Raw genomic sequence first — 110,887 nt, 5'->3', positions numbered from 1 at the left:
TGCCCAGTCTATTGGCACCATACCTTTCACAAAGCACATATTCAGCAATCTTACTAACCAGTCAACAATAGTCACTCCACCACCTTTCAGGCATTCCACGGCACACCCATCCATTCCTGCAGCTTTCCCTGTTTTCATCTCCTTTACTGCTTCCTGTACTTCCTCCTTCGTGATCAAAGAATCATTCAACTTTCCCAACACATTTATTCCTTGCACCCTTCCATCCGACACAATCTCAGCCACTCTTTTCTCCACTACATGTAACAATCTTTCAAAATACTCTGCCCATCTCTTCCTTACTGCATCCATCTCAATTAAGATCCTTCCATCCTCTGCTTTTACTCGCTCTTCCTTCCCTTAATAATAATAGGTAATAATTCCCACTGCACAGGAGTGCATTTGCCAGAAGTACAAAACAAACTATATTTATCCTTAGCCCCCTGAAGGCAAAGGGGTATGACTAAAGGTAATGTTAAGACAAAGCGAAATAAAATAGTTTCTAGTGAAATGAGTAAGTAACTCAACGTAAATAAATATATAGGAAAATAAATTATAATGGCAACACACCTCCTGCCTCCGCCTCTCCCGCCAGACGCTGGTCACGTGACAGGCCAGTTCGCTACAAAAAATACTTAGTCTACTTCACGTCTTACTATACAATATTCACTAAAAACATCCCCAAGCAAAACAAACAGTATCAACTTGCAGGAAAAACAAGCGCGGGGATATACAACGTAGACATACTAAATAGAAGGCCTCAAGGGCACGAGCATACGCGAGTTGTGTAATAATTGCGTCCAGCGTTCGCGGGGTAGTGAAAACTTAAGAAAACATTCTCTTGTCCTCGCATTTATCTCCTAGATATCTGCATGCTGACAATCTTATCTGAGCAGCCAAACTGGGTGGCGCCAGCCGGGTGAGCCTCCCCACCCCTCCTTCCTTGAACCCTCGCCTGCAAGACACTGATGACACTGAACCGTCCTCTCAACACACGAGAAATCCCCGGGCAGAGTGGAAGTGGAGCAAGTTATATATTGGCCTACCAGTGTACATAAGATCGCCTTAGTCTGTAAAGTCTACCCTACTGAGGTCGTCTACAAGCAGAGTGAAATAAATAAAGTGAAATAAAAGACTAAGTTGGTCTATATAGGGAATTATTCTGAATGTCAGATCGATATAAGATGACCTTTTCCGTTCTCATAAGATTCACCCTCCTGGATATATATATATATATATATATATATATATATATATATATATATATATATATATATATATATATATATATATATATATATATATATATATAACGCAAGGAAGTAATGGAACTAAAGGCCATGTGAGCCGCAAACCATTCCGTCCAAGAGAAAAGAATAAATGTATGGCCAACAGAGAGCCAAATTCAAGATCCGTTCAATATTCTGAGATGCCTGGACACGCTGCATTTGAAAGACTGGAGTTCATAGGAAGTAAGTAGAAATACAGACATAGGGAGACAGTCTCCAAAGTTATCCTGTTAAAGCATAAATGATGTGACCGTGGAAGTAATGGTTAACGCTTCCATTAGAGAGTTGGACAGAAAAGGGGTGAGAAAGCTCAAGTCATAGAGGTGAGGGGATTGCAAGCATGAAAGTTCGGAGGAGCAGTGACCATTGAAGTAAGCGATAGAAAAGAGATAAAGATGCAATGAAGTGCTGCGAAGAGACAGAGTGTTTGAAGGGAGCCAGTAAGAGGAGAGTTAATGAGACGAAAAGCCCTTTCTGACTCCATTTGTTGAGAAGAGCTGTACGTGGGGAGCCTCCCCACATATGAGAGTTGTACTCAACACAGGGGCTAATAAATCCTGAGTATAAAGTCAACAACTTGTTCAGAGGTAAAAGAAGGTGGTGGAGTCGGCTTAGGGCACACCTAATCTCTTGGAAGCAGATTTTGCAAGAGATGTAATATGATCTTTCCAAGTTAAATCCCGGGAGAATGACACCTTAAGTATTTTTAAAGATGATGCAGGATTAAGCTGGATATTATTAAACATTAGTGGGTACTCCTGTGGAAGATGTTTTCGTGTTGACAGGTGTAAGAACTGAGTCTTTGATGCATTAAAAACAAGAAGATTGCTCTTACCCCAGTCAGAGATACGAGAGAAGTAAGATATTAGGTGTGCCATAGCCTCATCCCTTATTTGTTGAACTGCTGAAACAGACGTTGTGGGAACCGAATGGAAAGGTGAAGGATGGAGTCATCATCGTATGAGTGGATAGGATTAGAAGCACAGCTTTGAAAGTCATTGATGAATAAAAGGAAGACAGTTGGTGATAGGACAGAGCCCTGAGGAACACCACTCTTGATAGGTCTAGGAGAAGAACGATAGCCGTCTACAACAGCAGCTATAGAACGACCAGAAAGGAAGCTATAGATGAAAGCACAGATAGAAGGATAGAAACCGTAAGAGGGCAGTTTGGAAATTAAAGGTTTATGCCATTCTCAGTCGAAAGCCTTTGAGATGTCAAGTGCAATGGCAAAGCTTTCGCCAAAGTCCCGAAATGAGGATGACCAGGAGTCTGAAAGGTAAATGAGAAGATCGTCTGTGGAGCTTCCCTGACGGAACCCATACTGACGATCAAAAAGAAGGTTGTGATGGGAAAGATGCTTTAAAAATTTTCTGTTAAGAATAGACGCGAAAACTTTTGAGACACAGGATGTTAAAGCAATTGGCCGATAGTTAGAGGGTTGGGAATGGTCACCCTTCTTTGGGACTGGCTGAAAGAGAACAAACTTTCAGCAAGAAAGAAAGGTACAAGTTGACATACAAAGGCGAAAGAGTTTACCCTGGGCAGAGTGTAAGCACAGAGGCACAGTTCTTGAGGACAACAGGAGGGACTCATCAGGTCCATATGCCTTGTTAGTATTGAGGCCAGTGATGGCAGAAAATACACCAGCTGAACAATTTTTAATGTCAGCCATGAGGATTATAGCCTAAATATAAAACAGCAATAATGATCAGCAGTATCTCTGTGTAACGCACTGTCCTGTACTTCTGTTTTAATCACCGAAAAATTAACGCTGTTGACAGGTGGGGCCAGGATTCCGGGGGTTTGAGTGGTGAATGAACTGGAGTGTGGCTCTTTTAGTCATACAGACTTTGGCCTGTGTCTCATTCTGTCAGGTTCTTTCTGGCTTTCAGGACCTTACCTCGCCCATTCTCATTGTGAAATGAGATGTCTTTGTGATGATGATAATGATGACTACGTTGTATAGCTAAGCAATGTTTACCTGACAGAGGAATTCAAATCTCTTAATCATAGTCATGTGGGTTTTTCCGGTTCGGTGCTCCGTAACATTTTCCCTTCATAACATACCCTCGAGTACGTTCAACCTTCCTGCATAGTGATCGCAATTTTTCCAGTGATAACGATTACGGAAATTTTTAAATATACCGCGTTTGCCCTAATCTGAATAAAAGCCATATCCTTTTTCAGCTGAGTTGATGGACAGGTGTAGTCGAACTGAATTTTTTTTTTATTTTAACTAGCAACCAGGTATACTGACATTTGAAATTTAGAAATACCGGTAAGAAGAAATTATTTTACTTTCTCCCAAACATAAAATGAATTCCTTTTTAGCTCCTTCATATTTGGCTACCATTGACCCTGGGACACACTGCTATATAAATAAAGAGTAGCAAGCTTGTTAACTACACTAATTGTACCTTAATATGGCCCAAATTTTTGTCCTTCTGCTGTTTATTTCATGTAGTTAGATGGTTAAAACAAAATAGTGCTATAACTCTGCATCCATTCCACAGCAAATCTTCCTGACTAGCATCATATTCTAGTATTAATCTGTTAATTAATAATAATAATAATAATAATAATAATAATAATAATAATAACAGTATCAATAACTAGTTACCTCTTCTTAATGTGTAGCCACAATAAGGAAGTCCCGCCATGACTATTTATAGCAGTGTAAGGTATGAAATTTTGGCATCATAAACAAGTAGTTCAGAGTCATTCATATTCAGAACATTTGCTTAGATACACCTAAGGAAGCTTCTTGTATAATATCAACATGATCTGAAGACAAAGGTGTGGAAGAACGCATGGGTACATTTTACATATGTTTCAATAACTGTCTAATTGTATCCTAAACTGTAACCATATTCCTTTCTGATCATAAGAGGGGCCACTGCTATATTTATACAAAGTTACAGCTTTACAGCGTCTGTGGTTTTCTCTAAAACGTGCGACAATTAAACAACAAGCAGATTTGAATTCGGAACTTTCCACTAGGCTTAATGGGAAAATATTAAACCAAATTTCTTAGCAAACTTTTTTATCTTAGGATTTTCGACCAAATACAAATGGGTTTTGAGATATTTCAATTTCAAATATGTGATTTTTGCAAAAAAAAAAATATTATTCTATGATCTTCAAACCCCCCTGGGGGTAGGGGGGTTTTCAAGAATACTCCCCCAGTATCCCTGCTTGTCGTAAAAGGCGACTAAAAGGGTTGGCAGAGGGTTAATGCCCCTCCCCGGAAAACAACTAACTAAAAAAACAAACAAGAAGCCTCGGACAAGGACTGATCAAACGATGACGACCCAGGACCGGACAAAGGACTTGGTAATGAGTACATGGAATGTAAGAGGAGCGAATGATGAGGTGAAAGAGAGAGAGATTGTCCAGGTGCTTGAGGGTGCGAAAGTGGATGTATGTGGAATAACTGAAACAAAATGGAGAGGAGAAAGTGTGAGAGAATGGGAGTATGGATGGGGTATATGTGCAGGAGTAGGTGAGAATGAGAGGGCAAAGGAAGGAGTATGTATAGTTGTGAGTAAAAGATGGAAGAGGAGCATAAGACAATATGGATCAGTTGGGTCAAGGATTGTGTGGGTAAAGTTGAAAGTTGGAATACAAATGTGGGCGATTGTGTGTGTGTGTGTGTATGCGCCAATGCAAGATCATGCTAGAAGAGTGAGAGAAGAGTTCTGGACAAATGTGGAAGTGTGCATGGAAAAGTTTGGAAGGAATGAGAGAGTGTTTTTGATTGGTGATATGAATGGTAAAGTTGGAAATGTGAAGGTGGATGGAATAGTTGGTGAGTGGGGTGTGCCTGCTGAGGTAGATGAGAATGGGAGTGCGTTAGTGGACATGTGTGCTGGGAGGGGGTTGGTGATAGCTAATACCCTCTTCAGGCATAAAATGATCCACAGGTATACATGGCGAGTGATGAGAAGGGTGGGTGGTGAACTGAATGAAAGGAAGGCAATGATTGATTATGTGTGTGTGGATGAAAGGATGCGAAGATGTGTAAAGGATGCAAGAGTGTATAGAGGTTGGGGGAGTGGACTTTCTGACCACTACTTGGTGGTGGCCAGAATTAGAATGCAAGTAAGATGGAGGAATAGAAGAAGGGAAAGACGATAGGAAGGAGTAAGTTGCAAGGAGAGTGGAAAGGTTACAAGAGGATGAGAAAAAGGCAGAGTATAAGAGAGAAGTGGAGGAACGATTGGGCAAATATGAATTGGAGCAGATGGGAGACGTGGAAGGTGTGTGTAAGATATTTACAGAAGAAATATGTGCAGCATGTGATGTGGTGTGTGGAAGGAAGAGAAGACAGAGGGGGGTGCAAGGAACAGCGTGGTGGACTGAAGAGGTGAAACAGGCTGTGGCACAAAAGAAGAAAGCATACAATGAATGGATGAGAAATAGGGGCGTGGAAGAAGTTGAGAGGCGGAAGAGGGAGTTATATGTGGAAAGAAAGAGATAGGTGAAAAGATTAGTAAGAGAGAGTAAGAAGAGAGTGGATGAGGAATTTGGAAGGAATTTGAGTGTAAAGTGGAGGGACTGTAAGAAAATGTTCTGGAGAGAAGTGAAAAGAGTAAGACAGGGTGGGAGTGAAGTTAGCAGGGTGAAAGATAAAAATGGTAGGTTACTAGTGGAGAAGGGAGAAAAAGTGAGCAGATGGAGAGAACACTTTAAGGAATTGTTGAATATAGAGGATGGAAGTAATGCGAGTATAAGTGGCTGGGGAATGGCTGGGAGAAGGAGGGAGGTGAGAAGACAGGAAGAAATCAGTAGGATAGAAGTTGTGGAAGCAATGAAGAAAGTTAAATCGGGGAAAGCCCCAGGAAATGACGGAGTGTGTGGTGAAATGCTGAAGCATGGGGGAGAGATAGTAGTAGAATGGATGTGGAAGATGTGCAGATTGGCCTGGGAGGAAGGTAGAGTCCCGGAGGATTGGAAGTCAGGAATAATTATTCCCTTGTACAAAGGAAAAGGGGAAAAAGAAGTGTGTGGTAATCATAGGGGCATTTGTCTTCTTAGTATAATAGGAAAAGTGTATGGTAGGATACTTATAGACAGAGTTAGAGAAAGAACAGAGAAATTAGTTGGAGAAGAACAGGGAGGCTTTAGGAAGGGAAGAGGTTGTGTAGATAGGATATTCATTCTTAGATCTTTAGTGGAAAAGTTTCTAGAGAAAGAAGAGAAGTTGTATGCGGCTTTCATGGATTTGGAGAAAGCATATGACAGGGTGGATAGACAAGGATTGTGGAAAGTGTTAAGAATATATGGAGTAGATGGGAAGTTGTTGAATGCTGTGAAGAGTATGTACGATGGTGCGAAGGCTGCAGTGCGTGTGGATGGTGAACTAAGTGAATTTTTCTCTTTGAAAGTTGGGTTGAAACAGGGATGTGTCATGTCTCCATGGTTGTTCAATCTGTACATGAATGGGGTAATAAAAGAGGTACAAGGTAGGGTAGTGGATGTTGGAGTGGCCCTGGTGAGAGAGGATAGTGTTTGGAAACTCCCTGTACTGTTGTTTGCAGATGATACTGTGTTGTTGAGTGAAGATGAAGGGGAGCTGCAAGGCTTGGTGGATGAGTTTGAGAGAGTGTGTAAGAAACGGAATCTAAAGGTGAATGTAGGGAAGAGTAAAGTGATTGTCTTTGAGAGAGGTGAAGTCAGTGAATGTACAGCGAGGTTGGATGGTGTGGAATTGGAAAATGTGAGTACGTTTAAATACTTAGGTAGTGTGATGAGTAAGGATGGAGGTTTGGAGGGTGAAGTGCTTGAAAGGGTACAGCAGGGAAGAAAGGTTGCTGGTTCTTTGAAAGCAGTGATAAGAAACAGGGAAGTGAGCATGGAAGTGAAAAAGTTACTACATGACAGTATTGTGATACCAACTCTAACGTACGGAAGTGAAGCTTGGACATTGTTGGAAGGACACAAGTCAAGAGTGAGAGCAGTGGAAATTAGTTATTTAAGAGGAGCCTGTGGAGTCACGTGGAGAGACAGGCTGACGAATGAGGATATAAAGGAGCGTTGCGGTGTGGATGTGGATGTGATAGGAAGCGTTATGAGGAACACACTGAGGTGGTTTGGCCATGTGGAGAGAATGGAGGGTGAAAGACTGACGAAGAGAGTGTATGTGAGTGAGGTGGAGGGGGGAAGAGGGAGGGGGAGGCCGAGGATGAGATGGAGAGATGGGGTGGAGAGGTATATGAGAGAGGGGGGTGTGAGTTGGGAGTAGGGCAGTGAAATGGCGGGGGACAGGGCGACTTGGAGGCGATTTGTTTGTGGCCACCCCAAACGGGATTGAGGCGTCTGGCAATAGATAGATAGATAGATCTTCAAAAATAGATCACGGTCATTTATATTTGGTATAAGCACTTGGATTACCCTAGGATACCTTCATGTAGAAGATGTCAAGATCTAAGAAAAAAGTGCAAAGAAAAAAATAATAATAATAATGAACAAAACAATAAGTTTCACCATTTCTATGGCGAAGCTTAATGGCGAAAATAATAAGTCTTTTGTTTCTCAAAAGCGCCAGTCTTTATAAAGGAATTCAGTAACGCTGGAAACACATTTGCCCCTTAGTAATTACAAGAACTGTGACATTATTGACACACGATAGAAACTTCTTGAGCAGGAAAAAGAAAAGGGAAATTGATGACCAGATTTATATGATGACTGGGAAATTGAAAAGTAAGTTTGGCCACAGCGCATCACCTGACATTGATACTTTTAAAACCTTGGTGTCGTTATCGCTCGGTACTTATCAAATTCATGAGATTTTTGTCGTTCTATTGAGATGGCAGAGCAAGGAGAGAGGGAGAAGAATGGAAACCAGGCGACAAATAGATATAATGTAACCAATTCATCATATGGGCATAAAGAAAAACGTGCTTGGAAGGGTGAAGCGAGGACAAAATAAAGACCGTAGCCACATTTTTTTTCTTTTTTTTAATAACAGAACGGAGGAAGGAAAAACAAATGGGGAAAAAAAATAATCCATACACCAGATTACTGGTGTCGTCTGTTCATAAAATATCTGTAACAGTTAGACTTGAACAGTTGTAGGTTGAAATTTGGAGGAAAACAACTCTGGGGAAGCGAGTTCCAGAGAGATGAAAGAATTCTGATAGGCAGAAGTTCTGCAATATGGTTGAGTGACATTCCAGTCATGAGAGCTACCAGATGCCCGTGTAGCACGAGGGAAGGCATGGAGAGGTGGCACCATGGACGCAACTTCGTCTGAGCATTTGCCAAAAAAATATCTGTAAAATAATGCAAGGGAGGCAACATTCCTTCTTACTTGCAGGGGAGGTAGTTTATATGTAATGGCAGGGTTGTTAATGATTCTAACAGCTTTATTCTGAATTTTGTCTAGTTGTCTTAATGCAACCTCTCCACAACCATTTCACAAGGGTGAGCAATATTCAAGCTGAGAGCGCACATGACTCTTATAAATTGTAGCTAACTGCTCATCGGCGAAGAAGTTATGGACTCTGTACAATAATCCAAGTATCTTTGAGGCAGTTTTAGCAAGTGATCTGACATGAGAGGTCCAGCTGAGGGCACTGTTAAGTGAGACACCAAGAATTTCAATATTTTTGGAGATGGGAATATTTGTAGCACTGAAGGTAATGTACGAATCTGGTAATATCTGTCTATTAGTAAATTGTATATATTTAGTTTTACTAGCATTAAAAGAGACAGATTGTTTTGTCCCCATTCACTGATTGTAGATAGATCTTGATTTATGGAGATGGCTGTACTGAGTTGAGAGGTAGAGATATTAGACTTTGTAAATGGATGTCTGAGTGTGAATGAACTATGTAGTGTTGAAGTTCGTCACGTCATACACACATCTGTTTAAGCAATTCCTTACACTTTACCTACGTCCTCTTGCCCTCAGTCCCCCCTGGAAATTACTCATGACCTCCACAGCTAAGAACCACTGCGATGGACAAACAAGCCTGGGTCATCATATTACGCTAGATCACGATTATATGTGGTATCACTGGGTCCTGCTAAATCTGTTAAGTACACTTGCTTCAGTCGGTACACACTTCATGTGAGACAGTGACACCACCGGCGATAGCCACTTCTGAATATCCTATAATTTTACCCTTCCTCGGTAAACCTGCTTTTATGGAGATGCATAATATAACTTGCTTGTTGACATTTACTCGTCAATGTCATCATATAATTCTTCAGATGATAACATAATAAACTTTTGGGGGTTATCTCGAGCAGTATAGATAAATTCGGTTATCGGTGAGGCCCTCCTGCGTGATACGTTCTGGAGTTCATGTACAAACAGATCCAAGCATCGTCCCAAAATTTGACGAATACATGGGTGACAAATCGAACCGTCTGAAATACTAACAGAGATAGGGTTTTCTTTGTATTTCGCCAGTTGTAAATATTCTTCAGACGGAGCTGGGAAGATAGTTGTTTCTTTGATTGTACGAGCTTTATTTAAAGAGAAACCTACATTGGGTTTCTTTTCGCCTGATGGAACTGGGCAACTCCCACAAGTTGAATAGTAGGTTATGGTGCACGGATTTCAATAAACCTGAGCTGTGAGGTAGAAATAAGTCTCCTTGGTTACTCTATTGGTTTCTTCTCACTTGGCATAACTACCAGCCCTCCAATCTGACTACACTAGGCCACTAAATAAGGGCTTACCAATCTTTATCAGAGTAAATACCTCATTACCAATCTGCAGGACAAAGTTTATATATATGAGTTATTTATTATCGCAGATAGAGTGGCTGTGTACACAGCCATATTTCTGTCGCTTCTGCCTTTTTTTTTTTTTTTTTTTTTTTTTTTTTGTCCGACTCTGGGTAAAGGCTTCCAGGCCTATCATAAGGCCCAGTAGTCCTCCCACACCTCCACATGTCACCACTTCGGCGCTAACACCCAACATCCATACTGAATACATACTAGCAAAGGACGCTTATGACACTGATTTGAGGCCATGGGTGTCATCAGTATCGGTTGCTTCTGAGTCACCACACTGCTTTTCAAAGAGCATGGGGAAAGAGCAGGAGAGGCGAGAGAACTTTGGATGTCGACTGTATCTGTGTGAATGAAAACAAACATACCAAACACTACGTAGGCATGACTGTGACGCGACCATTAGAAGAATAAAAATAGTAGCTGGCAAACACTGATGATTTAAGCCTTTATATAAACCTAGCTATGTTATTCAGTTTCTGTGTACCCAAAGTTATCCCCAATCAACTAACACAACACCAAAACTCTAACATTTAATCCGATAAGCTATTTCTCCATATTTTTCTCCATTCTCCATTTGTCTCAGAGCGCTCTAACTCGTAATTGGTATGACTGAATTACTGTGTGTGTGTGTGTGTGTGTGTGTGTGTGTGTGTGTGTGGTTAGGGTTTCATTTTCTGGCCAGTATGATTCTTGAGCGTTATTAGCCAAAGATCATAGGTCATAAATCGGCAAATCGGCACATGTCCAACTCAAGTAGGTCTGGACTGATTTAGACGAAATTTGATGGCAGGGATGAAGGCAAGGAAAGAATGAAGTGATTTAGTTTTCAGAACAACGGGTAGAAGGTAAAGGTCACAGGGCAAGATCAAAGTTTCATCTCTTTTTTTTTTTTTTTTTTTCTCTCAAACAGTTTTTACTTCATTTAGAGTCCAGTGGTTTTCAGACTGGGAGCCATGGACCCCAAGGGAACCACGGTAGGATTTTAACGGGGTGGGGGCTAGTGTAAGTAGTAAATCAGGGTGTCTTGTGGAATCGCACTTAGAGTCGTCATGCCATTTTGCAAAACATATTTAAGTGAATCACGTTTCTCCACCCTTGTACACATAGAAAGTGAAGGCAGAAACCGGTTGGATGTGGACCCCGATATGAGATGTGCGTTATCAGTGCCTCAGCCTTGAATTAGTTGACTGACTGAATGCAGTGGCATCCACCCCATGATACTCAACAAAATATGCAGTCTGATTGATAGCTGTAGGCACTGAGATAATTGGAGAACACCAAAACAGTTTTTGTTTTTTTCCTCATCATTATTTGTGAGGGGCTTCAGAGAAAACTGAAGGGGCGCCACGAGGATGTTAAGATCCCAAATGAAAAAGTTTGAGAAACACTGATTTAGACCAAACTTGGGAAAGGGCTGAAGGTCAATCAAGGATGAAGTAATTTCGTTTTGAGAACAATAGGTCAAACGTCATAGTCATGGGGCAAAGTCAACTTAAACACTGGATCCAATATGGGCCAAACTTAATGGAGGGAAGGGACAGACAATGATGGAGTAATTAGCTTCAGAACAATTAGTCTAGGCCAAAATCACAGGACAGGAAGAGTCAGAGATTCCACTTTAGGCCCGTATTCTATATGGAAGGCTTCGTAGCACCTCTTCCCCGGCGATTTAGTTTGCATATTACTCCTTAGCACTCTTTTGTGTGTTATTTATATCGTTTGAATATCGACATCGTCTGCTGCGATCACGAAGAAGAGGAAAAAAAAAGATATAGCAAAGCAATCGCTAAGGAAAAGGCGTTACTATGTCTCCGAAATGACCAGAGACACGGCGCCTAGACAGACCGTAGGATGTGGGTGTCGCATCTTATTATGAACTCTTTGCTCATATATGCAGCTCAGGAGAGACTTTTAATACTGGTAGGGGTAAATCAGACACTTCTTTAGTTCTTTTACTACTAACAGTATGGAGAGGATGGAAAGTGAGAAACTAACGAGGAGAGTGTGAGTGAGGTGGAGGGGGGAAAGGGAGGGGGAGGCCAAGGATGAGATGGAGGGATGGAGTGGAGAGGTATATGAGAGAGGGGTGTGTGAGATGGGAGTAGGGCAGTGAAATGGTGGGGGACAGAGCGACATGGAGGCGATTTGTTTGTGGCCAACCCTTATGGGATTAAGGCGTCTGGCAATGAATAGATAGACTACCAAGCGGCTCTCAACTTAAAAAAAAAAAAAAAAACTGATAACTACACAAACCAGAGGCATAAGAACTGGTGAAACAGAAGTAAAATTACGATTTGTAGAATTAGTGAAAATATGACGATGGCACACTGGCCAAAACTACTGTATAGGGACAAGACAGAGGCGGGAACAGCACACGTAGCCCAGGTCTTCTTATTCTCTCTCTCTCTCTCTCTCTCCCCGAGAGTTGTTGATAAGGGGGTTAATGAAAAGATGGGGGGGTTTATGAAGAGATGGAGGGGTTAGTGAAGAGATGGAGGGGTTAATGAAGAGATGGAGGGGTAAATGAGGAGATGTAGGGGTTAAGGAAGAGATGGAGGGGTTAATGAAGAGATGGAGGGATTAATGAAGAGATGGAGGGGTTAATGAAGAGATGGAGGGGTTAGTGCAGACGGAATGCATATAGAGATGGGAAGGATTAAAGTTAAGTCCTTAATGTGAAAGGTTGTAATTGTAAAGCGAAATAAAACACACCATACAGCCTTGGTTTACAGTCAGCTAATATTTACCTCCGGGAGACCTCAGAGGAGTCGAAGTGAGGAGAGACTTCCAAAGCTGCTACAACAGATCGGTTCAGTTCAGTTGCCTTGCTCGTTAAATGTGACCTTCGCCGCTAGTCTTGTTTATTCTGAAGTTTGCTATGCGTTTCACCAGTTTTCTTTCCACTGTGATGTCTTTTGCGTAGGGCGAGTGAGGTTCTTTTCTTCTTCTTTTTCAGCCTTCCTTCATGCTGGGAGTCCAAAGACAGTCTTTCTTGAAAATCTGAGGCGTAATTGAACAGTGATCAGGATACCGAACCTGCTAGGAGTGTGAAGTCTTCTGTAATTTTAGGGTTTGTATTTTATTTTATTTTATTTTTTCTGTCTTCTTTATTGCTAGAAGTGCAAAGGCAGGTTTTCAGCAGTGCGAAGTCTAAAGCGTAACTGAACAGTGATCAGGCTTCCAAACTTGCTGGGAGAGTGTGAGGGCTTGTCTAAAGTGACTGGCTGTATCTTCTTTTATTCTACATTTTCCGTCTACTTCTTTCTTGCTAGGAGTCCACAGACGAGCTTTCTTGACAGTGTGAAGTGCGAGGCGTGAATGGACACTAACTCGACTTCCGAAGCTACCTGGCCAGTCTGAACGCCTTGCTGGGTAACGATGACTCTGCTCTTTTTTTTTGTGCCTTTTGCTGGGAGTCCTCACCACAGTTTCCTCGACAGTCTCAAGTCCTTTATGCAATACGATGATTAACTGCAGTAAATTTATAATACAAGTCTGTTATGTCCCCCCCCTCCAGTGAAGCTAAGAAAAGGGGCCAGGACACTTGGTGTCATCCCCTCAACTGGCTTAGTAACACTCACTCGCTCACCATGATAAACAAAATTAGATAGAGCGAGGCTTATCTCATGGAGACGAAACGAAGATAACGCTTCTCGAGATGTGACTGAGGGAAGCAAAGATCTATCTGTATACCTAGGCTCCTTCCCCCAAGGAAAGGGAGGTAGCCGAGACAGGACGACACACTCCCCATTTACTCATCCATTCAAACCCATTCATTCGCATCTTAGCCCCAAAGGGGAGAAAGGACAGATCCTCACCGCATCACACCGCACAAGGGTCAACTGCGCAGTGCAATCAGTGACATCCACAGCAAGGCCCGACAGCAGAGCTGGTTTACCCTTGCCACATCATAATAGACCGATTCCCTTACCCGCACCTGACCTGACTACCTGATGAGACCAAATGCGGGGAAAATATCCCCTCAGGGCTGCGGCATCATTTATTCATTCACAATTTCTCTCTATTTATTTCTGTCATGCACAGCCACACATCCTTGCTCAACAGACATCCCTCTCGCATCCAGCACTCTCTTCACACTGTCCATCCATCCTATTCGTGGTCTCCCTCTCGGCCTTACACCTCTCACATCAGATCTAGTTATCTTTTTCACCAATCGCTCATTATCCATTCTCTCCATATGCCCAAACCATCGCAACACCCTCTGCTCAACTCTACCAGCCATCTCCCGAACAACTCCAGTTCTCCTTCGCACTTCATCATTTTGCACTCGATGCATACGCGTCACTGCCCACACAGTCCTCAGACACCTCATCTCCATTACATTCAAACTTTTGTTCTCTGCTACACCCATATTCTATGTTTCAGCCCCATATAATGCATTCGGTACCACAACACCCTCATACAGCCTTCTCTTTACATCCATTCTAAGTGAACGAAATCTAAACACTTTTTTCATTCCTCCCAGCACCTTACCTACTTCATTCATTCTAAACTTCACTTCTGCATCTATTCTTCCATCCACAGCAACATGTGACCTTAAATATTTAAAACACTCTACCTTCATCATGCAACTCACCATTCAAAACTATTTTCATCCCCCTACCATTTACCAACCTCGTACACTTCATCACTTTTATTCTCATTAACTCTCAATTTCCTCCTTTCACACACCCTTCCAAACTCCTCTACCAGCTGTCTCAATCTCTCCTCTGAATCAGCCACCAGTGCAGTATCATCTGCAAACAGCAGCTGCTTCAGATTCCACTCTCCACCATCAACATTCACCAGACTCAGACCTCCACCTAACACTCTTGCATTCACCTCTCTTACAACACCATCCATATAAATATTAAACAACCAAGGTGACATCACACATCCCTGTCGCAGCCCCACTCTCACGGGAAACCAATCACTCACAGCATTTCCCACTCTTGCACACGCTTTACTATTTACATAAAAACTTTTCACCCCTTTTAGTAACCTACCATCAAGTCCATACAATCTTAAAACTGTTCCCCCCCTACAATATATCTACCCCCGATGTATATATGCCCCCCCACAAATGCATACATGCCCCCACTAAACTTGCTGACCTAGCACGCTTTCCCAGAGCCCAAGCCTGGGTGAAGGCGTTACTGCGTCAGTTCTGAGCAGACACTCAAAAAGGGCAGACTATTTTTGTCAGAGCTCGTAATAAACTCCTTAACTAGCTGTTTGGACACGGAGTTTCTATCACCAAAGTATTGCAAGTTACATTTGGTAGCAGTGGTGTTTCAGACCATCAGATTCTGACCGCCTCCTACACTATTTTGTGACACCAACAGATACACGACGTCCTGCATGTCACAGCCTCACCCCTCCTCAGTGCCTCTCGTGGTGTAATAACCGGCTGTGCCTCCAGGTGTACAATTTCTCTCACCCGTATTCCCCTCTCAAACAACCCCACCCACACACCTTGTTCCTGACCGCAAGTGTCACCATCGCCGACCTATGCACCTGTTTCACCTGTTCCCAGCACCTGTTCCAAACTCATCATAAATCCTGTCCCCACGGTGCCACTTATCACTGTCTGCCCACCGCCTTTCTTTGAATTTGCAACTCAACAGCTCTACATCTGCATTGTACCAACATCTACCCTCACCTCCACCACCGGCCCCGACACCGCCACACCCTGCCCTTACATATGGTCTGAATTAAGTGAGCCCCCTAGGACCGCAACTCCCTGCCGGTGACTCATCGGAGCGTCTCTTCCCGTTCGACTTAAGCCTAGCAAGTAGTTCCGCATCTTCTAAGACTCATCCAACATATCGCTCCAGTCTCGTCCCCAGCCACTCTCCTCTCCAACCAGCTGTCCCTCCAGTGCCGCCCCGCCTCCCCCCGCCCCGCCCCGCCCCGCCCCAGCCCCGCTACGCCCAGCCACACCTGCACGTGATACATCTCGTCAATCCCGTCTCTACTGTGTAACTATAGTATACTTTACCTTTCTATAGAGATTATCCTCGATTTTCTCTACAGATTGGATATTTTGTAAATATTCCATCTCACTTCCATTACCCCGTTTTCATCTTCACCTACGTTATTTATTATCCACCTCATCCTTCGCCTTCTATTTAAACCCTCCATCCCTTCACCTTCATTCGTTTTCACACCTACTCATGTATTACATTCTCTCATCTTTATATTATACATTTCCACCTACATATCCATCTTCATCCTTCATCTCATCTTCCATCAACCGCTTAACACCAGCCTTCTCGACCCGGAAACATCACCTGATCATACACCGTCTGCCGACTCTAACACGATCACTCACTTAAGAAGTGGCAAAGAATACCACCGACCTGTACCTGAGACTCCCGTTTCACTTCCCGCAGAACCACTTACTACCCATCCTACACTCGTAAATCCAGATACCTCCTCCTCTACCCCTACCTCTACACTCCCTTCTTCTTCCTCTACTCCTTCCCCTATCGTTCACTCTCCTGCCTCACTTCATACCCCGTCTTGCTCGCCTTTAACTACCACTACCTTCTCTCTCTCCCACTCCTCTCCTTCTGCCACTTCCGCACTTCCAGCCATGACCACCCCTCCACAGTCTATCTATCTCGACGATGCCAATCGTCCCAAATTTACCGGCCAGGACCCAACTTGGTCTGTCTATGATTTCCTCAGAGAAGTCGAAACCGACATCCGCAATCGGCGGATTTCCGATGAATCGCTCAAAGTAGCCTACCTCATGGGTCGCCACCACGGCAAATCGGACATCGGATCCACGATCCGTGCAGGACATTTCGATAGCATTACTACCTTTGCTGATTTTCATCAGCCTTTGTTGCCAGCATTCAAATACAGCGTCTCATGGCTTTCATTAATCTCCTCAACCAAATGGATGAGGACTTGAGGGTCCCAGCGCAACATGCCAAGCTCCGTGAAGCTGCCGCCGCCATGAAAGCAACTAGTAGCGAGATGCTCCAATTAATGGTAGGCACGAAATGGTTAGAAGACATAAATGGCATTCCAGTGGTTTCACTCACCAACTTTGCTGACTTAATCGGTTACCTGAGATTCCTTCACTGGCTTACTCCTACACAGCAAGAGCTAGCCTTGGAAATAGATTTCAATCCAGGAGATAAAATTATTTAGGTCACTAAAGCCATTCATGAAAGAACAGGTTCGAACTACACATGTCAGGGCACCACCCAACCCTTGGCCTCCTCAGTCTGTCACACCTCCAATACCCCAGACCAATCTCGCTCCCATCCCACCACATGCGGCAGACCTGGCAGCATCGTTCTCCTACCGCAGGTCGTGATCAATCTAGCATCCGACAGAACAGACAATCTTCGATTCTTTGCTGGCACTGTGGTCATCCTGGGCATCGAGAATCCAGTTGCGACCATAAATACAGACGTCCTCACTCCCAAACCAGACAGCGTACGCCTTCCTGCTCCAGTCGTCCTACGTGCAAGTACCACAAATCCATCACAACTCACACCACTGAGGAATGTCGTTACCTCAACCACCACCAGTCGAGGGATGCACCGCGCCCGTATCGGCCCAATATCACGTAGAACCAGAAACCCAACTCCCCATCCACCATGTTGGTCCCATAACATCCTCGGGTTTAGTCTTTCTCGGATGCAGTCATGACATACCAACGTCATTCTTCTTGGACACAGGATCTATAGGAAATCTAATCTCCAACAATTCCTTACATATTATTCAACGACATCACAACCACGTCAGTTTCCTAGAACCACCAGACATTCGCCTATGTGGTGTCGAAGGCTCAGAGTTTAAGGTTAAGAGAAGAGTCACCCTAGAAGTCAAACTACACAGAGATTTGCCCCCTATCCCAATTGACTTTCATGTCACTAATGACTTGCAGTACTCCGCAGATGCCCTTATTGGTTTCTCCACCATGGCACAACACTCTATTGCATTATTACCTGCCTGTGGTACTCGACATTTCTGGATTCCCAGTATACAGTATGGAATGTCCCCATCATGTTCTTACGATCAAATCAGTCCTTCAGTTACCTCTGTCCCTACCACTACCTTTTTAAAAAGTCCAGACCAGCCCAAATCACCACCATCATCATCTGAGAATACAGAGATCATTCCTTTACTGACTGCGAGCTAGGACATTAATTCCTCAATGTCTACTGATACATCCTCTCAGCCTTCGGAAATGGCTCTTACCTCCTCTCCCGACAACACTATTGCTTACTCAGACATGTCTCAGTTACCTACCTCACACAGTGTGAATGATCTTCTCCAACACGCAGAGACGAAACGTGCATTAACGAAAACGTGCACAATTTTGTTACCGCATGAGTTCACCAAAGTCTCTGTTTGTGTTGCCAGCGCGAAAGAAGGAGTGGATGTACTAACACTACCTGAGACGTGTTGTGTGAATGGCTTGACTTATGAGTCAGCGTGGTGCACAGTCTTAGAGGACAGTTTATGCTACCTGTACTTGTTCAATGTCACAAATGCTCCACTAAAACTTAAAAGTGGTGTAAAGATTGGAGACTTCCTAGTATAACCAATGGCCGTAAAGGTGTGCCAGGATTCCTCAATTCCTACTATTCAGACTGATGATAGTACGCCAATCGGTGAATGTACTATTAACTCTATGGGATCTGCGTCGACATACTCACCCGATATGCTCTCACATCTCTCTTGCATGGATTTCCCAGAAAATACGCCACAATTCCTCGACCTTCTGACCTCGTACAGACACGTGGTTGCCTTACCCGGTGAACCAATGGACAGAACAGACCTTGTCAAACATATGATTGAACTACTACCAGGAACTCAGCCAATTTACATGCCAGCGTATCGATTTCCTCACAGCCAGAGAAAGCAAACAGATCAAATGGTACAGAACATGTTAGACCAGGTCATTATTGAACCTTCCGTCAGTCCATGGAATAGCCCACTTTTCTTAATCCCAAAGAAGGATGGAAACTTTAGACTAGTAGTCAACTATCATAAGGTCAATTCTGTCACTGTTCCAGACCGTTTCCCGTTACCCGTCCTCACTGATTTGCTAGAATCCCTCAGTGAAAATAATGTAGTCTTTTCATCTTTAGACCTCCTCAGTGGTTAAAGGCAGGTCGAAATGGAAGAGTCCTCTCGCCCAGTTACAGCTTTCAGCACCCCTTCCGGACATTTTCAGTTTAAGAGACACCCTTTTGGTCTGAGAAATGCTCCTTCCGTGTTCATGAGACTTATCCATTCAGTCTTCAGTGGTATGATGGGACACTCTCTTTTTGCTTACCTAGATGATATCATTGTTGTGAGTAAATCCATCCCTGACCATTTTACCAAGCTCCACCAAGTCTTTGAACGCCTCCAGCTCGCGGGTCTGAAAATCAATCTCAGTAAATGTGACTTCCTGCAGAAAATCAAATTCCTAGGCCATGTCGTAGATGCACAAGGCATTCATACTAATGAAGATAAAATTAAAGCGATTATTAACTTCCCAGAACCTACCACTACCGAAGCTGTATGAAGTTTCCTTGGCCTCAGTGGCTATTATCGTAGATTCATACAAGATTATGCAAAGATCACCGCTCGTTTGACCCACTTACTCAAGCAGAATGTGCCCTTTGTTTGGACCAACGACCAGTCACAGGCTTTCCAAAAGCTAAAGACAGCTCTTGTAAATGCCCCTGTTCTAGCATTCCCTGATTATACCAAACCCTTTCTTCTCTGCATAGACGCCTCAGGCACTGGACTTGGTGCCATTTTGATGCAACTCGATGAAGCACCAAGGAAGCGTGTAATAGCGTATGCTTGTCGCACCCTTACAACCGCTGAACGTAACTACAATGTCACAGATCTCGAAGTGCTGGCGGTGGTCTGGTCTTTGAAACATTTCAGAGATATAGTCTATGGTTATCCAGTGCATATCCAAACAGACCACCTTCCACTATGTGATTTGTTCAAGAACCGCAACCTAACAGGTAGACTAGCTAGATGATCTGTCATCATCCAGGACTTCAATCCCACTTTTCAATATGTACCAGGCAAGTTGAATGTAGTCGCAGACGGACTCTCGCGTCACGTAGCAGCAGCGTTAACATCACTGCAGCCCGAAGTAACTGAAAACACTACACTAACGTCAGAAATTGTTCGAAACTTTCAGCGCCAAGACCCCATATGGTCCAAAGTCATTTATTTCCTAGAATCTGGTGATGCCTCGACCTTACCTACTCTGCCAGTATCACTAGATGAGTTCATGCTAGATGATGATCTCTTGTACAGGAAAACACTACTAAAAGGAAAAGACATGCCCAATCACGAAGTACGCCAACTTGTTGTCCCCACTGCCTTTGTACCAACGGTTCTTCACATTGTTCATAATACCCCTCAAGCTTCCCATCCAGATAAAGACAGATGCTTGCGCCAAGCACGTCTCAAATACTATTGGCCAACCATGCACCGCGATATCAATGCCCACTGTGACTCTTGCCTCTCCTGCCACCGCCACAAATGATCAACCGGCTTACCCGCACCGCTCTTACAATACCCAATCCTGTCACGACCATGGGAAACTGTCTCAATCAATCTCTTAAAACTACCTCTCACGGAATCCGGCGCTGAGTACTTGTTCGTAGCGGTCGACCACTTCTCCTGCTACTGTGTCCTCGTACCCCTCTCCGACAAGACCGCGAAGAGCGTTGCACGTGCCTTTGTAGATCACGTAATTTGCCCGTTCAGTACCCCTCATACCATTCTTACTGACAACGGTACAGAGTTCAACAATAGCCTTCTAGATGAGACCTGTCACCGCTTTCATATCAGTAAGTGGAATGTCGTGCCTAACCATCCGGCTTCCAATGACCTTGTAGAGTGTAGCACCAGTCGAGCAGGGCAGTACTCCTGAGGTGGATGGAAAGCTGATGACAGAGAGTGCTGGAGCTCCTGTTTCATCAGCCCTCAGGACTAGTTCCTGACCATCCCCCTTTGCTGAACTTTTTCAGTGTCTCAGTTACACAGAGAGTAGGCCAGCATGCTCTCCAGTACAAATTTCTCTAACTATCTTCACCAAACTACATGCACAGTACACACTACACTTCCTATTCAAAATTCATCAAAAATGGTGTCGATTCATTAAGCCTCGGAGTCTCCAGGGGGGGGGACCATAAATGCCCCCACCATCTGCCCCTCTCCCGGTGACGACTCGAGGTGCCTGGAACCACTGTCTGACTCTCTTCTTCTTCATTTCTGCAACATTCGCGGCCTTTCATCTAACTTTCGCTCTGTTGAGCACCACCTCTCCTCCTCTAAACCTCACCTTCTTTTTCTAACAGAGACTCAGCTGTCTGAGGCAACTGACAACAAACCCTTTTCTGTATCCTCCTACTTTCTCTATACTCATTTCAAAGCCAAAGGTGGCTGTTGTGTATACATACGCAACGACTTATCTTGCTCTCGTGTTCCTGAACTTGATTCTTCTGAATTCCCCACACTCTGGCTTCGGCTTTCCTGTCATTCTCTGACTAAATATATCTGTGCTCTTAACTTATCCCCTAATTCTACTGACTATCAAAAATTCTTCGACTATCTTACTTCTACGATGGAACACATTCTGTCCATTTCTCCTTTCTCCGAAATCTCCATTCTAGGAGATTTCAATGTTCACCACCACCTTTGGCTCTCCTCTCCTTTCACGGATCCACCGGGTGAACAAGCCTAAATCTTTTCTATCCTTAATGACCTAGAGCAGCTTGTACAGCACCCTACCCGTATCCCTGACCACCTTGGAGAGAGCTCCAACATACTTGACCTCTTCCTCACAACTAATCCTTCTGCTTACTCTATTAATCTTTTCTCTCCGTTGGGCTCCTCCGATCACAACCTTATTACCTTAACCTGTCCTATCACTTCGTTACAGCCTGTGGACCCTCCAGGGAAACGTCGTCTGTGGCATTTTGGAGCCGCGGACTGGGAGGCCCTCAGGCAGTACTTCTTTGATTTTCCTTGGAATGATTATTGCTTCCATGGCCGTGAGCCATCTGAGTGTGCCTTGCGCATTACGGAGGTTATTTTCTCGGGCATGGAAGCATACATTCCTTTCTCATATCCTTTGACTAATGCAAGAAAGCCTTGGTTTAATCACGCTTGTTCTAATGCTGTCCGCAACAAGGAGAAGGCCTACAAAAGGTACCGGAGCCAACCCACCCCTGAATCACATCATCTTTACGTTTCTGCCCGGAATCGTGCTAAGTCTGTTCTTCGCTCTACTAAAAATAATTTCATCCATACTAAATGCTCTCAACTCTCCAACTCGAATTCTTCCCACTCCTTCTGGCACCTTGCCAAAAATCTTTCTAACAACTTTACCTCATCATCCTTCCCTCCTCTTTTCTACTCTGATGGTTCTGTAGCTATTTCTTCTACTGATAAAGCAGATCTCTTCGAACAGACTTTCTCCTCCAATTCCACCTTAGACGATTCCAGTGCTGTTCCTCCATCACTTCCCCCCTCTGACTTCCTCATGGCTGAATTAAAATTTCTTCAGTTGATGTATTTTCTCCCATCACTGGCCTCAGTACTAACAAGGCATATGGGCCTGATGGGGTCCCTCCTGTTGTTCTCAAGAACTGTGCTTCTGTGCTTACACCCTGCCTAGGCAAACTCTTTCGCCTTTGTCTGTCAACTTGTACCTTTCCTTCTTGCTGGAAGTTTGCTCTCATTCAGCCAGTCCCAAAGAAGGGTGACCACTCCCAACCCTCCAACTATCGTCCAATTGCTTTAACGTCCTGTATTTCAAAAGTTTTCAAGTCAATTCTTAATATAAAAATTTTAAGGCATCTTTCCTATCACAACCTTCTTTCCGATCGTCAGTATGGGCTCCGTCAGGGACGCTCCACTGGCGATCTTCTCACCTACCTTTCAGACTCCTGGTCATCCTCCTTTCGGGATTTTGGAGAAAGCTTTGCCATTGCACTTGACATCTCAAAGGCTTTCGATCGAGTCTGGAATAAATCTTTAATTTCCAAACTGCCCTCCTACGGTTTCTATCCTTCTATCTGTGCCTTCATCGCTAGCTTCCTTTCTGGTCGTTCTATAGCCGCTGTTGTAGACGGCCATCGTTCTTCTCCTAGATCTATCAAGAGTGGTGTTCCTCAGGGCTCTGTCCTATCACCAACTCTCTTCCTTTTATTCATCAATGATCTTCTAAGCTGTACATCTAACCCTATCCACTCATACGCTGATGACTCCACCCTTCACCTTTCCATTCGGTTCCCGCAACGCCCATCTCAACAGTTACTTCAACAAACAAGGGATGAGGCTATGGCACACATAATGTCTGACTTGGCTCGTATCTCTGACTGGGGTAAAAATAATCTGGTTGTCTTTAATGCATCTAAGACTCAGTTCTTACACCTATCAACCTGACAAAATCTTCCACAGGTATACCCACTAGTGTTTAATAATATTCAGCTTAATCCTGCATCATCCTTGAACATGCTTGGGGTTTCATTTACTTGGGACTTATCTTGGAAAGATCATATTACATCTCTTGTAAAATCTGCTTCCAAGAGATTGGGTGTGCTCAGCCGACTCCGCTCTTTCTTTACCCCTGCACAATTGTTGACTCTATACAGGGGTTTTATCCGCCCCTGTGTGGAGTACAGCTCTCATGTGTGGGGAGGCTCCCCACATACAGCTCTTCTCAATAGGGTGGAGTCAAAGGCTTTTCGTCTCATTAACTCTCCTCCTCTTACTGACTCCCTTCAACCTCTGTCTCTTCGCCGCACTGTTGCATCTTTATTTCTTTTCTATTGCTGCTTTAATGGTCACTGCTCCTCTGAACTGTCTGCTTGCATTCCTCCACCTCTACGACGGGTACGTAGACCCGTCTGGCAGCAAACTCTCATCCCTTTTCTGTCCAACTCTCTAATGCAAGAGTTAACCGTTACTCCCAGTTTTTCATTTATGCAACAGGTCAGCTCTGGAACTGTCTCCCTCTGTTTGTCTTTCATGCTGCCTATGATCTCCAGTCTTTCAAACGCAGTGTGTCCAGGCATCTCAAAATGATCGGATCTTGAATTTGGCTCTCTATTGTATTTTGTTTTTCTCTTGGAGGGAACTGTTACTGCGGGCTCATGGCCTTTGGTTCCTTCTTCTTCGCATAAAAAAAAAAAACGAAAAATCTTGGAGTGGCTTAGACATCTAGTCTCCCATAGTTCGTCCTGGGATGACTGGATACCCCAAGTGGCATCCTCAATCAATAGCTCCTTCAATGCTTCCATTGCCGAATCTCCCTTCTTCATCCTCTTTGGTTTTGACAAGGACCTCCCATACTCTCTCTTATCCTCAAAGCCAGAAGACATCTACAACATGGATGATTATGTTAAACTAAAATTGGCCAACTTCCAGACAATCCACCAGTATGTCCAATCCACTTTGGCTTCCTCTCAGGAGGACATGCTGCAGCACCAACATAAATCCGCCTCTCCTATCACTATCAATGTAGGCGATCTTGTCTTTGCTCATTCCTATACGCGTTCCTCTAAGTTGGATAACAAATTTCCAGGGCCCCACCGCATCCTCACTCAACAAGGCAACAAATTTCACCTCCAGGACCTGTCCACTAAGGACATCAGATGGGTCCACGTTGATGACTTAAAGCGAGCACCCCGTGGCCTCGTGTTGGAAGAGTCACTTACACAACCTCCTGACCCCCCTTCCCCTCCACACATCCCTCAATCTCCTCCATCTCCACCTATCCCTCAGTCTCCATCATCTCCACCTACACCTACTCATTCATCAACCAATCAATATCGGTCCAAACTGCGCTTGCCCATCAACTTCTTCAGGACCTCTCCCATTAACTCTACCCTGATTTTCTAGGTACGATGTTAGTGATCTACCTGCTGGCAGTACTGACCCTCCTGGGGTCTGGGTCGGGTCAGGACGATGGTGGAGTACGTCCCGGGGCCTTGGTCGGCTCAGGAGGCGAGGTAGTCTCCCTGCACTACGATCTTGCGCCCTTGGCCGACATAGCCATTGCCCTACCTGCCTACGCGCACCAGCTCCATGGAATCAAGACCCATCTCACGGCCATCATGGGGACACACAACTCAAATCAGTATCTCTATAACCTTTTCCTACCACTCTCCTGGCAATTGCAATACATAAGTAACAAATTCACTGAGCTCAATGACACATTTTCCATTCAGACACCTGTTGGTCGTTCTCGTGTGAAACGAGGTCTCTTCGACTTCAGAGGTGAGATTCTAAGTGGCTTGTTTGGCGTTGCTACAGCCCGTGACATTTCTGGCTTCAAATCTGATCTCGCTCATTTAGCTTCAGCCCTAGAATCCCAATGCCGAGTCATCAAATTCCAACACACTATGTTACAGAAGATTACGGCCCACCTAAATGAAGTAACGTCCACTCTAAACAACTTCACCAATATCTTATGACAACACCTTTCAGATCTCAACGTTATCTCTCAGTTCATCTACCTCAAACTCAACATGGATAGTCTCCAACTGGCCATTGAATCTCACCTCTCTCAAGTCTCTACCTTGGTTCGTATCCTGGTCGATGCTATAAATGGACGTGTCACTGCCGACTTAGTACCTGTATCAGCTCTCCGTTCTGTCCTGGAATGGGCTCACTCCACCTTCGGTCTATCCCCATTCCTCCCCTACTCCTCCCTCGAATATTATTGTCCTGTTCTCGATGCCACTCTTCTCACCAAATACATCGTCGTCCATATTCCTCTCCGTTCTGCCATAACCTTTAACCTTTTCCACATCATTCCCTTCCCTTTCCGCCTCAACAACTCCTTGTTACAAGTATCTGTTCCTTCAGAATATTTTCTCCTCTCCCATCATCGTCTTTCAGTTGCCTTCCTTTCTTCCACAGACCTCCAGAAATGTTCCTCTCTTACTCCGACCTCTCGTCTCTGTGCCGCCTACCTTTTCGCTATCTTCCCTAGCAGCGCTACACCCTGTGAGTCTGCTTTAGTTCGCAACCATTCCATCCACTCGGCCTGTTCCTTTGTACCAGCTCCTGAACTCCTGGTCCACCATGCTCACCTCAACCATGTCCAGTACTTCTTCTTTGCTGTTCCCATCTCTGTCACAATCATGTGTCCTGGTTCTTCGGTTCAATCCGTCCCAACTAGTGGTCTCTACAAAGCACCAGACTATTGTACCGTCAAATCAGAGTCCGTCATCACTTACGCCACTCGCTATCACCAAGCTGTCCGTAAACACTCTTATGACATCTTTCAACCAATCGACATGCCTTCAACCCTGCCATCTGCCAACATTACCGTCACCTCCCCTAACTTGCGCATGCTAACATTCCTCAATGACAGTGACTTCATTATGGATGAATTTTCTCTGGCCTTCAGCCGTTCATGGGTTCATCCAACAGATGTGTTTCCCCCTGTGATTATCGCTTTCATAGGTTTTCTACTCATCATATGTGCAGTGCATTGTTGTGTCAGGAAAATGGAACGCCGACTCCAAGAAATCAGAGTCGCTACAGGCATAGTACGCCCTACACACGACGTAGAAACTCCCCAAACTTAGTGCCCTCACATTCAGTGACTACCAATGCCATCTGACAATTAACTAAACTGTGAAAAGAACTCTTCCTACTAGAAAATGATGGTATTTCTTGCATGCATTATTGAGTGTCAGTATATCCTACAGAAACTATAAAAAAAAAAAAAAATGAATGAAGAAATACACAAGAACTCTCATATCTACTCCTTGTTTATCATGTATCAAGATATTATTGTATAATCCCCATTATGTCTATGTATACCTTCGACCTTTACTGGGCACATACCTATCAATTAATCCTTGTATATCTTATATATATATATCCTTCTAATTACCTCCCCTAAACATGGCCATGTCTCCCCTACTGCACCTGTATCATACTTATCCCTTGAACAAACCTCCTTGACCCTGCCTTAGTAATATAATCAAACACCATATAACTCCTGGTGTCAGGAGACACCATCTCAGCTACCTGGGGGAGTAGTGTACCCCCCCACATAATATGTCTACCCCCGATGTATATATGCCCCCCCCCCAATACATACATGTCCCCACTAAACTTGCTGACCAAGCACGCCTTCCCAGAGCCCAAGCCTGGGCGAAGGCATTACTGCGTCAGTTCTGAGCAGACACTCAAAAAGGGCAGACTATTTTTGTCAGAGCTCGTTATAAACTCCTTAACTAGCTGTTTGTACACGGAGTTTCTATCATCAAAGTATTGCAAGTTACAAAACAGTCCACAAAGCCTCCCTATCAATTCTATCATATGCTTTCTCTAAATCCATGAATGCCCAAAACACATCCTTGCCTTTTGCTAAATACTTTTCACACACTTGTCTCACAGCAAACACCTGATCCACGCATCTCCTCCCTCTCCTAAAGCCACATTGCTCATCACCAATCACTCCCTCTGTACCCTCTCTAACTCTCATAATTAACACTGTACCATACACCTTACCTACAACACTCAACAGACCTATACCTCTAAAGCTAGTACATTCATACTTATCACCCTTGCCTTTATACAACGGGATCACACAAGCACTTGCCCAGTCAATTGGCACCATACCTTTCACAAAGCACACATTCAACAATCTTACTAACCAGTCAACAATAGTCACTCCACCACCCTTCAGGCATTCCACAGCACACCCATCCATACCTGCAGGTTTCCCTGTTTTCATCTCCTTTACTGTCTTCTCCACTTCCTCCTTCGTTATCAAAGAATCATTCAACTCTCCCAGCACATTTATTCCTTGCACCCTTCCATCCGCCACAATCTCAGCCACCCTTTCCACTTCTACATTTAACAATCTTTCAAAATACTCTGCCCATATCTTTCTTACCTCATCCATCTCAGTTAACATCCTTCCATCCTGTGCTTTTACTTGCTCTTCCTTCCCAGACTCTCCCTTTCGCACCTCTTTCACCTCCTTCCAGAACATTTTCTTATTCTGTTGAAAATTCTCAGTCAGTTGCCTACCCCACCTTTCATCTGCTGCCACTTTAGCATCACGCACAGCTTAAAAAAATAATAATAATAATATTATCTGAATCCTCTAAAGATAAGTCAGTGCTGTAAATGAGATCAACGTATTACAAAAATGGATATAGAAGGACGGATAACTGTGAATATATTTAGGACATAGCAAAGTACATTAATGTCATCAGCGAGAGGAATTCGTAAGGTTAGGGTCTGAGTCTTATGCCGTATTTCAGCTGGTAGTGACAATTCATATTTTAACCCTGGCGCATTTGGGGACTTCGGTTGGTTGGTTTAGATTCGTTCATCTAAAAGTTTTAATATGGACACGGGCAGATGAAGCCCGTCAGAGAAATAGGGGAATTAGGTGCGATGTTGAGAGGGGAGGATGGCTGTTGCCGTTGCTACTGCTGCTGCTGCTGCTGGGCTGTGGCTGCTGCTGGGCTGCTGCTGCTGCTGCTGCAGGGCTGCTGAGCTGCTGGGCGCTGTTGCTGCTGCTGCTGGGCTGCCGCCGCTGGTGGGCTGCTGCTGCTGCTGCTGCCGCTACGTCTGGGATGCTGCTGCTGCTGCTGCTGCTGCTGCTGGGTTGCTACTTCTGCGCCCACGGCCGACTTTGCACTTGAGGAGACAGTCGTGTGGCGCATGTAATTATAGAAAGTGTGGACCTCCTTGCTGCACTGACGTATTGCGTTAGTCCCATTGCCTTCATCTATTTATTTAGACTCCTGGTGGTCTGTTGGGCTAGGGTGCTCCAACTGGGTGTGGCTCATTAGAGTCTAGGGCAGGATTCTCAGACATACTTACGATCATATCCCTGTCGTAACTGCAAATTGTTTTCACAGGAAGGGTTAAGTGAATGCTGGTCTCTGCCTATGATTCTTGTTCTTCCTGCAAGACGCATGTATAAAATATGAGAAAATTTATAATTTATTTTGTCCTGTTAAAATAAATCTAAGTAGCGACAGGAATCGATCGTAAATATTTTGATGAGGAAATAATAGTGTTGATGGGGAAATAACAGGTAGACTCATTAAGCGAACTTTAGACCTCACCTGTACAACGAACTGTGACTCAAGTGATAATGCTGTAGGTCTGGTGAGATAATGACGCTGTGGCGGATATGGGCGTTATCTGAAGGTTAATGCAATGTGAGAGTCGTACGGAGACACACAAAACAACTTTATCCTTGTCATAGCAGACTTCGTAGTAATTCTTCACTGGCGACTTCAGGCGGGTTTTTGCGTCATTAAAAGTCAAGATATCTCGACTACTCTCGGATACCCATATTGACTATCGTGCTGATCCCTGTTCTCGCGTGCACCAACAGTCAGCATTGAAAATGAATTGACTGTATTTACTCTAACCTGGCCCATGTTGTCGTCCTCTTGCAGCTTATTTCACAAGGTACAGGCATGGGATAAAAACAATGCTACCACTCTTCATGCTTTCTATAGCACTTCTTCATGACTACCACCATATTTTGTGTTAGTTTGTGGTTACATCGCAGCATTCAAGATAGACATATAGCAGTTATAAGCCAAGTTAGTTTAGAGTATAATCAATGTAAGTCAATGATGCTCCTGACTTATTTTGACATATACTGATTTTATATTAAATTTTACTGTAAATACACGCAGCATGTCAGCTTCCTAGGTGAAATACAGTTTCTTGTGGTGAAATACAGGCTCTTGTGGTTAAATACAGACTCTTGTGGTGAAATACAGACTCTTGTGGTGAAGTAAACAGTTAAGTGGACATCAGCGTAATATAAGTGGTGTGGATGGCCGAATCAATACGGCATGATGTAATAAAATGAACCTGTTACCATCAGCTGATTTCTGTTTTTGCGACACACTTCATATTCAGTAAAGCCAAGACTGGTCAAAATGTATTCTGACTTAAAAATCCCTCCAAAACACGCCTCTGTTTTGCCCGTGACACCTTCATATTGCCGTGTATGATTTTTGTACCTGTTAAATGGGGACATAATTTGGATTTTGGATTACCTTCACCTGACAGAAAATTGCTGCTCGATATCAAATGCTGGTCTGCTAAAGGAGACAGGTTTTAAGCATTTACTCTTTCCTGACAAATATACCTTAGCCCTTTTCAGCTCAGTTAATGGCCAGTTGTAGCCAGACGGAAGGTTTGGTTTATCTAGTAACCAAGGAGACTCATTTCCATCCCATAACCCAGGATGCAAGCACAACTCAGTATTCATTTGTGTAGGTAGCCAAGCATTTTTTATTTTTACTAGAAACCAAGGAGAATCATCCTACTTCATGATCAAGGCTCGCTGAACTTAATGCAACCACGATTTAGTATTTATATGTGTGAGTAACCATTTTTTTGGTGTTGTAACCAAGGAGACTCATTTTTACCTCAGTACCAAGCTCGTTCAACTGAATGCAACCAACTACATAAAATAATGTTGTAGGGTATGATGAAATGTTAAGGAAATAATGCATAGGTGTGGTTTTATCTTATCTATCTATCTATCAATAGCCGGACGCACAAATCCCGCAAATGGTGGCCGCAGACAAAACGCCTCCAAGTCGCTCTGTCACTCACCATTTGACTGTCCTCTAACCAACTCACTCCCCTTCCCTCATATACGACGCCCTAATCCAGCAAAGGGTGGCCGCAGACAAAACGCCTCCAAGTCTCTCAGTCACCCACCATTTGACTACCCTCCCCCCAGCTCACTCCCCCTTCCCTCATATACCTCTCAACTCCATCCCTCCACCTCATCCTCGGTCTCCCCCTCCCTCTCCCTCTTATTCTGCCATTAAATAACACTTAACCAGCTCAGTAGCGACGCTTTCACAACGATCAAGCTGACTGTAGCGAAAGGATTATATATAACCAAAATAAATCGCAAAGGAAGAGGGAATACGAAATCTACTGGCAATGAGAATACCCTAAAAGAAAATATATGTCTCTCTGTCTACTAACCTGTCTGTCTGTCTGTCTCTTTGTCTACTTGTCTATCTTCCTACCTGTCTATCTGTCTACCTGTCTGTCTATCTACCCATCTATCTGTCTATCTATCTACATGCCAACCAACCTACCTCTCTACTTACCCTTCTCTCTCTCTCTCTCTCTCTCTCTCTCTCTCTCTCTCTCTCTCTCTCTCTCATCCAATCATTCTGGACTCCATCAGCAACGTAGGGGCCAAGGACTACGTTACTCAGTCCCGACATTTAAAGCGATAACGACCAGCCTCGCTTGTCCCTGAGTGGCATTATTTGAGCAATGAACACCAACCAGTCCTCCACCACTCGACTGGAGCGCCTAAACCCACTCAGCAGCCACTCCATTAAACGCCAAAGTCGGATGAGACAGCTGGGCTCTAGACAAGATGGACATTATCTGCGGTGTGACTGATGCAACAGGAAGGTGATACAGAGTGACAGCGGCACTCCAGGAGGCTTTGGCTAACACATTTTCCTCAGCGAGTTATTCTATACACTGGACCTCTCTATCTTTCATGTTATTATTTCAGAATATGATGAGAATGATATATATTCATTTCAAAAATTGTTCTGTCTATATATCTCTATCTATTGCCAGACGCTTTAATCCCGTAAGGGGTGGCCACAAACAAATCGCCTCCATGTCGCCCTGTCCCCCGCCATTTCATTGCCCTGCTTGCATCTCACCCTCCCTCTTTCATATACCTCTCCACTCCATCCCTCCATCTCATCCTTGGCCTCCCCTTTCCTCTTCCTCTCTCCACCTCACTCACATACACTCTTCTCGTTAAGGCAGAATATGGGGACTTGTGGAGGTGTTCAGTACGTGGGAAGAGAGACAGGCCTCAGGTAACGGGCTGTTGAATCTATACCCAAAGTCGTGCACATAAAAAAAATAAATCAACAATAAAGGCGTATTACGAGGCTTCCAGATCCTCCCAAAATACGGCCTAGGTACAGAGCCCGGGTGGGATTCTCCAGTATATTTACGACTGACTCTCTGCTTCGTAATTTTTTTCTGTTTACGATGCTCCATAGTACCCGTTCCTCTTTTCTGCTTACAATGTTTCCAAACACCTGTTCCTTAGCCATTTTTTCTGCATACTACGCCATCCTGTGTTATGGTATCTTGTATAATTATGTCCTTTTCAGTATCGACATTTTCTTTTTTATTTCTCTCTCTCTATACCTGTCCATCAGACGCAGACCGGTGCCGCAGCCCCTTCCTGTCGGCCCCGGGGACCGCAGCCCTTGGGAACCCCAGACCGCCCCCAGAACTCCCGGGGGGGAAACTCCCCACACCTCGATGGCAGAGGTCCTCATCCTCCGTCAGGAGCCTGAACGACCGGTTCAGGCAGTTGTTCGGCCCCAGTCTTGAGGGCCACACTCCTGTCACCAGCCCTGAGAGGGCGGGACCCTTCGCCACCCACAGCCCTGGATGAGAACGGATGCCCCTGCGTGTGATCCCGTGCCCTCTGAGTATGGAAGCTGTAATGCTAGGTGTTTTGGGCTCGGCTTCCCGTTCCTTAAACGCCTAACGTGTAGCGGGGCTCTCTTTCGAGACCGGGACTTAGACAAATAGGAGAGTGGCAGGACACAAAAACTCCGGGCAATAACCTTACACATGTATTACTCAGTCAGATTGGGGAATCAGCAGATGTTACAGACACGATATACTGGGCGATTATAAACTCTTATAACTAGATAGGGTTAATAGTATCTCACAGGATACTGTTTGGGAATACAGTGAAAACAACACTTGAGGCGGAATATTCTAAATTGGTATAGTCCAGGGTCTCTAAGTGAGTGGAGATGCTAGGGCTATATCTCACTGGAGGGGGGGGTGTAAGGCACTGGGGTCTGATTATGTTTATGGTAGTATGAGGGAGAGTCTAATGGTAGCGTGTTCACTTTGTTATTTTCTACTCATTGATTGCTTTTGATCAGTTACCATTACTCACTGCACTGTCTTGGTGTTTATCTTATTACTGTATGGTAGTTCACTGTGTCTATTCTTCTTGCTAACACTTTAGTCTATCACTGTTAATTCACTATTCCACCTCATCACTGCTAGATCACTATTATGGCACAGTCACAGTCACTATGGTTCATCTGGCGCCAAGGGTGCAGCTTAGGGGCAGCACAGCTCCGCTGCTGATGGGGCTGGGCACCACCCGGAGACTCCGTGCTCAGGGGGCATGGTATCAAGCGCAGGGTGTAGGGAGTTCCCGCCCGGGCATTCTGGGGAGGGTCTGGGCTTCCTGAGGACTGCAGTCCCCAGGGCTGGGCGGTACTGACAGGAGGGGGCTGCGACACTGGTGTGCATCAGGGTCCATCAGGTGGGTCTCCTCCAGAGCCAATCATAGGGAGCAGAGGCCGGGGGAGACTACAGGGCCTCTCCAATACTCCTCTGCGCCCTCTGTGCTGGGGGTTGGGGTACAGGTGTCAAGCTTAGGTGGCAGGGCAGCTCTTGGCCACTTCCTGCCATAGGGCCCAGCTACTGGCCGTGGCTTCCTAGGGGCGCAGCCGCCAAGGCCCGGCTATTGGCTGTGGCTTCCTAGGGGCGTGGCTGCAAGCAGCCAAGGCCCGGCTACTGGCCATGGCCTGAGAGGGTGAGTGACTGCCAGCACACCAAGGGACACCTTCGGAGCGGCTACAGGCCATCTAACGAAAGTGGAAGCGGCTACAGGCCGACTTCTGCAGGAGGGGTGTAGAGCGGCTACAGGCCGACTTCTGCAGGAGGGGTGTAGAGCGGCCGACTTCTGCAGGAGGGGTGTAGAGCGGCTACAGGCCGACTTCTGCAGGAGGGGTGTAGAGCGGCTACAGGCCGACTTCTGCAGGAGGGGTGTAGAGCGGCTACAGGCCGACACAGGGGGAATACCTTCGAAGCGGCTACTGGCTGTCTGACGAACGTGGGAGTGGTTACAGGCCATCTCCTTCAGGAGGGGTGAGCGGCTACCGGCCGTCTCAGGGGGAACACCTTTGGAGCGGCTACAGGCCGTCTGATGAAGGTGGGAGTGGTTACAGGTCGACTCCTTCAGAAGGGGTTCGGAGCAGCTACTGGCCCTCTCTGGAAGGACACCTTCAGAGCTACCACAGGTCGTCTCTTGGTGAAGGAGTGAGCGGCTACCGGTCGTCTCCTGATTACCCTCAGGACGGCTACTGGCCATTTCCTTAGCGAGGGGCGAGCGGCTACCAGCCATCTCAAGGAGGAAGAAACTTTCAGAGAGGCTACTGGCTGTCTCCTGACGAAGGCAGGAGCGGCTACTGGCCGTATCCTTTGGGGTGCTGGTGGGAGCTGGATGGGCAGCTCCATCCCTTATCTGGTTGGTGAAGGCTCACCCAGAAGGTAGTACAGTATTCCTGCTATGGCGACGGCGGGTGGGCTTCAGGTCATAGGGGTGCGCGGCCTGGGCTGACTTAGGTCGTTGTCCCACCGAGTCCCTGCGTGCTGCCGCTGCTCCTCTGTGGGCTCCTTGTGGGGGTGTCCGGGAGTTCATTGGATCACTATGCTGTATTCCTTGTGGGGGTGGCTGAGTGTTCCAGGGGGCACTATGCTGCATTTTAGAGGCCCCTGGTGGTGCCCAGCCCCGTCAGTAGCAGAGCTGTATCCGCCCCTCTGCCCACGCCCCGGGTGCCAGATACAACCGGAGTGACTATAATTGTGCAATGTCAGTGATCAAGAAGTGCCTTGGCAGAATAGTGAATTGACCCTCTAGTGGAAGTCAGCGACAATACCAAAGTGTCGGAGAGAAGAATAGATACAGTGAACAGTGTACAGAGTAATTCAGTAATAATATAAATATCAAAGTGGTGGAGTAAATGATAATAACTGTTGAAAAGCAAAATACGAGTTGAGGGTAACAAAGTAAATACGCTACCATCAGAAATTATCTAGTAATACTAAAATCGTAATCTGACCCCAGTGCCTTACACAACCCTCCCCAGTAAGAAATAACCTTAACAACTCCACATGCACAGAGACCCTGGACTTCCCTGATTAAGAACGCTCTGCCTCAAATGCTATTCACTGTGACTCAAAACAGTATTCTGCGAGATACTACTAACCATATCTAGACATAAGAGTTTATAATTGCGCAGTATACTTGTGCCTGTAACATCTACTTATTCCCCTGCCCAACTAAGCAATACACGTGTAAGGTTTTTGCCTGGAGTTTTTGTGTCCTGCCTCTCTCATATTTGTCTAACCCCGGTCTCGAAAGAGAGCCCCGCTATACGCTAGGCGTTTACGAGACGTGAAGCCGAACCTAAAACACCTAGCATTACACTTTCAGTAGAAGAACTGTTGGTAATTCAAAATTTTGTTTACCGGTGGAGGAAACACATTTACATGGGAATTTGTGCATGTAGAATTAAAGCTTTTTGACCACTACTCTCAAACATGGATTTAGAGTAAAAGAAATTATAAATATTTACAAGTGCCATGTGCAAAGCAGTTTGCACTAAGCAGTCAAACTGACAAATGTGCAAAACAGTTTTCACTGATCAGTCATACTGACATGAGATTACTATGTTTCAACATATCTTCCAAAAGAAACGGTCAACAATATCTGCCCTACGTTGCTGACCTGCCTGGTTATTTTCTGTACTGATTTAGGATCCTCAAGAGCTAATGCACCAATTTTCTGTGGCTCATCAAGAGGAAGGCGGTTCATTATCAATTTATTAGGCAGAACCGCACAGGCTAAAATATATATACTGTGCGATTGCTAATTTGGTACAGACTGGCTTCGATAATACAGCAAACTAATATATATTTTGTGCGATTCCTAATTTGGTACGGACTGGCTTCCATAATACAGCAAACCTTCTTCCTGAGATCCCCAAAGTACGCTCTTATTAAGTTTCTTGTTCGAGCATGGGAGGCATTGTAACGTTTTTCTGTATCAGCAGCAGGAGCCAAAAATGAAGTTAATAGAAAGGCAAGCATAGCTACTGTCACCTACAAGAAACCCTCTGTAATTACTTGTCTTCAGTATGTAGATAGTCTGCTTTTGGAAAAAAAATCCTTGAATTATGTGCACTGCCTGCCCAATTCACTGCTAAACTGTAAATTTCATATTAGCATCACAGACACCCATTACATTCATGAGGAAAAAAAAAACTTTCCTACACCTATACAGCATTTAAAGTAGTTTTATTTTTTCCTTCTGCTATGTGACAAATTTTGGCCCCTGGTTGATACTAGGGTAAGTGCCCACTACAATAATTAAATAGATGTTGGAGACCTCATTCTTGGAGACGAGCGTATTTTCTAGCCTAACAGTTAATTCTTTAAGTGGTCCTGCTCTGCTTAGATTTCGTACTTGGCTAATAATAGTAATATTTGCTTGCATGCTAGGGCAAAAAAACGAGAGCAGGGTAGCTGTACTTGGCTACCCATGATGTGAGCTTCACGATGGTATTAATGTTGAAAGTGCACTGTCAGATGAAGTATTGCCATATAAAAATGATGCAGGTAAACAGTAGATGTTACTAAATGCCTTCAAATTATGCTTAGAAGGTTGTCTTATTCAAATATATAAGCCATTCGGGTGGGGGAGTTGTTGTTATGGTCGTACATTTTCATGGGTATCCACATCTTCTTCAAATATAAGAAATACTTCGTTCCCGATGTTTTTTTGTTGATCCATTGGTTAATCATTATTTTTCCTAATCAATCGGACTGCAACAATTTCGTCCTGTTTACATATCAGATAAAAACAACACTATTCTTTTACATCGGGACATCACCTTCGGGAGGGGGGGGGGGCCTCCCGACGATACGCACACTAAGGTTCCAACAATCGATCGGGAAAACGATGATTAGTAATACAACCACACCATAACCTTGCAGCCCGAAGGTGATCGGGTCTCCTACTGCGCCACGTCTTGTTGGAGAAATAAAGGTTTCTCGGGCTACAGAATACTTGCCTTGTCACTCAATGCAAAGAACTAGGGCAGGACTACATAATGTGAATGGATGGTGGAATTACCAACCCGCCAAGTGACGTTATAGATGTACATTTTATAGGTCTATGTTCTTTCCATAGCTCTTTCTCGTGACTAATATAATATTTTAGTGCTAATCTATTACCGCAACTCAGCATTGGAGATTGGGGGATGGGGGAGGGGAATGGCAATCTTAGGCCAAGTTAGAGTAAAAACTTTATAGCAGTGGTAAAGGGTGATGAAAACTACAGTATCATCATCGTTATCATTATCTAGAAACGGTCGACCAAAACATGTAAGCAAGAACACTAAAATAAAATTTATTGGGTACAATGGGTGACTATTACCCCTGAACAGCAAAACACACTTCGCTAATTTATATCCACTAAACAAGAAAAAAGGAAAACAAGAAAGCAGGAACACTAACTACTCTATATTATAATGGGCGACAGTGAATTACTTACAATATTATAGCTTTCGCCAATTACTGCCCACCAAATATGACACTAAATACCTGTATCGTGTGAAATACTCAAAGCATCGTCTAGTGCTAAATGGGACTGCATATAATGGTAATTTACCGATAGGTTTCTGCATATCTGGTAATCTTGAAAGCTTGAGAGTTGAAGCTGATAAATAACTTTAGTAAATAACTTGTGAAACTTAGTAAAAAAAAAAAAGAATGAAATGGTAATCTGTATACTCGCAGGTAACAAGTTACACTAGTTCATAATGTAAAGCACAGAAGAGCATAATTGTTTTATTGACTAATGCAGTCGCTTCGTATATGTAGCCATAAAACCGTTTGATTAATGGAACTCCAAGCCTCACACAACAAAACTATAGTCAACAATAATCAAGATTTCTACGGGCCTACATGGCATATACATTCTCTGCCTTTTATCTTCAACGGTGAAGAAGCTAGGTAAAGGAAATAGAGACATGGTAGAGGAAATCGATAATCCAGAATAATTAAAATATCAACAACCTTGATTCAAACTTTATTCTCTGCCAAAACTTATCCACAGTATTATATAACTTGCACAGTGCTCATATTCAGAGTGATACATAGATTATATTCGCTATGTTTATATCCACACTCTTTCATGGCCAACAGATTCTCTCCCTGATTTAACATAAACTTGTATTCACAGTGATACTTAGTGTTCACTTTTTCTGCCTGGTTCGTACAGTAATATATACCCAATTCGTTCTATTGTGGTTATATTTACAGTGATTTGCAAGTTACATATTCTTTACCTGGCACATATCCACAGTGACTCATAGATACATCGTCTCTTCCGGGTTTACCCTAACCTCACAGTTATTCATTCTCTACCACAGAGGTACATAACTAACATAATATTTTCTACCAGGTTTCTACACCCAGCACTGAATTTGTGTACAAGAAGAAACTTAACACATTCAGTCGGATAATTCTAGCTTCTGGAGAGGCATTCCAAACCGAATAGGTAAAATTCAGCATCCATTAGGCCTCCCATTGTGAGAGGTGTTTCCAAAATTGAATAAAATAGTCTAATAGTATACCCACCACCAGACACCTTGTCTCGTAAGCCCCGCCTCCTTCCTGAAGCCATGGTCCCGCCTCTCCCCACCTACTCCCTGGCCAGTGGGTGAGGAGGGGCGGGGCCTGAGAAACAAGCTGGCTGGTGGAGGGTATAGCAAGAATAAGCTTAAAATTTACGTCACGGTGCTAAAGTACTGAAGGAGCTAATGTCTTCAGTATGTTTTTTTACAATTTTTTTTGACATTAATATTTCTGTTTTTCTCATTACTATTGCTGTTTCTTGCCATTATTATTATTACTCTTTTTGCCATTGTCATTATTATTATTATTTTATGCGTTTATTTACTGTTTATTACTATTGTTATCCTTTATCACAAAATTATGACACTTTTTTCCAATATTATTACTATTTTTTACTTATTACTATTTTGTCATTATTATTACTATTTTTGCCATTATTATTACTATTTTATCTATTACCATTTTTAACTTATTACTATTTTGCCATATTTATTACTATTTTTAACTTATTATTTACTATTTCTACCATTATTATTACCGTACTATTATTGACATTATTACTGTTGTTGACCTATTACTTTTCTGCCATTATTATTACTACGTTTTTATTATTTTTGTCATTATTATTATTATTTTTGTCATTACTATTCCTATTTTTTGCCAGTTTTATTAGTATTTTTTGCAATTATGTACCATTTTTGGCATAATTATTATTACAAGTTTTTTCCATTATTACTATTATTTTTGCCATAATTTTTATATTTTGTCATTATTTTTGCAAGCTTGGCTTAAATGATCTGAAGGAAACGGATTATACACTGATTGGCCCTAAAATTGATCTCTGCATCTTCAGTACTGGACTGTGACAACAGATTAACGCGAAAATATGATGCTGGTCATGAGGAAATGCTATGGAATGAATGTGAGGCCATAACATTGTTTTCTGTCACTGGGGAACGTGGAATATATTATAGAAGGTTGAATCTCATTGCCAAGTTAAGGTGAAAAAAAAAAGTACAGCATAATTGCCTGGAGGTGTCAAGGATAAACCAAACAAGGGAATTCGTCAACGGCGCACTAAGGAACCAGCTGAGGGAGGGGTAAAGAAATGGACATGGCAAGCAAAAGATTTTTTTTTTATATAATGTAAGGAAGAAACAACCAATGGCTAGAAGCATGAAAAATTGTTCCCCCCCCCTCCGTGAAAAAAAAAAAAAGCCAAATTCAAGATACGTTCATTTTGAGATGCCTGGCCACACTTTATTTAAAAGACCGGAGGTCATAGACAGAAGGGAATACAGAGAGAAGAAGACGGTTCTGGGGTTGACCAGTTGCATACATGAAGGACTGGGATTAGCAGTTAACTCTTTCATTGGAGAGCTAGCAGACGTTTGGTACACGCCTGTTGTAATGAGTTGTGAAAATGAGTGTTGAAGGAGTAGTGGGTAATGAAGGTTTATTTCAAAATATTTTCCAAGAATGAAAGTTGTTGACGAGGGGAGGTAAAAAAAAAAAAAAAAAAAAAAAGGCATTAGAGACAAAAGAAAAGTTGACAGTATGAGTTTGATCTATGGTAGGGGATGGGGACAGGCCGTGGAATTATACCCTGTTAAAACGCGTGTTATAGGTTCAATTACTCGAGTGTAGCAAAGGTGCATTCCAAAGGTATTCTACAACAAAAAGGTAAGGTAGCATTGCTCTCTGTTACCTTGGGTCTTGCGACTCAGGTGGAAGTAGGTCATCGGATAAAATGGTTTCACACACACACACACACACACACACACACACACACACACACACACACACACACTCAGAGGTCATTGTGGTGGTGGTGGTCGGGATCTGACTGGGCACTGTCGACCTCGCTGTGCTGGGCTGGATGAAGGGGTATTCTCCTATATATCACTTTATCGGGGTGTAGCAGCAGGTTTGTCCTGGTAAGAAGGCTCTCCAGGAAAGCCCGGGTCTGAAATAAATCACAACCATCATCATCATCATCAGGAAAATCCATGTCAGAAATAAATCATCACCATCATCATCATTATCATCACCATCAGGAAACAACGTGTGAAATAAATCATGTCTGAAATAAATCATCATTATCATCATCATCATCATCATCATCATCACCATCAGGAAACAACGTGTGAAATAAATCATGTCAGAAATAAATCATCATTATCATCATCATCATCATCACCACCAGGAAAAAAACGTGTTTGAAATAAATCACGCCTAAAATAAATCATCATCATCATCATTAGAAAAACCCTCTCTCAGATAAATCATCATCACTGTCAGGAAAACACGTGCGTGAAGATTATCATCAGGAAAAAAAACATGTCTTTAATAAATCCTTATCATTATCATAATCATCACTGTTAAAGAATCCTTTTCTTAGATCAAACATCACCATCATCATCAGGGAAACCCATCTCATATAAACCATCATCTTCATCATAATCATCATCAGGTAAACCCATGTCATTAAAAACCACCACCTTCATCATCATCATCATCATCATGATCATCAGGAAAACATCTCATATAAACCATCATCATCATCATCATTAGGGAAAAGAAAACATTTCTGAAATAAATCATCATTATCAAGAAAACCCAAGTCTCAGATAAATTATAATTATCATCATCACTATCGTCATCATCAGAAAAAAACTTGTTTGAAGTAAATCATCAAGGAAACCCATGACTCAGAAAAATTATCAGCATCATTATTATCATCATCATCATCGTCACCATCATTATCATTATCATTAGGAATACCCCTGTCTGAAATGAATCATCATGAGTGAGAGGGGTCACCTAGACCTGATTAACTCCAATGTTCTAATGTAGTCTTTTTACTCTAACTTGGTCTAAAACTACCATTTCTCTATCTTTAATGCAAAAATGTTACAACAGAGTAGCACTAGAATATGATGTTAGTTATAAAGAAGTGCTCTGGAAGAATGTAGAGCCGTAGAAATGTCTCTGCCACTGAGCTACATGAAATAAGCTGCAAAAGGATGAATACCTGGGCCGAGTTAAACACAGTGTACAGCGCTTACCTATAATGACAAGGAGGCTGAAGGGAATGTTTATTACTCTTACTGAGGGAAGACAGCTGCACCACAAGCCACTGGGACTTCTGCAGGAGGAACACGCCCCTTGTTTTTGGAGACATATAGGTGCTCCGGGGGCTTGATGTTCAGGGTCGTCTTATAAGTTAACACCGGAAATTTGTAACACCTCTCTCATAGCGATTTATTCTGTACCTTACTTCTCAATAACCTCCTGATATTAGCGTTGCAAACTAGCCCAATATTAAAACTGTATAAATAACATACAAGAGAATGTTCAGGTGTAATGTGGAAAACAAATCGCTTAAGAAAAGGTGACACGAAGACTCCAGTAACAGGCAAATAATGGCCCTAAGAGCGAGCCTCTCCAACAACGGCCGTGTGGCCAGAGGGCAGACAGACTTCGTGTTTGATGGGAAGAGAAGTTGCAGTACTCTCTCTCTCTCTCTCTCTCTCTCTCTCTCTCTCTCTCTCTCTCGTAAGATGACCTTTGAATAACGAGAAGCATCATAGCCCACCCTAAATACCTCTCCCAGGCACTGAAAGTAATACCTCTTGGTTTGTGTCGGGCTCCATCTTGGGGTGAAGCGTGAGTGCGAGATGCTGCTGGTTACCAGGACTGGCGGGTTCCCACACAAAGCCCAGCGAACCATCAGGAGTTGGATTCCTGTGGTGAGAATATTGAAACATTAAAAAGGAAAGGTACATGGAGTTGAAGGCAAAATAAAGGCATCTTAACTTATGGGCCTTGTATATATATATATATATATATATATATAATATATATATATATATATATATATATACTTTGGACTAGGAATTGCCGTGTTATCAATTCTTTGAGTTCAATATAAAGGAATCAAACCAAGAGACTCTTCCCATCCACTAGTTCTATCAGGTAATGTCTAAGCAAATATCTAAAAAGACCATCATCACGTATTTCCATATTTTATGTGAAAAGTATCAACGGAATTAGAAAATTAAATTTACACGTACTCAACCTCTGGGTAGTGATGATTGCATTAATGCAGAGTTTTTCTTACCGCCAATGTAACGAGTGTAGCAGTTTTACTCCGAGTTATTCCAGATTTTCCTCTTTTTTGCAGCTCACTTCACTCACCTCAGTGGCAGAAAAAGACAAACCTATGACTACACCTTTTCTATACTGTTCCTAAACAGCCCTATATTCTAGTGTCAATGAAATGTTACAACTCGGCAGTCAAGATGGAGAGCTTTCAATTTTGGGCCAAGTTTGAGTAAAGACAATATAGTTATGTACACGACTGCAATTTTGCAAATTTGACAGTATACTAAACAGGCAGGATCATATCCTGTAAACTGTATCAACAAACTGTGTCCGGTACACATTTAAGGCAACCTATAGCCGTGCTCTGCAACCGGTGTGCCGCGACAAACTGATTGCCACAAGCATTATTTTATCTCTGTTAAAATTTTTGGATACACATGCATCCTGTCATATTTGCAACGTCGGAGCGAGTTTAGCGAGAAGTGATTCGGCACGTCATGTCTTCACTCGGGAGTAGTTGAAATAATTCTGCTAATCAAACCACAAAATCATCAGAAAAGCTGTGTTTTGACTTTAAATCAACCTATACCTAATCAAATTAGGTATAACTTAACGTTAACCTACCATAATAGTTTAATTTGTTTTAAGCGATAACGAAGGTGCGACGTTGCCGTGTCTTTTCTCGAGGCACTTGTTTTGACGGTGACAAGATGACTGGATGCCCAATTATACCCGAAAAAAGAAAAAAAAAAAACGGGTGCTGCCAAAACTTTCCCTGTGTGCTGCGGTAAATCAGATACAAATATGGTAATTTAAAAATAATATAAATGAACATGAGAGATACAATTTACTACTAGGATTAATAAAACGGATGTATTAGAGTTCATTTTTCCTTTTCATGTATTTTTTTTTTTTTTTTTTAATACGAGTAGGCTAATTACGAATTCGTCAGCAGGAACTGTCTCATTTGGACATGGGTAAAACGTTTGGAGTATGTGTGTGACAGTAAGTGTGATGCGCCCTGTCCCCGGAGACTCGTGTCTATAGAGGAAACTTGGCAGCTGATGTGTATGAGTTATTTGTTTAAAAGTTTAAACTGATAATGGGTTGTCCACTCGGAAAGGAATATTGTGATAGGGAACTCTTGCGATATACAGAACAGTATTACTCAGTCATGAACCTTTTGCTTCAGCAGTTGAAGCATCAGTTGTTTATATCTCGTAGACGGCACGAGAGGAATTTGTGGATATCGAGTGATCATAACCTCCAACTTATATTCGGTGAAGTACCTTTAGACATACTCTTATTTTGGGGAAAAACTGAAAAGAGAGTACCCAGCTATCTCCGAGTGTGGTGTTGACATGCTGTGTCCGTTTCCAGCAACATAATTTGTGTTAAGTAAGCTTATCACCTTTAACATTTACAGCATTAAAAAAAAAAAAAAATCATATCTTAAGTTATTAAATGAGGAACTTTGTGAGGTTTTGTATGTAACAGAACCAGCCCTTAAACACCTGTGTTCCTCAAAACAGGCACAAGTTCTCTTAAATTTTCTTAGTAAATATCATATATATTTATTTTCCGGGAAAAACATTATCATTATTTATAGTTATTAAAGGAAGTTTCAATCAAAAATTTTATTGCAATTGTCTCTGGAAATATAAATGTTGTTCTATATGTTCAGTTAATAACCTGTATCGATGAAATTACCTGAGATTACATTTTTCAGGTAAAATAGACTAATGAGTAATTATCCCATGTGGAGTGAGGAGATGTGTATCATTGCATGCCCTCAAAATAATGTGTTTTTCAAAAATTTGCAAATTCCTTGAACATTAAGAATATTCAATACATTAAGTAAACGGTACTATACACTAAACTGTTGTTGAATCGTTTCATCATTTGTTAGAAAAAGAAAAGCAATTCTGGCACTTATCATGACAAATATTACTTAAGTTAGCCGCAAGTGGTTACCAATTGAACAATGTGCCGCAAAGTAAAAACTGTTCGGAGCACGGATATTCAGGAGGAAAAATAATCCTATTGGTGTTTAGGAGACAAAACTGTATATATTCCTGTAGAATGAGTAACCTGTCAGTGTCCAACACTGCATGCCAGTCCAATACTGCATGAAAAAATTACATATGTTATTGTTGTTACTTCTAGCTCTGGAATGGAGTCTGTGTGTAGCCTATTCGTGTGTAGAACTGGTGTCATGTCTGAGTCATCTAGCCAATCAAAGTTATTATGGTAGTTAATATGGTTATGGTCAGTGCAGGTTAACCTGCATCTGGGGTGTACTTTACTGATGGGAGCATCAGCTGTGAAAAGGTTGAAGAATGGAAAACAAGGAGGCACTGATCAGAAATAAGTAGTAACCATAATACAGTAATATGAATTGGAAGGGTGCAGTGACATACTTTTTCGAAAACTTGTCAAAGAACACTGGAAATGAATGAAAAGTCACCCTTGTGTAAGTTTGCTCAGTGATGTAGGTAATGTGTGAGTTAGTCACCAAGTGAAGGAAACGGAATTAAACCAAATACCAGCAGAAGTTGTAATGAAAAAAAAAAAAAAAAAAAAAAAAAAGCCCACAACTCTACTCAAAGTGAAGTAAACCTCACAATGTGGTCACACCTGTAAAGAAAAAATGAGTTGTCTACATGCAGACTTTCTGGATCGAGGATAGGCTCAGTAGATCGAGGCAGGGATGTTGTGGAATGAAGCCTGAAATAATGGGCTTAGGGAATGTTCGACCTGTCCACGTGGCAATGCACAGCCAGCGTTACTTTGTGGGTACAGGAAGCAACATAACACTAGGAGAAGAGGAAAAAAATAAGGATATGGAAATGAGGTATTGGGAGTAATATCAGACTCGTCCATGCACCATTACAAGTTCACGCATACCTGTATTTGTGTACAGACGTTCGACTGGGCCTTCTGCGATCTCGTCTTTGCTCGAAAATATGTCTCGAGCGTCCAACCCTCGACTCAGGAAGGAAACAAAGCAGCAAGGATCATATTACATCTTTGCAAGTGAAAATCGTAGGCCGAGGGTTTGTTGAATGGATATGCTTTAAACTTCAATATACCTGTTCATGCTGCTGTTAGGTTGAGGTTCAGTTAATGAACCTCTGACGGACTGAAGCGTGATGACATTACTAAATCGGCCACTGTTCGTTGGCCGGCCTCTCTCCAACCGTGTCTTCCACTTTCCTTTCACAAGAGGAATGAAGATTTTATTTCTTGTGACTAGACAGAGCTTAAAACATACCCATTTGCTCGCGTGCACGAGGCGGGGAATGCCCTTGCGGTGGCGCGGGAGCAACTTTGGTCGGTGAGTATTGCATATTTACAACTACTCATCACCACAAAATTTTCACCTGGTGATTAAAGAATCCTTTGCTGAACTACAAAAATGACAGAAATTTGTTTTGTTGAAATATTGATGGACAAAACCCTGTTAGGATTGTTTGGTGAGTAAGCTGGATATCATGAATGTCTGCGAGGCGTCTGTCTCTGGAAAAAAAAAAAAAAAACAGTTAAGATTTGGAACCCACCCAGTAGCCGCAAAGTTGGTCCAGAGTGTGGTGATGATGTCTCTCATGCGCAGGTCGTCCTCCCTCTCCAAGGTCAGCCAAATAGACACATTGAATAGGAGGAAACACTCATCAGCGTGGGCCACCCCTGCCGGACAACCAGAAGAAGAATCAGACTGACTGCATCTGGGTTCCCCCTATATTGAGAGCCCTGTGAATCTAAGGAGACACATATTCGCCACAAGATTTTAAACGCCTCACATACGAACTCCAGGTTCTCACGATAAGGCACTACTGGATCTGTCACTTGACTAGAATGCCTATCAGCATTGCAAAAAGGAATTTTTTGACTATACCTTTTTCGCTCTAATTTGGTATAAAATTACCATTTCTCCATCCTGAATGGCGATTTGCAGCAAGAGATTTACGCTAGAATGTGATGCTAGTTATGAAAAGGCGCTATAGAAGGGATATAGAACCACAGTATTGTCTTATTCTGCCACTGAACGAAGTGAAATAGATGAAACAGGACAATAATGTAAAAAGACTAGCATCCTGCCTTGTGAGACTCCAATCCCTACACGGTTCCAATAGGACTGACACAGCTAAAATAATTTCATTATCTTTTGCTCTGGTCTTACATCATATATGTTGATGTCACTGTTCAGACTGAGCTAAATTATTGATTATAACTGCACTTGCTCATCACTGTAGTTGATGGATAACGAAACAGTAAGCAAGATGGGATTTCCTCCAAATAGCCATCCATCTCAGTGCAAATAATTTAGTCGTTTATGGTTTAGCTCATTTGTTTACCCAAGATTACATTTGATTAGTTTTTAGCTTCCCAGGTTGCTGTTGAGTCTGGACATAATAAATACTGCGTACAGTACAGTTAGGGTTCACTTGCACGAGACAGTAGATGGGGAAGAATAGGTGTTTATATATATATATATATATATATATATATCTATATATATATATATATATATATATCTACATATATATATCTATATATATATATATCTATCTATCTATCTATCTATATATATATATATATATATATATATATATATATATATATATATGGAGCCTCTGTGGTACAGTGGTAGAATGTGCGTTTCGTACACAGGTGAACCAGGGTTCGCGCCCCGCCAGGATAGTAAACTTCGGTAGTGATCACCTGGCCACGTACTGAATTGGCGGACACAAGGAGTGCTCTGGTTGAACCAGTGTCGCTTACTATAAAGTATGCTTGCATCCAGTTGGCTTGCGCGGGCCGATTACACTTGGTTCACAACTACGCACACATCCAAAACCACTCAACACTACAATAACACTTACAAGCACTTCTGACCCTACATACAATCTCTACCAGACAGCCTAAGCCACTTGGTAGTGATACATTGGCTGTATCGTCCCGACTTCGGTCGGGATAGGCCGGTCTTGCAGTGGATACTCAAACGGATGATATATATATATATATATATATATATATATATATATATATATATATATATATATATATATATATATATATATATATATATAAAGAACAATACCTAAATAAGGAAATAACACAAGACCAAAACAGAAAACAAGAACAACAATAATAATACAATGAAGGCAGTAAAACAAGAAAACAACACAAAACAATAATAATTAAGAGTTTAATTTGAACTGCGTAAAAATTAACTTAATCCCAAATAATCAAAAGCAAAATAAGGTGTCATTCTGCATTAAAGTATCATTTCGCAGAAGAGGGTTAACAGAAGTATATAGTGTATGTTAGATTAGTAATTCACCTCTTCTGCTTTTCAGTTTCCTTTGTTGGCTAATATCTGTTAAGGTGACAGACTTAATATATTACTCTGCCCTTAGGTGATTCTATTTGGTCAAATATTAAGTATAGCCTCATTTTTCATTGTCTGATTGCCCTTCTGGTGTGACTAATAAACAGTACAATTAGAACTTACAGTTTCGCCCGATGCCAGTGGAGGGACGTTCAAGGAGGGGGAGACGTCCAAGGAGGGTTCTCTGGCCAAGGTGACGAAAAATATAGTAGAAGGTGTTCCTGGTCGGCGCAGTGTTCTTCACGTGCAGGATATTCACTTGTTCTTGGTCGAACATGAACTGTACATCACCAGCCATCTAGAAGGAAAGTCAGAATTGTTTTGTTTACCTTAGAAATATAATCTAAGGCATGGTTTCCTTAATTTACCAACTGCATTTCTATTGCAAGGATCTAATGAATATATTCTGATAGTTAACCCATTCATATTCAAGGCATCTCCACTAATCTGTTCCAGCTGACACCAGACGATATGCAGCTCAGGTCGACGACATGTACATTCTGAAACTGACGCCACACAGTACACCTCCATCCCTCAACAAGCACTGTGCTCCTCCTCCTCTCCAGACAACACATTCTGTTCGCCCACACTCTCCCACACACCACCTGGCGGACGGAATCCCAGATCAGATCACATCCCTATCAGCATCACTACAAGAATACACGAGAAACCAGAGCGATCACACATCAGTAACACACACTTCAAGAAAGTTGTTTGGACAAAATGCACTGAAGAAAGAACAATCAGTTCAGCAAGCTTAACAACACATTCATCAGCATCGCTGACAGGCACATCCAAACATTATATCCCACGAGGAAACAGAAGACACTGCAAAGAAAAATTTTCACCGGATATTGCTCGCTTTATAAAACAACGCGACATTCTCAAACAGCTTCTCTTGCTCACATACAGAGGACATTATTAGAAGGTTCCACTAATTACACAATGACACTAATAATAAAAAGAAAAAAAAAAAAACAGAAAACCTCTCTAGCAACAAACACCCACTACACTGATCCCTCTTGGCTCAACAAAACAAAAGTATCATTAAATTACAAAGAGCACCTCCCAGACCAATGCCACCATCACCTCCAACACCAACACATCACTTAAAAAAAAAATAGATATACACGTGATCCACTAAACAAGCATGTGACCTAACACCAACACGCACTGAGAAAATCAATCATCTCTGCGCTGGCAGCACTTTCCACCCGACCACAGTGTATCACCCATCACTCCAGAACAGACAAGTAATTTTATTAAGAAAACAAAACTCTTCAAGCACAGGGCCGGATGACATCAACAATCTACATCTGAAACAGCCTCTAGGCTATCACAAACATCCACAACAACTGTTACGCACATTGTAGCCTTCCCAACAGCCGGAAACGTGGAACAACCATCACTATCCTTTTTAAAGACACCCTTCTTTATCAGTGTCCGTAACACCAATTAGCAAGCAATCCAAGATTATTCGGTGTCTATTTTATTAACCATGTCACATCTCAGCTTATCTTGCTTGTTTCTCCACAGTACGTCTTTAGAGCACTGACCTTAACAAACGCCTTAGTAACCAACCTCACACAACACGCACCTGATGCATCAACTCCGTGAGACACAAAGAAAGTTCATTTCATACAACAACAACCATTAGTAAAGCCTTTCATGCCATCCCTCGATGCAGGCTAATCGCTAAAAATGTATAACATAGACATGAAGAGCAACACAAAATGCTGGTTTGCCAGTTTCTTATTTGGAAGACAAGCACATGGATTACTCCAGGATACGTCATCATGAACAGGAAGCTTCTCTAACAGTGTTACTCAGGACAACATTCTTTCACCTACTCTCTTCAGCCTCGTATAACTGCACGATATTTCCACACTACAACCGCCCACTAACGTTGCTTCATAATGCCATTGACATTACCATGAAACTCACACATCTCATCATAAACACAACCTATATACTGCAACAAGACCTCTCAACACACATCAGGTATAGGTCGAGGACAACAGGCTGACGATCGCTGGAGATAAATTCATCACCACACTCATCAGCAGAAGGAAACATTAGCACATTTGTACACCTTACATCATAGTTAAAAATTTACCTGTGCTACATCCCCTCTCCAGTAAGACTGTTCCAGCAACATATGAAACTTCACTCACCTTCTAGGACACATACTTGTGAAAATGAGGCTGTGTACCCCCAAACTCAATGCATTCAGGGCACGTTGAAAGACAAACATTGGGCAACAACATCAAAAAAAAAAAAAAAAAAAAAGAATAAGAAAAGAAACACTCCCTTACCTTATAAACAGTATATCAGATCTGTGACGTCCCGTGACTCTCCGGCATGGGCCCTCATCCTATCTAAAACCCACGACAACACCTTGTGAGCCATATCAAACTACGCCTTATGCATCATAACTGCTTACACCAAAACCTTTACCACGGTTCACTCACACTTTAAAATCAAATTCCTCTCTGTTAGAGAATATTGTTGACAAGCTGGATTTGCTAGATGGGTAGTGCTGGAAGGTTCTCAGTGTTTCTCGTACTTTTCAGTTATGTGCCAGAGTTGCCAGTTAGTCTGCTGTTTGTGAGGCGAGGTATTTTGTAAGTTGTAAATTAGTTTTTGTGGTCTTTTTCTTTATAACATTTCATTTGTTATTGTTAAATTATGTAGTTTTATCTCAGTTTGTATGCTAAATAATTTAAAGTGTTACAAGTGTAAGAAAACTCTGGATATTTTGGATGTCTCCGAGTTGGTAACTGTGATTCTCCGAGAATGTAGTAGATCATTCTAGTAAATGGGAAGCGTATCCAACGATGGGTTCAGTCTGAGTTTAGTTAAGTGTCAGTGCAGTTAGTGAAGATTGTATAGTTCCGGTACTTGTGAAAACAGTGAAGTGTAGTTGGCAAGCTTTAAGTGTAATTATCTGGAAAATAAAGACAGCGAACTTAAGAAGCCAGTGTTTATTTAGGACACCCTGAGCTGATCTCGTTGTTGCACATTGAAATGCTGACCAAAGGAAGAACAGCTCACTGGCCAACATCCTTCTTATACTGAACTACTGCTGTTGGAGCCTGTGGTAATGTGGGACGAGGAAGCGACAGTGCTGTCAGGATTGTGGATCATTAGAAAAGTGCTGCAATAAGTCTAACCTTCAACATGGAGGCAGAAGGTGTACAGACAAGAGGCCAAGCTAGACAAGAGGAGGTATGTCTGGCAGTGATCATGAAGCTATTACAAGCAAAGAATGAAGGAGAGAATTCAAATAACAGTTACAAGCACAAAGTGAAGAACTATAAGCACAAAGTGAACAGCTACAGGTACAAAGTGACGAAAAGAAAGAGCTCAAAGACGAAATAAAAGAGCAACTACAGACACAAGCTGAAGAACAGAAAGAGCGGTATGAACAACTTCAAGAGGTATTACAGGAGCAACAGAGGGTGTTACAACTGAGGATGCAATGAAAGCTAGATGCTTTCATGGGGGAAATGAAGGAAGAACGGGAACAGCTGAAGGAGGAAGTACATGCTGAGCTACGGCAGCAGATGTACGATGTAATCAATAATGTGATGGAATACAGACGGGATGTAGACAGCCAGTTCAAGATTAGTGAGGGAATAGTGATGTAGTGCAGTCAGCATGTAGACAACCAGCTGAAGCATGTAGTCGACCATATTAGATAATTAGTGAGAAAATTGAGGCTGCACTGCTGAGCCTCAGGTTAGTGTACAAGGAGCATATGATAAAATGTACAGTGTATAGTGAATCTTGATGGATCCCAGTCATCTAAAGGTAGCATTACAGTGTTGAATAATCAGAAGTCCCGGACTTTTTTTTTTCTATGCGAGAAAGAAGGAACCAAAGGCCACGAGCCCACAATAACTGTTCCTTCCAAGAGAAAAACAAAATACAAGAGAGAGCCAAATTCAAGATCCGATCATTTCGAGATGCTTGGACACACTGCATTTGAAAGACTGAAGATCATAAGAAGTAGGAAATACAGACAGAGGGAGACAGTTCCAGAGTTGACCTGTTGCATAAATGAAGGACTGGGAGTAACGGTTAACTCTTGCATTAGAGAGTTGGACAGAAAAGGGATGAGAGTTTGCTGCTAGGCGGGTGCTAGGCACCCGTTCTAGAGGTGGAGGGATGCAAGCAGACAGTTCAGAGGAGCAGTGACCATTGAAGTAGCGATAGAAAAGAGATAAAGATGCAACAGTGCAGCGAAGAGACAGAGGTTGAAGGGAGTCAGTAAGAGGAGGAGAGTTAATGAGACAAATAGCCTTTGACTCCACCCTATTGAGAAGAGCTGTATGTGGAGAACCTCCCCACACATGAGAGTTGTACTCCACACAGGGGCGGATAAAACTCGTGTATAGGGTCAACAATTGTGCAGGGGTAGAGAAGGAATGGAGTCGGCTTAGCACACCTAATCTCTTGGAAGCAGATTTTACAAGAGATGTAATATGATCTTTCCAAGATAAGTCCTGAGTAAATGAAACGCCAAGCATGTTCAAGGATGATGCAGGATTAGGATGAATATTATTAAACATTAGTGGGTATACCTGTGGAAGATTTTGTTGGGTTGATAGGTGTAAGAACTGAGTCTTTGATGCATTAAAAACAAGATTATTTTTACCCCAGTCAGAGACACGAGCCAAGTCAGACATTATGTGTGCCATAGCCTCATCCCTTGTTTGTTGAAGTAACTGCTGTGATGGGCGTTGCAGGAACCGAATGGAAAGGTGTAGGGAGGAGTCATCAGCGTATGAGTGGATAGGGTTGGATGTACAGCTTAGATCATTGATGAATAAAAGGAAGAGAGCTGGTGATAGGACAGAGCCCTGAGGAATACTACTGTTGATAGATCTAAGAGAAGAACGATGGCCGTCTACAACAGCGGCTATAGAACGACAAGAAAGGAAGCTAGAGATGAAAGCACAGATTGAAGGATAGAAACTGTAAGAGGGCAGTTTGGAAATTAAAGATTTTGCCAAACTCGATCGAAAGCCTTTGAGATGTCAAGTGCAATGGCAAAGCTTTTGCCAAGTTTTTAGGCCCCAAGCCAGTGAAGTGCATGGCCATAATGGGGGTCCAATTAAAAAGATACCTCAGGAATTTGATGGCAAAGTATCTTGGGAAGCTTACCATGCGCAGTTTGAGTTACCTGCTGATCAGAATGGTTGGGATTATAGGCAGTGCATCTGGCTACTAGCCTTAAGGGTGCAGCAATGGAGATTCTTGTCCAGATGTCAGTACAGGAGAGGAAGAATTATCAGTCCTTAGTAGAAGTGCTGGAGTGCAGATACGGAACCATGTACCGGACTGAGGTTTACAGGGCAAGATTCCTGAGCCGTGTACAAGCTCGAGGAGAATCCCTACAGGAGCTTCCTCATGATCTGGAGAGTATTGCTTACCGGGCGTACCCTGGTGCAGCACCTAACCTGTTGGCTATTCTACTGAGGGACCAGTTCATCGATGCTTTTGACAGTGCAGAGTTAAAAGCAAGTGAAACAGGCACAACCAAAATGCATGCATAAAGCACTAGCCAGGGCTGTAGAATTTGAGTCCTATGTCAGGTCCATTATGTCCACTTTTCAGGCAGGTCATAATGCAGGATTCAAGGCAAGAAAGAGACAAGTACGTGAAGTGGAAAAAATTGGAGGAAGTTGCTGGTATTGTGAAAAGCCAGGACATCAGAAAGTGAACTACTACAAGTGGAAGAGCGAACAGAAGATCAGAGGAGGTTGATGGTTCTGCCAGAAGCCAGGATACAAGAAGGTGGATTGTTACAAATGGAAGAAGGAGCAAGAACGGAACAGTGAAAAGAAACCCATGATTGCAAAAAAATGGGTGTTGGACATGAGGTGAGGTGGGACACCAGCTATGATTGTCCAAATGAGAAGAATAACAAGAAGACGAGAAGGATGAGGGCAAATTAGTAAAGGCTGGTGACAAGAAACAGTAACCAGCCAGTTTTTCCAAAGAAGCTCCACCACTGCGAAAATGCAAGAGAACAGCAATTGACAGTGTGCATGTAGATGGAAGAATAGACGGCAAGTAGTGTTTGCCGGTGATTGATTCAACCTCAGAGCAGACTTTTGTTAGGCCTGATTTGTTATATTATTGGTATCTCCCTGAGTCATCAGAACAACTGTGTGGTGTAACTGGGCACTGCGCAGAACTGAGGGGACCCCTGGATGTCCGGACTGAAGGGGCAGGGGAAGAGGCAATACTTCCAATCTATGTGGCCGACATGGAGGATCCTTGCCTTCTTGGTTTGGACTATCTGATGTCCATTGGATGTGAGCTGGACTTCTACTCCTATTTGTGCTGTCATCTATAGCTTCCTTTCTGGTCGTTCTATTGTTAGGACTCCATATTATAATTACAAATCATAATACATAAATAGATAAATAGATAGATAGAGAGACAGATAGAAGCAGCAAGTCAGATGATGAGAAGGTATTGTGTCTGCAAGAATTGAGCAATGCTAAACATGCTTTCACACTCTTAACGCAAGGAATGCTTTATAGGCACACGACAGCGCCTTGTGACCATACACACACATACTCACACACAGGTTTCTAGAACTTTCCAACCACAGTGTAACACACGTGACACGACCCCTGCTACACCAGAATTTAGGAAGCAGAGCTCAGAAGGAGACAGGCCATAGAATCGGCAGGTAGTAGGGAGAACGAGCCTAGCAACATGGAAGAGAGAGAGAGAGAGAGAGAGAGGAGGTAGCTCGCGGGACTCTACTTAACTTCACTCATGTGTGAGAGACTTTGTTAATATTTCCAACACAAATAAAAATAGTCCCATACTCATCTTTGCCTCTCCTGTCATTTCATGACAAATGGGAACCAAGATTATCTACTTACAAAGCTACTCACGTATAACAACCGCTCGTCCACAAGTAAAATATATATACAACTGAACTACAAAACTTCTCTACAAGAATATACAAAACTTTTATGAGATATAGTGGCAGCGAACGTATGAACCTCGTCTACGAATCTACAGTGAATTCCTACAAAATATCAAGATTGAAAACAAAAAATACCTCTCACAAGCAACAACTCACAACCAACTCCTAACAATATTCTCTCCAACCCCCCCTCCGTCTCCACGATCATCACGCTGATATAGAGGTGAAGAGGTCACAGGACGCCTTGCCAGTAGTTTAACAAAATACTGATACAAACAATCTTGCAATTTCTACGACGAACTAAGGAACTACAGCCATCTACAATCAACTACAAGTAACAACTCCATGATGCGTCTGTATAATATTCTACACGCTCCTACAAGTAGCGGCAGTCTTCATCCCACAACGAGTAAATCACAAGAACAAAGGACCGCGAATGCATTGAGAAAGAAAAACAAAACAAACAAACGAAGAGTGAGACACGACTCACAACCACTAGACCTCACTCTTCTCTCTGCTACATCCACCCATCCTCCACCGCTGACGCAGGAGTGAAGAGGTCAAGACAACGAAGCACATACGAAGCCCATATTCACAACTCATCTTACTCACTCATCTTCACTCAAGTTACTCAACGCTACTCATTTACTCACCACAGCTACCAGTGGGGGAAATCAATGTCATCATGCGTGCTTGCTGAGACGACAACACGTTAATCAACCAGCGAAGGACAATGCTATCACCACGTGCAACACTACTCACACCATTTCCACCATGGTAAAAATTAGTGAGTTACATAGTTACTTCATTTATACAATACACAGTGATTGACAAAAAACTTCTGCACAAACATATAAAAACGTGCTGTATAGTTACAACTTAAATACATATACCTACGTCATTTATCTTCATAATTCAATCATTAAATACTTGCACCAACAATAAATATTCTACACTGTATATATTCATTAATTTATTATAGCATTTATTTACTACCAACGAGTGTTACCATTTATACCTACATAAAATACGTGTTACATACATACAGCTATACATTATTACATCTACAAAGTGATAAAGAAAATATACCATCACAGTTACTCAGTCAGCGATTAAAAGAACTGTATTAAACATTTATTAATTAAAGCTACCTAGTGCAAACATATAAATTAAGTTATAAGGAAAACCAGAAAAAAAAATAAATAAAAGGCCAACACAAATGATGTTAGCAAGAATGAACATCTTCAACACAGTCGTGAAGACAAAGATTTCCACACATTGCTGACACATATATTGCCCACGATAGGTACAAGTGAACAACAAATCAGTGTATATAGTTAATACTGTATATAGTGTATATATATTTTTTATATAAAATAACAAAATATGGGACTATATAATATAATTTTCAGTAATATCTGTACAATATAAACCAAACCTTAAAAAAGGGTCCTAAGGGAATTAGCCAGCAATTATGTAACCATGAACAACACAGAAAAAGCGTAGATAAACGAAGAAAAACAAACTATAGAAAATCAATACATACAAAAAAAAAAGAAAGAAAGAAAGAAAGAAAAAGAAATAGAGTAAGATCACATAACAAACAAATGAAAATAAGTGTAAGTGTTACTACAAATGCCAAAATACCACATAAACTACAAACAAAAAAGCAAATTGTTGTCTCCACAAGCTAGTGGCATGGCACATCATATCATCGACCGCAGCATGACCGGATTCAATGTTAGGACTGCAATTATTACGATTATGTAACTACAAACGATATGTAACAATTATGTAACGACAAACGATTGCATTATGTTACATTTGCTACAATTATGTAACTACAAACAATATGTAACAATTATGTAACGACAAACGATTGCATTATGTTACACTTGCTACAATTATGTAACTACAAACAATATGTAATAATTATGTAACAGTTGCATTAACAAGATGTAACTTTTATGTAACTTTAACTACAATTATGTAACTACAAACAATATGTAACAATTATGTAACAGTTGCATTAACAAGATGTAACTTTTATGTAACTTTAACTACAATTATGTAACCACAAACAATATGTAACAATTATGTAACAGTTGCATTAACAAGATGTAACTTTTATGTAACTTTAATTACAATTATAAGGCCAACACAATTATGCATTACCACAATATTATATAACAATTCATAAAATGTTACAATTATGTATTACTACAATGTTACTACAATGTAACAATTACAATATAATTATGTAACAATTCACAATGTTACAATTATGTATTACCACAATGTTACTACAATATTATAAGTCATACAATTATACCACAATTCTGTATTACCAGAATCATCTTACAAGTTAGGTGAAATATTAGACATTACTAAAGGGATAACTCAATATGTAGTGTAATAACCTAGCAGTATTACCATTGCACAATTATATGCGTATGTGTGTTATACATACACATCTTACAAAATGTCATACAACAACAATGGCATTTATTCAAATATGTATACAACTTGGTTAAAATGTAATATTACTAGATCATTGCAATTTACTATGAATATTATATGTATACAATATTATAATCAATATTATGTACTAATAGATTAGCATAAGTTAATGATGATTGCTGTTGGAGGACCTCCAGCGGCGTGGCCAAGCATATGTTAGGACTCCATATTATAATTACAAATCATAATAGATAAATAGATAAAAAGATAGATAGAGAGACAGATAGAAGCAGCAAGTCAGATGATGAGAAGGTATTGTGTCTGCGAGAATCGAGCAATGCTAAACATGCTTACACACTCTTAACTCAAGGAATGCTTTATAGGCACACGACAGCGCCTCGTGACCATACACACACATACACACATACTCACACACAGGTTTCTAGAACTTTCCAACCACAGTGTAACACACGTGACACGACCCCTGCTACACCAGAATTTAGGAAGCAGAGCTCAGAAGGAGACAGGCCATAGAACCGGCAGGTATAGTAGCCGCAGCGAGAAATGAACGCTGTGGTGGGGCAGGCGGGATGACCGGGGATTCCCCCACTGTAGCCATATCCACATGTCACTGACCATAGAGGTAGGATGTCACCAACCATCGGCCACCACTGCAGCCCCGCTCCATGATCCTTACCCTGTGTCTCTGGCTTTCTCTTTCTCTCTCGGTTTCTATATAAACTGGTGTATTTCCGAAACTAATTATGAAATTATTATGAATTTTGTTCCACACCACCACTGAGGTAAAAATCAAGGAGAGTTTTCTGTATAAAGGTTTCCCCCCCTCCCTTGTCTGAGGGCAGGTCAGTTCTGGCAAGTGTATAATTATAGGTCAGGCGGAGGTATCGGCAAGGCCGCACTCCCCCGCTCATATGCCACATTTAGGAGGGGGGGGAAACCTTTATACAGAAAACTCTCCTTGATTTTTACCTCAGTGGTGGTGTGGAACAAAAGTCATAATAATTTCATAATAAGTTTCGGAAATACACCAGTTTATATAGAAACCGAGAGAGATAGAGAAAGCCAGAGACACAGGGTAAGGATCATGGAGCGGGGCTGCAGCGGTGGCCGATGGTCGGTGACATGTGGATATGGCTACAGTGGGGGAATCCCCGGTCATCCCGCCTGCCCCACCACAGCGTTCATTTCTCGCTGCGGCTACTATAGTAGGGAGAACGAGCCTAGCAACATGGAAGAGAGAGAGAGAGAGACAGGAGGTAGCTCGTGGGTCTCCACTTAACTTCACTCGTGTGTGAGAGACTTTGTTAATATTTCCAAGACAAATAAAAATAGTCCCATACTCATCTTTGCCTCTCATGTCATTTCATGACAAATGGGAACTCACGTATAACAACAGCTCGTCCACAAGTCTAATACATATATAACTAATCTACAAAACTCCACTACAAAACGTTACAAAGTCTTTTGTGACATATAGCTGCTATTGTAGATGGCCATCATTCTTCTCCTAGATCTATCAACAGTGGTGTTCCTCAGGGCTCTGTCCTATCACCAACTCTCCTCCTTTTATTCATCATTGATCTTCTAAGCTGTACATCAAACCCTATCCACTCGTATGCTGATGATTCCACCCTTCACCTTTCCATTCGGTTCCCACAACGTCCATCTCAAGCTACTTCAACAAACAAGGGATGAGGCTATGGCACACCTAAAGTCTGACTTGGCTCGTATCTCTGACTAGGGAAAAAATAATCTTGTTGTTTTTAATGCATCAGAGACTCAGTTCTTACACCAATGAACCTGACAAACTCTTCCACAGGAGTACCCACTGATGTTTAATAATATTCAGCTCAATCCAGCATCATCCTTGAACATGCTTTGGGTTTAATTGACTCGGGAATTATCTTATGAAAGATCATATTGCATTTCTTGTAAAATCTGCTTCGAAGAGATTAGGTGTGCTAAGCCGACTTTGTACCTTCTTTACCCTTGCACAGTTGTTGACTTATACATGGATTATATTTGCCCCTGTGTGGAGTACAACTCTCATGTGTGGGGAGGCTCAGCATATGCAGCTCTTCTCAATAGGGGGGAGTCAAAGGCTTTTCGTCTCATTAACACTCCTCCTCTTACTGGTTCCATTCAACCTCTGTCTTTTCGCAGCACTGTTGCATCTTTATCTCTTTTCTATCGCTCCTTCAATGGTCATTGCTCCTTTGAACTGTCTGCATGCATCCCTCTACCTCTATGACAGGTGCGTAGCGCCTGTCTAGCAACAAACTCTCATCCCCTTTCTGTCCAACTCTCTAATGCACGAGTTAACTGTTACTTCTAGTCTTTCATTTATGCAACAGGTAAACCCTGGAACTGTCTCCTTCTGTCTGTAATTCCTACTTCCTATGATCTCAGTCTTTCAAACGCAATGTGTCCAAGCATCTTGAAATGAATGGATCTTGAATTTGGTTCTCTTTTGTATTGTTTTTGTCTTTTTTCTTGGAAGAAACAATTTGTGGGCTCCTGGCCTTTGGTTCCTTCTTCCTTGCATAAAAAAAAAAATGAGACTCAAGGTCTGAGGAAAGTCGGTTCCCATCAAGGCAGTGAGATGCACTATTTCAGTGGTAAGGTGAGGGCACTATGCACTACAGTGATATCCCCAGAATCAGAACTATTGCCCCAGTGCAAGGTGAGCAGTTCTTTTGACAGCTGTCTCGGGGTGGTGGAGCGTAATGGATGGTGCAAGATGGAAGATTAACACTAGAGTGATGGTTGGGAGGATTTTGGTGGAAATAAGTGCAGATGAAGTGCCAGTTGTAGTGGCCAATTTCTCCTATGAGACACAGAAGATCAACGAGGGAGAAATTGTGGAACAGGGCCAAGTGGTGGACCTTAACCCGCCCCGTCCCGGAGACGTGAATTCACGTCCTCACATGATGTGCACTCATATCCCGGAGACGTAAATTAACGCGGCAACATTGGAAGGTCCCTAATTTGCACAATATTCTATTTTCACAAGTGATTTCGCAAGTGATTTTTGGCTTGTATACACGGGACACCTTCCTCTATTCCTCAACAAGATGCCAAGCAGGGACAATGCCTTACATCGCATAACCTCTACCCCCCCTGCACGCCATTGTCTCGGCAATTCACCTGTTACCAGTGACCTGGCAAATAAAGACATTCAGGGCCAGAGTGATTCCCCAATCGATGACGATGTGGATGACAAAGTTTACATAGCAATAGAGGAAATGATGATCAGGTAATGTGGGAAAAAAAGGTCATGAATGGTGATGAGTTAGTGAGTGAAACAATGCTTATAATGCCTATATTACTGTTTGAAAACCAATATACTCTTGTACTACATATACATTTGTACGAAGTAAATAAATAAATACTGTTTATGAGTGGATAAAATAGTTACCGTCCCATAGAACTCGTTTTCGTTAGTGCCAGCCTGTTAGAAAACCCAGTCATGTAAGGAGGTACTCGTACCTGGATCGAGTATTTTAAACCTCAGGTGAGCGATTTCTCTATGAATTTTCGATGTTTCTCACCAAAAGTGAATGTTTGAGCCTAAAAAAAAAAAGGTCCAAAAATGTCGGGACTGGGGCATACCACTGCCCAGAAAACGTCGGGATGGGGTGGCTTAAGTGGCATCAGAGGAAGGCCTGTGAAAGGAGCATAGAGAAGATGTGTATCTGCCAGACCACTTACAAGACCTATTATCAAGGAGTTGACAAAGCCTGGTTGACTCACATGTGCTGAAGGTGAGGCAGTTGCTAACGAAATTTGCTTATGACTTTTCCACCAGAGACCTAGACCTGGGATGCACTAATTTGGTGGAACACTGTATTGACACTGGGGATCACCACCCGTTTAAACAGCCAGCAAGGAGGATGGTGCCAGCCCAATGGCAAGAAATGGAGAGGATGATTGAGAATCTTCAGTCAAGAAGTGATAGAAAAGTCCAACAGTCCTTGGGCACAAGCAGTGGTAAGGAAATAGGATGGCTCGGTAAGGTGCTGCGTAGATTATCAAGCCCTGAATGAAGTGTCAGTGAAGGTTGAATACCCCTTGCTGAGAACTGATGACACACTGGATGTTCTGTCAGGTGACAATTGGTTCTCCACCCTAAATATGAAAGCAGGATATAATCAGGTCAAAGTTGCAGAGAAGGACAAGGAGAAAACAGTGTTTTCATACAGGCTGGGTTTATGGAGTTTAAATGAAACCATTTGGCCTATGCCATGCCCCAGCTACTTTTGAGCGTCTCATGGATTGCGTACTGGAAGGCCTGCACTGGCAGACCTCTCTCATCTATCTAGATGATGTAATTGTGTTTGGACGGACTTTCGACTAGGAACTGGAGAGGTTGTCTGAGGTGTTCAACAGGATCCAAGAGGCGCATCTCAAGCTGAACCTGAAGAATTGCTACTTGTTTCAGATGGAAGTGAAGTGCCTGGGACACATTGTAGGCAAGGGTGGCGTCTGTATTGATCAAGAGAAGGTGGCAGTTGTGAAAAACTGGTTGGTTCCAACTTGTGTGAAGGAGCTACAGAGTTTCCTGGGTTTGTGTACCTCCTACCTACATTTTGTCAAGGACTTTGAAATGATAGCTGCACCTCTGCACAAGCTGTTGGGGAAGAGGCAGGAGTTTGTGTGGACAGCAGTGACCCAGAAGGCCTTCGATGAACTCAAGCATGCATTGGTAAGCTCTCCAGTATTGCCGTTCCTAGGTCAGAGTAAGTCATTCTTCCTGGACTGCGATGCTACTGGCCATGGTATTGGTGGAGTCCTGTCGAAGAAGGACAAAAAAGAGTATATGGTGGCTTAATACAGCAAGAAGCACAGCCCACAGGAACAGAACTATTGTGTGACCCATACAGAGCTCTTGGCAGTGATGAAGAGCCTTGATTTCCTCCATCCCTATTTGTATGGGTCCTACTTCATCATCAGGACAGACCATGCAGCATTCAAGTGGCTGAAGATCTTAAAGAATCTGGAAGGACAACTAGCACTCTGGCTCGGTTACATGGCAATGCTGACAGCTTGAGTCGTTGGCCTTGTGACGCAGAGTGCTGGCAGTGTAGTAAAAAAGAAGATCAGAGCAAGAAATGCAACTGTACTGTGGTGACAGGGCCAGTGTCAGTTGAAGAAGACCTGAAGAGGATGCAGTTGGAGAATGCAGATTTACAACCAGTGCAAGAGTAGCTGCAGCAGAGTACAGTGCGACCATCGTGGGAAGACTCTTCCAGGTTCAGCCCTGCGACTAAGAGCTACTGGAGTCAATGGGACCTTGTTCATTTCAAGAGTGGACTACTGGAGTGTCACTGGGAGACACCTGATGGCCTCAGCAAGTATTGGCAACTGATGGTTCTGAAGAATACGAAGGTTGAGATCTTGAATGAGTCTCATAACCAGATCACTAGTGGACTCCTAGGAGTGAAGAAAACTCTAAGTCGGCTGCAACAGAGGTTCTACTGGACTGGCATGTGTCAGGACACTGAAGAGTGGTTTCAAGCCTGTGATGTATGCTGTGCCCAGAAGGGACCGAAGAAACGTGGTTGTGCCCCTCTCCAGCTGTTACAGATGGGTGCACTGACGGGAAGAGTAGCAGCGGACATTGCTGGACCTCTACCACTCACTGAAAGAGGAGAACAGTATATATGTGTCGCCATGGACTACTTCACAAAGTGGCCAGAAGCCTATGCCATCCCCAATCAAGAGGCTGTGACTGTTGCTCAGGTGTTGGTTGACCAGTTCTTCTGTTGTTTTAGGATGCCACAGGAGCTACGTTCAGTCCAGGGTAAAAACTTTGAGTGTGCTGCGTTCTGCGAGTGCTGCAAGTTACTGGGGATCAAGAACACCTGAATGCCCCACTAAGGCCACAGTCAGATGGGATGTTGGAGAAATTGAACCGAAGCCTGGGACCAGATCTTACCAAGTGCTGTGTAAACAGACAGATGGAATGGGACCAGAAATTACCTGTGTTGCTGATGGCATACCAGTCTGCAGCCCATGAGTTTACCGGCTACATCCCTGCAAAATTGATGCTGGGGCACGAGTTACGTTTACCTGTTGACCACCTGGAGAACAGCTGCCTACAGACACCTTCAACTATGTGAAGCATCTTCAGGAAAGGCTGCCTGAGGTACATCAAGTGCAAGGAGCCCTTAAGTTTTCAGGAGGGGTTATGAAGTGCAAATATGATGCCAAGACAAGTGAGGTGAGCTTCAAGGATGGTGAAAATATATGGTTATACTATCCTCAGCGGAAGAAGGGACAGTCACCGAAGCTCCTGAGCCTGTGGGACGGGTCTTATACTGCGTTGGACTGTCTATTAGACCTAACGTACCAGATTTGGGGGGGCCAGAAGTCTAGCCCGAAGGTGGTACAGTACACGTGAATCATCTGTGGCACTACCTTGGGCCGGGACAGTACAGCCGGGACATCTCCAAGGAATCGTGCTCTCCCGCAGCCAAGAATGTTGAGGAGGTCCAAGAAGCTGAAGTACAAGAGGATGGTGACAGGTTCCCAAGAGAAATGCAGCAGGAAGAAGACCATGACATTCCAGGAAGAGTGGACTGTGTGGAGGGCAGGGACATCATCAGAAGTGGCATAGGAGATGACCTGTTAACTTGAAGGATTATTTTGTGTACAATTAAATGTTTAGTTTGGACGAAGGATTATGTTTGTATACATTGTGTAGTTTTGTTGGGATGACAAAGGACTAGGGAGGGGGTAGTGTTGAGAAGCTAGATTTGTTAGATGGGAAGTGCTGGAAGGTTCTCAGTATTTCTCATATTTTTCATTTACATGTCAGAGTTGCCAGTTAGCCTGCTGTTTGTGAGCAGAGGTATTTTTTAAGTTGTACATTAATTTTTGTGCTCTTTTTCTCTATGTTTTATTTATGTGATTGTTAAGCTATGAAATTGTATCTCAGTTTTTATGCTAAATAATTTAAAGTGTTACACAGTGTAAGAAAACTCTGTATATTTTGGATGTCTTCGAGCTGGTAACTGTGGTTCTCCGAGAACGTAGTAGATCAATTTAATAAACAGGAAGCTTATATAAGGATGGGGAAGGGACTAGAGGAGTTTTTCAGGTCAGTATGAGTTTAGTTCAGTGTCAGTGCAGTTAGTGAAGATAGTATAGCACTGGTACTTGTGAAAACAATGAAGCATAGTGTGCAAGCTTTAAGTGTAATTATTTGGAAAATAAAGACAGTGTACTTAAGAAGTCAGGGTTTATTTAGGACGCCTGAGCTGATCTCGTTGTTGCACACCGAAAACCTGACCGTAGGAAAAACAACTCACCGGGCAACGTCCTTCTTACACTGAACTACTGCCGTTGGAGTCTGTGGCAATGTGGGACAGGAACATGTCAGTATCTTGACATGAAAGGCACACAATTCTAGGTGACAGTGTGAGCTAACACAGCACCCCTGTCATTGCGTGATAGATCCACACACCACAACTAGACACATAAAATAGTTTCTATAGGAACATTACCAAATTCCGTTCAAAACTTCCCATCCTAAGATATTCCAACATTGGCAATGCAGAAATACTCACATACCCATTTTACGCTTACAGCAATACAACACCTCGATCAGAACGTTGTAATAGAAGCTTCCTTGCCAACATCCACTCATTACAGGTATACTTGGTCGATACTCGTGTTAGGCTTGGATGAGGACAGTATCCAACCCTCCTCAGTTACCGGTATAAGTTCAGATTTGGATTGGGTGGAATCGTAGATGACACGTGTCCCACTTGTAACAGGCCCACACAACATAACACACCTAATGGAACACTGCGTAGTACATGTCACAATAAGACACAGAGAAGTTATCAACAGTGAAAAAAACCTATGGAACGATCTCACAGGGGTAGGGTAGTTGCTTACCTGTGGTCGACGGATCTGCTTGACCAGATGGACTGGCGTAAAGCATTGTCATCTTAAACAGTAACAACAACAATAACCTGAATCAGACTTTCTCGTATTTTTATATTGTTTTTTGATATCTCCAAATGGTTATATCCAACTTCAGAGTGATGTCTAACATTGAAGAGGTTAATGAAAGCTAAATCTAATCCATCCACATCGAAAACTTGCCTCAAAGGTGAATATAAATATCAGGTACAAGCAAGAGGAGTATGTTGATGATAATATCGTTCTGAGAATTGTAATGACTGTCTCCCAGCTGAATAAAATCGTCTGTGTTACCTGGAATACAGTGCTAAATCTATCCTGAGCACGTGAAAGCTAACAGCAAAGAATTTATGACTCAGAGCCTTACAACTTAGTTAGCTAGATAAAATCGTCTGCGGCTAAGTGGAATAAAGTATTATAGAAAGCACGGTAGTGGAAGGTTAATTACCTTGCAGATTTTGTCAGCATCCTCCTCCCTGATCTTGACACCACCGACATAGTGCTCGAAGAGCTGGTGGTCCAGCTGAGACGGGAAGGGTCCTTGGGACAATAGCAAAAAGTCGGGTGCCTGGACATCGAAGTTATTGAAGAGACTCCATTGCTTGTCCTCATTTTCAAACAGCTCTGTCAGAGTTTGTAATGTGGTCAACAGTCATATACTGTGGCGTTGGCTGGAGTACAGCACAGGAGATGTACTCACCCCGAAAGGAGTAAAGGCGACAATGATAACATTCTTAGTCTAATATACTCACACTTATACACTCACACTTAGTAATGTTTGAAACAGAACAGTAATACTTGCAACAGAACAACTGTAGTTGACACAGAACTGTAAAAGTTGAAACAGAACAAAAACAGTTGAGACAGAACAGTAATAGTCCAGAGGAGTAAGAGTTCAAGCAGAATAGCAATAGCTGAAATCGAATAATACAGCTCCCTGGATAGCAACCAGGTTAATGCTCCACAGGATCTCTTGTCGTTTGCATAAACCTGAAATCGAGAGCGAGATGTAGACTGGAAAATGTTGACGATGATTTTTAAAGTGCTTAGCATTGGTGGAACGTACCTGCCATCCCTATATGATTGCTGAAGGTATTGTGTAGTATGTGATGCAGGCTGACCATATGTAATAACCAGAGTGACTGTCAAAATTAGGGGTTTGTACTCTGTGAATTAAGGATTAAGCAAACTGCCTTGTGATTCAGTTAGTTTCCTTGCAACCTGGTAAGCGAAGCACAATGTTATACCACCATGACCAGATTCAATATCTGGAACAGGTGTTGGGACGTGATACCTACCGGAAATACCACAGGTATGGATTCATTTTGACTCATACCAAATTTCTCAAAATTTAATACCAAATCCATCATTTCATTGAAGTGATTAAAAGAAAACATTGACATAAGTAACTTTTTGCATAATCTGGTAAGTAATATAGTCCTTTTTATTACAAATAATCACAGGTCAGCCAAAATTGGGAGTGTATGCCCCCATGCCCCCAAACCCTTGCCTGACAGATCATTTGTGAAATCACACCATTTCTATTGAACTCCGGTCCTTTTTGTTCACTTTAGTAAAATAAGTTTTGCTCAGATCCAGTTAGATCAGTTTCAGTCAGTTTAAGGATATTCATCTTTCTTTAGGTTAGATAAAGTCCAGTCACGTCAGAGTACGTCCATCCAGACCCACTTCTGTGACCTCATATACAGTTAAGGAAAGTCGGTTTAGTACTGTACATATACTGAAAGATTCACGAGCTTAGTTTTTGATTAATTTAATACCTTCTTTTAGCTTAATCATAAATAAGACACAGTTCAGAACCATGTGTACCTAAGTATCATCCTGTGAATGTTCAAGAAAGTGAGATGACAGATGCTGTGAGAAGCAAGTGGAAAAGTGAAAGGTGTATGATCATCAGCATAGGGGTGGATAGGGCTTGATGATTAGTTTTGAATGTAGTTAACGAATAAGACAAGGATATCTGGTGATGGAACAGAACCACCAATATGGAACACAGTTGTCTCCTGAAAGAGTATTGGTAGATTACATTAGAATCATACAGTAGAACGACCACAAAGATACGTGATGTGATTATCTATATATCCACATTTACACATTTAATAGACAGATAAACAGACATCGCTGGGTAGCCTATGTATATTCGCTTGTATGTGTGAACAATGTGGTAAGAACCAAAGAACAAACAAAGTAGAGGGTAATTTCGAACTGAATTCAGTCAGTATTGTAAAGCCGAATAAAACACGTGCCTTTATTATGATTTTTTTGTAAAGCATCCCGTGGTTCAGCATACATTCTGGTAGCCTTGTACGTGTCGTTGTACATTTTTGGGCAATAGAATAATTTTGAATTCCTGAACTGCAAATTCTAGAAAGGCTATATAGAGATACTTTGCCCAGCTAGATGCGGCGTAACTTCCAGGCCATTCAGTCTATGGATGAAATACTGAGATCAAGGCAAACCCTGGTGGTAGGAAGGACAAGAATTTAATGCCTTAAGAAATATTAAAAAAATCATCTTGATTTAGCATGAATGCAATAAAGCAACGTAATTGTATAGAAACTAAGAAAATCCCGAATAGAGTACAGCGTAAGGTAACGAAGCAGGCTCATATTTTTTCCTTTATGAACTGAGAAGCTTTAGTGATATGTGAATGGATATGTGGCTTGTATTCCCTGGCCACTGTTCAGTATCTGTGTTTTTCTATTATCCCAGCGAGGATCCTACACCCCTTACTTAGGATTATGTGATGAAGATGAAGATGATGATGATGATGATGATTCGAGGAATCTTATGTTAGTGATGCGAAATGTAACAATTAGACATTCGGTGATTTTCCGACTGAAAGTATGGCATAAAACCAAAGGCAGAGACAGATAAAATGATGCACTATGTTGTTATATGTGTATTATATTGCAGAAATCATGAAACAGCTCATCATCACGAGAAGAAATATAAGCACAGGCGAAAGATGAAATGATGCAAGCGTGTCATCTTGCTTCAACCCACACTGTTGGAGAGGTGCTGATCAAGAATGAAAAAAAATTTCAGTTTACATACCAACTCTAGAATAAAGTAAAGGAGGTCAATTAATGAGATCCTTTTTGTCCAGTACAATGTAGGGATTAAGTGTCTTATTTCTAAACAAGACACCTACATGATTTTCTAATGCATTCCCTAGTAAAAAGTGTCATGTGGCAGTGTTCTTTGAGGTAATATACTCGTATATCAATAATACTGACGCAGTGCTTCAAGTATATGTATTAAGTTTATGAAGTTGTAAGAGTAAATATTTCACCAGGAACGATAAGTCGGCTAAGGATTCTGTTCGGATGATATTATTAGAGAAATGTTGGTAGGAGAATAATCTGCCTAAGAACCAGTAGGAAAAACACGATGGTGGAATAGGTGGGTTATAGGGGAGTGCAGTGGAGGAAGGTATGTTGCTATGAGGAATGAAAAAATACTCAGATGACATTATAACGGTGTCTCCCCATACGGGATAAGGCGTTAGTCAATAGTCGCTTTGCTAGAACACGATGAGAATCTAGTAATATTTTGACGAAGCGAAACCCTGTTAACACGGGAAAAATCATCTAACTAAATTACCAATCGTGTTCTGGGAATAGAAGCTGAGACTCGCAGATGAATATTAGGTTTACTCACGGTAAACTGTTTGTGCTCCCTCATGCTCGGCGACTCCGGACATGAGATCCACCAGGTTGTATCGCCCTTCTGACATCATCACCGCAGGCTCGTCAGGCAGGAAGTCACCATCGACATGAGGTCCATACCTGAGCGTTACGAAGGGGTACATCTGTAAGGACAAAGTAACTTGGTATGTGTAGTGATGTCAGGAAAGGTTGGCATCTATATACTTAATCGAATTGGAAAAACTTGTTATTATACCATCTGAAATGGAAATCAAAACTATTAATTATAACAACTGTAGAATCATTTGAATTTGTGCAAACAAGAATTGAAGTATAGGTGAAGAGGCCGGTATTAACCAATTACCAGCTGAACCCAGCCACAATAATGACACACACACACACACACACACACACACACACACACACACACACACACACACACACACCTATCTATATCTATCTATCCATAATATATATAATATTTTTTAAATAGATAATGAATGGAGGAAGGAAAAACAAAGGGAAAAAGAATGAGTTCATGTGCCTAAAGGCATCCTCCATTCATAAAATATTTATAACAACTGGCTTTGAATTGAAGTGGATTTAATGTTTGTGGGATGCAACTCCTAGGAAATGAATTCCAGAGACTAGTAGTTCTGGGGATAAATGAATTTTGATAAGCAGAGTTTCTGCATTGCGAGGGAGAGAGTGTGAGTTCAAGGGCGCTCCCAGCTGCCCGAGAATTTTGGGAGAAAATGTGATGGGGAGGCACAATTGAAGCCAATTCGTTAGAACACTTACGGTAAAAATATCTATAAAATAATGCTAAAGAAGCAACATCTCTACGTACTGATAATGAAGGAAGGTCTTGCGTGATGGCAGGATTATTGATTAATCTAAAGGCTTTATTTTGAATTTTGTCCAACTGCCTCAGTGCAACCGCTCCACATCCACTCCGCAGTGGTGAACAGTATTCGATCTGAGAACGCACATGACTTTTGTATATTGCGGCCATCTGCTCGTCAGTGAAGAACTCATGACTCTGTACATAAGTCCCAATTTTTTGGAGGCATTTTTAGCTAGGGATTTAACATAAGCTGTCCAGCTTAGGTTGGGGTTTAGAGTAACACCTAGGATATCAATTGTATAAATATATATATGTACCTATATTATACAGATTAATAAATAAACACACACACACACACACACACACACACAAACACACACACACACAAACATATATATATATATATATATATATATATATATATATATAGATAGATAGATAGATAGATAGACATAGATAGATAGATAGATAGATAGATATAGATATAGGTAGATAGATGGATATAGATAGATAGGTAGATGGATATAGATACCTAGATAGATAGATGGATATAGATAGATAGACAGATATTATATTTACCGTATTTAAGTACCTGTTTACTTATTTATTTGAAATATAATCTCGCTAGGATAAAGAAAGCTGGAGTACCAAGCTTTCGTCTTATATATGCTAGATCCTGGTTCCAGCAGCCAGGTCTTTACCACTAGAGTTGGTATTCAACTGCCGGAGGAGAAGGGACAAGAAGGGGTATGTTGGATAAATCGCTGACAAGGCAGGAGAGTCACTTCCATGCAAATGGTCTCTGACCTGCCTTTCAAGCACTGAAGAATATCTGTGTCAAGGCTACCTCCGATGTTAGACATTAACTTTAGATGTAGGATAGTTCGTGCTGGATGTAGGTGGTTATAGGGCTTGTTGGGCTGGATATTTTGACCTGCAGTATATGGCACAGAAACCCGTCCCCGTGAAAAGCTTCCATAGGGTGGTGTGCCACCATCAGTTATTTTCTCATGAAGTGAAGATTCTGTGCCTGCTTTGATGACATCAGGAAGAGAGTGGCTAGGATGATAAGTGGTAGGGCAGCTGTTGCTTGTGGCATACTTGAGGAGCTGATAAATACTGAGGGCGAAACAATGATGTGAGAATTATTACCTGTGTTCATGGAAAACGTTTAGCAGACTGGCATTATGCCTCTTGACTGGACAATCTGGAGAGGAAAAAGAGACCCGTGTGGCTGTAGCATTTACGGTGATGTTACAGTGCTCAGTGTGCAAGGGAATGTTCGTGCTCACGTGTTGTTGATGCACAACGGGACCATTTACCTATGGAATTCTGATAGACTCCTTAGACATTGTCAGTTTACAATGTCCTAACACTCTGATAAATCATTATATCACGGAACACCAACATGAGTTTCTGGATGGACTGCTAGCCTCTTATGTGCATCTGGAGATGGCATTTGATTCAGTAAATCAGAAGGCACTGAGCACCCTTGCGATTCTATGGGTTTCCTCAGGAATTATTTGGCTCATAGCTGGCCTGTCTTCAGGCTGTGAGAGTGGTGTCGTGTGTTTCTGTCTGTAAGGGGTGGAGCATTTGAGTCCTGTGAGTCGAAGGCACCGTGATATCAACTGGCAATTTATGTTTGCTTGCCTTGACTTCGTTGGTGATGCAGTTATCCTAGTGTATTCACTGAAGGCACTCTTCAGCGCACTCAAGGCACATCACAAGGATGGGAGGCCAGCAAGACTCAAGGTCTGTTGGTCTGATAAATTGTGGTTTGCTATATATAACAGCAAAGACCATTCAGACACGTGGTAAAGACGCAGAGGTAATGGAGACATTCGCTTAGCAAGCGTGATCCATAACAAATGTGAATCAGACAGCGAGGTTTTCAGTCAAACTGATCTAACTTATGGTATCCTGGACTTACTCAGGTACGTGTTGCTGTTACAATGCAAAAGGACGAAGATTCACAGTCTGAAGGTGTTAGTCCTCCCTGTCTGACTTTTTGGGTATCAAACATGGACACCAAACAGTGTTTTGGAGCGGTGAATCAAGTCCTCTTGTACTAAATTTGTTTGCCGGATCATAGAGTACCACTGTACCACCATGCACAACATAAGCGATTACACCATGAGACTGAACCGAGGTTTATTTCCAGGAAAATAACGTGAACACGAACTGCGGCTGTACATACGGGCAAGTGGAACGTCTTCCTGAGGTTGCTTCCGTTCATAGGGTGATACCTGAGACTAAACAACCCCGAGTGAAGACGACCAAGGTTAAGACGGAAACAGGGAGTTACCTGGGATGGAAAGAGTTGCTGCCTGGAGGCATTCAGAGAGAATTCCGGCCAGAGAGAGGGAGTGACTTCATTTGAATGAGATTTTTTTCCTCATCCTGCAGCACTTCATCTTACCCGAGAACCATACGGGGCAAGCAACATTTTGCCTGGCATCTGCCCAGAATACATCATAGTCGTCATGATTCAGTCCTCACTGACTCAAGAGAAGAGTAGGAGTCTGAGGCGAAGCGACTCAGGCCACACATTTAAGTTTAAAGTAAGCACTCACTCTCCCCTAAACTGTATTATGTAAACAGTAATTCCCAACCACTCCTCGATTTTAAAACATAATGGACCACATCCCTTACGACACCAAAGTACTCGCTTTGTTCATTTCGTTCCGTTTATAAAGGCTCCAACATGCATACATGCCTAGGCCTAGGTCACCTAATGGCGACTTTCCATTCTGCTCGATCGCTGGCAGCCTCCCTATTCTTTCTTTATCAATGAGATCGCACTCACTGACCTCGTCCCAGATCTTTTTCGTCCTGCCTCTCACAGCCATACCGCAAACGTTAACACTTCTCACCTTCTGCACCCAATTGTCATCCCCCATTCTTTCCATGTGCCCAAACTATCCCAGTCTTTCTCTCCTCATCACAGCTCCAACACACTCTAGTTACATACCACCTCTTAACTCTTCCATCGTAAACCTAACCCCCTCAGGCCTCGCATTGAAGGACGCACTGCACATTCACCTAATTATAGTCATTTCTGTACAGTCACGCGTACTAATTTCTGCTCAGGGGTTACCCCTTCCTTTCCCCCTCTACCCTGGACAGAGGGAAGGGGGGAATCGCGAACAAGTCTACCCCGCCTTCTGCCCCCAACTCCCCCACCCTCCACCTCCAGCTGCCAGTTACTGATTAGACACAAATTTTCTCATGTCCAGTAAACATGATTAAACTGTCGTCGCACACGCTTTCAACGGCCAAGATTTGGACTATATTTTTAGAATAAATTATTACCGTATTGAACTGCATTCTCAAATTGAAAATATTCACCATCATTGTAATCCAGTGTCGTCCGCTGCACAATTCTGGGTTCCAGTGCTTACCTTTTCACTTCCCCCAGCTGTCTCTGTCTCTCTCTTTCTCTCTCTCTCTCTCTCTCTGAATTTACTTTTCCCACTCACTCTTTCTTTTTAAATTTATATAACTTTCTCATTGCTTCTCTCCCCCTCTCCCCTTTCTCTCTCGTTCTTTGTCTTAAGTCTTCCCCGCCTCCCACCCCTCCCCTCCCCCCACCTTAGGCCTGGGGTGGGATGTTCGAAAGCTCGTAACGGTCGCTAAGTTCATCGTAGCAGGTACGAGAATCATAGCGCACTCGTAAACCGCTAAGGTGTATGTTCAAACAAATTTTATGATCCTCCATCCTCCATATTTGCTCGTAGAGCTATGATTTCTGACAAGCACCCTTAAGCTGATCGTAGTGTCGCATAGTGCATGTTTCTCTAATAAACAAACCGAATCATGTGATGCTAAGTTTGTTTATTTACCCTTTTCTGTGTACGAAGATGGAATTACAAGTTGTTTTACAGGTAGAACTGGCATTACGAAGAGCGATGAGATTTGAGAGGAACTACAGAGACATAATGGATCCATTTGCTCACAGTGACGAACATTTGTTGAGATATTATAGGTTTCCCAGACAAGAACTCCTTCACTGGTGTGCAAGAGTTGAACGACTAGTTGGACCAGCGACAAGAAGATCCTGTGCTGTGCCATGTCATTTGCAGGTGTTAATGACATTCAGATTTTATGCAAGTGGCTCATTTCAGAGTGTGTTGGCTGACACATTAGGCTTAACACAGGGACGTGTGAGCAAAATAATTAAGAGTGGCACACGTGTTGTACAGAAAATCTCTTAAGGAAGTTAAGATGCCAAGAGGTAAGCAAAGAGGGGGAATTTTTCGTTTCTACTGCTTACATCTGTAAATGGAGAAATGGGGTTCACCCGAGCTAGACCCTGTTTTGGATCATATAGCCCAGCTAGGTTACAGGAGCGCCCTACCACTCCCGGCACGGCAGTCCCGGGCGAGGCTCGAACTCGCAATCTCCCGATTACGAGCTCGATGCTTTACCACTGAGCTATCGTGCCCCCTTACATCTGTAAAAATGCAGACCGATGCACTGTTCATTAAAACATGGTTTAAGTCTGTGGGAGTTGTAATGATACAGTCTGAAGCCAATGATATACTGTATAGTTTATTCAGGTAAAAGGGTCTCAGTTTGGATCTCGATATTTTCAAAATTATCACTATGTTTTGTTAATATGATGAGGATCTTTCACCCCACACTATAGTTATACCCAAGGTGATGTGACTGTTCTTCAGCACTGTCTGTCTGTCGAGCCAACCCTGTATTAACGCCATCATCTCATGTGTAAAATTTGCTCGACGAATTCGTTTGGTAGGGGACTCGTCACTTGTCATGTCTTGTATGTCTTGGGATGAATATGGTAGTTGTTTGAGTGATGTAATGGCGCGCTTGGATAAGTGTATTTAACATTTTGAAACTCGATTTTGATTGGCCCACAATCTTTCAAGGTTTATGAAATCTCTCTTCTGATTGGCTCAGCGACTATTAGCTGGGTTGCATTATGAACGATAGGAACGGAATGGAACGGATTTTACGATCGGATCATCGTGAGCTACGAGCGTTGCCGCGAGCGTTAGAAGATACACCTTAGCGGTTGTCGTAGCTCACGATCAAAGATGACCGCTATGAGCGCGTTACGATGATCATAGCGGGGTCTCGCAACGATCTTTTGAACATCCCAGCCCTGATCAGCAGTCAGTTATACCGTCACCGCTCCTTCGTATATCGTGTGCAGGCAACATAATTTTATCACACACACTTAGGTCAGATGTATGGAAAGCTAATTTTTTTTTTTTTTTATATATATAAAATTGTATTTCTCATTATGTGCCAAGTTCAAATAGAGAACACCAGACCAATATTCGTAATTTTTATTAGAGTGACCGTTCCACTTCACATAGCTGGGTAGCTGGGCTTATAAACTGCACACACACACACACACACACACACACACACACACACACACACACACACGACTTAAATTTTGCACTGACAGCGTGGCGACTACAAATATAGTCATTCTAACAACTGGATCTGCTGGCTACAAACCTTCCCTGTCCCAGTCAAACTCCTCATTCAATAACCGGTTATTGAATGAGGAGTTTGACTGGGACAGGGAAGGTTTGGAGCCAGCAGATCCAGTTGTTAGAATGACTATATTTGTAGTCGCCACGCTGTCAGTGCAAAATTTAAGTCGTGTGTGTGTGTGTGTGTGTGTGTGTGTGTGTGTGCAGTTTATAAGCCCAGCTACCCAGCTATGTGAAGTGGAACGGTCACTCTAATAAAAATTACGAATATTGGTCTGGTGTTCTCTATTTGAACTTGGCACATAATGAGAAATACAATTATATATATATATATATATACATATATCTATATATATATATATATATATATATATATATATATATATATACATATATAAATTAGCTTTCCATACATCTGACCTAAGTGTGTGTGATAAATGTTGCCTGCACACGATATACGAAGGAGCGGTGACGGCATAACTGACTACTGATCAGGCCTAAGGTGGGGGGAGGGGAGGGGTGAGAGGCGGGGAAGACTTAAGACAAAGAACGAGAGAGAAGGGGGAGAGGGGGAGAGAAGCAAAGAGAAAGTTATATAAATTTAAAAAGAAAGAGTGAGTGGGAAAAGTAAATTCAGAGAGAGAGAGAGCTGGGGGAAGTGAAAAGGTAAGCACTGGAACCCAGAATTGTGCAGCGGACGACACTGGATTACAATGATGGTGAATATTTTCAATTTGAGAATGCAGTTCAATACGGTAATAATTTATTCTAAAAATATAGTCCAAATCTTGGCCGTGGAAAGCGTGTGCGACGACAGTTTAGCCATGTTTACTGGACATGAGAAAATTTGCGTCTAATCAGTAACTGGCAGCTGGAGGTGGAGGGTGGGGGAGTTGGGGGCAGAAGGCGGGGTAGACTTGTTCGCGATTCCCCCCTTCCCTCTGTCCAGGGTAGAGGGGGAAAGGAAGGGGTAACCCCTGAGCAGAAATTAGTACGCGTGACTGTACATCTGAGCCCGTGAATACCCTCTTCCTTTACTGCCCGGGTCTTACTACCATACAGCATTACAGACCTTACACATGCCACATACGAAGATCTCGTAGCGCAGAGGGATAGCGCTCTCACGGCCATATTCTTAAACATTTCCTTCCCTTGTAGAGGCATGGGAAGGAAATCTTTAGCCGAATTGGTATTCTTAATAAAATCCTTCCCTTCCTGGGCCGCGCGAAGGGAAAGATTTTTCCTCTGGGCAGCAGAAATTATTGGAACTTGAAGGAATTCCTTGACCCTTCTCTTCAAAAATTCCTTCATAAATTTTGTGCTTTCTGTTGTGGTTCATTGTCTTTTAAATATTGGAAATGTTGACGGAAGTTACTGTATAATTTTATTGATGCAGTTTACAACGCTATACTAATGTTTAAGCGCTATTTGTGTCTCTTTAAAAGTGTTACTCTTGTCGGCTGAGACAATAAGCCAGATAAAAACAGAGCAAACAGGCGTACTACCTCCGATATTCATCCAGTCTTTTATGATCTGACACTGACAAATCTTATACATTATGGCCAGGGTCAAACAAGGATTCATTTCAAGAAACATTTTGGTTGTTAATTTGCCTGAAAAAGGAAAATCTGCCGTCAAGGTCACACGTGTGGTTCGGCTCATGTCTTCCAGCTGGAAAAAAAACAAGTGAGCGTCGCCATGCGAGTACACGAGACGGACGTTAACAAGTGATTCTTACACTTACTAATAACAACATTAAGCGTAATAATATTCCTCGAATATAATTTGTTATCAAAATATTGTCTTGAGGAGTGAACACCGCTGCGGTGTTGGCCAGAATGGCATTTATGGCTGAATACAAACCAACAGTATAGATGTGGTGGCAACCTCCCACGTCTCGAATGTGTTGTGTTTTCATTATCCAGCACGAGATATGCGTGTTTTGATGTATTAGTTTATAAATTTAACGCTCCATCATACCAAATATCAGCAGGATGGGTCATTTTAGTTTAACAGGGCTACCAACCTGAACATTTTTCCTTCCCTTCCAAGGAAATCTTTACGCATACTGAAGGGAAAGAAAAATCCTTCGAAGGGAAGGAAAAGTTTAGGGAAGGAATTATTTTTAAGAATATGGCCGTCAGTGTCAGGAGAGGCAACAGCTCCCTGAACTTTTTCCAACCACTCCCCACTCTAAGCACAGAGCTAGTTCCAGCCCCAGTTCCAAGACATAGCATGTCTCCCAAGTAAAGAAACTCTCCCACACACTCGATAGACTCACCAGCACGATCAATCCTTTCACGCCTGATAATCTCCACATGCTGTCCTCGACACACCGCACACATGTAATCAGCATTATCTCGCAGTTAACCTCTAATACCACTACATCTCTTATACATCCATTTATCACAAACACAGAACAAAATGAAATTCCTTCCCAAGCCCTTGTAGCAAACCTCATATGGCCGGCCCCCCTCTTTTTTGACATTACCGCCACCAACCCTAGATACCATCACCTGTTTTATTTGCATTTACTCTCAAGCCCTTGTGCCCATCTCTCCGCTTCCTAAATCTTTCCTCCACCTCAGCATTCAACACTAAATCACCGGCATCCAACATCTCCCACGGGAGTCCATTTTTGAAGTCTCCTGAAGGGGCATCAAGCACCATGTTGAACAACAAGGAGCTCAAGACTGACCCCTGATGCACAACATTCACGGAAAACTCATCGCTCAAATCTTCCTTCACTCTAACCTGGGTGCAAGCACCCACATACATAGCCATATCCACTCTAACCAGCCACTTCTTGTTCCCAAGCTTTTTCATTGCCCACTTCACCACCTCCTTAGGGACTCTGTCAATGGCCTCCTCCAAATCAACAAAAGCAAAGTGCAGATCACTTTTCCTGAAGCTGGCGAATGGTGAATATGTCACTTGTAGCTCCTTTGCCTGTCATAAACCCAAACTGCGTCTCATCAACATTCCATCGTTCTCTAATCATACCTTCTCGAACTGTCTCCACTACCTTCATTATCTGGCCCAGAAGTTTTCCAGGGCGTCACCCTTCCCCTTGTACACACTTACAATCACATTCTTCAGCCAATCATCTGGGTCAAAACACTCATATATAACCGTATTTATTAAATCAGTATTTAACCTCACTGCAATATCTCCGGAGGCCTTCAGCATTTCAGCAGTCAACCCAGACACACCTGTCACTTTCCCCACCTGCCGCCTTCCCCACTGCATCCTACCTATTGGCCTGCTCACAACAGCAGCATCAATCAAAGGCCAAGGGCCAAACACTGGATATGTCACTCCAGACCTTCCATGTTCCAGTCAAACTCCTCATTCAGCAACCGGTTATAATCCTCTCTTTCTAAGCGTCTTTAATATTCTCACAGTTCACCACTAACTTCCCTTCATCATTCTTCACACACTGTTCACTCTTCATCTGATTTGCCCTCTTAAATATCATAGTTTTCCTTTCCACACTATTTAGGTTATCAAATAAAAGTCTCTGACACTCAAACTTTGCCATGTATACCTCTTTTCTAGCCCTATACTCGGCATCCAAGTATTCCTATTTGTTACCACCCCTTTTCCATTCTCGGAAAAAAATTTTCTTCTTATATGCAGCTTCTACACCCTCATACCACCATCATGTTAATTTGTGTCTTTGGGGGCCCTTTCTTCATCGAACACTGAATCAGTAACTCTCTGGAGATTGTTCTTGAGAGATCTGTATTGTTCATTTACACTTCTGTCAACAGCTCCCTGCTCAGCCACCACTCAACTCATCCCGCTAGAGAAGGCATCCCCTGTTGCTTGGTTTTTCATAAATATTTTACTCCTAGGTGCATAGGTCCCCCTTTTCATCACCCGCTCCTTAAGCACAATGTCACATAACAATAATTTGTATTGCTGAACACGTCAATCACTTATCAGCCCTCCTGACCAGGAAATAGTCTGTTTGGCTACTATTTCCCTTAGACTCGTATGTAATCAACCTACTCTCTCTTTTCCTAAAATGTGTGATGCACATAATCATGTTAATTGCCTCCCCAAACTCGAGTATCCTTTCCCCTTCCTCATTTCTCGTACCATATGTGCATCCCACATGTACCTCTTCATATCCTTAAGCTGCTTCACCTACATGACCATTTAAGTCCCTTCCCAAAACTACAATTTCATTACCCTTCATACCACTTACCACACGCAATAAGTCATCCCAGAATCTATCTATTTCTGCATAATCCAAGCTAGCCTGTGGAGCATACACTGATAAAAATGAAAATGTGACCCTACTAGACAAAATTTTCATTACTCTAATCTTTCCATTCGCTCTCAATACATTCATGACATATTCCACCCATTTCTCCTAAACCAGCACACCCACAACATTATATCTATCTGCCCTTCCCTGCCAAAATACAGTATCTTGTACCAACTATCCCTCCCAGCAATCACTCTGGCTGATCCTCCTGTACACAGCCAACATCCACCCACATCTTACTCATTGCTTCGACCACTTCTCTTGCTCTGCCCTTCAAACTACCCCAATTCCATGATGCCACTATGATCCCCTTGGCTCATTTAGCATCGTCAGGCATTAGCTTTTTCCATTTTTTGCCATGTCATTAAGTTTAAAGAGAGGGAGAGACAGACCACAGGCCCCACCCACCTGCACAGTCCCTAGTCCAGGATTTGGACCTGGGACCCACAGCCCAGCAGCCGTTACCAGTGGCTGTGGCAGTGGCCTAGAGACACCCTGCCAGGACAGCTACAGGGAAACCCTCCAAGTGCGCCTTGTCGCTGTAACTGCCCCGCCATTATACACCCACTGACAGGGCAGCCTCCTGGAGCGTTGCTCCTGGGTTTGGGCCCCTCTCTATTGGGCAGAAGTAGCAGTCTGGGAACAGCAATTCCCTACTCTCTAGCACAGATCCATGCCCCATCCCATCCCAGTCCCCCAAACTACACTGGCGGAGCCCGCGTCATACCTCCTCTCAATAGGTCCGTCACTAGGTAGTGGGGGCAAAGTTTTCTGGCCACATGCCCCTGTTGGCGTCAACTCCTGCGATGTAGTGGGGTACATTGTGTTATATGTAAAGCACATGTAGAGAGTGCGTGAAATAGAGATAAGTGTTTGTTAACGTTGTTACTGACTCAGGATTACCTTGTGTGTGTTTATAAAATCTTTAGTCATTATTTCATACTCAAAATTTCTAGTTACAGTCTCCGCACCAATATCTGGAGAGCTACTGTGGTGTTTTCTCCGGTTGTTTCTTCTTTCCTCCAAGTGCTTTTTCAACTTGGCACCATTCCTTTGTTTATTCAGTTCACTTCAAATTTGACTTTTTTTTTTTTTTCATTAAGCAAATGGTCTGATACCCCAGTTATTTGCTCTTTTATAAATATTTTTGAGTTAAATGTCAAAGTTTATAAACACGGAAATTCTGAGATCACGTTTTTGCATGTTCATTAATCCTGAAGGCAATTAACACAGCAGCATGTTTGGGTACTGTATCTGTGAGGCCATCTTACATGCTTTCATGAATGTTGGCAATTTAGTGTCATTATTTTGTTTCCTTCTGGTACTATCGATACACATAGGGGAGGTCCCTCTTATGACTTCTTTGACAAGTATTAGATAGCAATCATTGCTAACGGCTTTGCATCTTAATACTCTTCACATACTGTCATTACATATGGAGAGTAATAAATACCTACCAAGTCCATAACTTTTCTCTAGGCGATTCCGACTAGCCATATAATTGGTTTTAAGGTTCAGAAAGAATATGAAAATTCCATATCACCTAACTGCGCAAAAATAAAAAAAAATCTAATACCAACGACATTTTATTTCGTGATGCACACATTGGCCATAGGCCAAGGGAAATACAAATACAGTATATGAAGATAGTTCCAGAGATGACCCGTGTTCTCCAAAAAAGACTTCTGATATAAGTTAACATATACCAGGGATATTTAGTGGGAATTGCTGCTGCAATGGAAAGAGAAGAGCAGAGGTCAGTGAAACGCAGGTAGAGGATGAAGCAATGCCCCATGTACTGTAATACCAGCAGTAAAGAGAGACTGACCAAGTAGTTGAGTTCAGAGAGGGTAAGGTTCTTCACATCGATATTCTGCAGGCAAGTGAGAAGTGACTGACTGGCCCGGTCGTTCCTCATCCCCCGGGTGTGTGGGCATCCCAGAAACCTGCCAGTGGAGTACGCCAACTCCCTCTGAGATCTTGTTTGCATATGGTAGTTCAGCAGTGTGCCGGACTGAAGAATTGCTCTGATAAACAGTCCTGGAGTAGAAAGTGTACATTGTTATAGGTCGTATTGTGGTTAGTTAAGGAGGCTCCCTTGAACTATTCCTAACCAGTTTGGTATGTGCACATGACACGTGAATTTCACTTAATTATTGCAAACTATATTGTACAGTGCTACGACATTCTAAACAATAATACGGTGTAACATGCAAAATAAGTAACTTAAAAAAATGTTAAAAACACCTCCTAGACCAGAGGTAGGCAACCTGCGGCTCTTTTAGGACACATTTGCGGCTCCAGGAGCTTAATAAATAATCATTTATTCTTTCAGAATGAAGGGATCATACAGCACATGCAAGGCAACATTAGATTTTTATTTCAACTTTGAAAAGGTCTATACTATACGTAGATTGAACAATATCACCGCAATGTTTTGTTTAGATTTAGAAGTATTGCAGATTTCGGCTTTTGAGAAGTTTTTGTATTGTGGCTCTGAGAGTACTGCATTTTTATGAAACTAAAATAAATGGCTCTTTTAGCTTTAAAGGTTGCTGACTTCTGTCCTATACTCACTGCAGCACGTCTCTCTGTCTTGATTTTTCTCTTCTTACTACACCTATCTTCCCCCTCCTTTATCCCAACAGCTTACTCCACTTCCCTTCCTTCATTCTCTTCTACCCTCCCTACCTTCTCTCCACCTCTTTCCCTCACCTTGCTATATACGCACTCATTCTCCTTTCATACCTGCAAATGATCCAACTGAGACTGACACTTGCATCATCGAAACATTTTATGCCAACGTGGGTTAAACTCTTCTATCCGTTCCCATATTATATTACCTCCTGCTAACTAGAACTGTTGTGAAATAGATATTAACTTGCGTGGCTGGCGAGGGCTTTGGGGATGATGAAATGTGGGTGTATCCTGTTCTCACTTCGAATCTTCTACACTGAATTTCTTCCTAAAATCTTGTGCTCCCATCACTCCCAATTCACTATTACTGAGGAAATGTAGTTTGGATGATGATGATGATGATGATCAGGGTGATGATGGTTGTCGAAACTTTTCCCCCATTAAGATGTCCAGTGTGAGATGGTAAATACGTACCTCTTAAAATATATTTGTCTTAAGGTGGGAGCAGAAAACTTAATCGCTAAATTATGGTTCTATTTGGTTTCTAAACACAAGAGCTAGTTGCTTTCCAGGTTAATGGTCCCATATGAATACCATAAAATAAAATGCTACTGCTTCTGACGTCTATCTATCTATCTATCTGTAGCCCGACGTCCTAATCCCGCAGAGGGTGGCCGCAGACAAAACGCCTCCAAGTCGCTCTGTCACCCACCATTTGACTACCCTCCCCCCAACTCACCCCCCCCTCCCTGATATACCTCTCTACTCCATCCCTCCACCTCATCCTCTGTCTACCCCTCCCTCTCCCTCCACCTCACCTACATACACCCTCTTAGTCAGTCTTTCATTCTCCATTCTCTTCACATGTCCGAACCACCTCAGTGTATTTCTCCTAATCTTCTCAACAACATCCACATCCACCCCACAGCGTTCCTTCACTTCTTCATTCGTCAACCTGTCCCTCCACGTCATTCCACATGCTCCTCTCAAGCAACTCATTTGCACTGCTCTCATTCTTGACTTGTTCCCCTCTTGCAAGGTCCACGCCTCGCTTCCATACGTCAGGGTAGGTATCACAATACTATCATGCAGTGACTTCTTAACTTCCATACTCACCTCCCTATTTCTCATCACTGCTTTCAGCGTACCAACAACCTTCCTTCCCTGCTGTACCCTTTCACGCACTTTATCCCCCAAAGTTCCATCCTTCTGACGTCATACTTGTAAATAAAATGAATATAAATTGCATAAAATGGAGTGAAATGATTATTGTAGTGCTTGGAGGTAAAATCTATGCATTAAAATTCGCGTATGAGCATAGGTGGACGTGGAGCTTTCCAGTAAGAGAACGACTAAAGCTCCAACAATATCAATATTGAAACTGGCAGTAATCTTATATAAAACTAAAATAGGTTCATGAAGTTATGTTTATATTTTTAATTTCATGAAATAATAAAATGTAGTTTTGACTTGGTAAATTATTAAAGTGATAAGTGACAACTCCGACGGCTTGGATCTGCTGCCATTTTTCCCTTCTGAATTGTCTTTATGCGAGGAAGAAGGAACCAAAGGCCATGAGCCCGCAGTAACAGTTCCCTCCAAGAGAAAAACAAAATACAATATAGAGCCAAATTCAAGATCCGATCATTTTGAGATGCCTGGACACACTGCGTTTGAAAGACTGGAGATCATAGGCAGCAGGAAATACAGACAGAGGGAGACAGTTCCAGAGCTGACCTGTTGCATAAATGAAAGACTGGGAGTAACGGTTAACTCTTGCATTAGAGAGTTGGACAGAAAAAGGATGAGAGTTTGCTGCCAGACGGGTGCTATGCGCCCGTCGTAGAGGTGGAGGAATGCAAGCAGACAGTTCAGAGGAGCAGTGACCATTAAAGTAGCGATAGAAAAGAGATAAAGATGCAACAGTGCGGCGAAGAGACAGAGGTTGAAGGGAGTCAGTAAGAGGAGGAGAGTTAATGAGACGAAAAGCCTTTGACTCCACCCTATTGAGAAGAGCTGTATGTGGGGAGCCTCCCCACACATGAGAGTTGTACTCCACACAGGGGCGGATAAAACCCCTGTATAGAGTCAACAGTTGTGCAGGGGTAAAGAAAGAGCGGAGTCGGCTTAGCACACCCAATCTCTTGGAAGCAGATTTTACAAGAGATGTAATATGATCTTTCCAAGATAAGTCCCGAGTAAATGAAACCCCAAGCATGTTCAAGGATGATGCAGGATTAAGCTGAATATTATTAAACATTAGTGGGTATACCTGTGGAAGATTTTGTCGGGTTGATAGGTGTAAGAACTGAGTCTTAGATGCATTAAAGACAACCATATTATTTTTACCCCAGTCAGAGATACGAGCCAAATCAGACATTAGGTGTGCCACAGCCTCATCCCTTGCTTGTTGAAGTAACTGTTGAGATGGGCGTTGCGGGAACCGAATGGAAAGGTGAAGGGTGGAGTCGTCAGCGTATGAGTGGATAGGGTTAGATGTACAGCTTAGAAGATCATTGATGAATAAAAGGAAGAGAGTTGGTGATAGGACAGAGCCCTGAGGAACACCACTGTTGATAGATCTAGGAGAAGAACGATGGCCGTCTACAACAGCGGCTATAGAACGACCAGAAAGGAAGCTAGCGATGAAGGCACAGATAGAAGGATAGAAACCGTAGGAGGGCAGTTTGTAAATTAAAGATTTATGCCAGACTCGATCGAAAGCCTTTGAGATGTCAAGTGCAATGGCAAAGCTTTCGCCAAAGTTCCGAAAGGAGGATAACCAGGAGTCTGAAAGGTAGGTGAGAAGATCGCCAGTGGAGCGTCCCTGACGGAACCCATACTGACGATCGGAAAGAAGGTTGTGATAGGAAAGATGCCTTAAAATTTTTCTATTAAGAATTGACTCGAAAACTTTTGAAATACAGGACGTTAAAGCAATTGGACGATAGTTGGAGGGTTGGGAGTGGTCACCCTTCTTTGGGACTGGCTGAATGAGAGCAAACTTCCAGCAAGAAGGAAAGGTACAAGTTGACAGACAAAGGCGAAAGAGTTTGCCTAGGCAGGGTGTAAGCACAGAAGCACAGTTCTTGAGAACAACAGGAGGGACCTCATCAGGCCCATATGCCTTGTTAGTACTGAGGCCAGTGATGTCAGAAAATACATCAACTGAAGAAATTTTAATGTCAGCCATGAGGAAGTCAGAGGGGGGAAGTGATGGAGGAACAGCACCGGAATCGTCTAAGGTAGAATTGGAGGAGAAAGTCTGTGCGAAGAGATCTGCTTTATCAGTAGAAGAAATAGCTACAGAACCATCAGAGTAGAAAAGAGGAGGGAAGGATGATGAGGTAAAGTTGTTAGAAAGATTTTTGGCAAGATGCCAGAAGGAGCGGGAAGAATTCGAGTCGAAGAGTTGAGAGCATTTAGTATGGATGAAATTATTTTTAGTAGAGCGAAGAACAGACTTAGCACGATTCCGGGCAGAAACGTAAAGATGATGTGATTCAGGGGTGGGTTGGCTCCTGTACCTTTTGTAGGCCCTCTCCTTGTTGCGGACAGCATTAGAACAAGCGTGATTAAACCAAGGCTTTCTTGCATTAGTCAAAGGATATGAGAAAGGAATGTATGCTTCCATGCCCGAGAGAATAACCTCCGTAATGCGCAAGGCACACTCAGATGGCTCACGGCCATGGAAGCAATAATCATTCCAGGGAAAATCAAAGAAGTACTGCCTGAGGGCCTCCCAGTCCGCGGCTCCAAAATGCCACAGACGACGTTTCACTGGAGGGTCCACAGGCCGTACCGGAGTGATAGGACAGGTTAAGGTAATAAGGTTGTGATCGGAGGAGCCCAACGGAGAGAAAAAATTAACAGAGTAAGCAGAAGGATTAGTTGTGAGGAAGAGGTCAAGTATGTTGCAGCTCTCTCCAAGGCGGTCAGGGATACGGGTAGGGTGCTGTACAAGCTGCTCTATGTCATTAAGGATAGAAAAGATGTAGGCTTGTTCACCAGGTGGATCCGTGAAAGAAGAGGAGAGCCAAAGGTGGTGGTGAACACTGAAATCTCCAAGAATGGAGATTTCAGAGAAAGGAGAAATGGATAGAATATGTTCCATCGTAGAAGTAAGATAGTCGAAGAATTTTTGATAGTCAGTAGAATTAGGGGATAAGTAAACAGCACAGATATATTTAGTCAGAGAATGACAGGAAAGCCGAAGCCAGAGTGTGAAGAATTCAGAAGAATCAAGTTCAGGAACACTAGAGCAAGATAAGTCGTTGCGTATATATACACAACAGCCACCTTTGGCTTTGAAATGAGTATAGAAAAAGTAGGAGGATACAGAAAAGGGTTTGCTGTCAGTTGCTGTCTGTGCGGAGAGCAAGGAAAACACAACCCTGGACGCTTGGCTCATGTGATCTTATAAAGCATGAAACACACTCGCTGGTCGTCCATCAACGTCTAGATCGATCCCACTAAGCACCACTCTGTTTTATCGTGGAGTCACTTAATTTTATTGGCCAATAAATAGAGTGAATTAGTTGGGACTGAGAGTGGTTAATAGAGGTACGACTTGCCTACCAAAGGTTATGACAATTTTTTAATGACTCATGCAGTAAGGGAAAACTATTAAATTATTGGTGCCAATTAGACTGAGAAAAAAGTTATTACAATGATGATGATGATGCATGTTTCTTCACAGTGTCATCATTATCCACTTGGATAAGTTGTGCAAACACAATTGCGATATGGTGTGAGCCTGGAGTGGATTCATATTGGACCGAAATAGTTGCACCTCCTCAGTAACTTTACTGTCCAATCTCTCAGGTCCAAAAATCTGGTTTCCGAAAACCTTCACACTCCAAAATTTATATTCATGCAAAGTCAACTAAGATATGAAGCCATTGCATATATGATGATAATAAATTACTAATACTAGCTCCATGTTGCCACACTATTGTCTTAAAAACAAGTCTCGTATGCCTAGTGATATCTTGAATAAAATGCAAGAAAAAAATAGGAACAGAGAAAGAATAAATGTCAATTGTTTAAACCTACTGTTGTCAAATTCACCATCCTGACGGCTTTATCAATGTTTTCAAAGGATTTATATAGTTTATGGGTTGATGAACGCTTTATAAAATCCATGCAGTTCAAAATATCCTATGGAGGTAGCAAAGAACAACATATATAGAAAGAAGTAATAGCAGTAAGGGTGTTAGTATAGGCCACTTGATGCTCCCCCTCGCCGAGTTCACCATCCTACTTCGAAGCCTTTGAACCTTTGAAGCCTCCAGATCCGTCTTAATTTACCGTCAAATTACTGAAGGCAACAAAGGAAAACCCTCTTGTATTGGAGGGGTTATGGAATGCAATGTGTAACCCCTACAGTGCAAATAACTCTAGTAATGTGTATAAATCATGTGAAGATAGCAAAACCAAACCAGAAAAAGAAATCATCACTGTGCAGGAAGTATTACCGGCTGTTCGAATCATCTCTAACCTAGTTTACTATCTTGCCTTGAATCCTCTGAAACCTTGAAGCCTTGTGATCGGTTTATCGTCCAATTTCTCGACGGAGGTGAGATTCGCCGATGGAGAACAAGGGTGAGAGGAGACTGTTCTTAAAAATATTATGTCATTTTGTTTCTGTGATTTAATTAATGTTTTACTATCAGTCTATAGCCACACACCTTAATCCAGTAAGGGGTGGCCACAAACATATCGCCTCCCTGTCGTCCTGTCCGCTGCCATTTCACTGCCCTCCCCCCAACTCGCATCCCCCTCTTTTATATACCTCTCTATTCTACCCCTCCATCTCATCCGCGGTTTCCCCCTCCCGTCCCAACTCCACCTCATTCACATACTCTCCTAATTTGTCTTTCCATCTCAATCCTCTCCACACGGCCAAATCTCCTCACTGTATTTCTCCTAATGCTTTCTATCACATCCACACCCACACCACAGCGCTCCTTCACTTCCTTATCTGTATCTGTCTCTCCATGTAACTCCACATGCTCCTCTCAAAAAAGAAAAAAAAAAAATTACTGCTTTCATTATTGAATTGTGCCCTTCCAACATGGCCTTTGGTTCCTTCTTCCTCGCATAAAAAAAAAAAAAAAAACAAGGTCCAAGCTTTGCTTCCATGTGATTCAGTGGGAATCACAATCCTGTCATGGAGCGACTTACCTGTTTACCCGTCCCCTCGGGCATTCTCATCCTCTTCAGGCCCACAGTGGGGGCGGAGGGACATTGGTTACAAGATTAGGACAATATGAGATAACTTTTACCTGGTCGTGGTGTAGTGGTATGCTGCCTGGCTCTCACGTAAGAGTCCCGGGTTCGATTCCCGACATATTGGTAATATATTGGATGAAAGGATTAGATTTATGAGAAAGAGTCGACGGTCCAGTTCACAGTAAAAGATCAATGCTAAGCACACACAGCCAGGTTAACTCAATCATTTGTTATCTCATGGGGACTAAATTTATTGAAAGTGTTAAGGGTCAGGCAAGAAAGAAGGGATTACATTGTAAAAACAAACTGTCAATGATAAATGTTGCAGGGCAAGGTCAAAATTGGACAAGTGTTTCTGTGTATAAATAAAATAGCTAAAAAAATTGGACCTGATTTGGATCAAACTCTGTGGAAATCACCCAAGAGGTTAACCTGTTTTTAATCCAGTCGGTCAAAAGTCAAGCTCATACAGCAAGGTCAAGGTAAAATTTTTAACTGATGCACACTACACTTTGTGGAAGGGTTCAGGCTAAAACACGGAAAAAGATATTCGATTTAAAAATAAGTCGAAGGTCAAAGGCACAGGAAAAAGTCAAAGATCTAGGTCACTGGGCAACGTCGAGTGAGCTTTGCTGTGATTTGAACCCAAATTCGTGGAGGCATTGAGGGTGAGGCAAGAATGAAATAATCTGATTTTGAGAGTAATCTGTCAGAAGTCAAGGTGACAGGGCAAAGTCAAATATTCGGCCTTTAGAAGAGTTGGTGTGCTCAGGTATTGCATTCCCTGAGTGCTCCTTCTCTCTCTCTCTCTCTCTCTCTCTCTCTCTCTCTCTCTCTCTCTCTCTTTCCGTGTGTGTGTGTGTGTGTGTGTGTGTGTGTGTGTGTGTGTGTGTGTGTGTGTGTGTGTGTGTGTGTGTGTGTGACATACCTCGTGAGTGTGGAGACAGGATGTGGGCATGAATACACATTGCCCCCGAGCTGTGGCCAAACAAAGTAACTTTGGTTGGGTCTCCACCGAAGCTGCGTATGTTGGCCTGGACCCAGCGGAGGGCCAGCGTCTGGTCCTTCAGGCCAAAGTTGCCAGGGATGATAGAGTCTCCAGTTGACAACCACCCTGTAATTGACAGCGTTTAAATACTGAGTGTTTGTACCGCAGTTTGAACACGCCTGACATGAGTGGCAGGCAACTGATTCACGTGGCCAAGGAATGTTACTTTATATCGGTAGAGATAAACAGCGTTACCTATGGACATGCACGAAGTTATAAGTACTCTTTATCATTACGGCAATTGTTAGTAATAAAACTTACGTATGCTGCATGAAAACTAACAAATCTGAAAATAGCGATATCACAATGAATTCTAGATACAGTTATTAAGGAATTGGCATTTGGCACACTTTCGGAACATATTTCAAATATTCTTTCATGAACCCCTGTTAACTGAATGGGAATAGAATTAGATTTATGGTGGCCATGCCGAGCAAAGTTATTAATACTCTAGATAACCGTAGCTCGTTCCATGTTGCCGAATCTGTAGTATCAAGAGTAAGCAAAATTTCGGGAAATTCAGATTCTATCATCCCTATTTGTGTCTGGAATGAGGATGCAAACTGTATAAAATAATAATGGAGAAACTAACATTTGGTAGTTCAAAACTTTCCCCTCTTTTACCAGTTGATAATCATGCGTTCAAAATTCGTACCGGTAGTAATAATAAAAGCAGTGAACACATTAAAGCAGTTTAGTTTACATGTATAAACCCTCATCAGCAGGATCAAATTCATAAAACGCCAGTTTCACACAGGTTACTGCATTTCATCCAGTAAATTCTAATGCACAACAAGCAAAGGTTAAAAAAACAAAAACAAAAAAGGTCGAAGAAGCAGGATTGGGTCTGTGTGCCATTTCTGCACGACGCGCTAAATTTGGTTGTGCCAGGACGTTCATTCTCCCAATTTTTATTTATTTTATTTTTTACTCTCCCTTAGCCTATCTTAATTTAATATGACGGATTAATTTATTTATAAACTAACTTAATCTGACACAGAGAAAACAAACATAACCTACGTCGACACTCCTGGATAAGAGAGAGAGAGAGAGAGAGAGAGAGAGAGAGAGAGAGAGAGAGAGAGAGAGAGAGAGAGAGAGAGAGAGTAAAACAGGTGTTGACTAACCCAAGGCACCAATACGGTACTGTACAATGACCAGCACCACGTCATGGTTGAGAAGCACCTCCCCAGTGTAGTGCGAGGCGGTCCCATGTCTGAATGCACCGCCAAATATGTACACCATCACAGGCAAGGCAGCATCCTCGTCACCAGGCTGAAAATTTACCAACAATAGTTACTCACGACGCTTTAGCTTTCCAATAAAGTCTGGGACAAGTTAGATTAATTTGTTGGGGTTGGGATAGGCTAAGCTGTTTGTTTTATAAGTCGTTTTATTGAGATTATTATTATTATTATTATTTTTTTTCTAATAATCATGGCGGCGCAACTGCCAGGGTCATATGCCGCCGTATAACAAAGAAGTAAAAAGTAAAAACAAAAAACAGAGGATAAGCCACACAATCAAAAAGGAGAAATTCTAAATATCCTTAAAAAGTCCTGCCTCCTTCACAAACGAGAGGGTTGCCCCTCCCAAGGCACAGGCATCCTCCCCAAGCACAGAGGAATTATTGAGATTAGGCTACGTTAAGCTATGTTAGGTTGTTGGGGTAACTTTAGGTTCTCTCTCTCTCTCTCTCTCTCTCTCTCTCTCTCTCTCTCTCTCTCTCAGGTTAAAACCACCCTGCCACAGTTACCTTAGGGGTGTAGACGCTTAGGTAGAGACAGTCCTCCTCCCCGGTGTATACTGGATCTCCAAAAAGAGGAAACTGTGGGCACATGGGAGGATGGGGCCCACCATCCCGCACTCCCTCCCACGCCTCGGCAGCTACGGGGTCCTGCAAAGCCTTACCCTTAACATCTGCACTACCATCATGTTACTTCAATCTCTTCTTGCAACTTTTTCTTGAACTTCCCCTAGGACAGATATATAACGCACAGATCCTGGGAATTTTTTTGCTAACATTCTTTCCAGCTCCTGACCATAACAGTTAGCTGTCGGATACTCATATTTACGATCGCTTCCCTGTCGTACAGTAAAATAATCTTTATACAGGAGAAAATGGACAAGGGAAGATTTTACACTGCTCTTCCTATCTTCCTGCAAGAAACAGCTACATCCTACAGCTTGACCTTGACCTTTAACCTAAGCTACAGAGTTTGGTATACAGTAATTCATACCAAATCTGGGTCAGCTATTTTGTTCACACACACACACACACACACACACACACACACACACACACACACACACACACACACACACACACACACATACACACACAAACACACACTCTCTCTCTCTCCCAGACACACACACACACACACACACACACACACACACACACACACACACACACACACACACACACACACACACACACACACACACACACACACACATACACTCTCTCTCTCTCCCTCACACACACACACACACACACACAGGGAGTCATCAGATGCAGACGTCGGACATCGGCGCTCCGTACCAAAACAACACGGCCAGTGGCAATTACCTAAGTTAGTATCTTTGAATGAGTCAAGCTCTGTACCAGGTTAGACTAAATGATTTTTCATTATTAAAAGGTAAAGAAATAATAAGTTTAAATAAGACTGGTTCAAACAACAAAGAACCACGATGCGTTGAGTCAGCTGGGTTTGTTTATACTACAGCAACACGGGGAAAGCGTGCATACTCTGTAAGTACATACTCTGTTCATTTAGTATTACAAAATGGATCCATACTTCAGTAAAACAAATTTGGAAAAGAAAAGGGAGAAAAGTAAAAAGCAAAATGATGATTTCTACCAAGAACTGGTTGAAGTGGAGACTCACAATAGACTGGTTGAACGTGTACACAAACTAGAAATGGCTTTCAAAAATGAAATTGATGAAATAAAGAAGCAAATGCACTTGCAAAAGGAAGAGATAGAAAAACTGGGAAGGGAGGCCAATAAGAAAGACACAACCATCAGTGAACTAACAGTGGAATTGAGTACGCTTAGGAAGAAAGTGAGTGAAATGGGAAGTACAGTAGTCAATCACGAGAGTGTTATGGAAGAGTTAAAAAATGACACAGAGACAATTAGACAAGCAAGCAGTCTTATGGACCAGAGCAGTGATATTGAGAAGATAACACAGGTGAATGAAGCTGTGCAAAGCTACAAAAATGATGTAGAAACCACGTATGCTGAAATGGTGAAAGTAAAGAAAGACTTAGAAACAAGGGTGGAGGAAAAAAAAACATTAAAAAGGAAGTGAAAAGAATAATCCAAAACAATCCAAAGTTAGTCAAAGATTCAGTAGAAATAAATAAATCAATAGTAATCACTGGTATAGAAGAGGAACAAATTAAAAACAAGATCACTAGAGACAAAAAGGAGATGGCAAATGTAATGAGCTTACTGAAAGAAGTATCAGAGGAAATCTGTAGTAAAGACATAGAGGAACACAAAAGGTTAGGGAAACGCGAGAAAAGCAAGACAAGACCTCTAAAGGTGACTTTCCAGAGTGTAAACACTGTGGAAGAGATACTAAAAAATGCAAAGAATCTTATGGAAAAAGAGCAATTCAAAAATGTATGGATAAAAAGATGCTAACACAAGAGAAACTGGAATTACTGAAAGAGAAAAGGGAGGAAGCAAAAACAAAAAATGAGGGAAGATCAGAAGAGGACAAGAAGAAATTTTTTTTACAAAGTAATAGGACTGCAGGTACGAAAGTGGTACACAAACAGGATGGAAGAAAAAGGAGGAAGTTAGTAGAACCATGTCATGACAAGTATATAAACAAGATGATAAAGACGATGTACTCAAATGTGGATGGAATGGTATCTAAATTACTGGAGATGAATGATTATGTCAGAGAAAATGAACCACAAATAATATGCCTAACTGAGACAAAATTAACACCAAGGATATCCAATGACATACTAAACTTAGAGGAATACAATATATGGAGAAGAGACAGAAATTTAAAAAAGGAGGAGGAATTATAATATTAACTAAGAAAAATCTAAAAGTCAAGGAAATAAACCTAGATATACCATCACAAGTAGAACTGATTGCAGTAGAGATCGACACATCTGAAGGTAAAGTAATTGTAGCCAATTTGTATATGCCACCCAGATCAAACACATGGGAAAGAGACGAATATGAGGACCTGGCAGAGAGTACAATTCAGAATATAAGATCCTTGCTACATAAAATGGAAGAGAAATCGGAAAGAATTATACTAACTGGGGACTTCAATACAAATAGAAATTGGAATACTCTAGATATGAATAGCCAAGAAAGCTGTTGGGACCAAAAGCTCCTGGATCTCGTACAAGGGTTATTCCTAACACAACATGTGAGGAAAACCACCAGAAAAAGAGGACTTGATGTACCTTCAGTGCTAGATCTAATATTTACTAGGCAAGAAAATGACATTGACAGTTTAATATATCACCCTCCACTCGGCAAAAGCGATCATGCAGTACTAAATTATAACTTCAGGATAGCATATGACATAGTAAACAGCAATGACAGTTACAAAAAGAGCCTAAACTATAAAAAGGGAAATTATCAAGACCTAAAGAAGTATTTCTTAGAAGTTGATTGGGAAAATGAGCTTAGAGGACAAGATTTAAATGCTGTATATAAAAATTTTTGTGAATTTTATGAAATAAGAGTCCAGAAGCACATCCCACAGCACAAAGAAGCAGATAAGAAAATACAAAAATGGTTCAATAGAGAATGTAGAAAATCAAAAGAAAGAAGATATTTGTTGTGGAATAGATACAGAAGACACAATAGTGAAAGGGCGTATAATAATTACAAACAGGCAAGAAACGACTATACAAGAATAAGGAGGGAAGCCCAAAAACAGTTTGAGGAGGATATAATAAATAAAAGTAGTGATCAACCAAAGCTGTTTTACAGCTATATCAGAAGCAAAACCTAAGTAAAAGATATAATACAATCCATTACGGACGAGGGAATCACTTATACACAAGAGAAAGATATTTGTGAAGCACTAAATAAGAATTTCCAATTAGTTTTTACAGAAGAAAAAAATTTGAGAGGGACTATGTGGAACACGCATGTCCACACATACTACCAGATATACAAATAGCAGAAAAAGTAATACAGGAGGAGTTAAGTAGATTAGACAGAGGAAAAGCAAGTGGTCCTGATGAAATTTCATGTTGGGTGTTACGAGAATGTGCAAAGGAGTTAAGTAAACTATTATTTTTAATTTTCAAGAAATCCTTGAGTCAAGGGAAACTACCTGATATTTGGAAAAAAACAAATATAGTCCCCTTATTCAAGAAAGGAAATAGACAAAATCCTCTCAATTACCGACCAGTATCACTGACCAGTGTTGTAAGCAAGGTATTAGAAAAACTTATAAGAAAAGCTTGGGTAAATCATCTAGAAGAACACAGTATGATAACAGAAAGACAGTTTGGTTTCAGAAAAGGAAAATCATGTGTTACTAATCTGTTGAGCTACTACGACAGAGTAAAAAACACAATACAGGAAAGGGAAGGATGGGTGGACAGTATCTATTTAGATTTCAAGAAAGCTTTTGACACAGTACCACACCAAAGACTTTTATGGAAGCTGTACCATCAAGGAGGAATTCGAGGCAAACTGTTTTGTTGGATGCAAGACTTTCTCATAAAAAGAGAAATGAGGACAGTACTAAGAGGAAACTACTCATCATGGAAAGAAGTGACTAGTGGAGTACCACAGGGTTCGGTGCTGGCACCAATCATGTTTTTAGTGTACATAAATGATATAAACAGTAACACTGGAAATGAGAGCTATCTGAATATGTTTGCAGATGATGCAAAAATACAAAGGAGAATTACTAGCACAGACTCTTGTAGGGAGCTACAAGAAGAATTAAATAAACTTCATGAATGGAGTAGTACATGGCAAATGGAATTCAATGTGGACAAGTGTCATGTAATCAAGTTTGGTAAAAGTGGAAAAAGACCTGATTGGGATTATAAGTTAGGAAATAAAACCCTATACACATCAGAAAGAGAGAAAGACCTAGGTGTGATTATCAATAACAGACTATCTCCGGCTGACCACATCAGCGAGAAGGTACGGAACACGTATACACTGCTTGCAAATATGAGAATAACATTCACATACATAAATGAAGACATGTTAAGAAGGATAATAACATCATTCATTAGACCAACCCTGGAGTATGCATCAATAGTCTGGAGTCCTCATCTCATAAAGCATATAGACAAGATTGAAAAAGTTCAAAGGGCCGCTACAAGATGGATACCAAGCTTAAGGGACCTAAGCTACGAAGAAAGACTAAATAAACTGAATCTACCAACACTACAGGAGAGAAGGAAAAGAGGTGACATGATAATGCTGTATAAGTGCATATCAGGAAAGGAGAAAATAGACATAAATGATTACTTAACATATGGAGAAGCATCAGCAAGAGGACACTGCAAAAAACTGCATAAGAAGAGAGGTGATAAAGACGTAAGGAAATTCAGTTTCCCAAACAGAGCAACTGATCAATGGAATGCACTACCGAATGAAATAGTGTGTGCCAAAACAATTCACAAATTTAAGGATATGTACGATAAATATGGTTTAAGACAAGGGACAGTACGAGCTTGACTCATTCCTGTAAAGATACAATTAGGTAAGAACAATTAGGTAAGAACACACATACACTCTCTCTCTCTCTCCCTGACACACACACACACACACACACACACACAGACACACACACACACACACACACACACACACACACACACACACACACACACACAGACAGACACACACACACACACACACACACACACACACAAGTCCAATGCTGATCTTGCCCTGTGACCTTGACCTCCGACTGACTGATCTCCAAATCACATCAAAACTGCAGAGTGACCTTGACTTTTTTTTTTTTTTTTTTTTTGAGTCGTATCCGTCAGCCTTGTCCTACCTTACACCCTTACACCAGATTTGGTGTAAGTTGAATAAAAATGGTCTCACATGGGTTAAGAGTTGACATTGCACTTTGACCTCGACATTTAGCTGATTGCTCTCGGGATGGACTTCTATTGTTCTTGTTTTACCCTCATCTTTCTACTAAGTTTGGTCTCAAGTGGGTCAAAACTTTTGTCAGTTAACTATGCCACGTAATTCCGTCATCTCTTGTTCTCAGAAACAGTACGTTTACCCCTAGGCCGACCTTCAACATTGTCAGCAAAGTTTGCTAAAACTGGATAAAAGCTGTTTGAGTTAAAGTGTACACACAGCACCCGCAGGTGTAATAATGATGAGGTAATATACAATTGCATGCATTATATCTAAAAATGTTCTTCTTTTGAAGTATATGCGGTATATAAAAAAAACTGTAATAATTCGAAAGCTGAACTAAGTTGTCATTTTAACTGAAAACACATATTCTTACCCTAAGTCGCAGGCGTCCAACAGGTGGCATGGCATAAGGGATGGACTGGAAGGCATAGAAGTGCCGGCCTTTTGTGGAGGTCTGCTTCAGGCCGGAGATCTTTCCTTGCTTAGTGGTGACCACCAGGCGGTCACCATCACAGCTGGCCATCATCGCCACCAGCCCACACACCACCAGCCACAGCATCACGCCCACACCTGCGCTGCTACACAACTTGCTCTCAGTATAAGCAGTGACTTCTCCATTAGGGAAAGTAGGGTTGTATAAAAAACAATTTCAGTCAAGAAGTGATGTGTGGGAACTTTAACCCGCCGCGTCCCGTTGACGTGAATGAACGTCCATACGTTTTGTCACTGCCAATCCCGTTGATGTACAGTTGCGGACATATCAAACAGAAACACCCTGTCCACCAGCGAGGTAGTGTAATGCTCTCCGCATCTGGTAACACTGATTGGCATGGAACTTCACCAGGTTTCGTTCAGGCGCTAGGACAAACCGAACGCAGTGATCATTGCCACTGTGCTCAGTTATTGATGATATATAAACAATGTCCTTCCTGACAATATACCGTACTGAATATAAGAATGTTTTGTGAATTTAGTACCCTAATATATTATCACACAATAAATATTCGTAATTTAATCACATGGAACACATGTTTCGTAAGTGCAACTTTCAACAAACATCACGAGCCATATAACATTTACCGACGGTCAGCATAAACCATTATGACATAGTCTGCAGTCCCTCACCTATCATAGTAATCCCAAAATTACCGTGAACCCCCTCCTCCCTGACCGTCAACCTGAAACTGGTAGACCTCTTTAGGTGGTGCCACGGGAGGAGGCAGGGTGGGGCCCTTGGGAGACAGAAGGAGGGATGTGGGTGAGGTGGAGGCAATACTGGTCTGGCTGGTGGAAGGGGAGCTCTACAGGAGATGAGTGATGTGGTAGGGGAGAGTGGACTCTGGCAGGAAAGCAAGATGAGATGGATAAAAGATACGCTGGTGACATGGTGCCAAATTAGCTATACTTTAATGTTGATTATGGAATTTGATGGTCAGGCTGTTAAACGTTATGCAAACTTTGCCACGTTACGCAGTCTACTAGCATGTTTTGTTATATTGTCTAAAGGACGATCTACTCCCCATGGGGTGGCACAGTACACAAACCCCGCATTATTTGTGTATGATGACTATGATATGAAACGTCCCTAGAATGTTTGCCTGATGTCACACCTGTTGTCACAGCAACTGGGAACTATTCTTGTTGTGATTACGTAGTAACATCGTGGATGACGACTGTGATATCGAAAGCAGAGTAGGGGGAGGGAGGAATTTTCTCTTGCTGCAATAAATAAAAGTTAACAGTGGTGATTCGTGCCTGTGGTTTTCGTTAATATGGCACCGGTGTAAACCAACACGTGATTAAGTTGGGGGGGGGGATGGACTGGGTCCCAGAAAATAGGTGGTGATACTGCGATAGGCTAATAGTTGGTTAGAGAGATGCCTTATCAGCTGTATTATATGATTTTTATGTCGGAGTACTGTTAACCCTAGAGTGATAGAATAAATGTGGTATGAAAAGGACGTGTAACTGTTAAACAATCTGATTTACAATCTCAGTATCCAGTTTACTGTCCCCCCCTTCCCTCTTCCCGACATCTGCATGCACTCAGACATGGGTACTGACGGGGAGGGGACATGGCCGTTTTGACTGCAACACTATGAACCGCAAATCACATGTTTATACATCAACTTCAGTGGTTCACCTGTTTTCTTTAGTGGATTGCAATATACACAGTTACGTAGCCAGGGCAACAGCTCCATGTTCGGACACCGCTGAGATATGTGGCTCAGTAGTTGCTCTCCGTGAACTGGGCAATGGTCTTGTATTTATATTTATCCTGACTGTTTCATACAGTGCGAACGCCACTCGGTTGCCTAGCATGACAAAACACAATGCAGATGAAGTGTGTGTTTGCACTTAATACAAGCGATTTCTGTAACTAATGGCATAGTTGATGTAATATGTACGTGCTCAGACTGGATAACTGCAGACATTACAACCCTGTTCCACCGTTGTTGGCTCGAGGGTCTTTGAAGGAATGTTTATGGCGTACGACAGTTGCTCAATATGAACCAAAATATTTAATAACCACTGGCAAATCTGTAAAATCAACAGCCAAACATGGCATATAGAAAACGGTAACACAGTTATACAGTACCTGGGTTAAGTAAATCCACCTTTATTTTACACTGGTGCTTTACAGACATTAATGAGAGCTATAGGGACCATCATTACTGTCAGACTGTTTATATTTACCGGTGATAAGGGAAAAATCTACATAGGTCTATCCCTACTCTGTTTGCGATATCAGTCGTCATCCATGATGATACCACGTAATAAGCTACAAGGGTAATTCCCAATCACTATGACAACATCTGTAACAGTTGACAAACTGTAGGGACGTGTAATATATTTGCATATTAACAAATAGTCACCATACCCATAATACAAGGGTAGGCCTACTGAGGCACCCAGTGGAAAGTGTGTCGTGAATTATTACAAACCAAAACGGTCAATAACAACATTTGGCAACGCCAACATAACGGTTCATGGTCCGACTAAAACATTCCATATTTCCATGAAACACTGATTTCGCCCAGTCATCACCATGTAATCTATCCCTCCCACTGTAGCTCCTGTCGTCTACCAAAGTCCACCTTCCCCTACCCCATCACCTCTCTCCTCTAGCCCCCAGTTCGAACACTAGTGTCCCCTTCCTCATCCACCTCACTCCTTCTGTCTCCCAGGCCCCACCCCCACCCTGTTGCACCCTGTGGAGCCATCTCCTGTATGTAGCGAACTTGCTTCGATTTCAGAGGTCTACCAATGTCAGGTTCAAGGTAGGGAAGATGGGCTTCACGATAATTTTCTGTTCACTGATAGTTGTGGGGAAGCTGATAACTATTACTTATATGAAAAATTATTAACTATTACATGGTTCATGACTCGAAACTAAAGCACTCATGAAATCCGTGTAGTTCATAATAACTTCCATTATGTTGAGGGTGTATTGTGTGACATAATATTTAAAAATTTGCTATCAACAGTATATTTTCTGACGGAACAGTGCTCATGTTTTATCACCAATAACTAAGCACAACGGCAATGATCGCCGTGTTCGGTTCGTCCTCGTGACTGAACGAAACCTGGTGAAGTTCCATACCAATCAGTGTTACCAGATGCTGAGAGCATTACACCACCTCGCTGGTGGACGGGGTGTTTGTGTTTGATATGTCCACAATTGTACAGTCGTCAGCACAAATTCTCTGCAAGCCTGCTCGTGTGATGTGGGTCGTTTGGTCTGGCAACGGTGTATGGGCACTAGTTGCCACACAGGCTTTTATCCGCTTTAAGGACGTGTTTGTAAAAATTAGTACTATAAATCACCCAGAATACAATATTCTTTATATCTGATTGGCGTAAAAATGTGCAAAAGACGACAGATGAATGTTGTCGAATGGTGAAACTTCTGTTCTCTCCCTCGTATCCATCCCTTGTCCCTCCCCACCTCCCCTCCTCCTTCCCTCTCCCGCTATCCTTCATCTCCACTCCTCTCTCTCTCCGCCCTGCCTACCTTATATCACCCATAACGCTAATCTACATAATAAACCGAACTCTTCTCTATTTCTTGTCTATTCCTGTAACCTTTTTGCTCCTCAACATTCGAGAGTTTCATGCCATGCAGCAGTCTCTTTCTCCCACTCGTTACTCCACACATGATGCAGCAGTTCGAAACTTCAGTGTTTCTGATACTGCTTCGTGATTCAGTGAACAGTATGAGGAGAATGGGAACATTTTCCTAGGGAAGAGAGAGGGCGAGAAGTAGGAGGAATGGGCACAAATGTTTGTTTAATTTCGCCTACTGATATAATAGGCACAGACTTCCAGGCTCAGTCAAGCAAATACTAGCAAGGAATACATCACAAGAACGAGACCTCAATGTTCCTGTATCTCTCGGCTGTTGGTAGTGACAAAGGGTGGAGAACAGAAAGACAACTGGAGAGGAGTGGGAAGGAGACGAGGAGGGTAAGAATGGGACTAGAACAGGAAGGAATATTGATAATAAACCTTGGATATAGTTGGTAATATTGCAAGCAACTGGGAATATGGCAGACTTGGTTTAGAAAACAGTCAAGAGAGAATTGCGATACGCCAATCAGGTTAGTGCCGTGGATAAATGAATGAAGGTAGAGAGGGTGGGGAGAGGAGACAGTGGGGAGGCATGAAAGTGAGTGGGGGACAGGAAGGAGAGGGAGGGGTGGGGGGGAATATCAGGAGGAGTAAGGAGGAGAGAGGGGAAGGGAGCTTAGACACGATTATAATGAATACCTGAGTATTAAGCTCATACGTCGTTCCATAACACTGTTAACTCTTGCAGTTTTTTACACTAATCAATTACGGTATGCAGAAAATTATACTCTAGGCAGTCTCTAGTACCACTTTTGAAAAATACGTCGTTAAAGTGAATAAAAGTCTATGTGGCAACTCGTCCCTTTACACTGTTGCCAGACAAAAGGACTCGCATCACACTAGTAGACTTGCAGCGAATTTATGCTGACGACTGTACATAAACGCGAATCAATTGCAAGGTCCCTAATTTGCACAATTTTCAATTTTCGCTAGTGATTTCTGGTGAGGTGGAGGGAGGGAGAGGGAGGGGTAGACCGAGGATGAGGTGGAGGGATGGAGTTGAGAGGTATATGAGGGAGGGGGGGGTGAGTTGGGGGGAGGGGAGTCAAATGGTGGGTGACAGAGTGACTTGGAGGCGTTTTGTCTGCGGCCACCCTTTGCGGGATTAGGGCGTCGCGACGGGCTATAGATAGATAGATAGATAGATTTTTGGTACGTATACACAGGACACCTTCCTCTACAAGATGCCAGGCAGGGACAATGCCTTACCCAGCATGACCTCCCCCCTCCCAGACGCCATTGTCTCTGCACCTGTTACCAGTGACCTGGCCAGTAAAGACATGTCGTGCCACGGTACAAGATTCAGGACCAGAGTGATTCACCAATCGATAACCAGAGTGATTCACCAATCGATGACAATGTGGAGGACAAGCTTTACATAACATTTCAGGAAGAAACAGTCAGAAATGATGATCAGGCAATGTCGCCAAAAAAAGTCAGGTATGTTGATGTGTATCGTGAGTGAAACAATGCTTATATTGCCTATATTACTGTGTGAAAACCAATATTCTCTCGTACTACATATAAATTCGTACCAAATAAATAAATAAATACCGTTTATGAATGGTGTGGAATGGTTACCCTCCCATAGAACTCGTTTTCTTTGGAGCCATCCTGATAGAAAACACAGTAAAGTGAGGAGGTTCTGCTACCTGTATTATTTTAAACCTCAGGTGAGCGATTTCTCGATGATTTTTCGATGTTTCTCACCAAAAGCGGAGGTTTGAGCCATTTTTTTTTTTTTTCAAAAAATGGTCCGGACTGGGGAGTCAATGGTGGAAAAGTGGTCGGGATGGGGCGGGTTAAACACCGGATTATCCTCTTCTAGAGTTAAAAGCATTTTGTTTAAATGGAGCAATATTCATCAGTAGGATAGAAGTTGTAGAAGCAATGAAGAAAGTTAAATTGGGGAAAGCCCCAGGAAATGACGGAGTGTGTGGTGAAATGCTGAAGCATGGGGGAGAGATAGTAGTAGAATGGATGTGGCAGATGTGCAGATTGGCATGGCAGGAAGGTAGGGTCCCGGAGGATTGGAAGTCAGGTATAATTATTCCCTTGTACAAAGGAAAAGGGGAAAAAGAAGTGTTTGGTAATCATAGGAGCATTTGTCTTCTTAGTATAATAGGAAAAGTGTATGGTAGGATACTTATTCACAGAGTTAAAGAAAGAACAGAGGAATTAGTTGGAGAAGAACAGGGAGGATTTAGGAAGGGAAGAGGTTGTGTAGATCAGATATTCATTCTTAGATCTTTAGTGGAAAAGTTTCTAGAGAAGGGAAAGAAGTTGTATGCGGCTTTCATGGATTTGGAGAAAGCATATGACAGGGTGAATAGACAAGGATTGTGGAAAGTATTAAGAATATATGGAGTAGATGGGAAGTTGTTGAATGCTGTGAAGAGTATGTATGATGGTGCTAAGGCTGCAGTGCGTGTGGATGGTGAACTAAGTAAATTTTTCTCTTTAAAGTTGGGTTGAAACAGGGATGTGTCATGTCTCCATGGTTGTTCAATCTGTACATGGATGGGGTAATAAAAGAGGTACAAGGCAGGGTAGTGGATGTTGGAGTGGCCCTGGTGAGAGAGGATAGTGTTTGGGAAATCCCTGCACTGTTGTTTGCAGATGATACTGTGTTGTTGAGTGAAGACGAAGGGAAGCTGCAAGGCTTGGTGGATGAGTCTGGGAGAGTGTGTAAGAAAAGGAATCTAAAGGTGAATGTAGGGAAGAGTAAAATGATGGTCTTTGAGAGAGGTGAAGTCAGTGAATGTACAGCGAGGTTGGATGGTGAGGAATTGGAAAATGTGAGTACGTTTAAGTACTTGGGTAGTGTGATGAGTAAGGATGGAGGTTTGGAGGGTGAAGTGCTTGAAAGGGTACAGCAGCGAAGAAAGGTTTTTGGTTCTTTGAAAGTAGTGATAAGAAACAGGGAAGTGAGCATGGAAGTGAAAAAGTTACTACATGACAGTATTGTGATACCAACTCTAACATGTGGAAGTGAAGGTTGGACGTTGTTGGAAGGACACAAGTCAAGAGTGAGAGCAGTGGAAATGAGTTATTTAAGAGGAGCCTGTGGAGTCACATGGAGAGACAGGCTGACGAATGAGGATATAAAGGAACGTTGTGGTGTGGATGTGGATGTGATAGGAAGCGTTATGAAGAACACACTGAGGGGGGTTGGCCACGGGGAGAGGATGGAGGGTGAGAGACTGACGAAGAGAGTGTATGTGAGTGAGGTGGAGGGGGAAGAGGGAGGGGGAGGCCGAGGATGCGATGGACGGATGAGGTGGAGCCGTATATGCGAGAGGCGCGTGTGAGTTGGGAGCAGGGCAGTGAAATGGCGGGGGACAGGGCGACGTGGAGGCGAATTGTTTGTGGCCATCCCAAACGGGATTGAGGCGTCTGGCAATAGATAGATAGAAGATTTATCCTCCAAATGCATTACATTCTAACATTTTAGACTGATAACAGAAAATTACATAAACAGCATCTAAACAAAACAATTTCCAGACGAAATATAATTATTTAACTAACTCTTCAGTAAAGAGTTCAATATGAATTTTTTCCGTAAGGACAACGTCAGACTCTTCTATCAGTGCCTTGTCATTTCTGCACTACATACACAAGATAAGCATTATTAATTTTCACCATCACATCGAAGTAACAGATGTCTGATGCGTAGCGGAGATGGTCACCGTTTACGTTTTCATGCTTCATATTTTTGAATTTGTCTGTCAGACACTTCATCAAATCCTGTTTCAGAAATCTGCCACTAGGTTCGCTTCCCTCGCCCAGCTCTGATGTGGGGTAGGCATTAAAAAAGCCAGTGCGTAATTTCTTTTTAATTTTGACACAAAGTAAAACACCCCAAAACAGATTTTACTGATGAAATTACTGAGCTGGCATGATATGCTACAAAAAAATTACAGTATGGGAGCCTTTTGATTATATATAATGTATTATAGGTGTCATTGTGTAACCTCAACTTTCGTCAGTTTACTCATCTCTGTGAACATAACATAGAGACGAAACCTAGGCAATTTTACTAGTCATCCATAAAACAGGATAACAGTGATTAAAATATTTGTCATTCGTTAGTATCCACAAAAGAAAGTAGATATGCTGCCGCAGGTTAGCAGCACCTTTCGATATACTGCCCTGCCTGACGTATGACTTTTCATAATAATATGAACCTGTTAGACGTCTTGACCATCTTGGTACCTAAATTCTGACATCAATAATGTTTTTAAATGTTTCCCTGGCTTCATTGCACAGTTTAGTAAGTTTACACTTCAACTCCTCGTACTTTGCTATGGTTATAGTGTCGTACCTTACTCCCGTTTGTTTGGATTAATATGGCTGATTCACCGACGAAGCAATCGTTCAATACATTATTTTCAGTGAAACTGCTTACTTCTTTAAAGCATGCTAAAATACACACATCAGAAGTCCTGAAGGTAATCTCCTTTTACTAACTGCACACGATTTATTCAAATATATGTAAATAGATAGCACACTATTTTAGTCCTCAAGCTAAGATTCTATGAGAGCCTGGTCATTTTTTCTTAATAGGTATATAAGTATGCGCTGCACTGAATAGGAAAAAAGATTCTTATAAATAGTAATATTATTATAAACTTAGTATTAGGTACAATTTCACAGGTCTTTAAAACCCCGCAAAAATATTTAATCGAGGCTGGGCGACACTAGACCACCTGGTGGCAGACCTCTGAAACAGGGTTTGGTGAAGCCTCTAATTGCCAAATGCCTTTATCCCGTAGTGGATGGTCACTAGCACATCGCCTCTATGTCGCCCTATTCTTTGCCATCAGGCCTCTCTTCCTCAAGTGTTCACCACCCTCATCAATACAACTCCACCCCATCCCTCCATCTGAGCCCTGGTCTTCCTCACCCGCTCTCCACCTTCACCAGAATCACATGTACTTTCCCAGTCAGTTTGTCCCTCTCCATTCTCTCCTCTTGGCCAAACCATCTCATGGTACTTCTCAAAACACTTTCTTGCATATCCACGTCCACAAAACACAAAGCTCATGATCGTCCTCATCTGCTTCTCTAGCTCTCCACATAGCACCACCGCAGCAGCTCTCGGATTACCCAATTCTACTCTTTAATTAAATAAATAAATAAACAAGGAGAGTGGAAAACCCTTGATCATAAACTGGGCTAAGGACCAAACATTTGACTATGCCCTGTAAACCTGATCTTCCACCAATTGCTCTAAAAATGGAATACCTTCATTCTTGCCCGACCTTTAACATTTCCACTAACCTTGGCTCCAATCAGGTCAAAACGGTTTAAGTTGACCTTATTGTTTGACCTAGACCTTTGGTTGATTGTTGTCAAAACTGGATGCTTTTGATCTTGCTATACTCAAGTCTAAGCCCTTCCACAAGGTTTGTTTTTAAATCAGATGAGAACTTGAAGTTGACCTTACTATGTGAACTTGCCCTTTGACCTGTTGTTCTCAACCACAATAGTTCAGCTCCTTGGCTGCTCCTCAACCTTTCCACTAACCAAGTTCGAAATCAGATCAAAAATTTTTCCGCACAGACACACAGACCGAAAGATGATAACTATGATCCTGCCCTGTGACCTTGACCTTTGCTTATCCTTAAAAGCAACTCCTTCGTTCTTGCCTTATTCTCAGCCATTCTAGCTTTGGCCGATGTCATATAAAAACAGATTAAGAAAGACCTTTTTAGTGCAATTTTTGACCAAGCCTTATGACCTTGACCTTTGATTAATTGTTCCAAAAGCAATAGGTCAGTTTTTTGCCTGACTCTCAACATTTCTACCAAATACGGTTAAAATCAGCTAAAAATTAAATTATTTTGTTCACATACACACACACACACACACACACACACACACACACACACACACAAAACGTCTAGCAAAACATAACATCATTCTAGTAAGCGCAAACGCTAATGTAATAAAATAGCGATTCTTATCAATGTTTTCCCGGTGTTGGCTACGCAGCTTTGATCCTATGTCAGACGATTAACCCTGTACACACACTCAAAAAAGTATCATTACAGGGGGTCCGATGAGTTCCAGACTGAACACTCCAGCTGTCTCGGCAGGGTTGGAGGAAGTGTGTTATCAAACGTTTCATTCGTGGTGTCAGTTTGTATCGCGCAGAAGGTGTAACGATACGTTTTTGAGTGTGTACATCCGCTTTATGATACGTTATCCATCCATTGTTCCCTTACCTCACTGCATACCACAACTAGGAAAGCAACTGCAGTAAGATGGAAAAAAGGTAATAATGACAAGATAGCCAGGGGAATGCAAGATGGTCTCCACACAAGGACATTGCACCAGCATGATTCTGTGCAAATTGCTATGATGATAAATGAACGTACAACACCACAAGATCTCAAAATTTGCGTGTTTATATAAATTCACGTTTGATTGTATAAATTCTTCAAAAATGGCTAAATATAAAAAAATGAAAAAAATATGTCTTGGGCCAATGGAATAATGGTGCAAAGTCTGAATGGAACTGTTGAAGAAATAAAGGAATGGCTCCAAGTTGAGAAAGAGTATAGAAGAATGGAAAAAAAGTGGAGAAAAGACCTAACTAGCGCTGACAAGTGAAAAGACGTATATACCTTAATCTTCCCTTATCTCAGTGCGATTATATTGATCACAGGAGATACTTTCAGAGTTGCGGGGGTTAGATAATAATTGTTCTAATTAATCACATATGCATGAGAAGTCTTATGAATGTTGAGCAAAGCCGCTTGATGGTAGCAAACTAAAGACGCCAACGTACTTAAAGGGCTGAAGCACAGTTGGTCTGGTGGTGATGGGTTTAGCTGACCCATTGAATTCGGAGACATCTTTTCATTTTATTCTTTCTTTTATTCAACTTAGGATGGAATGTTTAGACTGGAGGATTGATAAACCCTTTACTATGAAATACCTTTCCCAAACTGAATATTATCGCCTGGTAGACGTAAGGGTAAGCCAAAAAGTATGTCACTCAGGTTTCAGGGATTAAAGATGGAAGGAATGGAAGGACAGGCGAGGTTACAGTGTTGTCGAGCTGTTAATTCCAGTAGCCCTCACTCAGCATTCTACTCGATGATATTTTCTGTTATCATGCAATGCTTCAGTGGACAGTAATCAGTCTCAAGTTCCTATAGTTCAAATTGAGTCACTGGGATTGCCTGCTACGGTCATAGTATCTCATTTGGCTAAAAGGCAATAAACTATTTCCTGGCTTTTATTTAACTCTGATCAAAATCATATTACTATAAGTAAAATAGATGATAGACGGGTTTACAGTAGGTGTCTCTGTGAGAGAATGGGCTAGGGATGAGGGAGGGAGACAGGAGGGTGAGGTGCACATGTTACATATGCTTTGTTATAAACTAGGCATTTTAATATTTGTTTCTCTTTGCTCAGTCTTGTGTAAATGTTGATGTATGTTAATGTATTATATAGTAATGTGTAACCATGAGTGGCGAACGTGATGGAATGCATGCTGACATCGTTGACCTTTGTGGCACCACCATTGTTTTGCTGACCTCGTAGCCTCGGGAGATAGCAGTAAAGGAGCGCGCCAGCTTTTCAAGCAATTGAGAAGTGAAGCTCACGACGCCCGTTACCTGTACAAAGCTTGTCCACAGTAAAGATGTTGCAGTTCAGTGGACCCTTTTACCTACACTTCCCAACAATCCATATACACACAAGACTGGGAATTAAAGAGGATCGGATTGCATCATGGTCATACAATGTGATATCATTTTGTGCAGTCACGAATTCCAACTTTGCTGAGATATCATGTTATGATTTTACCACTGTGTTCGAACATATATTATTTCCATGTTCTGTGCAGTATAGCTTTGTATAATATATATATTAGGGCGGTCCAAAAATTACAACTTGCTAAATTTTTTCTCCAAGGTTCCCATTTGATTTCAAGGTGAGAAAAAGTATTCCAAGCAAAATTTGAAGTCAATAGGAATGTTTTAGGGCCCACGAACTTCAGTTGAGGTTTGACCTCTGTGGGTCCCTGGGGTACGGCCCACTCGTCCACTTTTCCCGTTCTCAGTTAAGTGTTAATTTGTTAATATTAATGTTAATCATTTATAATAATGTTAATAATTTTCTCTTGTTTTTTCACAGATGAAGTATGACTGATATGATGTGACTGGCAAGTGCATCAGGGGAATCAGTTGCGCAAGCAACAGCGAAGGTTCTTGAAAAAATGGAATGTAACTGAACATCTTGTGGGTATATGTTTTGACACTACAAGTGTGAACACCGGCCGTCGAAACGAAGCTTTATCTTGGAAGGAATCTTAAGGAAGCATCTCCTTAATCTTAGTCGTCACCATCATATTATGGAAATAATCCTCAACGATGTGTTGCCTCACTTTCTTCCTCCAAGCACAGGTCCAGATGTTCTTGTGTTCAAACTTTTCCAGAAGGCTTGGGATCAAATTGATAAGTTCAACTTCATAACGGAGTTCATACTTGATGACAGTCCAGATGTTATTCTGAAGTGGAAGGATGAATCAGTTTGTTTTGCCAGAGAACAGTTTCAAGAGAGTCATGCACGGGATGACTACTTCGAATTACTTCATTTATCGATGCTATGCTTGGAAAAACTGTTGAAGGAAAAACCATACGAAGACCAGGGGCATATCACCAAGCTCGTTGGATGTAACAGCTGCTGTGCTATGTGAAGATGTATTTGTTTCGGGAACAGTTGACAGATGAATTCAAACTCACAGCCAGAGAAACGAAAGCCATCGAAGAGATCTGTGAATTAGCTGGTCTCCTTTACATGAAGAATTGGTTCATGGCTCCACGGAACATTCAGGCTGCTTTCAACGACTTACATTTCCTGCAAGAACTCGGTCAGTACCCCAATCCAGACATCTTAAAACTTGCCAGCATCGCCCTGAAAAGACATTTGTGGTACCTCGGGGAAGAGCTCATTGTATTTTCCTTTTTCGATGATGGAGTTGCCCTAGAAGAAAAAGAGGCAATGAGAACTGCGCTGAACAGGGCTGAGTAAAAAAAAAAAAAAAAAAAAAAAACAATAATGGTGACCCCTAAAGACAAGAAACTGGGCATAAAACAACTACAGCTGGAAGATTTCGTTTCTAAAAAAACAAAATCGACATTTGGCCCGCTAGGAATTCCGGTGCTTGAGAACGATGGTATGCGGGACTGGACAGCAGCAGGAACATGCAGAGGGGCAAAAGAAATCATTCAAGGGATCAGATGCGTCACCGATGCTGATGAACGTGGTGTGAAGTTGGTGCAGGACTGCAACAAAGAACGTAGACCAAAACGAAATGCTTCTTCAAACGGTTGAGAAGCAAAAGAATGAAAATCCTTTGAAAAATATGATGAAATTATACTTTTTTTTTCCATTTTATTTCAGTTATGTGTGATAAGGAATCACTGTTTTGATATGGGTCATTCTTGCAATATGGACGATTTCAGTAGTTTTACTTACCAGCAACAATAGAGCAAATTTACGAATTAAAAGACTCTATACATCTGTGAATTTACACCTTCGTTAATCATCTACAAAGCAATGCACCTTAAATTTGTAATTCGTTGTTCTCTTGTTTCGAGCTTGCCTGTCAACGATACTTAGCTTAATTAATTCATTCATTAGTAAGTTCAGGACTTTTTTTTATTCAAAGACGGCCATCCTTGCTTCCGTCTCACATGGGTAACAAATCCTCTACATTGTTATTATTTTTGTGACTTTCTCAAACTGAAAATATTTCAATTTATTTCTGGATAATTTTAATGGTGTGTGAGTGAGTATGTGTGTGTGTGTGTGTGTGTGTGTGTGTGTGTGTGTGTGCGTGTAGACATCACCCACCAGCCAGAAACGTTTCCTATACAGATCCTTCACGACCATCATCATAAATCAATACAGTGTTCATCATCGTTCTATCCATACCTTATGTATCTTCTCGTTCACGTTTTCCTGATCCATTGATGCCATAAACATCTTA

At 42.2% G+C, this 110,887-nt stretch overlaps 1 protein-coding gene across 1 annotated transcript; it reads right to left on the bottom strand.

Moving 5' to 3' along the window:
• Window positions 1-33,133: 33,133 nt before the first annotated feature.
• On the bottom strand, window positions 33,134-97,303 carry LOC145412898 (carboxylic ester hydrolase-like). Its single transcript, XM_080282695.1, has 14 exons — window positions 97,118-97,303; window positions 91,375-91,515; window positions 90,746-90,893; window positions 89,499-89,684; window positions 81,528-81,739; window positions 69,116-69,266; window positions 65,880-66,055; window positions 63,920-64,126; window positions 48,187-48,361; window positions 46,232-46,358; window positions 42,197-42,311; window positions 40,471-40,530; window positions 34,431-34,575; window positions 33,134-33,378 (listed from the first exon to the last, which is right to left on the bottom strand). The coding sequence occupies exons 1-14, from the start codon at window positions 97,301-97,303 to the stop codon at window positions 33,134-33,136; spliced, it is 2,274 nt and encodes a 757-aa protein (XP_080138821.1).
• Window positions 97,304-110,887: the final 13,584 nt, after the last annotated feature.

This window comes from Coenobita brevimanus, chromosome 94, assembly GCF_032717465.1.
Source record: "Coenobita brevimanus isolate Jiangsu-jjx chromosome 94, ASM3271746v2, whole genome shotgun sequence".
NCBI lineage: Eukaryota > Metazoa > Arthropoda > Malacostraca > Decapoda > Coenobitidae > Coenobita > Coenobita brevimanus.
The sequence above is the reverse complement of the archived record's forward strand: the minus strand, read 5'-3'. Positions and strand labels throughout refer to the sequence as shown.

Excerpts from the sequence above, each read along its gene's own strand:
- LOC145412898 (XM_080282695.1), bottom strand. The coding sequence starts at position 97,303 with ATGCTGTGGCTGGTGGTGTGTGGGCTGGTGGCGATGATGGCCAGCTGT. Across the intron at positions 89,685-90,745 it reads GTACCGTATTGGTGCCTTGG|GGTGGTTGTCAACTGGAGAC; the intron begins GTTAGTCAACAC and ends TGTCAATTACAG. Across the intron at positions 40,531-42,196 it reads AGCCCGACACAAACCAAGAG|ACCCGGGCTTTCCTGGAGAG; the intron begins GTATTACTTTCA and ends GATTTATTTCAG.